The sequence below is a fragment of the Adiantum capillus-veneris genome, chromosome 19 (genome assembly GCF_014529385.1).
Source record: "Adiantum capillus-veneris isolate H3 chromosome 19, ASM1452938v2, whole genome shotgun sequence".
In the NCBI taxonomy this organism is placed as follows: domain Eukaryota; kingdom Viridiplantae; phylum Streptophyta; class Polypodiopsida; order Polypodiales; family Pteridaceae; genus Adiantum; species Adiantum capillus-veneris.
In genome coordinates, this window is record NC_140949.1 from 106909256 (window position 1) to 107041755 (window position 132500).

The 132500-nt window shown below is 44.5% G+C and overlaps 1 protein-coding gene across 4 annotated transcripts; it reads left to right on the plus strand.

The window, feature by feature from the left end:
* The first annotated feature begins 40713 nt into the window (after window positions 1-40713).
* On the plus strand, window positions 40714-111792 carry LOC147434613 (dual specificity protein phosphatase 1B-like). Of its 4 annotated transcripts, none has more exons than XM_086491069.1 (6): window positions 40714-40871; window positions 54508-54637; window positions 91630-91765; window positions 109953-110073; window positions 110175-110320; window positions 111649-111792. In XM_086491069.1, exons 2-6 carry the CDS (start codon window positions 54569-54571, stop codon window positions 111663-111665), a joined length of 489 nt encoding a protein of 162 aa, XP_086347195.1. In that variant the 5' UTR covers window positions 40714-40871; window positions 54508-54568; the 3' UTR covers window positions 111666-111792. The 4 variants fall into 4 exon arrangements, with proteins under 4 accessions (XP_086347195.1, XP_086347192.1, XP_086347194.1 ...); XM_086491066.1 differs by having other exon boundaries at window positions 40715-40871; window positions 54508-54709; XM_086491068.1 differs by lacking the exon at window positions 111649-111792 and adding an exon at window positions 110941-111187 and having other exon boundaries at window positions 40715-40871; window positions 54508-54709.
* The last annotated feature ends 20708 nt before the right edge of the window (window positions 111793-132500 follow it).

Sequence of the window (132500 nt, forward strand, 5' to 3'; positions counted from 1 at the left end):
GTTTATAAGCATGGCTTTACAAATTGGAAAGGGGAACCCTGAGGAGTAAATGGAAAGTTCCTAAAGTTGGGGAAAAAAGTGATGTTTTTTTGGAAATTTGGGGTGATTTTTTTGGATCCCAAAGGGTTGGAGCAAAGTAGGCGTGCCACATGGTGCACAGGTTGTCCCATATGCAAGGTTAGGGGCCAAAGAGTTGATGTAAAAGAGCTGGAACGTGCCCACTCTTAGGGTATCACATGGAGGGGTTAGAGCTCCTCATGCGCTGGCATGGCAACCTTGCATGGGCACTATTGCATGCAATCCTAGTGGCACAAGGCGAAGATTTCAACAATTTTGGCTAAGCAAGGAGGCAACAACAGTGGTCATTGACGGCGATGATTGGACGACGAGCGTGGACTCGTAGTGATGACATGGCAACTTTGCCTCCAAGGGTCCATTTCACACGAGCCATTGGTCGCTTAAATTTTTGAAGGAAAAAGGGCAAGGAGTACTAGTGCCCCCCCCCCCCCCCCCCCCCCCCCTTTTTGAGCTCAAGAGTGCAGCTGGTAAGAGAGAGTGAGCAAAATGAATTCCAAGACCTCCAAGCTAGTGAGAATTGTTAAATCAAGCTCTCAATCAAATTAAAGTTTCTAAAAAAGGGCGGGGCTCCCCTAAAAAACCCCTTTTTTTATTATTGTAAAGGGGTTTTTTTCTTAGTCTTGACAGTGGAGTACAATGAGCCAAGTGTGAGTTTTACAGGCAGTTTTTTTTGTATGAGCTCACCATTTGTGACCCTTGGATGATTGTACGTGCACTAGTTAAGCAATTGAAATCCATTGCCCCCCTCATTTTTGGTGTCGTTTCCCCCCTTCCACTCACTTTTCCTTGCTCTTTGCGTGTGTGGTGCTGGAGGTAGTGCGTGCCCCTGGCCCATTTTGAGGTGCAAAGGGAGTGAAGATCTGAGCAGTGGTGTGTGTTGGGTGTGTCAAAACGAGCATTGACAGTGAGTGTGACTTGAATGGAATTCTTGCTAGCGTGCGTGCACTTAGAAGTGCAGGCGATAGTTTGTGAGTGTGAATTCTATTTTTTGAAGGTATTTCCAAGAGGATAGGGGTGTTGTGAATTCCTTGAGCTACAATGAGGAAATTGTTTGTGTTTTGGGTGTCTTCCCCATTCCCCCTCTCCATCTTCTTGTGCCCCCATGAAGGAGCACAATGATTGCTCCCAGTTAGATGAAAGGAAGCAATTTTTTGGCGTTTGTCGGCATGGCATCTTGAAGCGATGGGTCGATTTTTATAGGTGAAGAGAGTCTTGATGAGTGGATTGCAGACCTTGATTTGTATATGCTATCATTGCATATGTTGAATGAGGATAGCAAGATGCAAACTTTCTCATTTGTGATGCGCGGTAAAGAGGCATCCCCAGTCAAGATGGATGCCAAAATGAAGGTGCTCAATCAAGATGTAAGTGAAGAATTTAGTTTTTTTTTTAATCACTTTAAAGTGTGTTGGGCAGAGCTATCGACAATCATGCAATTGGCTAATGGAGACTACTTTAAGCGGATAAATTCATGGAATTTCTTCATCCTAAAGTGACAAAAAAGGCTGATTTCAAAAGTCCAAAAAATTATAGTGGTGCAGTGACCATTGCAAGGCAAAAAGCAAGAAAATAAAAAGGAATATTGAACAAGGTGTGTCGTGCTACAGAGTGATGACTCCTACCCAACTGCAAGGTCCGAGGGATGCCGTTCATGAGAAGAACCATGGGAACCAAGGTGTAGCCACTGTGTTGCAAAATTGGGTGTGAACCGTAAAAGATTTATCCAAACAAATGCAAGAATTGCGGCTAAGCATGATGGATAGAGGACAACCAAGAGGAGCAAGGGTCAGATGCTACAATTGAGGAGAAGAAGGACATTATGCACCGGATTTCCCTCATCCTCCGAGAGAAAGGGATGGTATCTATCCCCTGTTTGGTAGAGGTAGAGGTATAGGTAGAGGCCAAGCACAATATAAATGGCATGAGAGAGTAGGTAGTCAAGAATCCAGTGCAGCCAACTCCATCGGATGGTGGTGAAGTCCCTAGGGTGAACATCATTGGGTAGATAAGTAGGATGTTGAAGATTTGGCCAACAAAAGAGCAAGAGTGGAAAGGGAAACAAAAACCAGAGTCCGTAAAGGTAAGGAGAAAGTGTACGAGGGCAAAGAGTAGTCAAAAACTAGCAAGAGGAGAAGGGATCGTAAGAGTAAGCAAGTAGACTTTCCGCTAGGATGCGGTTACCCCGAATATGATTTGGTGAGTGATGTGCAAAACTAGAAATCTAGAATTACCTTTGGTTAGTTGTTGGCTTTGAGTCAAAAATGATCTACGAGCATTAGCATGAGGCTGCCAAAAGCTAAGGGCAATGTGCATGCAATGTAAAACATCGCATTAAGGGTGGGAAGTCGAGCGGATGTCCTTCCTTTGATGGATGTGGTCATTGAAAAGAGGATGCAGGTGCATACCCATATAGACAATAGAGCATAGGTTTGTGTCATGACAGAGGCCGCTATGAGGAAAATAGGTGTTAAAGCAATAGCTAGATCAAATGTGCCTATGAGGCTGGCTAGCCATGCCAATGCCAGGTGTTTGGGTGTGGCTCAAGATGTGAAAGTGAAGGTGATGGGCATTGAGTGCCTAATTGATTTCTTTGTGATGAAAGTAGGTGAAGGTGATAATTCATATCCAATCATCTTGGGTAGGCTATGGCTCCTTGTGATAGGGGCTAAGTAGGACTGGGAGAGCAGGGTGTTCACCTTGCTCAATAACGAGAGAGGAAGGCAGGTGCTACTTGATTTGAAGACCAAAGAGAGCCGTTTCCATCCTATGGCGGCAGGAGATAAAGATGATATGACAAGCTATGCGTACGATCGAGATTGCCTATGATGAATACTATACGAATACTGAGGAGGAGGAGAGCAAGGATGACATGTTAAAGATAGATGCCAATTTGGTTGACATCATCATAGAAGGCTCTCATGAAAAAGAAGAGGTGCAACCATAGGTTCATGGCATAGGTGTGGAGGATGTAGCTGCTATGCTAAGTGAAGATTTGACCAAGCATGAGAGAGAAGGCTATGTCCACAGCTGTGTGCCTCTTTTCCAAATCTATTTGACAAAGTACAAGGATCTGTGAGGAGAGAAGGGTGTAGATAACAATGTAGTCCTTAAAGCACAATAGAAACCAAAAGCACAAAAGCTAAGGAGGTTAGGAGAGATTCAAAAAGTAGCCCTTTGGCAAGAGATTAACCAATTTTTGGATGCAGTTATCATATACCCCATGAAGGAGTCAGTCTGGGTTTTCCCGGTGTTTACCGCCCTAAGAAGAATGGAAAATGGCGAGTGTGCATCGACTACAAGCCATTGAATGCGGCGACCAAGAAAAATCACTATCCATTGCCATTTCAAGATGATAATCTTAAATTAGGTGGCAGGTCATGAGAGATAATCTATCATGGATGGATTTTTAGGGTACGTTTAGATAGGTATTTCATTTGAAGACCATCTAAAGATGACATTTATCTCTACATGGGGATGTTTTGCCTATCCACAGGATGACATTTGGTTTGGTGAATGCATATTCCACCTTCTAGGAGTGGATGAATAGGGTGTTTAGTCTCTACTTGGGTAGGTTCATTAGGGTTTTCATGGATGAAATTGGGTGCTATAGCTCGAGAGAGGATCATTTGTCAAGTTGCGGCTATGCTTTTAGAGGCTTGATGAAGAAGGAGTTCAATTGAACCCTATGAAATGCAAGTTCACACAGTCTCAAGCGTAGTTATTGGGCCATGTGGTGTTACAAAACGGAATTGAAGCGGATCCAAAAAAGGTTAAGGCTCTAGTCTTGATGGAGCCTCCCTCTAGTGTGCAAGGTTTGGACCCCTTTGTACATGAGCTAAATTATCTGTTGCATTTTTTTTGGATGTTGTCGTAGTATTTGTATCCTCTCCAAAAGAGGGCTTAGCAGGTGCATGGCTTTGAGTGGGACGAAGAGGCTGAAGAAGCTTTTGATAGGGTGAAAGCCTATACTATGCCAGTTGCCAATGATGTGTCCTCCCAATCGAGAGGACAAATTCAATGTGGAGACGATGACGGTAGGTACCGTGGCTATTGGGGCAGTGTTGCTGCAAAAAGTAGCAAGGAGCTACAAGCCTATCTACTTTGAAAACAGGGTGACAAATCCTGGAGAGGCAACCTACACCAAATCGGAGCAATGGGTCATTTTTGCTTGCAAGAAGTTCAAAGTGCACCTTATTGTGCAGAATTTTTATGTGCTGATGGCTAACAATTTGTTGCATGAAGTGGTGTTACACTGAGGTTACACTTGAGCTAGGCAAGCGGATCATGAAGTGGGTAATAGAGTTATAGGAGTTTGAGTTTGAGTTCAAGATCGACCATACTAGTCAATCCCATTTGGTAGACATCCTGGTCAGCAAGGTCATCAATTTGCTTGTTTATCCTAGGGTGGTACAAGATGAAGCCAAGGAGGAGCTAGACTTGGTGGGAGATTTTACCATGTGGTTCGATAGCACGTATAGAAGGGTGATGTAGAAATCACGTAGAGGTGTAGTGGTGCAGGACCTCGAGGCGAGGTAATCTTCTCAAAGGCCTATGGTCCAGAGGATGTCCACATCGACAATGAGGCATAATATCTCGCCCTCCATCTAGGTTTGAAGCAATGCATCGAGTTTGGCATTTCCAAGTTGGTGGTCAAGGGCGATGCATTATTAGTCATCAAGCAATTGTTGGGCCAATGGCTAGTAAAGCATGATTCCTCAAAGCATTGGTTCTTTGCTACCAAAAAGCTGTTGAAGTTCTTTAAAGAGATCCATTTTAAGCATGTGAAAAGAGAGCAGAACCAAGATGCAGACCAACTAGCAAGCAACAAGGTGAGGTACATGTCGCAGATATATATGTGGCCCTAACCACTTACACAGGTAAGGAATCACTGAAGGAAGTAGAAGATTTTTTTAGTACAGGGCAATGTCCAAAAGGTTTATCCAAGTTGCAAAGGAGGAGGATAGTGCAAAAAATTCGCAAGTTTACACTAGTAGGTGAAGACTTAATGACTTATAGTAGAGATGGAGTCCTAAGAAGAGTGTTGTATAAAGAAAATACAATCTTGGTGATGGAGCAATGTCATGAGGAGAGCAGAAACTAGGGGAAAGATCAAGTACTACTTCAAGTGTTACGAGCAGTTTTCTCGTGGCCTTCAATAGTGAAAGATGTGCACTATTGGTGCAAAACCATCCATGAGTGTTAGACTATGGGAGAGAGACATTTGATAGCGAAGTTGCAGGGAGCCATCATTTTTCATAATTCCTTAAAGAAGTGGGGTTTGGATTCCATGCCATCAGTCCACTCCATAAGTCTATAGGTGGTAAGAAGTATGTTGTGGTAGCCATTGACTACCTCACCAGGTGTGTCGAGGCCAAAGGTATGAAGGAGGTAAATGCACAAGGTGTAGCCCAATTTGTTTGTGATAACATCTATTGCCATTTTGGAGTGCCATGGGTACTCATTTCTGATAGAGGCCAAGGATTTAGAAGCAAGCTTATGCGAGCATTGGTGGAGAAGCTAAAGATTCAACATCAATTTTTCTCGCCTTATCATCCCCAATGCAATGGTCTTGTGGAGAGTGCCAATGGTCAAATCATCAAGATGTTGACGAAGTATGTGTACAAGCAGGAGACAGAGTGGGAGATCAATCTAGAGAAGTGTATGTGGGTGTACAAGATGTCCTACAAAGTGGCGACCAACTTCACTCCATTCAAATTGGTCTATAGGTGGAGGAGGAAGTGTTGCCAGTGGATGCGCATCTAGGATCTTTGAAGGGTATGTGACGCATTAGTCTCACCCCGCATGAGATTCTACAGGATAGAATTGTCAACCTTGAAGCATTGTAGATGGATAGGGAAGGAGCAGTAGACTACTATGTGAAGATAGAGTCTGCCATGCAAGAAGATAGAGGAAGGAGACCTGGTGATGAAGTACGAGAACTACTTGAACTTCACCTTTCAAAATAATTTCAAGAAAAATTGGACGGTCTATACAAAGTGCAAAAAGCCTTTTCAAACGGGACCTATCAGCTAGTGAGAGACAATGGTAAGCTTCTCTGGCACAGGGTAAACGGTATGCGACTGAAGTTGTAGTTTGAAAAAGGAGTGGTGCTTGACGTGCATCAGATAGTAACCAAGGGGGGTGGGCAACCCACCTAAAATTCTGTGGTGTGCCAAGGAGAAAAGGCTATGTACATAACTTGTACACATGGTTTTGGTTATGTGAGTGCTTTTAGTTTCTTGTTCCGAGTGGCAATTTTTCAAATTTCGTAATGCTTTTGGTCAACATAAATGTTTGAGGAGGGGGCTGATAAATGATGGTACATGCAAAGCTGGTCAAATCTACAAGGGGGTGTCAGGCAATGCTATAGGTGCACACAAGTGCAGGGCAAAGGGTTTAAGCAATTGTGGAGGACCCGAGCAAGCAAATGATAGCGAGAGTGGATGTCTAGGGCAATATTTTAGGCCAAGAAGGATCCAAAAAGGCCAATTGGGATGCCAAAGTGTCCTAAGTATGGGGACAATGCCCAGTTATGTAGTGCTCAAGATGTTCTAGAAGCTCGTCTAGACGGCTCATCAAACGGAGCCACGGTGTGAAAGATTGGGCTATCCCAAGCTAGAAGGCCTTGCAGATCTCCGATCGATAGGGTAGGTATGGGCAGGTGGTCACAACTAGTGTGAGTGGATAGGATCGAAGAGCTCAATTTATGGAGCATACCAATCTTTCCAAATCTTCAATCGGAACTCCAGAGGGAAAGTTATGGCAGGTGGAAGGTTTATTGGGAGTAAGTTATGTGCCCGTCCATCGACTGCATTGGAAATTGGGCCATCTAGTGGTTTTTGGGTTTGGCCACATTTTGGAGGGAAGTATGCATTGTGGGAAGATATCAAAAAGTCACGGCTTGCCGATCAGAGTCCCAATTAGCAAGATACACCTAGTGGAAGTTGGGTACAATTGGCGGTGAGGAGGTTGTAGATGAATTTTTCAAATTTTGATCGCCTCGGATCGCAGGCCTGACAAGATTGAAATGGGGTGGTGCTTGCACAGACCGGAATTGAGAACCAGGTCTATAAGCATGTCTTTATAGGGACAAGCTGTGCTGTTGCAACAGTTGTCCCCCTAGTACAACAAGAACTTGGCAACAGAGGTAGTGAAACACACGAGTACAATCAACAACACGGAGCCATGTGATGAGAGCTCCTTCAAGAAGCTCTACAATTTCCTCAAGGTTAAAAGCCCACCTACAAGCCCATATTGTATCAAGGGGAGGAGGTTCCCTTCAATCTTGATCAGGCTTGTAGACGTACTTGGAAGCTTGAAGGTACACACATGCTTATTAGATGCCAACCGTGTCTCTCCTCCTTTGCTTTGCATGATTCTCCCAATGAGCTCATCGACCCACGACCGATGGCTTGGGGCCATCTGATTTTTGAGCACATGTTTTGAGGATGTCAATAATGTCAATCAGAAGCAAATATTTTTTCATGGAGCTTTTCTAGATCCCATGTGTATTTGAAGAGTACATGTGCATGGATGCGGTGCGATGTGTGCGTGCAAAAAAGGGAGAGGGAGAGAGTAGGCCGTATGTGGGTGGAGCAAGACTCATGTGAGCTACTTCTTATTCTTGGTATATGTACAAGAATAAGGTGAGTGGTGGGAGAGCATCCATAACCTGGGCGGTCAAGCAAGGCACAGGTGCCTTTACCCCAACAATATCCCACTTAAAGGTGAATGTGCCCATAAGCGGGTCCTACTAACTAAACTATTATTATGTACAAGAAAACATGTGAGAAACTCTCTCAACCTATGCCCACTGGCTCCCTCAATCGGTCTACATGCAAATGTATTGGCTCTAGTGGTAGGCACGCATGCGTACCCACGCTAGCGACTACATGTAAATCCAGCAGACTACTCTGTATGGTCTACAAAACTCCACTATGCATCATGCTAGTGTCAGTCACCATACGACTAGCAATCCCTGTTGCAAATGATCCCACTGTAGCTGCTAGGTGCCTCGACGCTTGTAAGTCGTACATAAGATGCTCAAACGCTAACAAAAGATGCGCAAACCTGGCTATCCTAGCCTCCCCTGCACTACCAGAACGCTGCATCATCAGGACTACCCATCATGTATGGATGTGTCAACATTAACACTGGGATGGTTATGTCCCTCTCACCCATAGGTGGAACTGTACATCCTGGCACCAAATCATTAACCTCCAATATGACATGTCAAATAACTCCATGTCTATCATCTTTGCCTATGTCTCTAGGGATCACACCTACTCTACCTCTGTCTACATAGACTTTGACAACACCTGTTCTGTCTCACTAGAGCACTGAAGTTCTACTTCTATCTCTACAGAGTCTACTAGCACGTCCTGCACAATTAAATGCTATGTTTCGTGAGCATGGTGGAGCTTACCCCGCGAAGGAGACACGTCTTGTATCTCGCTCAAAGTATGCTAACAAAAAACCCAAGATCATGCCGTCTCAAACCTCAGGCACATGCATAGGATATACCAAGCCACTGGGGGCTCCTCTAAAAAACACTAATGAACCACAATGCATCTGGAAAGACTGCTCTCTAAGCAGTGTGTGACACCCATAATCTACCAATTGTCTCACGGAGATCAAGCTTTCTCTCAACTGAGGAACGTAGCGTACATTTCATAGAATATATAATGCACCATTGGGAAATGACAACCAAACATCTCCTGCACCCTCTATGCCAAACGCCAAATCATCGGCCAAGTGCACACAACCAAAGCTCCGACTAGAGAAAGTGCCAGACCAGTCACGATGTGGTGTGACGTGGAAAAATGCATCCTCACCTAGCAACCAACATGGAGAAGTGTCACCTCTCAAAGAGATGTAGTCAAGAGGAATGCTAGAGGGGAACATGACATTACCATCACTCGCATATGAAGCCACCACTCTAGCATGCGTTAAAACCTCATCTGCATCTCGCATATAATTTTTATGTTGTCTCATACGTCTAAAATGACACCTAGTGTGCCCTATGTGACCACAATGACAACATTGCATGTATCGACAACTACGAGACCACCGTCTCCTTGAGATTTCCCAAACGGAAACTACTTAAATTGGAGATCTCTGTATATTCACTGTACGGCTATCGTAGCAGCAACAATCCATTGAGATCCAAAATAATTAGACTTTGCAATCATTGTGTGCATAAGTAGTTAGAAACAAAAAAGAGTATATTATTTAAGTACAATGGATATTACCGGAACAACCATATCTACTTGAAACAAGAGTCCATACTGGTCATTTTTAATGTTGACATTCTATTGTTGAGTGTCGATGTTCCCTTTTGTATTGCCAAGGGTATTCACCTCTTGTGGTTGTGCAGTACAGGACTCTTGGGTTTCCATGGCCAAATGATTAACTTGTTCTGTTGTATGTTCCTGGCTTTGATTTGCAACGTTGGCCTCCTCCTCTACATGGTCTAGACACTTTGTATCTTCTCTCGGCTCTGAAGAGCTCTTCACATGAGCAATTATAGGAGCTTGGACTCCCTCATATTGATCAAGTGCCTCATCTTGTGCCACAATAATAGGCACTCCCTTATCCTTCTCTACTTCACCTAGACCCTCTGTTGAATTCCTTGGCTCTGAAGAGCATTTTAAATCTGCATTTTCAAGAGCTTTGTCTACTTCACATTGATCAAACCCAACTTCCATTTCAGCCGCTCCAACTGCAAAGCAAACCGGTGTCTGTTCCTCTAATATGGGGTTAGTTTTAGGGATTTGGTTTCTAGTGGTTGAAACTGGCATGACTTCCTCATCACCGGTCATTGTTAAAGTTATTATATGGTCGTCGACAAAACTGTCTTCTGCATCTAAAACTCTTGGAGTTGAAAAATATAGTAGATGTTGAATCATTGATGCACGGTACCTTTGTAAATATTCCAATGTATAATTTTCCACAGCATTCTGCAAAATTAGGTGGACTTGTGGTCAATACTTCAATTAATAATACCACCAAGTTGGTCCAAACCATAGCACAAAAATACCTTAAACATAAATTGATTCAAAGCAAAAAACTATGTAGTATGTACTCTGTGTGGAGAAGACATCTCCAACCATAGGAATTTAGGTCTGTTTGGTTAGGCACTTCGACAGCTTTAAAGGTTGCCTTGTAGAGTTCATGATTTCCACAAAGCCTTCCATAGACGTGAAGTAATCTTTTTACACATCTATGAACAATGAAAGTTATTTGTTATTAACAATATTGAGGTCATCATCCATAGCCCAAATAAAAACTCAAGGTTATATCAACACTCACACTCTTATCTCTCAATGTGTTCCTCGTATGGAGTTGATAGTCCATACCACTTGTTTGTCCAGTTCAATGCATACAAGGCTCCAATGATTATTTGATTCGTATGGAAACACCATAGTTGTGACCTAAAGCATTGGATAGTGGACAAACCATCTCTCCAATGTGCCATGAGGGGTGTTTTTATTCAGAGTGGCACAGACAACTGTGGATCTAAAACATGTATTTCAGTATGGGTTTGTTAAGAATGCTGGCTCTTTATTAAGCTACAATCAATTACAAGGATTTAATAAGAGACCAAATAAAAAAGTAAAGGGTCTTAAAGGTAGAGAAGAGCACCTACTTTAGGCATAAATAAACAATAGAGTCTGTAATTTGTGCATTGGAATCTTTCAAAATCCCAATATCAACACAATCCAGAGCTAATTGCTGAGTACCATCAGCAAGGGAATGGTTGCTAACGGTCCTTCTTTCATGGAATGTAAAATATCTTTGTTTCTATCATTTAAGTATGTGGTAAATTGCCCATGATTTCTCCTTTGTGCCTCTTCATCAGCAACAAGAGTTTGTATCCTCTTTAATTTATTTGATTCCAGGTAACTTCTTTCTTCTTGCTCAGCTCTGGCTCTGGTGTTACATCATGAGTAACCTCATGAATCTTAACCCCATGATCCCGTCGGCCTGGTGGTATTAGCAATATATCCTTCATTTTAGGGTCAATAAATTCATTAGGGATGAGTAGCTTATCGTATCTCCAACGTACTCTCTTGAGCGTCTCACTGTCCTTGTCCATTATTGTGACCCGGTGAGCATGAGCAGCAACAATGGTGATATCATTAAAGTACTCGAGTAAAAAATCTTCTACTACTTCTTGAAGACAGAGTAGGGCAACAGCCTTCCATCTCATTGTACCAGCACATGTTTCCTCGCAAATTTGCCTTACTGCTCTTTGGAAAGGAATTTTAGGGACACAAAGCTCAATACATTTCTGAGCTTTTCTGATCTCTCTAAATAAACCCATGTTTCTCTAAATATTCTTCATTCTTGGTCCCTTCAATATCTTCATTGGTTTACCTGAACTTTTCTTCTTACTAGCAGACCTTCCACATGCTTTCTTTGCAAGCCTTGGTCCTTTCCCTGCCTTCCTTGTTGTTGCCTTTGTTCTTGCCATTCGACTGTAAGAGATAAATGCAAAGGATCTCTCTCTCTCTCTCTCTCTCTCTCTCTCTCTCTCTCTCTCTCTCTCTCTCTCTCTCTCTCTCTCTCTCTCTCTCTCTCTCTCTCTCTCTCTCTCTCTCTCTCTCTCTCTCTCTCTCTCTCTCGTTGTGTGGATCACGGTGCTCGGGCTGAAAATTGAGAAGAGAATATAGCCTATCGCGCGTCGTGCACCAATTCTTGAATCTCTCTCTCTCTCTCTCTCTCTCTCTCTCTCTCTCTCTCTCTCTCTCTCTCTCTCTCTCTCTCTCTCTCTCTCTCTCTCTCTCTCTCTCTCTCTCTCTCTCTCTCTCTCTCTCTCTCTCTCTTTATGTGGATCACGACGCGCGGGCTCAACATTGAGACGGGATACTAGCCTTTTGCACGTCATGCTCCACTTCTTGTATTCCGTCTCTCTCTCTCTCTCTCTCTCTCTCTCTCTCTCTCTCTCTCTCTCTCTCTCTCTCTCTCTCTCTCAGGCCAAACCCTACGCCATTCCTCCCCCCCCCCCCCCAGCCTCCCCTTGGGCGAGGGGGCTGCCCTGAGGGGGGGTGTTAAGCCATAGCTCGCCCCTCACTCGACTTCAAAGCTCTTGTCGGCTTCACCTGGTCCTGCGTGGGTATTCGGCATAGCCCTGGTTCTGCGTGGCCGCTGCACACTGGCCCCCTGCACCTATTTCGGCCTCACCTCGCGACCTTGTCCTGCGTTGTTTTTGGTGCAATGTTGGTGCTGCGTGACTGACTCCACGACGACCTATATTTTGTCGACTTGGCTACCCGATTTGCACCGAATTTGCAACGACCTCAAGGAAACCTAGTTACACCATTTGCAACGACCTCAAGGTTTCCCGATTTGCAACCACCTTAACCTAGGAAGGGTTTTCCAAACAAGAAGTAGATCAACCATAATGGTGGGTTTTTCGACCTAAGGTCTGTGTTTCAAGAAGGTTTCTTTTTCTGTTTCATGAAGATCAGCCTTTATCTAAAGGCTACTCCAACCTAAGCAGCGTACTCTTTGCGTTCATGGCTACCCAAGCTTCGTCCCGAGGTAAGCTCAGTTTCGCTGGAGTCGTAGCAACACCTCTGAAGGTAGACAACATCACTCGCCTTCAAACCGAAGTTGAAAGCCTCCGCAAGGAGAATGACGAGATGAAACAGAGGCTTTCAACTTTCGAAGCCCAGCTTGCCGCAATAGAGAGTCACAAGGAGGAGGAGTTGAAACACATAGAAATCAAATTCACAAAGGCTAAAGAATAAGTAGAGACAACCATCACAAAGGAGGTCAAAACCCAAGTAGAAGAGGTAATCTCTCATAGGGTTGAAGATTGCGTAGCATCCATGTTACGTGAATGGCAATGACAGGAGGATATCGCCCTCAATGTTTGCATTGGTGGGCTCCCAAGCGATTGGAAAGGGGAGGGGGATATCAAGTTTCATGAATCATTTTCCCGCATCCAATCCGCAATCCCCATGATACAATGTGATCCAGCAACAATCACTTCTCCCACTTTCAAAACCAAGGTAGACCGAATCAAATTTCTTGAGAAATCAAGGCTTCTCAAAGACACCAAAATGTGGATTGCAAAAGATCTTACACCCGCTCAACTCAAGCAAAAGAATTTGCGAGAAGCGCGCACAACAAGGAAATGGGTAGTCTACCGAGGAGATAAAGCCGTTATTCAAGAGTTTCAAACTCCCAAACCGGCTCCCTGCTCACTTTTGCATAGACTTTGTTCATCTTATATTATCTTACCTTTTCTTTTTGGACACTCAGTCTTTAACTGAGATATATCCCAAAATCCCCCCACGTTTGTAATGTTTTATCTTTGGTCCCATAGGTCATATCTGACCTCCGTGGACGATGATACAATCTCTCTCTCTCTCTCTCTCTCTCTCTCTCTCTCTCTCTCTCTCTCTCTCTCTCTCTCTCTCTCTCTCTCTCTCTCTCTCTCTCTCTCTCTCTGTGTGTGTGTATGTGTGTGTGTATGTGTATGGATCACGATGCGCGGGCTCAAAATTGAGTAAAGAAAATAGTCCATCGTGCGTCGTGCTCCAATTCATGACCTCCCTGTGTGTGTGTGTGTGTGTGTGTGTGTGTGTGTGTGTCTTCCTCTTCAAACCCAACAAGCACTCAAAAACACTTTCTCTCTCTCTCTCTCTCTCTCTCTCTCTCTCTCTCTCTCATCATGAATCCAAGTGTGCATTTGTTACCATAAATAGTACACGTATTTTTCCATTGTAAAAAACTATTTATTGTGGTCATACCAGCATTTATTGCATGTCGGCGTGCTTCGTTAAAAACGCTAACGTTAATATCTATTATTGTATGAAAAGGGGAGAGAGAGAGAGAGAGAGAGAGAGAGAGAGAGAGTAACTTAGAAAAGGGGAGAAGAGAAATCATATTGGAGAAGCAAATACAGACATCGAGAGAGAGAGAGAGAGAGAGAGAGAGAGAGGCTAGAGAGAGAGAGAGAGAGTTAAAAAGGCCTCTGCCTCCTACAAGGTGCATTAATCGGAAGCGAGAAGACCAACAACAACATCCCCAGTCCTGAATCTCTACTCCAAGAGCAATGTCTAGTCCTGGCAAAGCTAAAGGCAATCTCTTCACTTTCATTTGGTCCATACTTTAGTTGTGTCTAGGAATTATGCTTCAAAATGTAAACATTTCACCAACCAAAATTGGATCACGACGCGCCAGTAGTGTTGTGGAGGTTCGTTTATGTACTCTGCACGCCATGATCCACTCTTGAAATTGTACAAAGGTTTTTTTTTTAGTATAATTTTTTTTGATGTTTTGGTAGCTATTACTTTGTATAAAAGCCAATCAAGTGGATCATGGCGCGCCAATAGTTTTGTGGAGTTTTGTTTATGTACTCCGTGTGTCGTGATCCGTTTGGTTGGCTTTTGCTCTTCACAACTATAAATCTATTTTGCATTCTATCAAAGGATGCACACATGCTAATCATCTTGTGTTATTGTCTATATGATTAGTCGGAAATAATTGTGAGATACCTACCTATTGTTTGTTCAAAACGTATATGATCATGTGGTGCTCTTCTTGTTATTTATGTTTGAAGAAACTTATATTTCTCAGTATGAAATAAATGGCAGGATTACGATCTCATAGGAGGAAGAGGCAAAAAATAGATCCCGAGCGCATCGTTGGCCATGAAAACGTTCCGAGAAGACTGTCGGAACTGTTAAAAACTTCAATGAAGAGGAATGTAGACTTCACAGAACCCATTGATATATCTGGTCTAGAGCTTGCCATGAGTGTTAAGGAGCCTGCCATGAGTTTGGAGGAGCCTGATACTGATCCATCTGTCGAAATGGAGTCCCCTTCTACTCCAAAATTTACTTTACTGAACTCACTTAAGAGAGATGTGGACTTTTCAGCACCCACTGTGCAGAGTGCCCAATGTGTTGCAACAATCCCAAAGAAAAAAGAGGCAGTTATTAATGAAGACCCTACAGTGATTGATGAAAGGCTTTTAGATTTTGCAGTATCGTCTGGGGCTGGTGATAAGTTTGACTTGGTCTCCTGCATTTTTAATGCTCCATTTAATCTTGATGTGTTTATAGCTGAACATAGTGAACACTTGAAGCTGGAACAAGAGAAGTTTGAGCTTCACACTCACGAGGTCAGGGTTAATGTTGGTGAAATGGTGGTAGTCCATTTAAAAGACTGTGATCCTAAAAGATAGTCTTACAAGAAGTATAATCAGTTGCCTCTTATGTACAGAACCCATTGGTGCAGCTTACATGAATGGGAGTGCAAGTTGGTTCAAGAATCCTTTGGATTTCTAATATTTTTAAATGGATCATTTACAAGTCTTATGAAAGATCCTAAGGAGTTCATGGAGGAACACGATTTACCAGCAGATGAAAAAGAGGAAAAGGATGAGGAATATATTGAAGTGACGGAGATAGAGGAGTCCATTCATCTTGAAGAAGAAGCAAAGAGGTGGAACGAAGCAATTTTCGCTCAGTGAAAACCTCAGATATCAAGCTACCTCTAGATGTGTCAGGTTTCAATGAGCGGCAAGCCACCTTAATGCTACCAAGAGTGTAGAGTTTAAATTTGGAGATAGGTCATACATTTTCCTTCATGATATACAATGTATTTTTTGTTTGCGGGAGGACTTTGCACTGGCCACTATCTCCAAGTATCAAGAGGACAGGAATGGATTTGTTTCAGATAACAGTAGTGATATGAGGCAATGGAGATTCCCAGTAACCCACTGGATTGCCCGGGGCGGTCACTTATCAAAATCTTCCTATATCACATGCGTTCAAGAGGTTATTAATAATACCTCAATATACATACTATATTTACACTACGTGCCTATTTAAAACACCCCCACCCCCCTCTGTATGTATACATTTTGATACATTTTGATCTTTTAATAATCCTCTCCGGTTAACTCACGTGATAGCATACACATTCTAAAAAGTGACCGCCCCGGGCTGGATTGCCTTAAACTCTGCTTTGAAAAGGCAGAAAAGTATAATGAAAGCCTTCTTGATGAAGCCACATTTCAAACTATTCGGAATAATCTCAAGCCATCAACTAGTAAACAGGATATGGAGGATTGACTTAAGCGACCAGCCCATGAGTCAACCTGATCAGTCAACCTATGGAAGGATGAGCTTTTTTTGCAAGATGAGAGTTTCATGGTATAAAATCCTGTCCCCCCTCCCCCCCCCCCCCCCCACCCCACCTCACTCCCCCTCCCCCCAAATCTTTCTCTCTCTCTCTCTCTCTCTCTCTCTCTCTCTCTCTCACACACACACACACACACACACACACACACACACACACATACACAAACACTTCTTTTGTTTACAGTCATGGATTGCTGAAAAGGACGACTTTCTTCATAGTCAAAGAAGACAGTTCCGTGGTAGGGATGCAACTCTAGGACAATATCTTCCTAGTTTATGTGAGGCACCCATCCTAGTCTTCCACAATGGAATGTCACAAGAGGGGAATATTGCAACCTATGCTTTCAAGACATTATCTCGCTTCTTAGGTGGTCCAATGCTGACAAAGTTATCCTCGTCGACGAGGTTTTTGGGAGAGAATGTTTTGGTTACTCGCCAGGATATAATGGGGGCCATGCAACATATTACTACACATACACAGCAATGGAATTATCTTTAGGGAAAGAAAACCCTACTGAACTCTTAGAGTATGGAAAACATTTAATGATCAGATACAAGGGCGAGGTTCCAAATGATATTTGCAAATCATCAAAAGGTTGAAACAATTGTGGTACATATTGAATTTAATTCTACAAGCATTTGTGGTACGTCCGATTATCTAAACTCTAATTCTCTTGTTCCACCGATGATTGGCATATTGCATTGTCTCACTCCACCTCATTTGACTTTCAAGAGCACTTGAGTTGTTGAATGCGTCTGCTCGCTTTCTTTTCTAAAGTTGCAAATGTATGATTGCATGTACAGTTGCTGAAGAGGCCAATACTTGCTTTTGTTGCATGGGATGAATGATTCTGCGATAAAACCACTGAAATAACTCCTTCAGACTGTTTGCCTTATTTCGAGAGCCTCCAGATGTGTGTGTCTGAAGTAGGAATTTCTAGCCATGTAAGGAAACTTCTCCAAGCCCTGGGTGTTCCATATACCTGGATTCACATACTTTTCGATGAAGTATGGCCAATGAGTAAAAATAATGTGCTACAAAACAAGAAATTTATTTAGAAATTTAAACACATACTTAGTACTAAGACTATCTGAGGTGCTTTGAATTTACCATGTAATGAGTGATTTGAGTGTCAGTCCATGCTGTCTTGAAGGATTTTTTTAATAGCTGAAGGTTCTGTTTAAACTTGCTAAGATTATCCTGCAACCAATCATCATTCTCACACATTTGAAATAACGTGTCAATGGAACGCCACACATCACCCTTTGCATTGCGAGTTGTTGGCTCTTGATCTTTCACTGCTAAATGAAGTTTTTTCTAGTGCATATACTCAACTTTGCTAATGTACGTAGAGTGATATACTCTCCCTCGCTTTGTTAGCTTCACATCTTTCATACCTTGAGGTTTAGATAGAAAATGATGTGCCTTGACCCCACCTATGGATGGTTTGCAGGATACATCTTTCTCATTGGTTGACCTTTTTTCATCCCGCTAGATTTTCACATTGCCCCCATGTAGACCAATATCTGACAAAACTAATTCCAAATCCTCTAGAGCAACTTGTCGTTCAATTGACTTTTTTATTTTCCAAGCAAACCCACTGTACAGATATACCAACTTCTCTACAATTCGTTAGAGACTATGCATTGTACAAATATGGACATTAGAAAGTGGTATATCTAGAACTAGTCAAAAATTAGAGTCTTGATTGTGACGAGTACGAGCCTTTTGCCACCACTTTGGGCCCTTCACCTTTGCAGGCTTCATGCAATACAAGTATGGAGACTTTGCCATGGCACCCATTCCACAATTATACATACACGTCAATGTTTTGAGGTCACTTGCAAGATGCCATTGAACTTGAAAGTCTCCTCTCTCAGGTACAGCCAGTACCTCTCCTCGATTCATTTGCCTATCAATGATATTTGGAATAGGGGTTTGATGGAACACCCAAAATAAAATGTCATGGTCTTCTTTCTTTACCTGCAAGATTAATCCTTTTGAGATACAAAAAATAAATCTAAAATTTAGGTACAATAGAGGGCTTGCTAGAGCTGCAAAATTGGAAATAACTGGATTACCTGAAATGCACCAAGCCACCATATATTTGTTTTTGATTGAACACTGAAGTATGAAGGGTCATCAATGGGACATTTGGAAAGAGCCCTATTCATTAATGTGACTGTAACTCCCTCTAGCTTCTTCTCTTTAAGAATCTCACACTCATCTAGCTTCAAAACAAAATGTAGAACGCCATTTGTCTCTTTGAATGTGATATTGTAGAACTCTACCATTCTAGTTTGCAACAAAGTCAGGTCCATGACGTTATTGTTGTACTCATCATAAGTGATAGTAGTTCCCTGTGAGCTATAAATATCTTGAATATGAAATGGACATCCAAATGAAGTCGGTGTTGGAATTAGGGTTGCAGAGAAACACACACAGCTTGGAGAAGATGAAGGAAGCTCAAGGCACACAATAGAGAGTGTGTTACTTAGTATGAAATGGAAAGATAGATAGCCCTAGAGTGATGGGTGTATACAATGCACGGGGGAAAAAACCTCCTAAAGAGGGAAAAAATGCCCCGACGGTCCTAGTGTGTTCACACACATCACTATCACATGTATATGGTAACAAATCCCCCCTGGAGTGATGTGGTGAACGAGAGCTGGCACATGAGTAAAGGGAAGTGCCATGCCCTAAGGACATGATCAGTCCACAAAGGGGAGTAAGCCCAAAGATTTGCGGAAAGCTTCAAGCTTCTCACGAGACAATGTCTTTGTGAAAATATTTCCAAGGTTGTCCTGTGTTGGCACATAAGCCAAGCTGATCTCTCCTGCGGAGAGCCTCGCCCTGACATAGTGGTAATGCACCTCAATGTGCTTTGTGCAAGCATGAAAAACTAGGTTCCTCGCAACTGCTAAAGCACTCTGACTGTCAGTGTAGATAGTGTTGGCAGTGTCCTGTCCAACACCCAAATCAGCCATAAGGCGTCTCAGCCATACACACTCAACCGTAGTTGTGAAGACTGCCCTGTACTCAGCCTCACAACTCGAAGTGGCCATAGTACGTTGCTTCTTGCTCAACCATGATATACATGAACTGCCAAGCATGAAACAAAAACCACTTGTGGACACTCGCGTGTCAAAACAACCAGTCCAATATGAGTCCGAAAAAGCATGTAATTCTAGCGGCAATGATCCCCCCTTGGGATAAAACAAGCCAAGATGTAAAGTGCTACTAAGGTAGTGGAAAATTCTCTTAACAGCCTGCCAAGGCTTAGACCCTGGGCTATGCATAAATCTGCTGACCTGTGAGACTGCAAACTGAATATCCGGCCTCGTGTTGCATACATAAATGAGGCAGCCAACAATAGTTTGATAAAGAGTGACATCAGTAAGATCGCCAGCATCATGTAGACTCAAATTCAAACCTGTTTCCATGGGAGTGTCAATAGGTTTGCAATGCTCAAGTCCAAACTTACATAGCAATGTCTCTATGTAACTTTTCTGATACAAAGAAATACCACCATCACGCTGCTTTAACTGTATACCCAAGTAATGATGCAATAGGCCCAAATCCTTCATCTTGAAAGTAGCATTCAAATCAGCCTTAAATTCAGCAATATGTCTCTCATTTGGTCTAGTGATAAGCAAATCATCAACATAAAGAACCACAATGAGAAGTACATCACCCTCACGCTTTACGTACAATGTGCTTTCTGTTGGACTGTTACGAAAGCCTCGTTTAGCCAAATGAGTGTCAGCTTTCTCATACCAAACACGAGGAGATTGCTTCAACCCATACAAAGCCTTCTTACATCTGCACACTTTGTCCTCTTGTCCTTTTATGACAAAACCGCGAGGCTGCATTACATAAACTTCCTCAAATATGTCACCATTCAAGAAAGTATTAACAATGTCTGATTGTTGTACATCCCAACCAAAATGAGCTTCCAATGCACATAGAAAACGCACAGTAGTCATACGACAAGTGGGAGCAAAATTCTCTTCATAATCTCTACCTTTTTGCTGTGCATAACCCTTTGCAACAAGTCGAGCCTTATGGTGATCGATCTCACCATTCGGCTTGTGTTTCAACTTGTAAACCCACTTCGTACCAATGGCTTTTTTGCCAGGAGGCAAATCACATAAAGTCCATGTGTCATTTTCTATAAGTGCATCATATTCTGATTGCATGGCAACCATCTAATTTTTTGAATTCTGTGCTTCATCAAAAGACAGAGGCTCCTCAACATCATGTAAGCTAGACACAGCCAAAGCATAACAATCTGATGCATAAGATGCATGGCGAGAGCGTGAATGAGTACGACTAGACAAAGGTGCATCAAATTTACTGTCACGCAAAGTGTGCACCAGCCATTTTGGCATACTTGTAGCCTGCTCATTTTCAGCCCTTTCCTCATCAAGTACATCATGTACATCTGCATCAGTATAATAGGCTGATCTGTAACATTTTCAAAAACCCCCATAGGCTGTACATTTGCCTCATTGGAACTTACATTCATATTTCCACCACTGAAAAGAGGCAACACAAGTGTCATAAATGTCCTGTGAGCTTACATTATTGTCTCTAGTACATTACAGCAAGGGCTGAACAGAATCTTCCACAAACACTACATCTTGTGAAACCAGAATATGATTTTTTTGCAGATGATACAACCTGTAACCTTTGCTTTCAGCACTATAACCAACAAAAATACATTTGACAACCTTATCATCCAGTTTTCTACGTTGTGTTTGTGGCACCAAAGCATATGCCAAACATCCAAAAACACGCATGTGCTCAATAGAAGGCTTTCTATCATGCCATGCTTCATATGGAGTAATAGACTGCAAAGCTTTCGTAGGACACCTGTTTAGTACATAAGTGGCACACATGATGGCCTCAAGCCAAAAAGAATGCGGCAAAGCTTGACTTTTAACCATACATCATGCCATTTCCGTAAGTGACATGTTTTTCCTGTCAACAACACCATTTTGCTGAGGTTTATAAGGCACCGTACATTGGTGTTTTATCCCATGACTAGCCAGAAATGCATTAAATTCATGAGACATATACTCCCCCCCCTCGATCGGAACGGAGGGTGCCCATAGTACATTTCAAGACATTTTCAGCCATAGCCAGAAATTGTTTGAAGCACATAAAAACTTCGGACTTCACTTTAAGCGGAAATACCCATGCATGCCTAGAGTAATCATCAATGAAAGTCGTGAAGTAAAGGTAATTGCCCAAGGACAGAGTTTGCATGGGCCCACAAACATCAGTATGCACAAGCTGCAACCTGCATGTGGCCCGAACTGAACCATTCTTTGGAAACTTAGAACGCTGCGCTGCATCTTACCCAACATACAGCCTTCACAAACATGTTTGATAGGTGCTTGTAGAGGTGGCAAAGAAGCAACCATATCAGATTTCTACAAACGCAGCAAACTGGCAAAATTCAGATGACCAAAAGGTGCATGCCAAAGTTTTGCATCTGAAATAGCCTTGAATCTGCAACAGTATTTGCAAAATTTTGTCCACACTTGTCATACAAAGTGATCTTATACAGCCCACGGCACAAAAGGCCAGATGCAACAATTTCATCACCAAAACTGAGATCATGAACTGTACATCTGTCATCTACAAATTTGACTACAAGTCCAAGTCTAGCAAGTGCGGATACAGACAAGAGATTCTTCTTGATCCCAAGTACATAAAGTGCATCAACAAGTGTGAATAAACTACCATTTGCAACAGTAAGCACAATCTTTCCAACTCCCTGAGCCGGATAAGAGGCATTGTTGGCACAATTGACTGAATTCCCATGAGGGACAGACTCGAGAGAGGTAAACAATTCACGATGTGAGGTAATATGCTTTGTAGCACCACTGTAGAAATACCACACATGTGAATCTGCAGCAACTGACAAGCATGCATCATGGACATCAGGATTGTAAGTGCACTCTACACTAAAAGCCCATTCTGCATCAACATTAGCATTACAATCTCCTTTCACATAAGACTCAACAATGGCTGCATTTGTAGTGGAACCAGCATTTGCAGTGGAACCACCCTCTTTCTTCTTAGCCTCTTTGGCCTTCAACTTAGGAGAGGACTTGATTGAGTGATCATTAGCTTTACAATAACGTCAATGCATCTTCTTTTTGCCCTTATCACCAGAATTTCCAGACGAATTGCTGCCAGTAGAAGCATTAGGAACAGAAGTTTTGCCACTCGCAACAAATCATAAGAAGTGGCCGCATTGCTATTACCACCCTTTCTTTGAGAAGCAATAAAAGCCTATTCAACTGCATGCTGCCTAGTTCTGTTTTTTTTGGAAAGTGACTGTTGCAGCAGCAATGTGCATAATGCATCAAACTTGACAAGTTCAGGATTTTCTTGGGTCATCAGTCTCCAAGTACTAGCAAAAGTCTAGTAGGAATCTGGTAAGGCATCAAGAACAGTCTGCACAAGGGAACTGTCTAAAATGACTTCACCTGCAGAAATAAGTTGCTCATTGATATCCTTGACACCAGCAAGGAAAGTGTCCATATCATCTTTCTCGTGCATAATCTTCGACTCCAACTCTTTACGCAGCAAAGCTTTTTTAGCCTCATTGCGACTTGCATAAAGACCAGCCAAAATATCCCAAGCCTGTTTTGCAGATTTTGCTTAACGAATGTGAGGAACAATGGTGCGCTTCACAGACAATGCAATCAATGCATGAGCCTGCGCTGCATTACAGTCTTTTGGTCCTCATAATGCAAGTTTGAAAGTCTCTGAATCTCATTGCTTGGTGCTTCACCATGTCTTTATAAGTTTCTGATTTGTTGTTTAGAGCTTTACAGTAGCCAAGCAATCCATTCTCTCCATTACCTGCAAAGGTCAATAAGTTAGTGGGGTTTGAAAATGCAGGGAAAGAATTGTTCATGGGATTCAATGGATAGAGTGAGCCTTTTGTCCAAATATCTAAGTTTTTATCTCCCTCTGCTCTGAGTCTCTTTGTCATGATCGGTGTCACTTTGATGTTAGTTTTGCCTCGGTTACACAGTGGCGTATACTGGGGATCCAGGTCAATGTGTAAATGATAGAAGGGTGTTTTAAGGAGGACATTTGTGGGGGTGGAAGAAGAAGCCATGTATGCAATAGTGCAAGAAAGGGAGGATTTCTTTGAGGTCAGCGCACAAACAGTGAGAGAGTAAGAAGAGAGTAGGTTTGGAAGGATACGTCCTATTTCCTTTAGTCATACATTCCAGCACACAAAACTCCCTCCAATTCTAGGACATTCATTAAATGCAACTGAAAACGATTTATTCTTCAATCATCATGGCCGTTATGACGTTGTGTCAAGAATTTAGTTGTAAGTGCACTTTTCGAATGGTTATTCCAAGTTTACAATTGCTTTTACCACACCTATTTTCTAGAGAGAGTAAGTCAAAATTCTATTTTTCTTAGAAGGCCCTCCAAATGACCTCCGAAATTTCGTAATGGCACTCGAGGTTTGACTCGTAGATAGGCATCATGCACTTTTCCATCCCTTCAACAGTGTTGTTCACCAATAGTCTTTCAATGCCACTCAAGTGAGATTGTGTAGTGAATTGGTCTACTTCTTTCAATCTCTTAATCTTGTCATCCCAAAAATGGGACAATCATCAGAGATCATTGTTATTCTCCTTTCTAAATATTTCTCTCCAAAAGGAGTTCAAGAGTGCTTCTCCTACTTTGGAGAGCCAAGGGGGCCACTATGTTATGGAGTAAAGGAATTATCAAGTTAGCTCTCCCCACTCTAGAGTGTCCCTTGCTTTGATATACTTGTACACCAGCGCACCTATTATCACCTAGTCTGAAGCTGGACCATCTAGGGGCCAATAATTTGTCATTAACTTTATATCTCTTTCCACTGCCCCCCTTGGGAGAACAGCTTAGCTTTGGCCATCATATCCTTGATTGCCCATGTGGTCTTGCTTTGTGATTGATAACACAAATTTTGCACATTGGGCTTCTACATGAATAGCAGGGTCAAGTATCCCGATACCTCCTTGCTCTGTAGGACTAGTGAGTGACTCCCATTTGGCCCATTGCCAGGGCAATGAGTCTTTGGTGTTATTTTTCCACAAAAATCTTTTTACGAGCTTCAAGAATTATTTCCAATTGCTTTTGGCTATCTTGAGGAGTGGGAAAGTGAAGGCTATATATGGGATCATGAACGAATGGATCACTTTAACCCTACTAGGGAAGGGAAGCTATACATACTTCCACCTTCACATCTTGCCTCTATTTTTCTCAGTTTTATTCATAAGTACTATATACCAAGCAATCTAAGCTATCCTTTGCTCCTAGCTTCTCTTTTTTTTTGCATACTCACAATTGTGAGTTGAGAGAAATTATTTAACTAAAAAAGAATACAATTGCCCTCAAGCACTACATGTATCTTAGGAGGGACTACTAGGGTTCCAACAGAGGTTTGTACACAAACACAGAGGAAACCAACCCACCAGTGAAAAACCTACCCTCTTGAGTGTTCTAAGCAACTCAATGCATGAATCCATTCTTCATCCTTGACCGCTGACCCTCTCCTTGCTCCAACACCATGTATAAGCTCACTGCTCATGCACACAATATCATCAAAACGAGCTACATCCAGTTATGGCCGCAATACATGAAGGTATTCATTTGGAAGGTGCTCTGGGGAGCCTTACCTGCTGGGATCAAGGTGCGCGTTAGAGCCTTGCTAGCTCCTAGCTTCTCTTTTTATCCTTGAGCATTTCACATCAAAAGCTATTGAGGTATGTAATCCCAATCCATGATTTAAGTTGGTGAGGCTTCATTGTGTGTGTGTGTGTGTGTGTGTATAGAGAGAGAGAGAGGTATGTGTACACACTCACAATTTGCATTTATGTATTTATAGGGAGAGGGATGAGAGAAAATTCGTGTACACATATCAAATCTTCTCTCATCCCTCTCCCTATAAATACATAAATGCAAATTGTGCCTGTGTACACATACTCTCTCTCTCTCTCTCTCTCTCTCTCTCTCTCTCTCTCTCTCTCTCTCTCTCTCTCTCTCTCTCTCTCTCTCTCTCTCTCTCTCTCTCTCTCTCTCTCTCTCTCTCTCTCTCTCTCTCTCTCTCTCTCTCTCTCTCTCTCTCAATATTAAAATGTTCTTTGTTGTTCTCACATACTCCCACTAGGTCTACAATTTGCAAACCCATTAATTTGCATGAAAAATTCTCTCAGAATCTCACAACTGCAAAGCAAAATTCTCCCTTTTGTGCCTCCAACCGCCATTGCCCCTCTAGACCTACCATCGTCCCCCATCTGTTCCTCCAACTACCATCGTCGACCGCACCCGCCATATTCCCTCACGCTTCGTCTGAGGTCCATGTCCCTTCTTCTATCATTGTCTCTCTCGTGCAAGCAGGTCACAGATGGCAATGAGCACACAAAGGCACCTCTATCTCCGCCTTTGGCCTCACCTCATTTGAATTTTCTCCTTCCTTTGTTGCAGGTCTGACATCAAAAAAGAATATGTTTATCTCCCTTCACCTTGGTCATAAAAAATATCTCTATCTCGGCTTGACAAATCTCTCTCTCTCTCTCTCTCTCTCTCTCTCTCTCTCTCTCTCTCTCTCTCTCTCTCTCTCATGGCAAAGTTGTTTGGGTGCATAATGTAGATAAAATTGAGTGATTGGGTTGAAGAGAATGGAAAGCGTGCAAAAGGACCAGTGTGTTCTCATGGAGGAAAGTCGGTTGAAGGGCAAGCGACTGTATTGTTGCTTTGTGGACTTTAAGAAAGCCTTTGATATGATTCCACTTGTAACAATTTGTCGAGATGGATGGAAGAACTCCACGTACCAAGTAAGTTTATGCTTGCAGTTTCTCAAATCTATAAGAAGGTGGTGTGCTAATTGCGCATGGGAAGAGGAATTTCAAAATTTTCTACAAGCACTATTGGGGTTAAACAAGGATGTTTGTTGTCACCAACTCTCTTTGGTCTATGCATCGATCAATTGGAACAAATAGTACTTAAAATTTTGCAAGAGGAAGGCGCTGGAGAAGTCACTATTTGCAATGCAGTAATCATGATTTTGTTGTATGCGGATGATGTAGTGCTTCTAGCACACTTTAGAGGATGACAAAAGCTTGTGGTTGTCCTTGAGAACTTTTGCTTATATAGTGGATTGATTGTGAATGAATCCAAAACAATGGTTATGCTTGTAAAACCCAACCATAAGGTGAAGCCATGCATTGTGTACAACAATGAAACACTTGAAGTTGTTGAGAGCTTTAAGTACCTTGGCCTTGAGGTTCCGACCAATCACAAGTGGCTTGAATGTGTTGTGAGTCGTTTGGAAGACAGAAAGAGAGCATACTATGCATTTGAGAACATGTATAATGTGAAAAACATCAAGTGTTGGGTTCTCAAGAAGTACCTTTTTGACACAATTGTGACACCGGTCCTTTTCTATGGAGTTGAAGTGTGGGGCGGGAGCATCTCAAAGTCTACTTGGAAAGAGTTTGAGAATGTCCAAAAATGTTTTCTTACAAACTTTCTCCAAGTTAAGACACAAACACCATATATGCTCCTACTTCTTGAGTTGGTATCTCTTCCAATTGAGGTTATGAGCATGGAAAGAGTTATGAAGTACATGATAAAGATGCGTCAAAACCCCTCACATCGACTTCCTTTAATTGCATAGGAAGCTTCAAGCAAGAAAAAAGTTCAAAGGATGCATAAAAGCAAGATCTTGAGCACGGGATGGATGCAAGATATAAGGAAATGGTTTTAAAGATGGGATGCATTACAGTTGCTACATGATTCCTCAATGAACTCCCAAGTGAATGAAGCTTTTCTATAACGCCAATGTATTACGGTTTGAGAGAAATCCGGTGAGTCACGCTTCATACATTACACCACCGATATTACCCCCAACTACAAAACCATGTTCTTTGCTGAAAGAGGAAATTGTACTTACCCTTACATGCTTGAGCATATCCCCTTGTCAACGATACACACTATTGCGCCATTCGGCTTAGCTCCCACTCCCTTTGATGCGAGATAGGGCATTGGGACATTGAAGAAGAGTCAAATTGAGTGTGCACATTATGCTCACTGCAAGTTCGAGAGACTGAGTACCACACACTACTAGAGTGCTCAACTTTTGGTCACATTCGAATTTGCTCTCCTCACATTTTCAGCCGTGACTTAGACCTACACACTTTTCTCTTCCAGCCCCACAGTGTGGGCTCTCCATTGTGACTCTCATCACCACAATTTTGGAGCATCAAGAATCACTCATCAACCACACACATATTACATCACATGTACTTTTGGTCTCAAAGATCAAATTTGACCTCTAAGGACGATAATAAAATCTCTCTCTCTCTCTCTCTCTCTCTCTCTCTCTCTCTCTCTCTCTCTCTCTCTCTCTCTCTCTCTCTCTCTCTCTCTCAACCAACGTGACATCTACATGCTTTTTTCCCTCAAAGACATAAGAGCATCTACCCAATTAAACTCTTAAAAAGATTCAACACACCTAGAACGACTTAAGATTCATAGCGCAAGACTTGAGATGGTATATCCTGAAAGGACTGCGATGGCGACGAGGGACCAGTGGCGTTAAAGACAAGTCTTGAAGCAGAAGGTGGGAAGAGAAGGAGGCTATGCAGTAGGGTAAGCTAGCTTAAGAACCTTGAAACAGGGTCGCATCATCACTAAGGTGATCGAGCACAGTAAGCATGCATCCAAGCCTTCATGCTGCTTATCGAACATCATGCCAGAGACCGGTCAGCGTGATTAGTTTCTTATTATCTCCGAGTAGAGCTATTATCATCGCTTAGTTAGCGCGCTACCAACTTTGCGATTGTCACTCTTCATTTGGTAAGGTTGGGGCGCAAACCATCTTACGCCAAGGCGGTGCTAGGATAGTCAAAGGGTCCATGCCCGATCACTAAGTCAAAGGACCGGAAAATGCCACAGGTCAACATAGCGAGAGTGGTAAGTGCGGCATTTTTGAGCTAGGCAAAGAGGCACTGAGAGAACGTAAGGTGTTGATAGAGAAGGAACTCGTAGAGATCCTCAACACTCTCTCTCTCTCTCTGAATAAAAGAGCCCTAGAAGAAGCAGAGACACCCTTCGGGCCTCTAGATGTTGCCAAGGGGGACAAAGCCTTCCAAGCACTTTGAAAATTGCTCTCTCAAAGAGTAGAGGTAAAAGATGTAGTCACGGTCACTATTGCACCGGCTTTGATAAAAAGCAGCTCATTGAGTTAGCAGACTCTACATTGGTCTTTGCCTTTATGGGTAGGGTACCTAGCAAAGCCGAATTGATTGATTGGATGTATAGCGCCAATGTCCTCAATAAGAGTGGATCTGTGGTGATGGATCAATATCTTGCCAAAGGCTATTTCTCTATGCAATTCAACAATGTGGCCGCTATGTCCAAAACCCTAGCCAAAAGCCCAATATTCTTTTGAATGCATCAGTGCTTTTGAGGACATATGCTCGATGTGGGTAGAGTTTGTTAACCTCATGATGTGGTTGAGGAACGATTTGAAAGATCTCACAGCGTCCCTTGGTACTACGCTCTTTTTGCAAACAAGAAGAGCCGTTGGGTCTGCAGAGCACAAGGTGTGCATTTGGCGGGATCAAAGAAAGCCCCAACCCAAGAACATTGTTGTGAATGTGGGGGCTGGGCTGAAGGTCATTCCATTGAACTTTGGCACCTTCTTTGGTGTGTGCTTCAAGTGCAACAAATGTGGTCCCTTTGCAAGGGCTTGCCCCTCGGCCTTGACCGTGGTAGTAGATTCCAATGAAGGGAAAAACGGATAGACTTCAAACTCTCAGGTAGTGTCTGGGACAGAGGCTCCACCACAGGTGGATGCTGAAAATTTAGGGAAAGATTAGCAATCTAAGGATATTCCAACCTGTTACCCAAGAGAACATTGTGAAGCCCCACCAAGCCAAGAATAGAAATAGACTGGCCTCCCAGCGGTATCGCTTCTCGTCCATAGCCCAACCAAAACATCAACTCTAGTGGTCCATAAGATTGTGATGGCACCCTCATATAGAATGAAAGATGATGGTTGGCAACGAATTTCCAATATTTCATGTGAATGATTCAAATCCCAAGCTAGAGTGGCTGGGCTACTAAGAGTGGCCCCGTCGAGCCCTCCTAAATCCCCGATCCTCTATGACAACTTCTTCAAGGTGTTGTGGGATGCCAACCCCAAGAATATAATGACAACTAAACTTTCAACCTTACAGATTGGGAATGAGAATGTACAAATGGAGGAGAACCTTAGTAAAGAGAACATTGAGGAAGAATTCCAAGTGGAAAAATAATATGTATCCTTATCTCAATGATGGAAGGTCTTGTTATCCAATCCTGGAAGGTGAAAGATTAAAACCCAGAAGAAGAGCACACTCTTCTAGGAGGAAGTAAGGAGAGTTAAGGAAGTAAACTGTTGGGAAATCCAGGAGCATCATTTGGATGTTCACAACAATTGAAAGCAAGCACTAGGGAAGAAGTTAGTGTTCTACGGAGAGGGAGTGGGCGGGTAAAGTGGTGTCCTCAATATAGTGGATAGGGACCTGGAGCCAAAAGTGGTCATGAATCACCCCTCTAGGAGAGTCCTAGGAGTGAGAGTTAACATGACGGATGAGTCACTTACCTTAATTAACATATATAGCCCCTATGATGCTAAGGATAGAGCCAAGCTATGGATGCACCTCAAAGATACTTAAATTGAAGGGGAGTGGCTCTTGTTTAGAGACTTCAATATGGTGGAGAAGATGAAGGGATGAACAGGCTCCTTGAGTTTGTTGACTTAATCTGAAAAAACGAAATGGTTGAGCCTTTGTGACAAAGGGACTTTGTTGGTGGGAGATTGGACCATGAAGTGGCACGTTGGGCTTCATGTACAAAGCCTGCAATATGCCCACACGGCCTCCTGACTTGAAGATGCTACTATTTCCACCATGCTGGCTGGATTCCATCGCTCATCAAAATGAAGCTGGTGACAACACCCTATTAGATCATATGCCTTTGTTCATTAAATTCAGCAAAGCCAAAGGGGAGGGACAATTTCCCAAACGGACTAAGAAGCTACTGATCACAAGAGAACACCTGTGCAAAGACCCACTATTCCAAAGCCTAACCAAAAAAGTACTATGCAAGCTTAACAAAGATGTTGGTCTTGCAAACCCCAAAACTTGGGATATCTTTGCCAAGAGTATTTAAAAAGAAATCAAAGGCATGGGTCCTATATTAAAAAATACCCATGAGGAGAGTATGAAGCAAATGGAAGATGAAATAGCTCTGCTGACTGGAAAAAAATGGTATGGTCGGCTTTCGAAGAGGAGCACAAGAGGTGGCTAGAAGCAAAAGCTAACCTATCTAGAGAAACCTTCCTTCAACGGAAGACCTCCAATCAAGCACACACTTTTGTTCGGGCCATGAAAATCAAGAGGAGTAGGGGCCATGCCCACTTGCTCGCATATGGGGACGAGAATGCTATACAAGACCAAGATAAAATGGCTATGATGATGCTTGATCATTCAAGTCAAGTAATTTCCCAACACGAGGCCCACTCTCAGGAAGTGGATGAAGCTAGATCAGCTCTTCTCGCGATTGTTAGCAAGATGATCTCTGAATTTGAAGCCAACCTTCATGAGAAGGCTTTCTCAAAAGATGAATGCTAGCTTGCACTGCAAGCTCTAGGCAAGGAGAAGTCCACTGGTTGGGATATCTTGACTATTGAGTTTTTCAGAGTTTTGGGATGATCTCAAGCTCCCTATTACGAGTATGGCTATCTAAGCGCTAACTAGTGCTAACAAGAGGATGGTGTGTATGGTTGAGGCTCAAGAGAGATGGAGTTCTCTAGCGATTGGGCTAGTGTAGGGAGGCAGGCCATTACATATAGCCTAGTGATGAGAGCTTTCTCATCGTTCCCTCTACTGAAAGGGTGGTGGTAATGCGTGTGCTAGTCTCCACCCAATTGTGCTATCTTATAGCCTCCCCCTAGCATACACACTGTCCGGCCATGCCGGTGGCCTTGCCCGTAGGCCCATTCCTTACATAACCCCCCCCCGGTTGGAAAATTGATTTCGTCCTCGAAAACAAACGTAGGAAAACGTTTCTTAAGTGTGGAGATATTCTCCCGTGTAGAACCTTCTTCAGGTCTATCTAGCCATTTTACGAACACCTGTCGTCTGACATGATGTCTGGTGCTAGCAAAGTCATGCAAATAGATGGCAGACTGGATACCTGTGTCAATGACATTGTCATTCTGTCCTAGCTGTTTTCATAAACGGATAACATGAAAAACATGATGAACTCGTGAGTGCTCTGGAAGAGCTAACTCATAGGCCACTTGACCTATACATTTGAGAATGGTAAACGGTCCACAATAGCGTGGTGAAAGTTTAGCAACTTTCCTGTTATCAGACTTTCTAAATGCTCCGGAACCTTGAGAAAATCTTTGTCTCCTTCTCGAAAGTAGCAAGACAACGATGGTCATCTGCGTACTTCTTATATCGATCTTGAGCTTGCTTAAAATTTTGTCTAGCAACTCAAAGCATGTCAAAATGGTCTTGGAGAAAATCATTCGCTTGTTATATCTTCTCCTTAGCCAACCCCACCGTAACGGGTGATCTACGTTGAAATCCATATAAAAGCATGAACATGTACAATGTGAAATAAAAACATTCATCTCACTTTTGATGCATGGGAATAGAAGAAATCATGTACATATTTTGATATATACTGTAAAGTAGCTATTGCAGCCGCAATCATGTACATACCTAACAGGGGAGTTGGAGCCCTAGGTATGGTTCCATTTATGCTAAATGATTCTAGAATATTCATAATATGGTTTTATAATATGGAAAGTGTGTTTAAATCATCGTAGTGTGCATACATCACATACAAGGTCTATGCAGGCAAAAACTACAAAAGTTGATGGGTGATATCGTAGAATTGCATGGAAAGTGACCCAAAATGAAATATTGATGAGAACTAATGCATATCTATGATTTTTATGCTTATGCAAGTGATCCCATAAATTAAAGGATTTTTTTAACTTCGTTTGAGAAATTTCACATAAAAAATGGCAATGACGTGAAAATGACCTAGTTTTAGTCCAAATTGGAAAAACGGTCCAAAAATTGACTATACCCTGTAGTCACATGCTTTGAACTATTATAAGCAAATTCCAATATAGGTAAGTAGTCTTCCCAAATGGTTTGCTTCTTGCTAACGTACACTCGTAGCATATCCTCTAGCACTTGATTAACTCTTTCGGTTTGACCATCTGTTTCTAGATGATCAGTCGTACTTAAATTAAGTTTAGTTTCCAATCTTTGAAACACAGCTCTCCAAAAGTGATTATTGAACTTTCGAACTATGTCACTAATGATACTAGCTGGAAGATCGTAGAGTCTATATATATGCTCTACAAATAGCCGTGCTAATTCTGATGTCTTAACCGTAGTCTTAGTGGAATGAATCGACCCATCTTTGTGAGATAGTCTACAATTACCCATATGGCATCATGGCCATGATTTGTAGTAGGTAGTCCTACTACAAAATCTATAGAGATACTCTCCCACTTACCTTGTGGAATCTCTAAAGGATGTAAAAGGACACCTACCTTGAAGCGCTCTGCCTTATTAACTTGGCACTGTTGGCAGTTTAGTACGTACTCTTGAACATCATGATGTAAGCCTGGCCAATAAAATTACCGTTGAACTAAGGTATACGTCTTACGAATACCTGGATGACCAGCACTTGGACTATCATGACACTCAAATAGGATTTGGTGCCTAGTGTCTGAATCCTTTGGCACACATACTCTACCCTTGTGGAGTAAGTAGCCATCATCAATGGAAAAATTCTTCCATCGCTTAAGCTCTTCCTGAGTAGGGGTGGAGCTCTGTGTAGTGGAGTTTTTATCTACGCATGCAGAGACATGTTGATCTGGTTGTACAGAGACATGTGAGTGTGAGGGATCCCTTTTTAAAATTGCACTCTACACTTTAGCATATAATTGGTCTTGTGCACACTTGCCACGTAATGAGACTAAAAATCCACTTTTTATTTTCATAAAAGCAAGTGAATTAATTTGAGGCATCCGACTTAGTGCATCTGCTACTAGATTATATTGCCCCTTGCGATATCATAGCTTACAATCATAATTTTGAAGGATTTCCGCCCATCTAGCTTTACAGCCCTTCAAGTCTGTTTGAGTAGTAAACCATTTGATACTCTCATGGTCAAAAACTACTTCAAACTCGGTACCATATAAATAGTGTCGCCACTTTCGTAAAGCGTGAATAATGGCATAGAGCTCTCTCTCATAGGCAGAATAATTTTGTTGAGCTCTATCTAACTTTTTACTTTCAAAGGCTATAGGTTTTCCCTCCTGGAGAAGTACCACACCAATCACTTTATCACTAGCATCAATCTCTACCACAAACGGCTTAAGAGGGTCAACGACTGCTAGGATGGGAGCAGTGGCTATAGCTACCTTGAGCTGCTCAAAACTGCATTTTTGGGCTTCTTCCCAAGAAAAGGTCTTACCTTTTTCTTTAAGTTGATCCATCATAGGAACAACAATTTTGGCATAGTCACGAATATACTGTCGATAAAATCCAGCCATGCCTAAAAATATTTGAAGCTCCTCAACCGTGTTGGGATGTGGCCATCAAAGAATGGCAGTGACCTTATCAGTGTCCATTTTGATGCCAGAATAAGAGATCACATGACTGAGGTAATGTATCTCTACTTTAAAGAAATCGCACTTGCTTTGCTTAGCATACAGAGCGTGAGCTTGTAGTTGTTCGAACACCAATCGTAAGTGTTCTATTTGTTCATCTTCAGTCTTACTGTAAATGAGAATGTCATCAAGGAAAACCACAACAAATTTTCCAAGATAGGGACGTAAGACACTATCCATGAGTGTCATAAATGTAGCTGGAGCATTGGTTAAACCAAAAGGCATAACCAAAAATTCAAAATGCCTGGACCGTGTTCTAAAGGCCGTTTTAGAGATATCTTGCAAAAGGATACGCACCTGGTGGTAACCTGAACGAAGATCTATCTTTGTATAGTATCTTGCCCCATGAAGTTGATCAAACAACTCATCCACTTGAGGCTTGTTCTTGATGGTTATAGCGTTCAATCCGCGATAATCTATGCACATGCGCATAGTACATCTTTCTTTTTCACCAATAGAATTGGTGATGCCCAAGGCGAAGTGCTAGGTCTAATGAAACCACGAGCAAGGTAGTCAGCCAACTTACTCTCAACCTCCTTGGATTATTTAGCACTCATACCGTATAAGGTGGTTTACTCACCGGTTTAGTGCCTGGCAAAACATCTATGCTATGTTGCACATCACGTGTAGGGGGTAAAGCCGGTGGTAAATAACTTGAGAATACATCACTATACTCCGTGAGTAAGTGAGTCAGCTTTTACCGTGTAAAAGGAGAAAGTAAACTAGAGTTATGCTGGGATGGAGAATCTTGTAATTCTTGTAATGTTTGTTTTCCAACAGTTGCACGTTGCTCAATAGTGAGAGCACTTTGCTCGTTAGATATTTTAACACTTTGATTATCATTAGAATTCATTGAACTTTGCATACCATTACTAGAATGCACAACACTTTACTCTTAATTCACAAGACTTGGAGACAAGTAGTAACACAAAAAGACTTTATCTATTAGATCTGCTTTTTGCAGAATAAAAAGGTCGATTGTACATATAAGAGGTGCAAATGGTATATTTTTCTCACCAAGCAAAAGCACATGTTTACCATTGGCCATAAAGGATAAGGAGTTATGTTCATAACTAGTGTGCAATGTGTTTCCTAAACCATGCAACCACTCCCGTCCTAAAACTACATCAGCATGGTCCATGTTCATAACTTGAAAGTCAAGGGTCATCGTATGATCTTGAACAAAAAGAAAAACCCCTTGAACTATCGTGTCCCATACTTCTTTATCATTGCCAAACATCTATTCAACCACATACTTGTGAGAGCAAGGAGTCTGTGTAAGCTTCAATTTCTTGACCAGCTTATAGTTCAGGAAGTTATGAGTTGCACCATCATCCACTAAAATACGAACACGTTGTCCGTTAATAGTGCCATGCATGTGAATCAAATCATGGGGGCCAAAGGTGGGCTGCCACATTGAAGCAGGCACACAACACTTGTGCTTTTCTTCCATATGAATAACCTCTACAACACAATATTTAGGAGATGAATTTAATGTGAGGCGTTGCACCATGTGCATGGCCTTTTCTTTGCCTTGCGAAATAGGAAAATCCTTCTTGTTATGTTGGTCCGAAAGACATCTGAAACACAAATTGTGTCTCTTTGCACACTCAAAATCAGCAGTGCTGAGAGACCCACGTGGAGTATTTCGTGATTGCTTAGGCTTCTTAGCCTCTTGTGGGCATAAAGAGATAGATTGTCTCTTATTCCTCTTGGAACATGTGGGAGATCTACCTCGCCATTGGCTCTTAGCCACATTGCTCTTAGAAAAATTATTCTTAGAGTAGGGAACATTTCCCTTCCTCTCTTGGTCATCATCATATCTTTGGGCATGACTGATGGCTTCTTCCAAAGTTTTTGGATGTTGGGTCTTGACATGAAGACGATAGTCTTTGTCAAGACCCCTATTAAAACCCTGTATCTTTTGGAATTCATCTAGACCTTCTAGTTTTAATATGATTTCCCGATACTTCGAAAGGTACTGTGTGAGAGAGAGGCCAGACATGTGGCATGCATCGCATGCTGACCAATTATTATCTTCTTCATTGGAGTCCAAAAACTTTTTGGAGAAAGAAGCTTGAAATGTAGCCCAAGACACGAAGGATGAGCATCTATTGGAAATGTCATCCACCACTTATAGGCCTTGCCTTTAAGAGATAGAATTGTTTCCACAACCGTCTTTATATCCGGGGTGTGTCTCAATCTATAAATATCACTCCATTTGTGTAAGAACGTATTGACCGCATCCTTGTTGCGATCACGCTCTTCCCCGTGAAACTCAAGAATGGTGATATTCTTAAGCAATGCATTGCTACCTTCTGCATCTTCTAAAGCACTTGTCTCTTGGACTCCTTGAGTCGTGCAAGCTTGGTTTCCTTGAACCGTGCCAATTGTGGCTCCTTGAGTCGTCTGTGAATTCATAAATTTCACAAGTAGCTCAATAAGGTTTGTAACATTTGCATTGAGTGCAGAAAGGTTGCGTTCAAGTACATTTTGGTGATTTTCCAAAGTCTTGAAAGCAGCCATATATACAAGACCATGATCTCCTATATCATCATCGTCATGCATATTAGTGTCAGCAGCACCTGTGGTGCCCTGATTTTGATCTATGTGCTCAAAATCAAAAGTGTGCATAGGTGGGATATCCTTACTGGCCATGGTAAACACACATTAATGTAAAGAGAGAAAAAAACATCAACTTGTACCTTGTAAAGCTTGAAGTCTTTGTGTTATTTATGCTCGGCGATTTGCGTCGCATGCAAATCTCACCTTGCAAAAATTATCGCGCTCTACGTGTTGTTCATCGTAAGAACACCTCTGTGGATTCGTCATAAAAATCATCGCTTTTGTAAAGGCTTTTGTTCACTTTAAAGCTACCTCCTTGAGGAAAAAAGAATTTTGGAGGAAAACTTACTTTCCTCCAAGAAGTGAAAAGAAAGGGTGAAACTACTTCCTTTGGAGTTTGAAGCTTTCCCTTTCCTTCTAGCTTTCTTGTCAACACAAATATGCTATCTTTCCTTGTTATACACAACAAGGCTCAATAGCTTGATGGTAGAGTGTTGGCCTCTTACCTTCATGGGGTGGGTTCAACCCTCCTTCATGCAAGGGTTAAGTGAGCCTTCCTACGTGCATAGCCAACGAAGCCTCGGTGTTGTAGAGTTGCCAGTTGAGTTTGCCTTGGCCGTGCATTGTGGAGGGCGTAGATGGGGCGATTGTGGCCGGTTGTCGATGTATGCCTTCGCACGTTGCACGCAAGAATCTTTTCTTGCTTTCTTTTTGTGCACAGCGGAGACGTTGCTGTCTGCGAACGTGGGAGGGAAGCAGCGCGTCACATGCACATGCAACCCGCTTTTTTCCTTTCCCAAGAATAGCTCCGATACCAGTGAAATGGCGATGGTAATGCATGTACTAGTCTCCACCCAACCGTGCTATCTTATAGCCTCCCCCTAGTGTACACACTGTCCGGTCGTCTCGGTGGCCTTGCCCGTAGGGCCCATGTCCTTACATCTACAATTGGGTGGAGAGCCCAAGCCATCCTATCATGAAAATTATTTCTAAAAGTGCTTAGACCTGGCTTGGTCAAATGCTTGAGTGGACAAACGAAAAGAAGTCTATACAAGAGAAAGGACAATTATTGTTTAATTATCCCAAGTCAAAGGTACATGTAAAGATATGATAAGTCTATTTCGAGCAACCTTCATCAAAGGTACAAGACAAAGGGGGCTAATTAGAGTAATCATAAGAGTCTAAAAATAGAACTAGTCATTAAGTAATTAAATTTATTCATTAGACTCCGAGTTTAAAGTCTAAGAAGTCTTGAGGTAAAGTTAGAACTTACTATAGTTGATCTAAATTTAGCAGATTTTGAGACCAGCTTTGTGGCATCTTCAAAGAACTGTGCTAAGGTTTTTTTCAAGAGGTGAAGCTCTAAAGCCCAAGGGCGAGTTTAATCTTTACCAGAGTTCATCTTAATTTAGCAAGTAGGATCTAGCTTGGGCCAGCTTCATAAAGCCTTCAAAGGATAGTGCAAAGGTATTTCACGTGGGCTAGGTAAATTAAAGGTAATCTTATGGATTTTAATTAATGCAAGGAATCTTTGAGAATATGGGTGCTAAGAAAGGTTTTAAGAAGTGGTAAGGTTATCGGATGATATCTTATTAAGTTTAAGAATTATCCTTTCAAAGATGCAAGGTGGATGCAATGAATCTAGCTCTAGCTAAAGGATAATGCAAACCTTGTAATGCTTCCAATGACTCATGTCAAAGGTAAGAACCAAGTATGAACAAATATGTTTTATAAATAGTTTTTATCTTGTTTTGACTTTAAGATTTCTTTTAAATGCTCATAAGTTTTTTAAGTGCATGCATATAATGAACTAGCTAAAGGATAATGCAAACCTTGCAAATGCTTCCAATGACTCATGTCAATGGTTCTTGTCAAAGGTAAGAACCAGGTATGAACAATATATGTTCTATAAAGAGTTTTGTCTTGTTTTGACTTTAAGATTTCTTTTAAATGCTCATAAGTTTTTTAAGTGTATGCATATAATGAATCATGCTTACGACATCATAGTCTCGCAAGCGCCAAGTAGACTTTGCCAAATTACCATTGAAAGTGCAAGGGCTAAGTAAAGACATGCTTGTGATAGCTAACTCTTCCAAGTGCTAAGTAGAATTAAGTACCATTGTGGAAGAATGTAGATGGGTAAAAAGGGATCCTCTACCCAAAACTAAAAGGACTAAATATGACTATTTTTCCCACTCCACAGTCGAGGACGACGACTATGATTTCAAGGGAGAGGTAACGCCATGAAAATTAAGTTCTAACTTCCATAAGCATTTTTCATCTTAGATTAGCGATTTAAGTTTGGGAAAAATAAAAGAGACAACAGGATTGATTAAAGTGCTTATAAACCTCGCTTGGTCAAAGGCTTGAGACCAAAGAAAAGAATTCTATAAAAGAGCAAGGATAATTGCTATTCAAATACCTCAAGCCCCAAAGTAGTCTAACCACCTAGCACGCAAAACTTTGGGGTGATGGAGACCTTCGCTCTTTGGTCTAGCTTACTATAGTCCTCTTGGCATACTAGCAACATTTCAACATTACCCTTTTTAATCCCAATTCTTAGCTTTAGTTCTTATTTTATCATTTTGTCGAGTATGCTTTTCCCTTGTTTTGTTTGGGAGCATAAACGAGATACCATAATTGTACATTGATAGTGTAGAATATGAAAAGCCTCTCGAATTAGAAAGTGAAAAGATGTGGTACTCTTTCTATATAATTTTATAGGGTTCGTGCAATGCAATGTGAGTATATCTTTATCTTCTCTGCTCCTTAGACTTTCTTTACACTAAGTGTATTGATTTTAACTTTTTATATGCCATTAGGTCCTCCCATTTCCAAAAAAAAAAAGAAAAATCGTGCAAGAGAGCGGCCAGGGAAATATAAAGCAAAGAAATTGAAGGGTTAAACTTTAGAAGGTAGAAGGTCAAGGATTTGGAAGTGGAAATGAAAGGTAAAAATAATCTATATAAACAAGATAATATACCTCACATTGTGAAAATTCTCTCTCTCTCTCTCTCTCTCTCTCAATATCGATCATACAGATAAGTTTTTAAAAAGTTAGAGCTGGGTCCCTCTATACATTAGTAATATTTGTGGGATTGATGTCATGGTAGTATAATCCAATCACACATCCTTTCACTCAATTTAGTGGGGAACATGATCCTAAAAATAGAGATCCTCTTAATACTCTCTTTCACCTTGGTATTAAGAGGACTATAGCTCCACTATCAAATGAAAATGGAGACTTACACTCTCTCTTTTTTGTAGGTGAGATGCATGTTACATCTTTTTCTTGCTGTCCTGCTCCAAAAGGCCTTACAAAACAAGGGATTAAGGAGTGCATTTATACGAGGTTGATCCCATCACGTGAAGTATCGACTCAATAAAATTCTCTTTAATATTTTAGTTTATGAAAGAGTCCTTTTATTCAAAGACCTCATAAAGGTCTTTAGCATTTATGATTATTATTTATTATTTTGTATTCTTCTTTAGCATTTAATTGTTTTATTATTTTGTATGTTTATTAGACTTACCTTTTATTTTAAAAGCATTAAAATATTCTTTTGTTTTAGTTTATTAGTGGGTCCTTTTATTTTACTTTCTTTTCATTTTAATTTTCATACTGCTGTTTACGTGGGGCCCTTGTGTGTGTATGTTAAAACACAACAAAAGACTCATTTAAACCTAGTCCACATAACTCTTATCCCCCATCAGCTTCAGCAAGCGTCAGTGACTCCTCACCTTATTTTTAGTTGTCTTCCCTTCAAGTGCGACTTCGTAGCAATCACATGGCAGCCACATACACCAGATAGAGGTGGTTTTATAGGGCCTTCCAAATAAGAAAATACATTCTCATACACCTTCCACACCGTATTAAATGTGATGCACATCTTACAAGGACCTCTAATGTAGAAGGCCTTTGAACCACCCTCCAAATCAATAGTGACCTGCTAGATCAATTACACCTTTCCACCCACAATCACACGTTTACTTTTTGTCCTTACTTAAAATTCAAATGGTTGGCCCACCTAGAAACTTGTTAGAGGCTGGCTGGCATGTGGGAATGCTCAACTTTTGAATAGAGGGCCTTCCATGGCCATCTTAGGAACAATCACGGAAGCATTTTGCTTTTTTTTTTGCCAGTTTGCTTTTCAATGTGCTCCACACGCTATAAAGGTTTTTAACCGTGACATCGCAAACCCTGAATCAAAGCTTGCCAAGTGGCGGGAGCTGTGCAGAGGATTTCGTTACCATCGCTACTTATTGGCAGGGGCGCTATGAGGTCTGCTCTCTCTCTCTCTCTCTCTCTCTCTCTCTCTGTGTGTGTGTGTGTGTGTGTGTGTGTGTGTGTGTGTGTGTGTTGAGAGAGAGATTGTGGTTGTCGTGTCGAGAAGTCTACAAGCTGTTATGAAAGAAGATTGAACCTTTGAAGAGGTAATAATACCGACCAGGCAGAGCTTTCCAGATTATTGACATAGCTGGAGTTTTCACATGAGGGTTAATTTAGTGACATTGTGCCTAGTTAGACCTTTGGAAGAATTTTCTGTGTTAAGTTGAAAATGAAGAGGGTAGTTTGATGAAATTAACTTTTTTTTGGTAAGATCCTGGCGCCCCACAAATGCCATCATTAAAAGAAAGCTTAGGACATGGCAAGCCAAAGTGTGCCCAGAGGCTAACTGAAGCTATCAAGCAGAGTTTATCATGCAGTTTGTCAGTGTGTTTTCGTAACCATCTTCGATCACAATAGAAGGGTTGTAAACATTACTGGAAGCGAATACTTTATACACAGCAGAATCATTTTCTTGCACCAGGGAGAATTGGTGGCCCTTAGCCACCACAAGCAGCAGCTGGAGGCTAGTGTCAATGGTGAGCACAACTTCAGAAGTCTCAACCTTAGCACAGGGATGTAGAGTGTCTCCAATCCCGGATGAGGGCACATATAGCTGATGATATGAAGTGACCCCCTAGCCTGCTTTTACCACCAAACATGCAGCAGATCAGCCCAAAAATAGGGTACCCGAGAAAAAGAAGTTAGAACCGACTGGCTGTTAGGAGAATCAATAGGGGGAGAACTTCAGCAACCATTAATTCTAGCGAGAAAAAATCAGTAGGAGAGAAAATCGGTTAGAAGAAGAGAAAAGAACTTTTAAGGTCTTATGAACAATCCCAAGAGACCTCAAAGATCTATTCGACAAGTCTTGAGGTCAGGGATAGATAGAGGTGTCCAAAGTTGAGATGACAGGGTAATTGAGCCTCTCGGTTCTCAGTTCTCAGTTTCTCCCTCTCTTTAGATTCTGACATATACCTCTTTAAGTTTTACCTCCTGCCTTTGGCGGCTCCGATAGCTCCTACCAACCAATTGGTGGGAGTGAGGGAGGTTTTGTGCCTGTGCCCGGCCTTGAGCTAGTTATTTATCGCTTTCTTGGTGAGTGGCTTCTTACATCACATATAGCCTTGCAGTTGTGTGCTAAAACACGAGCTACCTTGTACACTGGCATAGGCATTGGATCCTTGTTTCTAAGTATTGTGTATACCAATGCCCATTTAGAGGGTATACTGGGAGTTTATAGGGGATTTTTGAGTTGTTGGTATGACTCAAACTTAATCTTGTAGACGCACTTGATATCAATGACCTTTTTCTTTTTTGGTCTTGGAACCAACTTCGGACTTCCAAGTGTCATTCCATTTTGGCTGTGAAAGGGCCTCCTCAATTGAAAGGGGTTCTGTGTCCTTGATAACTGAGGACATCAAGGAATAATTTACGTGTAGTAAGTCACCATTTGTCTCAACTTTGTGTAGCCATCAAGTTTGTGCGTGAGGTGGCCAATTTGGAGGAGAATCTACAACATAGGAATCTTGAAGAGTATCCATTATCCATCTGGGTAACTTGACATGTTTGCCCTCTCCCTTGGGAGCCATTGTCCTCATTAGCACCTTGATCTAAATGATCATCAGCTTCATCATCATCTGCAGAAAAAGAAGCTTTATTGCTGCTTTGTGGATTTCCACAAAGCGTTTGATAGTCCTACGAGAGAGGCTCTTTCGGCGATTTCAGAGTCTAAGGATACCATCACAAATGACATTGGCCATCTATGCTCTATATGAGAGAGTGACTGGAACATTTCGTTGTCTAGGCAGCATGTTAGAGTGTATTGCGAGTGTCACAAACTGCTGACGTGTCAAGCCACTGAAGAAATGGAGCTAACCTATAAATCCCGGCCAAGGAGCCTAAACCCTAGAAGAAGCAGTAGAAGAAGTTTTACCAACTTATAATGTCTTGCCGAGGGGCCTACTTTTAAAGAGAAATTCCAGCCAACTTGTGGGACCCCGTCCGATGGGGGCCTGACAACCTAAAGACAGTAATAAAGCTACACACACACACACACACACACACACACATAGTGTCGCAGTTGATGACGTGGCAAACAGTACGGAATCACGCAATTTATGCTTCTGTGCTGAAATAGCATCTGTACGGATTTCCAAATTTTGCGCTGACTACTGACGTGGCAGATTGTACGGATTTCCACAGTTTGCATTGGCAGCTTTTGGGACCAGATGCTTTTGAGTTTGAAGCTTTTCATGTAATTGCTTTTCAAGCCAAGGGCCTTTAATTATGTGTAGAGGGCTCATTCTCTGGCACTCTTCCGGGTGAAGGTGCAGAGCGTGAGTACTGGCATTGTACTGAGGTGTCGGGATTTCGCCCGATTCGGAATTCATGGGTGGATTCGTCTGATTTTGCGGGAGTCATCACCTGAATCCATGTGTGGGCCACAGAAAAAGGGATCGGATTTTTTTGGTGGAAGGAAAATTGATTGAGCTCTGACACCTTTGTAACAGACTTGGACACCCCAAGTCGAGGATCTGATATGACACACGAGAGAATCACTTAAAACACTTTACAATTTTAAATCAGAGTTCAATTTAGTCGACAGCGTAGTGTGAGAGTGTGCGTGTGCGGAAGCATGAGAGAGGAGAGGGAGAGAGAGAGAGAGAGTAGAACACAAACGCTAGATTCGGGGAAGAGGGGGCGATCAGCCCCCCTACTACCAGAGCATGAGACCGTACAATGCCAGATGAGATCTGTGATTTGTGGAAGTGGGTACACCCCTGGCCCCATATATAGGTGCCCAAGGGGAGGTAGGGCAATGCAGAGAAAACCCCACAACCCAACATAAAAATGAATATAGGGCGCCTGGACATAATGACGGCGGCCAACCCAGAAGTGGGCGGCTGGACAATGCAGCCTATATGCATATGCAAAGGGTGGCCAGCCCGGAGGCACACTAGCCGTACATGCATGCCCTAGACATGTGAAAGCAGTAGAGTGGTGACGTTGGCTGATCTAGCCCTTGGGAGGAGAACCTCATACAGGAAGGTGATGCACCCAGACCATGAAGAGTTGAGCTCTGATACCATGTGAGAGTGCGCGCGTGCGGAAGCGTGAGAGGAGAGGGAGAGAGATTGAACACAAACGCTAAATGTGGGGAAGAGTGGGCGATCATCCCCTTGACTACTAGAGCATGAGACCGTACAATGCGAGATGAGATCTGTGATCTGTGGAAGTGGGTACCCCCACTATCCCCATACATAGATGCCCAAGGGGTGGTAGAGCAATGGAGAGAGAACCCCACGACCCAGCATAAAAATGAATATAGGGCGCTCGAGAACATGGATTTCATTTTGATCTCCCGAGAACACAGAGTGGTTATGATGGTATCTGGACTGTTATTGACAGGTTTAACAAACAGGCTCATTTTATTCCAGTGAAGAAAACAGTCAAGCCGGATCACTTAGCGAGACTGTTTGTGGCCCAGACTTTCAGATTACATGGCATGCCTGAGACGATTGTCTCCGACAGGGACCCCAGATTTACGAGTTTGTTTTGGAAGGCAATTTGGGAGAACATTGACACGTGGTTGCAGTTCTCGTCATCGTTCCATCCGCAGACTGACGGGCAATCTGAGATTGCCAATTTAGTGATTCTAGATTTATTGAAGTCTTATATCTCGGATCAAAAGACTCAATGGGAAAAGTACTTACCTTTGGTGGAATTTGCCTACAATAACACGATACACTCTTCGACGGGGAAGGCGCCATTTGAGATTGTTGAAGGTGCTGCAAACGTTCCACCCTTCCTAAACACAAAAGATAAGATTTTTGAAGCAGATGAATATACGCGAGACTTAGATACCGCTTTTGCCAAGGTTCGCGAGGCTTTGCAGAAATCTCAAGAACGACAGAAAAAGGCAGCGGATCATGTGATGTCTAGTGATGTCCTGTGATGTCGTGTGATGTGATTGTCGGTTGGTACATGTGCTAGATGTGTGTTCCTAGTACGTAGGTACTAACAGTCAGTGTCTACTAAGACGGTTTATGGCCTCTCTGTTTTGCAGGCGTAATCGAGGGCGATTACAATGCTTTCAAGAGGGGGGTATGTCACAAAGTGATGACGTGTCTACACGAGAGACGAAACCCTAACTGCTGCTGAAACCCTAATTTCTGAAAATCCTAACCCTAAAACTTGCAAACCCTAAATCTGCCAGTAACCCTAACCCTAAAACCTGCAAACCCTATAACCTGCCAGAAACCCTAACCCTAATCCTAGGCAGCAGGGCTAAAATCCCGGAATTTGTGGAGGCATGCTGATGTGGCATCGTATGGCCAGGCCCAGAAAAAGCGGTTGAAATTGCGCTTACTTTTATGGCAGCTTTTGAGTTGCTTTTCTCTACGCAAATTATGAGAGAGAGAGAAAGAGAATCCCTTTTGCTTTTATTTTAGGCTTTTGATTTGAAGCTTTTGGGGCTTTGCTTTTGGCATCCCTTGTAAACAATAAAGAAGTGGTGAGGGCTCACACTCTGCAGAGCATCTGGACGCAGAGTCTGAGAGTGAGGCCCGAACCACTCTTGTACTTTGAACTGATTAATACAAAAAGAAATATCGAAAGGGGAGCCAGTCTTTGGGGCCAATATCTCTAGGCACGGAACTTCGTCGGGCCAGTGCAAATCTTTTGTGAACAAGTGGTTATTTGGTGCTGTCGCGATTGATTCTTGACTTGGAGTGTCCAAGTCTGCTACATGACTGTAGACGAAGTGGAAGCATTGAAGATGACTTTGTGTTGCTTTCGGCGCGGCCCAAAGAAGAAGACTTTGCAGACCTTTATGAAGTTCAACTATTGCATGATTTCACACATAAGAGTGGGCCGACGAAGAGTCCTTCACAGGATTCCAGACCCTATTGGCGATCTCCCTCGACGCCATACAGTTCGGTACCAGTACCTCACTTTGAAAAGGAGGGGATGTCACGTGACATATCCAACCCTATGTGTCCGTGGACAAGCTACAACATGACCAGGGTTCGGTTCAATCAAGTCAGTCTAGAATAGGAAGTGATTTGGCACTTTTGTGAGTCTGTTTGCAAACCGTGTATGTCCAGACACTTAGATTAGATGCATTTCCTCTGGTTGCACACAGTATGATCATCCATCAGAACCCATCAGGAGAATTTTTACAGTGCATAGATCTATTTTTCCTATTTTTGACATTTTTTACTTATTATTTTTAAGTGACTTTTGTTGGAAAGTAGGTAGGGCAAATTTACTAAGTTTGTATATAAGAAACCTAGCGCTAGCACTTTCTGGTAGAAGAGGCAGCAAGAGTACCTTACTCAACAGGCAACTTCTCAGCAGGACTAGAACAGCATGGCCTAGCGTTTTTGCAAGACAGATCAGCCTTGGCGTTTTTGCATTGCAGAGCAGCTTCGGCATCAGCAGACACAACATATCCACTTGACGACAGCAGATCAGCCCTAGCGTTAGTGGATTTCCACCAGCAGTAGATTTTCAGCCCTAGCGTTTTTGCATCAGCATCACACTTCAGTGTTTTGCAAATTCACCGCGACGGAACATCAAGAAACACCAGCGTTTTCAGTTTTCAGCAGTCAGTACCCGCAGTAGAACCCCCGAACCTCGCAGATCTTACCTTCCCGCATCAGATCCTCGCCGCACGGTCAGATCCCGCGAAGTTTGCAGATTCAGCCCGGAAAACGCAGATTTCAGCATCTGCGTTTTCAGCGCGTCGTCCTCGTACCATCGTCCTCGACATCGTCATCGACATATAGTCAAAATTCAACAGATACAAGATTTGCAGATTTCAGCCATTAGTGTTTTCAGATTTCAGCCAGTCTCGTCGTCGTCCTCATCGTCGGCAAGTCCAAGCATTGTAGAGATTTGTGCAATCATAAGTAGACCGCTCTCGCCATAGAGAGTGGGGCCTTCGGAGGAGGGTTTGACAACATCTCTGGTGTCATATTCTCTTCTCTCTAAATCTCTCAGTCTCAGCACCTTCATTCACAGTGTCTATTCACTTTGTTTGTGTCCATTGCACTCTCTCACTAAAGGAACGGAAGGCTCTCCCTTCCGTAAGTAAAAGGAACCCTTGAGCAGAGTTCGGAGCACTCATCTTGAGCAAAGTTCAACATTCACTTCCGCTGCACCTTACAACCCCCCTCTTGAAAGAATTGTAATCGCCCTTGGCTATGCCTGCAAAAACAGCCAGAGGATAGAAACTTTTCTCAGTAGACACTGACTCAATGTATCCATGCACTAGCATGTAGTTCACAAATCATATACTTAGTTCACCCTGAACATTGTGTTTCAATCATTCAATCTAGCCATCTCATCTCGTGCAAAACTCTTCATGCACCTAGATCCCTATGCAACTGTGCTCAAGGGTTCCTTTTACTTATGGAAGGGAGAGCCTTCCGTCCTTTAGTGAGAGAGTGCAAATGATCACAAACAAAGTGAATGACACTGTGAATGAAAGTACTGAGACTGAGAGATAGAGAGAGAAGAATACGACAACAAAATGTTGTCAAACCCCTCCAAGGGCCCCACTCTCTATGGCGAGAGAGGTCTATGCTATTGATTGCACAAATCTGGTACAATGGTCTAGATGCAATGGACTTGCCTACGATGTCGACGACAATGACGACGACGACGAGACAGCCTGAAATCTGAAAATGCTAGGGCTGAAATTTGCAAATCTGCTATTTGCTGAATTCTGACACTGTGTCGGCGAGGAGGGCGATGACAATGACGCGACGACGATGCGCTGAAAACGCAGATACAGAAATTTGGGAATAGCGGGCTGAAACTGAAAACATTGGCTGATCTAACTGTGCAGCGAGAATCTGCTGCAGGGAGGTGAGTTCTGTGAGGTTTGGGGCTACTGTTGCGGAGACTAAGGGCTGAAAACAGAGAATGCTAATGCTAGGGCTGGTTTTGTGTCACAAGATGGGCACCACTTGCCAATAGAAAAGAGCAGACTGAACAAACTTTTAGCACTTCAATAACAACTGAGCTAAAAGAGAGAGACGACACGAGACAGAGAGTGGAGAAATTCCACCCCAGAGAGTATTGGCCCCAAACCTTGGCGTCCCTTTCGGTATTTCTTTATATTGCATCAACTCAGTACAAGCCGGTACTTCAAACTCTGCACCTTCTCTAGGAAGCATGCCAGAGAATGAGCCCTAACCTCATATTCAAAGGCCCTTGGCCTAAAAAGCAATTTACACGAAAAGCTTTCAAGCTTAAAAGCTTCTGGTCCAAAAAGCAATGCCAAAAGCTGCCAGCGTAATTTACAAAAATCCGTACAGCCTGCCACGTCATCAGCTAGCACAAAACGCGGAAATCCGTACAGCCTGCATGTCATCATGCCAGTGCAATTTTCGGAAATCTGCCACGTCATCAGTTTTTGCGTGTGTGCGGGTCCTGCTTGATTTTAATCCTTTATGTCACTTGGGGCCCCATCGAACGGGGTCCCCATAAGTTGGTAGGAATTCTTCTTCTTTTACTTGTTCTTCTTAGGGTTTAGGCCCCTCGGCCCACCCTTGCAAGTTGGCTCCCTTCTTCAGGGCTTTGACACGTCAGCAGTTTGTTACATTTTGTTGCTGGGAATCTGCAAAACGCTGATGTGAATCTGCAAGTGCAAAAATGCCAGGTTGTTTTGTAATCTGCAAAAATGCTAGTGCTGATTTGATGTTGTTGAAAACGCCAGGGCTGATTTGCTGTAGATAAACATTGGTTGATCTTGATGGTTGGAAAACGATAGGTAGTCGTGCCGGTCTTGCTAAGAAGGTGTGTTGCAAGTGTAGGTACTTCTTCTGCCTCTTCTGCCAGAAAGTGCTAGCGCTAGGTTTCTTTTAAAGAGATCAATAAATTTGCCCTACTCATTGTCCCAACAAAGTCACTTATTAATAATAAGTGAAAAATGGCTAAAATAGGGAAAATGGGTTCTGTGCACTGTAAAATGGTCATGATGGCTATTGACTGTAATGCTGATGATCATGCTTGGTGCAACCAGAGGATATGCAACTACTCTAAGTGCCTGGACATGCACGGCCTGCGCACAGGCTCACAAAGGTGCCAGAGCACTTCCTAAGCTGACCTTAACCAGAGTTACCGGGGAATGCCCCCTAGCCCCGGCGTTCCGGGGGGCAGCTCCCTTCCCGAACGTTCCGGAATGGACGTTCCGGGTGGCCAGTGCAAACCGGAACGCCCCCCAAACGGCCAACGGCTACAAACAAATTTGGCAAAAATTGAAGTAAATGTTTGGGCCCCCTCCCCCTTTCTCTCCACAAGCTAATCCTCAAGGCTCAAGCTCTCTCCCTCTCACACTCTCAAGACTCACTCTCTCAAGGCTCAAGGCTTCAAGCCTTCAAGATCTCTTCCTCTCCCTCCTACTCTCTCAAATCTCTCCCTCTCCCTCTCTCTCTCTCTCTCTCTCTCTCTCTCTCGTCTCTCCCTCTCACTCTCTCAAGATCTCTCTCCCTCTCCCTCCGTCTCTCTCTCTCTCTCTCATCATCTAGTCATAGTAAGGTTGAATGGTCTTCAAAACGAATTTTTTGTGAGTATTAGAGTCAAAGGACTTCAATACTCCTTGTATTTAAACACAAGGAGCTAAAAAATGCACTATTTGGGTGTTTTTTATACCTCCCGTTCCGCGCCGTTCTCGTTCCGGGCCCCTAGCCGTTCCCCTGTTCCCCGGGGATCCCGTCGCTGTTCCCGTTCCGGTTTCGGGTAACTATGACCTAAACCCTGGACCTGAAGTAGCTTGTCCACATGCACATAGGGTTAGATGTGCACGTGACAATACAATTCCTAATTTTCTGCACTCGGCTCTTGCTTTCTGTTTCATAACCAATTTGACCTGAAGATGGATGGCCTCTCACAATTTAGAGTGAACCTCGTCAAGGGGGTAATTCTTCAAGTGATTTCACATATTTTGGGTCTTTGGAGTACTTGATCAATCTTTTCATACACGTGTCAGCTTGCAGTTGACGTTTGTACTCTGCTCTATTGAGACTCCTCACTCGAAATTTGCCAAAACCTCCATAGGTTTCTTCTATTCCCACACTGGGACTTAGCTTTTCTTCATCTTCCTGTAGACTAACCATCGGAGGACTAACCATCGGAGGGGAGTCGTTTCTGCAAGATTCTCCGCGAGAAACCATGTGTGCTACAGAAAGGATCGGAAACTCCGTCGAAGAAGAATCGGTTGAGCTTTGAAACCATTGTTATAGGCTTGGACACTCCAAGCGAGAAATCAATAGCAACACACGAACAAAATTTGCACATAACTGAACTTTTGAGAGAGAGAGAGAGAGCTGCACATAACTGAACTTTTGAGAGAGAGAGAGAGAGCTGCACATAACTGAACTTTTGAGAGAGAGAGAGAGAGAGAGAGAGAGAGAGAGAGAGAGAGAGAGAGAGAGAGAGATGAGATGAGATGAGATGAAATGATATATTAACGTCTTCAAAAGGCCAAAATGACCTATGAGACCATCAGATACAAAGTGGTGAATCTAAAACAATGTATGAAGTGCAGGTACAAAAAGTACTGAATGTAAAAAATGAAAACTGAAAATGAAGTGTGAAATGTGAAATGTGAAAATGTAGAATAGGCCCTCAATGACACTCTGGGTGTCGTGCTAGAATGCCTCTGATCCTCTGCTGGAGTCTCCGTCGATGGAGTGTGCTTCTGTGTCTCGGTCGTGGTCGTCTCGATCTCCTGAGCTCAATCGCCTTGTCAATGAGGGTGCCTCTGGTATGAATGTGGGTACAACCCTGTGCTGGCGGTTGGTCTCCTGGCTCCCTCGATCCAAAGAAGTCTGTGATCTGTCTCTGTGACTGTCGTACTCAATGTCTCTCGGCAGACTATCTCTATGTCGATGTAGCTCAAGTAGATATAAGCCAAGGCATCTCTGATCCTGATACCTCGTGACTCTATCTAGGGGTCCAAAACCCTCCCTGAATAACCAATGGAAGCGCCCTTGTATCTCATAATACACAGTGCAGTGGCATATGTAGTGTAGCTTTGTCTCTGGCTCTCTATCGCATAGTTGGCATATCCTAGACTCCAGTGGTATCCCTCTGAATCTACTCGTCTCAATCTCCAGCTGGTGTGAGGATGTGCGAATCTGACCAATAGCACATCGCAGACCATGAGACAAATGAGTGTCCATGTAGCTCGGAAGAATCACAAACCCATCTCCCGAAAGTTGGAGAAGATGCTCTTTGTAGAAAGCCATCTTCGTGCCCAAATCCTGCATCGGCTCTACCCATGTCCTCTTGGTGTCCAACTGTATAAGATCCTGGCGAATGAGTCTAGTGATCTCCGTCCGTGTGACTGGCAGGGAGGGTGCATCTAGGGAATACTAAAAAGGAGGCAATCTATTATGCTGAAACCATGCCTCTAAAACCATGAGGTCATCTACGCATACCAACATGATGCGTCTCCCTGCATCGCTAACTGGCTAGAGGACTCAAGAGCCAATCTAGTATATCTGCCTCTATGTGTATCCCATAGACTGTGCATAAAGGACACTGATCTGGTAAGAGCCTCAATCTCTATAGGAGGGGCGGCTACCTCCGCTCGAATAATCGCATGTGGTACGGAGGCCTTGGCTCTAATCATCCGGGATATCATAAATACCAAGGGTCTCTCCATGCTCCTCCAACCGTCATGATTCACAGATGGTCCCCAAACCTGGACCCCATAAAGCATAGCTGAAGCAACCAAAGTATCAAAGAGCCATAGCTTTGTTCGTGGTTCTTGAAACTGAACCTGCGAACACATCCTCACTAGCCCTCCCAATGCCGCATAGGCTTTGGACAGTCTAGTCTCTGCTGCTCTCCTCAGAGTAAACTTCGGTCCCGTGAATACCACCCCCAGATATGTATATTCATTTGTATACTCCACAATGTCCTGACCATATACGAGTGTAGGTGCCGATCTCTTGACCCACTGTCGTGTGGTGTTAAACACCATAACCTTGGTTTTACCAAGGTTCACAGACAATCCACTATCCTCTGCAAAGCTGTGCAATGCATCCAACTGTCTCTGCATGCCCTCTGGTGATTCTGATATCAACACAATATCATCAGCATATAATAATAAAGGGATCCATGTCCCTGCTAGCTGAGCGCCTCTGTCGCCCTCTCTGTCAATGTAGTCAGAGACCTCATCTACATACATACCAAAAAGTGTAGGGGACAAAGGACACCCCTGTTTCACTCCCAATAGTGGAATGAACAATGTCAAAAATCCCCTCAAGAGTGCGTACCTGGCCAGTCACTGAGCCGCATAAAGCCATGATCCCCCATATGATCTTTGTGGGTACTCCCAACTTCAGTAGCCTGCGCATCAATCTGGCCCTCGGCACTGTGTCAAATGCTTTGCGGAAGTCCACAAAGCAACAATACATCCGTCTCCCATGTGCCCGACCCTCCCCAATAATGGCTCTGAGTGTTAGAATATGGTCCAAAGTGGAGAAACCCCTCCTGAATCCAGCCTGTCCTGCTGCTCGTATGCCCTCATTTTCTGCCCACTCACTCAGTTGCTGTTCAAGAATGGATGCATACAACCGTGCCAATGTGTGCCCTATCATAATAGTACGGTAGTTCCCTGGCACTGTGGGGTCTCCTACCTTGAAGAGAGGTACAATAGTAGATAATCTCCAAGACTCCGGTAGGCCCTCACACATGACATGGTTAAACAACCGCGCAAGAACCTCTGACAGTAAATCTCTAGCATGTATCAAGTGCTCTACCACCAAACCATCATGATCATATGCTCTCCTAGTCCTCATCCTGTCAATGGCGTTCTTCACCATCTCAGTGGTAAAGAAAGTACGGCTGGACATGGCTCTAGAGGGTCTTGTAATGGTGGTTGCCCAGGTACTGTATATAATGATGCTGCATACTGACCCCAAATCTCGGGAGAAGTAATCACTGGAGGAGGTGAGTGCTCATGGAAGAGACGCCAGGCCTCACCTGAATCTTGACTCGAAAAGAGCTGATACAAATCACGTTCCATCGGGGCTAAAAAGGCCCGCTTCTTCCGTCGCACTAAACGCTGAAGGGCAATCCGAGATTGTCTATATGTAATGACTCCAAGTATAAGTTCGCTCTGAATCTGAACTCTCATCTCTTTGCACTCCTCATCATACCAACTATTCTGAGGCATGTTCCCTGAACGTCTTCTCTGATCTAGTTGAGTGTGTGGGTATGCCTCTGCTGCTGCCCCATGCAAGATCTCCGTCAATAGAGTGGTGATCTCCTCCACGGTATATACAGGCTCGGCTGCCCACATCCGCTTGTAAATCTCCTCCACATAAACTGAGTCCATCTCTGGTGTAAAAGTATACCGTGTGTGTGCAATCCTCCGTGGTGTCTGAGAGGCACTATACTGAGAGAGAGAGAGAAGGGGAGTCCACATGAAATAGCAAAGTTCCGTCCCCCGATGCACTAGCCCCAAAGACTGGTGCCCCTTCTTTATTATTGCCTAGCAAAGGTACAACTCCCCGGCGTGGTGTCCCCTTTGCTCAATAGAAGTTCAATTATTTGCAGATTTTGTTCATGTGTTGCTATTGATTTCTTGCTTGGAGTGTCCAAGCCTGCAACAATTAGACTTAGGAGACTAGAACAATGTTGATTGATTGCTTAATTGAACGAATAAAACTGAGTACAATAGGCTTCCTTTATAGGAGAGCAAGAGACATGAACGAGCAGTCATGACCAATGACGAATAGACATGTCCTTTGGATGAATGGACGTGTCTTTAAGCGAATAGTTGCAACCATTGCGTGAAGGGACATGATTAGTTGTTGAAAGGGTGTGGTTTTTGATGAAGAGGTGTCTTTAGGACGAAGAGTCCCCTTGGCTGGTCACTCTTTACATCTGCAACTAGAATTAGCAAGGGGAGAGGATCATACATACGAATGCGTCACAATCGTGACAATCTATTCCATTTAAAATAAAACCCATGTCAAATCAAAGTTAGCCGCTTGTCAAAGAACTCTTGAAGGAGGTTGGGGTACTACTGCATGTCTTCATTGGTTTGCCAAGTAGAATTTGATTCATCCACTTGACAAGAAATTCTGCTGTGATTTTTCTTCTTGTTTCTTTCTAATAAATCAAGGCTCTTTTCTAGGAACAAGAATGATGTGTTTATCTTCAAATTCTGGCACATAAGAAAGTCTGCAACAAAAGAATCTCCTTAAAATTAATGTTTGGGCCATGAAATGTGACAAGTTGCAAGGTTGGAATGGGTTCTCTCTCTTTTAAAATTGTGACAATTTGATCATATTATATCAACTTTGTCCTCGTATCTAGTACGTATTCAGTACAAATGCTTTTACTGCTATTTAGCTGATTGTTTGTGTGGTGTGGAGGGATAAGCAATCATTTTGTGGTTCTCATGCAAATGAAGTGTAATAAGTAGCGTTCATGTGTCCATAAAAATAGAATGCCTTTGCTTTGGATGGGGATGACATGAAACGGATTCGTTTCTTTGTTCTATTAAATTGGGATAATGTCATTTCAATGTTTATTCTAAGAAATCCTTTTTCTCTTACAGAATTTGTTCATGCCAGTAGCATTTTGACTTTTCTACTGTGGGGTATTCCTAAGGATCTGATATGAGCACGTTTGGACTTTCTGATGAACTCGTGCCAGCTCCAATCAATGGTGTTTGCAATGAAGGACTAGTAAGGATACTAAGAGATTTTCTTTTGGCCAAGTACAAGAAGGATGACAACCTATGCTGTGAAATTCAAGAGGTGTTCTTGACCTTTTAAATTGTCGCTCTATTCAATTGAAAACAAGTTTTAATAATTGCAGGTCTTAGATTCTTTGTCAGTGGGATCTTGAATGATGATTGGACCTCTCAAGAGAGCTTTCGTAATGTGCTGAGATTCTTAGAGCATTCTTTATGAAACATCTACATCATTGTCAATGGATCTGTGACCTTCTACCTGGGTTCAAAGATGAGGTCTTGTCAAAGTTTGGTCTTAGATTACACACGCACGCGGGCACGTGCATGCGCGCGCGCGCGCACACACACACACACACACACACACACACACACACACACACACACACACACACACACACACGTGTGTGTGCTTGCGCACACACACATACACAAAGAAAGAAAGAAAGAAAGCTTTATTAACGTCTTCTACAGGCCGAAGTCGGCCTATGAGACAAAACCATATACATTTATGTATCCTCTGGATATCCAAAAAAGGATGAAAGTGCTGAAAATAAAAAATGAGACGAACTGCTAGAGGTGGCTATGATAATCTCGTAAGAGGTGGGGTGAGTACATGTGTATGTATAAGGAGGGGATGAAGCTCTATCTCTATTGGATGTGAAACTATATGCTTAAGGAGTACAACCATGATATGAGAAACTAGCTCCATCCAATACCAAACTGGGGGTGTAGGATATCATGCTGCATGCATAGGTGGATAAGGCAAGAAAAGCCCCTGTAGTATAGCAGCAGGGTTGGAGAATGCTTGCTGTTTATCTCTTTGTCTGGCTGCTCATACTGTGTCCGAATCTGGTGAATCTCTCTTTGGTGTGCTCATCGAACACGATATCCCACCGCTCTAGGCCGTCTCTTGGATCCGACCTCATCTGCTTGTTGTAGTGTAACTCCCCTCGGTGCGGTAATGACAGGTGGTACCGGAGTCGCTTGATGGAAAAAATATGTAAGCTTAGACTGTCTACCTCCAATAGGTGATTGTAGTAGCAGATCTCTTTGTCATTGAATCTCAAGGAGGAAGCACCCCAACTGTTTCTGATCTCTAGAATCCATGAGCTCTTTGAGTGTGGGCTATCCAGTAAATAAGGCATTGTAGTGACTCTGTATGTCTAGATAAAACATACTGTCTAAAAAAGAGCCTCCACTAGCATGGGTGGTGCGGCTAGCACTGGTCTTATGGTGTCATGTGGCACTGAGGGTTTCTTGCGTATCAAGCAGGATAGCATAATGATCTGTGGTCTCTCAACCTGTGTCCACCAGGACCTAGTAAGGCCCGGTTTTAAACTGGTGCTTCATACATGAGAGCTGGGTGACTAGTTTGTTGAAGAGCTCCCCCTTGGTTTGGGGCTCTTGAAAATGTGCTAAGTGGCATCCGCACTCTAGCATCACAAGTGCCGCATATCCTTGTGTGATCCTATGTCTGGCTGCACTTGAATTGTCTTATAGTAATAAAAGTGATCCCTAGGTATACAATGACCTCCACTCGCCCGCTTGCTAGTGTAAAACATTGTGAAGTTTTCGTCCGAGTTACGACCAGTTGATATTGTGCTAATTCTTTCTATCTTTCGTGGTGCGAATGCCCTATCAACTATAGGCCATTGAGCATCTCTTGCTGTACACAGTATACAACCACCTTTTCTACCAGAGAGAGAGAGAGAGAGAGAGAGAGAGAGAGAGAGAGATTATTATCGTCCTTGGAGGTCAAATATGACCTATGGGACCAATGTACATGTGATGTAATATGTGTATGGCTGATGAGTGACTCTCGATGCTCCAAAATTGTGGTGATGAGGGTCGCAATGGAGAGCCCGCACTGTTGCTGGGAGAGGAGAGTGTGTAGACCTAAGTCATGGTTAAAAATGTGAGAGAAACAAGTTTTGATGTGACCAAAAGCTGAGCACTCTAGTAGTGTGTGGTACGTAGACTCTCGAACTTGGAGTGAGCATAATGTGCACAATCGATTTGACTCTTCTCCATTGCCCCAACGCCCTGGATGGCTGCGATAGTGCGTATCATTGACAAGGGGATAGGCTCAAGCATGTAAGGGTGAGTATGGTTTCCTCTTCCAGCGAAGAACATGGTCTTGTAGTTGGGGGAATATGGGTGGTGTAATGTATGAAGCGTGACCCACCGGATTTCTCCCAAGCCGTAATACATTGGTGTTGGGGAAAAGCTTCATTCACTTGGGAGTCAATTGAGGCATCATATAGCAAATTGAGGCATCGTGTAGCAAGTGTAATGCATCCCGTCTTCCAAACCACTTCTTTATGTCTTGCATCCATCCCGTGCTCAAGATCTTGCTTTTGTGCGTCTTTTTAACTTTTTTTCTTTCTTACCATGCAGTTGTAGGAAGTCGATGTGAGGGATTTTGACGCATCTTTATCATGTACTCCACAACCCTTTCCATGCCCATAACCTCAATCGAAATGATGAGCGCGCGGCGGTGTGTGCAAGTGAAAGAGAACGCGAGGAAGTGCAGTGTGTGTGCAGAGAGGGGAGGTGAAGGCCAGCAAGAGAGGAAGCGCCAGTAGAAGAAGAGGGAGAGAGAGAGCTCACGTTTTTGGGGAAAACTCAATAAGTGAGTTTTGGGTTTTCCCACTTTTATTATAAGTGACCTCTAAAAAACGTGTCCAGAATCTGGACAAAGTATAAAAATGTACAAAAAGAGGTTATTTAGGCCTTTAACCTAACAACCTCCCACTTAAAGGCATAAATGACGCCTTTAAGTTAACCAACTCCCACCAGCTGTATGCAATGCTCATGTTGAGCCTTAGCAAGACTCTTGGTGAGAACATCTGCAGGGTTATCCTGTGTGTGAATCTTAGTCAAGGTGACTAGACCATCCTCCAATACCTGTCGTATGAAGTGGTATCGCACATCAATGTGCTTTGTCCGTGCATGAAACATGGCATTCTTGGCCAAATAGACAGCACTCTGGCTATCACATCCCAAGACAGGAGTACTAGCAGGCATACCAAGCTCTTTGACAAGTCTGCCCAACCATATGGCCTCTTTAGAAGCTTCAGTGGCTGAAATATATTCAGCCTCAGTAGTACTCAATGCCACATTGTTCTGCAATCGTGAACACCAAGAGACAACACCACCAACAATAGCAAACACATAGCCACTAGTGGACTTCCTGGTATCCAAGTCACTTGCCATATCTGCATCACAATAGCCCTGCAACTTCAGGTCACTTTTGCCATAGCATATACACCTAGATTGTGTACCTGACAAGTATCTCAGAATGCATTTCACAGCTTCCCAATGTGCTTTGCCGGGATTGGACATGTATCTACTAACAAATCCCACCGCATGGGCAATGTCAGGACGAGTGGCAGCCATAGCATACATAAGAGAACCACAAGCTGATGCATATGGGATTCCCTTCATAGCATTCACTACCACGTCATCCTTTGGGCAATCGGCTTTGCTAAGTTTTGTGTGTGGAGGTAAAGGTACTCCAAGTGACTTAGCTTCAGCCATGTTAAACCTGTCAAGTACTTTAGCTATGTACTTTTCTTGAGATAAGAAGAGCAATTTCAGCTTTCTATCTCTCTTGATTCTCATGCCCAAGATGTGCTCAGCATCACCTAAATCCTTCATTGCAAAAGCTGAATTCAGCTGACGTTTAAGAGCATCAATGGTAGACTTATGCTTCCCAGCAATCAACATATCATCTACATATAGCACAAGGATTATAGGACTTCCATCATTATCCTTCTTTGTATACAAACAATGGTCTGAATGGCTACGTTTAAAGCCTTGAGACAGCATAAAAGTATCAAACTTTTTGTACCACGGACGTGATGACTGCCTCAAACCATAGAGTGCCCTTCTTAGTTTGCATACAAGTTCCTTTCTATCAGGAACTACAAAACCCTCAGGTTGCTTCATGTAGATATCTTCATCAATGTTACCATGAAGAAAAGCTATTTTTACATCCATTTGATTCAATTCTAATGTCAAGCACTGCAACGAGAGCAAAAAGGACACGCAATGTCGTAAGCTTTACAACAGGAGAAAAGATCTCTTGAAAGTCAATCCCCTCTTTCTGTGCATACCCTTTGGCAACTAACCTTGCTTTAAACTTGGGCTTTCCATCAACACATTTGACCTTGTAAACCCATTTGTTAGGAAGAGCCTTTCTTCCTTTAGGCAATGACACAAGATCCCAAGTATTGTTTGCATGCAAAGATTTGATTTCCTCTTGCATCGCAAGCTCCCACTTATTGCTTAACTCACATGATTTTGCTTCTTTATATGTAAGAGGCTCACCCTCATGTGTCAACATAACATGATGCAAAGAGGGGTCAAAGCGCTGTATCAACCTTCTGACACGAGTAGACCTGCGTACCCAATGATCTACATTCTCAGGCACAGGTTCTACATCAGGAGGCAACTCATTTTCAGCATGCTCATGCTGCTGAAAATCATTTTCAGCCATGACAGGTGGCTGTCCATCCTCATTTGGAGCATCTAAATCATGTCCTACCTCTTCTGGCTCAAGGTTAATCGGCTGATTATCAATTTCAGCTTGCGGTAATGCATCCTGAGGCTCTTTTTCAACATCAATAGGTGGCAAGAGAGGTTGAAATTTGACCGATCTCTTGTCAATTTCATAAGATGTAGCATTTTTCAGCAATTTAGCCTCATTGAACACTATATCTCGGCTGCGCACAACCCTGTTAAACTGAGGCAACCATATCCTGTAGCCCATTTCACCCTCTTCCCCATAACCTAGGAAGAGTCCTTGGATGGACTTGGCATCTAGCTTTGTCCTCAAGTCATTACGAACATGGACAAAAGCCTCGCAGCCAAACACTCTCAAATGATCATAAGAGGCAGGTTTGCCAGACCAAACCTCCTATGGAATGTCATTTTTCAGCGTATTGTTAGGAGAGCAATTGCATACATGAACTGCAGTTTTCAAAGCCTCTCCCCAAAACCCATGAGGGAGATTAGCCGTGGACAACATGCAACGCACTCTCTCACATAAAGTACGGTTATACCTCTCAGCCACACCATTAGAAGATGGATTATAAGGGGCTGTCAACTCCCTTTTAATCCCATATTCTTCGCAATAACGCTGAAATTCAGCAGACGTGTATTCCCCCCCATTGTCAGATCTCATACATTTAAGCTTACTACCCTTTTGCGTGCTCACAAAAGCATGAAACCTCTTAAATGCATTAAATGTCTCACTCTTATTCTTTAACAAATATGCCCAACCTTTCCTAGTGCAATCATCAATGAATGTAACAAAGTATAATGCACCACCAAAAGACTTAACAGGCATTGAACATACATCGGAGTGAATTAAATCAAGAGCATTAGCTTTGCGCGAGACACCAGAATAATAAGAAGACTTCTTTTGTTTACCATACAAACAGTCATTACAAAAATCTAACTTGGTGCCCTTTACATCAACCCTCTTCAAAGAGGAGAGCACATCAAGTCCCTTCTGGCTCATATGGCCAAGTCTTTTGTGCCACAACTCCAAATGAGAAGCAACTTCGGCCACTGCAAGAAACTTGCCAGGCAAAGCTTTGCCATGTAAATAGTACAATGTACCACTCTTGTATCCCTTGACAATGAGCATTGATCCCTTAAACAACTTCCATGAACCCCCAGCAAAAATGGTTGTATAACCCTGTACATCCATCTGGCCAACAAAAAATACTCTTCTTGATGCCTGGTACATACCTTACATCTTTAAGCATAAACTCTTGGCCATTGTTTAATGCCAAGCGCACAATGCCCATTCCTTCAATGTCACAAGCATGGTTATTCCCAAGGTAAACCTTGCCATACTTGCCTGCATGATAAGAAGCAAAACACTCCACAGATGGAGTCATATGAAATGAGGCACCCGAGTCTACTATCCAAGACTGTGTAAGGCCATCATTTGCACTTAGCAATGCATCAATGACATCTCTACGTGAGATAAGCATGTCTTCTGCATTTGCTACAACAAAATCTGAGGGGCATGAAGCTGCAACCAAGATCTCCTCACTGTCGGATAACTCTGTGATAACCACACTAGAGGATACATTGACAGTCTGCAAATCCTTGGAGGAGGTACCTGCTGATTTTTCCCCTTTCTTATCCTCTGTCTTCTTCTTCTCTTGTGATTTCTTCTTTCTTTCTTGCTCTTTCTTGAAATACCTGCAATCTGGCTTCTTATGGCCTTTTCTGCCACACTGGTAACAAGTCACATCCTTATCCCTAGACTTGCTTTTGCTCCTGTTTTGATTCTTGGTACTTGTATTTTGCTTCTGAATTCTGCCTCTCGCATTGTAAGCAGAACTGCCACCTTCCCCACCACTAGACTTGCGTCTAATTTCCTCATTTAAGATGGAGCCTCGCACTCCATCATATGTGAGGTTGGGGCTATTACTCAAAGAAACCACAAGCGTTTCCCAAGAGTTTGGCAAAGTCATCAACAAAAATATGGCTTTCAACTTGTCATCAAAAGGTTGAAGCCCAGTATCCTGTAGCTGACTCATAACACTGGTGAAAGCACTTAAGTGCTCAGAAGCCGACTTGGCTTCGTCAAGCATCATGTTTACTAGTTTGCGCATCAAATGCACCTGATTCACAGGGGTGGCATTCTCATAAGTGACCTTCAACTTATGCCAAATTGCATGTGCACTGTCCAAGCCCTTTATGTCCACCAGAATGTCATCGGTCACAGCCATTTTGATATAGGCCTTTGTCCTCTTGTTGAGCTTGGCCCAATCCTCATCCGGCATATCCACAGGCTTTACAACCAAAAGGGCGTCCTCACAATCCTTGAGGAACAAAATCCCCTGCATCCTGTCCTGCCATAGGTCGAAACCTGTACTGTCAAATCGCTTGATTTCCATCAAGCTCTTGGCATCAGACGACGAGGAAGTAGAGGCCATTTGCACGGATAAAAATGCAGCAGAAAGTGTCTACACAAAATCTGAAAATTTCCAGTGATCACAATGTACCGCACGTTGCATACAATGTGCTGAAAATTTCAGCAATTAACAAGTATCCCCAATGCGTATTTGCATAAACCCACAAAAGGCGTACATAAACCTCAATTTGTGTACATAAAAACAGTCCAATTCTGAATTTTCTGCAAATTTACTGTTTTGGCGCATCAATTTGCATCAAATGGACTTGTTTTGAGTGGGAAAAGCAAGGGGCATTCACGAGAATCGATTTAGAACACCTGCGTTTTGCTGTTTTGACCTATAATTTTTTGATTTTTACATGTTTTGACCTAATTTCAGCCTTTTTTAGGCTGTTTTGGGAACCCTAATCACCCTATGTGACACCGGAAGCAAGGGGCTTCGCGATGAAAGCGGAAATTTGACGCGAGAGAAGCCTTACACCTGCTGTCCAGCCTCCTGCGCAAAGCTTCTGAAACCCTAATCTGGCTCTGATACCAGTTGATGAGCGCTCGGCGGTGTGTGCAAGTGAAAGAGCACGCGAGGAAGTGTAGTGTGTGTGCAGAGAGGGGAGGCGAAGGCTAGCAAGAGAGGAAGCGCTAGCAGAAGAAGAGGGAGAGAGAGAGAGCTCACGTTTTTGTGGAAAACTCAATAAGTGAGTTTTGGGTTTTCCCACTTTTATTATAAGTGACCTTTAAAAAATGTGTCCAGGTTCAATATGAACTTGGACAAAGTATAAAAATGTACAAAAAGAGGTTATTTAGGCCTTTAATCCAACACGGAAGAGATCTGGACTCAAGAGGTAGGAGCATATATGGTTTTTGTGTCTTAACTTGGAGAAAGTTTGTAAGAAACGCTTTTGGACATTCTTAACTCTTTCCAAGTAGACTTTGAGATGCTCCTGCCCCACACTTCAACTCCATAAAGAAGAACCGGTGTCACCAATGTGTCACAAAGGTATTCCTTGAGAACCCAATACTTGATGTTTCCTGCATTACACATGTTCTCAAATGCATAGTACGCACTCTTTCTTGCTTCCAAACGACGCATAGCACATTCATGCCACGTGTGATTGACCGGAACCTTAAGGCCAAGGTACTTAAAGCTCTCAACAACTTCAAGTGTCTCATGTTGTACACAATGCATGGCTTCTCCTTATGGTTGGTTTTCACAAGCATAACCTTTGTTTTGGATTAATTCACAATCAAATCACTATGCAAACAAAAGTTCTCAAGGAAAACCATAAGCTTTTGTATCTCAAGAGCCTTGTACACCTTGGCAAAAGTAGTATCCAGGTATAGATAATACTGATGTGCTTCAAAAATCTTATCCTGGGTCTGGGGAATTCTTTGATCGACCAGTTGATTCCCTTTTCCTTTCTATCCTTGTGCCTTGGAACCTGTGGGTAGGTTTGCTAGGTTCCCATGTCCATTGGCACATCAGTCTCAATCATCGGAACCCTAAGACGCACTATCATTTGATCCCCTTTCTCTGGAATCCTCTGATGAACTTGCATCTGGTTTCCTTAGTTCGTCGGAACCTTCGCATGTGCTACCATCTAATTCTGCAGATTCTTGTGATGCATTGTCATCTGGTTCACCAAATTCATTCTTTCACTCATAAAGTCTTGCCCTGTTCAAATGAATACTATTGTGTCCGTAGGATAAGTCAATGAGCCGGAATGCATTCCAAATTGTTGCTTAGCATGTCCCATAAGTCTCTAAATGGAGTCAGACTTCTGATTTAGACAATAGTCTCAAATCTCTTTGGCAAACCATTGCAAAACCGCTCAATCTGGTCTCTTTGGCAAATAAGTATCCCAAAACCTCTGGCAGTAGTCATCCAATGTATCTTTTTTAGTCATTCTCAATTACCTCAAATGGTGCCTTCCCCGTCGAAGAATGAACTTGTGTTGTTGTAGACAAACTCTACCAAGGGCAAATACTTTTCCCATTGAGTCTTCTTGTTAGGTGCAACGGAATGATTATTTGCGCTTTGCTCAAGATGAGTGCTCCGAACTGTGCTCAAGGTTCCTTTTGTTCTTATGGAAGGGAGACCCTTCCGTTCTTAATGAGAGAATGCTATGATCACAAACAAAGTGAATGGACACTGTGCATGCAAGTGTATGAGACTGAGAAATCGAGAGAAGAGAGATATGACACCAGAGACGTTGTAAAACCCTCCTCCGAAGGCCCCACTCTCGTCGGCGAGAGTGGTCTACTTATTGATTGCACAAAGTGGTACAATGACGATGCAATGGACTGATGCAATCTGGGACTATGCCGATGACGACGACGACTTTAGGCTGGAAATCTGTGGTCTTCTAACTGCTGAATTTCGTGGCTGTTTCGGTGGCTGAAAATGACTTTTGGCAGCGTTTTCGAGGGCTGAAAATGGGGGTCTTCTGCAACCAACTAGGGCTGAATCTGCTGCTGTTGTGGAATGCTGAAAACGTTGAACATCTGCAGTCTTCCTACTGCTGAATTCTGACTCTATGTTGATGACGCTGTCGATGACGACGATGCGACGACGACGCGCTGAAAAGGCAGATGCTGAAATCTGCGTTTTCCGGGCTGAAGCTGTAAACCTTGTGGAAACTGACTGTGCGGCGAGGAACTGCTACGGGAAGGTGAGATGTGAGGTTCGAGACTTGATCTACGGTGTCTAACTGCTGAAAACTGAAAACGTTGGTCCTAGGGCTGATTCTGTCGCGATAGATCTGCAAAACGCTGAGGTTGCTGGCAGATGCAAAAACGCTAGGGCTGGTTCCTGTCTTCTGCTGCTGCCGGTTGCCTTGCAATGCAAATCGCTAGGCTGATCTGCTGTGGTCTTGTCGCCAGGGATCTGCAAGAGCAAAACACTGGCTGATCTGCGGTGTCTTGTCCAAAAACGCTAGCCAAGCTGCTGTGGAGCAAAAACGCTAGAAGTCCTTGGGGTCCTGCTGAGAAGTTGCCTGTTGAGCAAGGTGCTCCTGCTGCCTCTTCTGCCACATAGTGCTAGCTCTAGTTTTTGCTTATATACAAACTTAGCAAAATTGCCCTACCTACTTTTGTTGGAAAGTCACTTAAATGAATAAGTGAAAAATGTCAAAAATAGGGAAAATAGGCTAAATGCACTGGAAAATTCCCGTGACTGAATCTGATGGATTGTGAAGGGAATACTGATGATCATGCTGTGTGCAACCAGAGGATATGCATCTATACTAAGTGACTGAGCATGCACGGTCTACGAATAGACTCACAAAAGTGCCAGATCACTTCTAATCTAGACTGACTGGACGGACTGAACGCTGATCATGCTGTAGCTTGTCTACGGACACATAGGGTTGGATGTGTCATGTGACATCCCCTCCTTTTCAAAGTGAGGTACTGGTACCGAACTGTATGGCGTCGAGGGTGATCGCCAATAGCATCCGGAATCTTGGAAGGGACTCTCCGCCGGCCCACTCTGAAGTGTGGGTCGTGCGGTACTTGAACTTCATAAAGGTCTGCAACGCTTGCTTCTCTGGGCCGCGCCGAAAGCGACACAAAGTTTTTTGTGGCTCCTTCGATGTTTCAACTTCGTCTAGAGTCATGCTTTTTTCTTCTTCAAGAATCTCCATGGCTGAAAATTCCTAAAACCATTTCCAACACAAAACCATGAACATACCTATTCCATGTAAAGTGAGTGGAAAAAATCTTGGCTTTATCAAAGACTGTGCATGCAATGTAGATGAACAAATAGACGGAGTGCTAAATGGTTCACCACACACACGCAAACAATGAGATCGAATCTTTCTCTTATGATCTAAAGCAATCGACTGTGGCAATTCACAACGGAAATGCTCATGCTTGGTGCTCATAGTTTCATGTGCTCTTTCTACAAATGTGTCATGCCAAGGAAGAGACATGGAATGTGACTTCCTTATATACATACTTTTCATCTTTTCATGAACAATCCGCATACATTCGTGCTCATTCCTGAGTGAAACGTGCTCAACGTACAATATGTCATGCCTAGGAAAAGGGATCACATAAAGACGCTGACTAAAATACAGGAAATGATCACGAATGAAACACTCGAACAATGCGTGCGTATCAATCATGCGAACACATAATACTTCCTGTGAGGGTTCTTTGGACCTCGACTCGAAAGCCAAGATCGGTTCTTCGTGATTGATCGCGAGGTTAGCTTTGCTCGAAAAAGCATCCACTAACACATCATCCTTGTGAACAATCACATTATCTTCATGCAACTCATCATGCTCGTGAGAGATCACATCTTGATCAGGCAAATCATCATGCTTGTGAGAAATCACATCTTGATGATGCAAATCATCATGCAAATCATTGTCATTGAATTCATCATGCTTCTCACAATCATTCAAATCCTGTGTATCATGCTTTGGAGAAGAAGAGACTGAGAGAGTCTCCTTTTCCCGAATCTCTTGCATCGGTGCTGGCATGCGAGACAAGAGTCGCAAGAACTCTTGCATGTGTCGGTCGCGCCGTTCTTGTCTTGCCTTTCTTTCGGCTTCTCTTTTTGCTTTCTCTTCTGCGTGTCTGCGTTTCATTTCTGCCATTCTTTCTGCAGTTCTTGCTTCGCATTCAAATTCTGTTTCAGAAACAATTTCTCCAAAGCCTCCATAGAAGTTAGTGCAATCCTTGACGTAGATGTGGAAAGGGGAGGGTCGGAAAAACCTCTTGGTGGGGAAAATTCTTCTTCGCCTCTCTCATGCTCATCACCTCCAAGCGAAGTATCCATTCCGCTTCGAGTGATGACCATTTTGCAATCGTGGGTTCTTGTGGTCTTGGGTTCTTAAGTTCACTAGGAACTTGGGTTCTTGGGTTCTTGAGGTTCCTGAGGTTTTCTTTCGCTTGCAAGTCGCATTTGAGAAGGATCTTCTCTTCACCCGAGTTCTACTCTTTTCCGCGGGCGCACCCCATGGTGCCCTTGCGCTCACACCAAGGTTGCTTTTTCCCACCTCACGTCGATTGGCCGGCCGCTAAGTGCACGGTCCGCTCTCAATGAGTGAAAAGAGACACAAGGGGAGGCTGGACAAGCCCTTCTTTCTTGGGATTCTTGTCACTCTTCAACAAAACACGATTATAAATCGACACGCCTAAGCGAACTTGGGTTCGTGCGACCTCAACAAGCAAAAAAATTCTTGTGGTTCTTTCATTGAGTGATACAGAACACTGCCAAAGCTCTGATACCAATGTTAGGCGCAACGGAATGATTGTTTGCGCTTTGCTCAAGTTGAGTGCTCCAAACTGTGCTCAAGGTTCCTTTTGTTCTTATGGAAGGGAGAGCCTTCCGTTCTTAATGAGAGAATGCTATGATCACAAACAAAGTGAATGGGCACTGTGCGTGCAAGTGTATGAGACTGAGAGATAGAGAGAAGAGAGATACGACACCAGAGACGACGTAAAACCCTCCTCCGAAGGCCCCACTCTCGTCGGCGAGAGTGGTCTACTTATTGATTGCACAAAGTGGTACAATGATGATGCAATGGACTGATGCAATCTGGGACTATGCCGATGACGACGACGGTGATGACGACGACGACTTTAGGGCTGAAATCTGTGGTCTTCTAACTGCTGAATTTCGGGGCTGTTTCGGTGGCTGAAAATGACTGTTTTGGCTGCGTTTTCGAGGGCTGAAAATGGGGGTCTTCTGCAACCAACTAGGTCTGAATCTGCTGCTGTTGTGGAATGCTGAAAACGCTGAACATCTGCAATATTCCTACTGCTGAATTCTGACTCTATGTCGATGATGACGATGCGACGACGACGCGCTGAAAAGGCAGATGCTGAAATCTGCGTTTTCCGGGCTGAAACTGTAAACCTTGCGGAAACTGACCGTGCGGTGAGGAACTGCTGTGGGAAGGTGAGATCTGCGAGGTTCGGGACTTGATCTGCGGTGTCTAACTGCTGAAAACTGAAAACGCTGGTCCTAGGGCTGATTCTGTCGTGATAGATCTGCAAAACGCTGAGGTTGCTGGCAGATGCAAAAACGCTAGGGCTGGTTCTTGTCTTCAGCTGTTGCTGCCGGTTGCCTTGCAATGCAAAACGCTAGGCTTATCTACTGTGGTCTTGTCGCCAGGGATCTGCAAGAGCAAAACGCTGGCTGATCTGCGGTGTCTTGTCCCAAAATGCTAGCCAAGCTGCTGTGGAGCAAAAACGCTAGAAGTCCTTGGGGTCCGACTGAGAAGTTGCCTGTTGAGCAAGGTGCTCCTGCTGCCTCTTCTGCCAAATAGTGCTAGCTCTAGTTTTTGCTTATATACAAACCTAGCAAAATTGCCCTACCTACTTTTGTTGGAAAGTCACTTAAATGAATAAGTGAAAAATGTCAAAAATAGGGAAAATAGGCTAAATGCACTGGAAAATTCCCGTGACTGAATCTGATGGATTGTGAAGGGAATACTGATGATCATTCTGTGTGCAACCAGAGGATATGCATCTATACTAAGTGATTGGGCATGCACGGTCTACGAATAGACACACTAAAGTGCCAGATCACTTCTAATCTAGACTGACTGGACGGACTGAACCCTGATCATGGTGTAGCTTGTCCACGGACACATAGGGTTGGATGTGTCACGTGACACTTCTAATCCGAAATATAAGACTTCAACAAATCCAAAACCATTGAATTGGCTATCTCAAATTGCCCATTTGTCTGCAGGTGGAACAAGGACGAGAACTGCAACCGTGTGCCAATGTTCTCCCAGATTGCCCTCCAAAACAAACTAGTAAACTGGGGATCTCTGTTTGAAACAATGGACTCAGGCATGCCATGTAATTGAAAAATCTATAAGACAAACAGTTTCGCCAAATGATCGGGCTTAACTCTCTTCTTTACCGAATGAAGTGAGGTTGCTTATTGAATTTGTTGATGACTGTCCAAATGCCATCTTGCCCACTTTGAGTCTTGTGAAGATCAAGAATAAAAACCATGGCAAAGCTTTCCTAGGGACGGGAGGGTATGGGTAAAGGCTGGAGAATCCCTGGTGCCTTATGCATGTCAAACTTGACTTTCTGGCATACTAAGCAAGTGCGAACAAACTCGTCTACATCCTTTTCGAGCCTCGGCCAGTAAAAGTAACGCTCAACACCCTTCAAGGTGGTATCTATGCCTCGGTGGCCCGAAAAAGTTGGATAGTGGCTCTCTTTCAGAATCTTTTCCCTCAACGGCTGTGTAACACACAACATTGTTTTCCGCATCAAAATAGCCGTCCTGTATGGAATAGCCTGCAATTGTCTCCCGACTCTGTATCTGGTGAAGATGTTTGCAAAGTTAGGATGTGTGGCGTATTGATCTATCATATCTTCAAAGCTTCAATGATGTATCGTGGAAATAGCCAGAACCAAGGGCTTTCAAGACAATGCATCTACCACTATGTTCTTCTGTCCCTGAACATGGACTATCTGGAAGTGGAACTGTGACAAGATGTTAGCCCACCGTATCTACTTTCTCGAAAGCTGCTTCTGCGACAAGAATTAGTGTAAACTTTGATGATCTGTGAAGAGGTAAAGTTAGCTCCGAGTAGACAATGTTGCCACTGAGTAAGAGCATGGATAATTGCCAAAAGCTCTTTCCTATAAATCTGTGCAACCCGTTTAGGACGTGATTACATCTTGCTCTCATAAGCTATGACATGGCCTTCTTGCATCAAGACTGCTCCCAAATTGCGACCACATGCATTGTGAGAGTGAGCAGCGGAAAGAGTGTGAGCCACGCGCGCCGAAAACGTTAGAGAGAGAGAGAGAGAGAGAGAGAGAGAGAGAGAGAGAGAGAGAGAGAGAGAGAGAGAGAGAGAGAGAGAGAGAGAGAGAGAGTGCTTTGCAAATGATGCTCTCAATACACAATCTATATGACTACAAGACCCTAAGCATTCTATTTATAGAAGGTTGAGGTAGGGCAAAAATGTGTAACTGGTTCAAAAAACATAAAAGCCCAGAAATGGCTAAAAATGTGTGCACCCAGCCAGGCTCAGAAAATGACCGGCCAGACGCGTGCTAAAAGTGTTTGCCCATGCAATCTACATGATGTGCGATGGGTGGCCAACCCGGGACAATCACTAGCCGTACAGAATGGTGAAGCAATGGTGGTGTAACTCTTAACACCCCTCACAGCACCAGATGCTAGACGACACACAGGAGTCGAAGGTGAGAAGCCAAAGTCCACTGAGGTACAGCCTTCGTGAAGATGTATGCTGCATTGTCCGCTGTAGGAACATACTCCAAATGAAGATCTCCAGCCAAAACCCGCTCCCGAACATAGTGGTACTGCACCTTAATGTGCTTAGTCCGAGCGTGAAAAATAGGGTTCTTGGCAATAGCAATGCAACTCTGATTGTCGCACAAAAGACAAGTCGTAGCAGTCTGGGAAAAACACAACTCTCCCAGTAATCTCCGTAGCCATATGGCCTCACAAGCAGCATAGCAAGCTGCTCTGTACTCCGCCTCTGTAGAAGATAGCGTAACGGTGGGTTGCTGCTGCTCCATGAAATGGGTCCCAAACCGAGTGTGAAAACTACTCCTGTAGTAGAGCGCCGAGTATTTGGATTTCCTGCCCAATCTGAATTGCACCAACCAAGTAAGGTGCAACCCTTGGAGCAACCATAGAACACACCATGGTCCAAGGTGCCGCTGATGTACCGCAAAGTACACTGGGCACACTGCGAATGTTGCTGACGAGGTTGGGTGTTGAAGGAACTAAGGACAGAAACCATGTAACAAGATGTCTAGTCGGGAATAAGTCAGCCATACGAGGCAGCCAACAACATTCCTGTACTGCTCCAAGTCAATCCGTGGGGATCATGAAGTGATACGTTCTCTGCGGGCTCGAGAGGAGTGCCAATTGGTCTGCAGCCTGTCATCTCAAATCTCTCCAGGATAGCATTCGCATACTTCCGCTGAGAAAAGAAGATGCCATCTGGTGTCTAAAAAATCTAGAATCCAAGAAAATAGTGAACAAGTCCAAGATCAGTCATCTCGAAACGCGCCTCCATAGCTTTCATGATCAACTTGATCTTGCTGGTCGAAGAGCCTGTGAAAATGAGATCGTCCACATAGACAATCACTATCGCAACCAAAGAGCCCTCAGAGACAACATAACAATTGGAATTTGATGAGGTATGCCGTAACCCCAGCTTCATGAGAAATTGGTCAAAGTGTGAGGTATCACTGTCGTCCAGCCAGCGTGTTGTTTGTCCAAAAAACGCTGCTAAGGGTGCTGAAACGCTGCTGTAATATATATTTTCAGCGAGCCTGTACGCCACTGGTCTGTGCGGGAGCGTCGCAGAGTGTCAGAGGAGAGGGTTCTCGCACTTTTCAGCCGTCGAGGGGCTGAAAACAGAGGAAAAACAGCAATTAATAAGTAACGAAAATGGTGCCGATTGGGTGTAGATACCTATCCAAGGTGTAGATCTGCAAGTTCCAGGCAGTGTAGAAGACTCCTGGTGTCACAAGACGGGCACCATGTTCCAATAGAAAAGAACAGATTGAACAGACTTTTAGCACTTCTTTAACAATTGAACTGAGAGAGAGACAACATGCGACACGGAGTGGCGGAATTCCACCCCAGAGAGTATTGGCCCCAAACCGTGGCGCCCCTTTCGGTATTTCTTTTGGCTTGAAAAGTAGTTACAGTGAAAAGCCTTCAAACTGAAAAGCTTCTGGTCCAAAAGCAATGCCAAAAAGCTGCCAACGTAATTTACGGAAATTCGTACAGCTTGCCACGTCATCATGTCAACGCAATATTCGAAAATCTGCCACATCATCAGTTTGTGTGTGTGCGGGTCCTGCTTTATTTTAATCCTTTATGTCACTTGGGGCCCCATCGGACGGGGTCCCCATAAGGGTAGGACTTCTTTTTCTGTTACTTGTTCTTCTTAGGGTTTAGGCCCCTCGGCCGACATCTTCAAGTTGGCTCCATTCTTCAAGGCTTTTACACGTCAGCAGTTTGTTACATCTAGGTGTTCCTTGGCCGCTCCCATAGGTGCACAAGATCAACGTTTTGTGAAAAACTCAGATCTGTCCAAAACCGCCAGCAAAGCACGAACAAACACAGCAAGATCTGCAAAACGCAGATCTATCCAAAAACGCTAGGGTTTGCAAAAATGCAGCAGATGTTGGTGCCGGTTTTAGTGCGATTCTACTCCAGGAGGGAAGCGCTAGGAAGAGGGATGCAGATCAAGGCTATAAATGCAAAAATGTTGCTGTTGTAGAAAACGCTAGGGCTGAAAAACGTTGATCAGCATTTTTGAGATCCGCCGTGATGGAAATCGGCAGAAGTGCTAGCGCTAGCCTCAGGAGGAGAGATCGATGCAAATTCTCTGTTCTTGGCGACTGATACCATGGGAGAGTGAGCAGCGGAAAGAGTGTGAGCCACGTGCGTCAAAAACGTTGGAGGGGTAGAGAGAGAGAGAGAGAGAGAGAGAGAGAGAGAGAGAGAGAGAGAGAGAGAGAGAGAGAGAGAGAGAGAGAGAGAGAGAGAGAGAGAGAGAGAGAGAGAGAACGCAAGGGCTCTGCAAATGATAATCTCAATACACAATCTGTATGACTACAAGACCCTAAGCATTCTATTTATAGAATCTTAGGTTGAGGTAGGGCAAAAATGTGTAACTGGTGCAAAAAACATAAAAGCCCAAAAATTGCTTAAAATGTGTGCACCCAGCCAGGCTCAAAAAATGACCAGCCGGACACGTGCTAAAAGTGTCTGCCCATGCAATCTACATGATGTGCGATGGGTGGCCAACCCGGGACAATCACTAGCCGTACAAAACTCTAACATGCATCACAGTAAACGTCAAAGGGCTTTTTATTGATGACCCCTAGGAGAAGATCCCTCTGAAGAGAGAAGAAGAAGAAGAAGAAGAAGAGAGTTCTAACGTAGGAAACTATTCCAAAAGACCTTAAAGATCTAGCCGACGAGGAGAGTTGAACTCAAGACCTGTTATTCAAGAGGGAAATGGCATAACCAATCTACCACACTTTGGTGATAGAAAGCTTATACCATTTTCCTCTTTTTATTAGCACACATACACATCCGAGAAGAAGAGAGTTTTAACGTCGTAGGAAACTATCCAAGAAACCTTAAAGATCTAGCCGACGAGGAGAGTTGAATTCAAGACCTAAGAGATCTAGTCGACGAGAGAGAGAGAGAGAGAGAGAGAGAGAGAGAGAGAGAGAGAGAGATGAAATGAAATGAAATGTAATATTAACGTCTTCAAAAGGCAAAATAACCTATGAGACCAAAAGGTTACATATGGTGAATCTAATACCAGGTCTGGGTACAAAAAGTACAAAGAAATGAAAAGAAAATAGTGGGTAGGGGTGGGATGAAAGCTGATACAAAGGGTGAGTTGATACAATGGAGCTCTTTGACAGTAGAGGCATCATATACATATTGTCATATACATTAGTATCCAAAAGGCTATAGAGGTTCAATGTCCTCCAAGGTAAGCACTCTGTCGGGACAACTCCTACGTTGCGCCAGTATGGTATGGATCCTCCGTCACAATCTGCGTCGACGTCGAGAGGGCCCCCTCATCTATGGGTGACGGGACCACTGCAACTCTATCGTTCGATCAAGCAGTATGCCTCTGGTGCTGCTATGCTACTGTGGGGGCTGCTCGAACTCCTCTGTCTCTGATTGAAAGAAATTTGTAATTTGCCACTGTTGCTGGATCTCTCTGATTATGCCCCTCTTCAAGATGTCCTCTCTGTGTCTGCGAAGCTCCAATAAGTATAATCCGAGGCATCTCTGATCCTGGTATCCCATGACTCTAGAAAGTGGTCCAAAACCCTCTCTGAATAGATGGTGAAAGCAGCCTTGTATCTTATAGTATAGCGGGCAGTGACATGTAATGTAGCTCTGTCTCGGGCTCTATCTGGCACACCTGACAAATCTTGGACTCAGCGGGTACTCCTATTTGCTTGTGTTGAGAGAGAGAGAGAGAGAGAGAGAGAGAGAGAGAGAGAGAGAGAGAGAGAGAGAGAGAGAGAGAGAGAGAGAGAGAGAGAGAGAGAGAGAGAGTTTTGGTCATGCATTTGGACCATCCGGAGGATCAGCTGCAGGTTATGTTTTTTCATGTGGATGATAGCACAGGCAGGATTGCCTGTTGGTACTTGGTCGAGAGTCACCAATCATGACCCGACTTGTCAGAGATGTACTTCACAGCTTGAATCTTTGAGGCATTGTTTCTGGGTTTGTCCTTTTGTGTAGCCAATGTGGATGGCAGTTTGTTGTTTGTTGATAGAGTGGGCATCCATGATGGGTTCGTGACGTGGGGGGCAGTTGCATGGCTTTTGCAATTTTTGGGTTTGACACACCTTTTTTCAAGGCTTGCCGACAGATCTGATCTTCGTGCTTACTCCCTTGGGTTATAGGCCGGGCACTCTATAGATGATCCTAGATGCAGGTTACTAGCTGAATTTCTGCTAGCGGGACACATTATTGACCACGATATGTAGCATCACGCTTTTGACCATGTGGAAGGCTCGATGTGCCCACATTCTGGGCTCATAGTCCTCCCCCATGTACACCATTTTGACAGCCATTAGACAGAGCTATTGCATACTCTGCACAGTCAGTGGGATTCTTCAGCTGGTCCCTCCAGGTCAGCGGAGCAGCGTCGATGCGTCTTTCTTCACACATGGGCACGGTCGTCAAGTCTTTTCTATCGGGATTAGGATCACGTCACATGGCATTATGCACCCCCACAATGGTCCATTCTACATTCATCGTACAGATCACCTTGATGTTTACATAGCCTACACATTGTCACTCCTCTTTTGTACTTCCTTTGGGTAATAGGCCATTGAGAATCTCTTATGTACATAGAATACAGCCCCTTTTTTTTTTTGGAGAGAGAGAGAGAGAGAGAGAGAGAGAGAGAGAGAGAGAGAGAGAGAGAGAGAGAGAGAGAGAGATATTTTAACGTTTATAAAAAAGGCAGACTTAAAGGCCAAAGTCGGCCTATGAGACAAATCAAAGTACATGAGGTGGGCGTCCTCTGTGTATCCATAAAGGATAAAAGGTACAAAAGTAAAAGTAAGCTATCCTTTGTAATGACTGGGGGAGGAGGTAAGTGATACAAGAGTGGGTTTGGGGGGGGGGCTCCAAAACTGGGGAAAGATGCAAACCTATATGTTTGGGTAGATACAATCATGAGATGCTATCCTATCTCTAGCTCCATCCAATCCCATAGTCAGGATGTAATACATAATGCATGGGCGGATAGGGTGTGAACAATCCGTGTAAGATGGCGGCTGGATCTGCAAAAGCTCGAATGCGTCGCTCCTCCAAAGATCTATAGTAGTGCTCCTGGATCTCCTGAATCTCTCTGGTGTAGGCGAGGTGCCCTTTGTCCATGGGTAAGTTGGCGTCTGTGAGCTTGGACCTCCTCAGCCTGCTGTAGCGTCACTCCTCTTTGGATGGTCGGAGGTGATGGTGCTGCTATGAGCCTCTGAAAAAAGTCCGTGAGTTGTGTCTGGCACTCATCTCTCACACCTGATGCTGCCTGGAGGAGGGAATCCCGATGCTGCTGTGCCTCTATGAGGAAGTGGCCGAACTGCCGCTGGTGTCTGGACTCAAAAAATGTGATGTAGAGTGGGCTCATCTGCAAACAAGGTCGGATATCTGCCTCAAATCTCCTCATATGCTCTACATCTGCATACATAATGCTCCTCGCTCTCAACCTCTGCTGTGCAAAGTTTGCATATCCTCTCTGCTTTGGGAACATGTACAGCTCTCCCTGCCTCAATCTCTAGCTGGTGTGATAATACTCTGAGCTGTTCAATGGCGACCTGTAATAACAGACTTGGACACTCCAAGTCAAGAATCTACCACGACAACACAAATAACCACTTCAAAAACAGTTCAGAGTTCACAATTGATTCGACACTGGCTCGACGGAGTTCCGTGCCTAGAGATGTTGGCCCCAAAGACTGGCACCCCTTTGGGTATTTCTTTTTGTATTAATCTGAGTACAAAGTACAAGAGTGGTTGGGTCTCACTCTCAGACTCTGCGTCCAGATGCTCCACAGAGTGGGAGCCCAATCCACTTATTTATTTACAAGGGATGCCAAAAGCAGAGCCCCAAAAGCTTAAAATCAAAAGCCTAAAAATAAAGCAAAGGCTCTTTTCTCTCACAAGCTCTCCAAAATAAAGCAATTCTCAACTCTAATAAAATAAAGCAGTCCTAGCGTAGCCAAAAGCTGCCGTAAGAGAAATCTCCACGCAAAAGCAACTATACGCTAGTTCCGCAACATGCGTCGCAAATTTCGAGATTCGCCGTACGGTGCCACGTCATCATGTTTGCGCATTTGTCGAGATCTTCCCCTGCTGCCTTTAGGGTTAGGATTAGGGTTTTTGCAGTTTAGGGTTTCTAGCAACAAAATTAGGGTTTGCAGGTTTTAGGGTTAGGGTTAGGGTTTCCAAAATTAGGGTTTGCAGGTTTTTAGGGTTTCTGTAGACGGGTAGCCATGTCATCACTTCGTGACATACCTCCCTCTTGAAAGCATTGTAATCGCCCTCGATTACGCCTTCAAAACAAACAGAGGCCATAAACCGTCTTAGCAGACACTGACTGTTAGTACCTACGTACTAGGAACACACAGCTAGCACATGTACCAATCGACAGTCACATCACACGACATCACAAGACATCACTCGACATCACCGGACATCACATGACATTCAACATTCATTCGGATCTTAGACCATGATTTATCGGCAATGTAGCTAGCAATCGCATCTAGATCCAGTCGGGATCTCATCAATGTCCGATTGACTAACTTCTATTGCAACCATGTCTATTCGAGATCAAGTAGACCAAAATGCTGCAGTCATTTCGTCTATCAGTTCCTGCACTTCAAAGAAGTCAAGAACAAATCAGTATCATATTCAGGAATTCCATTTCATAAAGTCATACAGCAGAATACTGTCAGCTCTCAGTATCCCTGAAGCTCAAAGAGACATCAGTGACTCTAGTATCAAAATCGAGGAATCCGTTGACAAAGGAGCGGAGTAACTTCCCTCTTGTGCATCCCACTGTACCAGATCTCTGGCCAAGCTGAATTTTGGGTTCCATTTGGAGTAGACTATGCTAAACCAAAAGCTTCGAGGTAAAGTTTCACAATCTGAGGAGTATCTGCTAGGTCCTCCTCCTCCATCCACTTCGCATCCAATGCAGGATAGTTTTTGAACTTAACCAAGAACCGCCTTCGGACTTTACCTTTATTCTTCGTATCCCTATGTGCCAAAATCTGTTCAAAAACAAGGATCTCCTCGTTTTCTTCCATTTCGGGTTGCTCATCAGGCTCCCCATCATCAGACACATCACCTTTAAAAGGTTTCAAGAGACTCACATGAAATGCATTGTGAATCCTCCAAGTGTCAGGCAGTTTCAGTCGAAAGGAGGCATCATTGATCTTTTCGGATATCTGGAAAGGTCTATAGTATCTCATACTAAGCTTTGGAAAAAGCCTCTCCTTTCCCTTTTCCTTTCTCAGGCGTGCCTTCTCAAAACGTAAGAGCACCCAATCATCCTCCTTCAATTTCAAATTGCGACGATGGAGATCCGCTGCCTATTCTCTCTTTCTTGAGATTTCTGCAAAGCCTCGCGGACCTTGGCAAAAGCCGTGTCTAAGTCGCGCGTATACTTATCCGCTTCAAAAATCTTAGCTTTCGTGCTTAGGAAGGGTGGAACCTTCGCAGCACCTTCAACAATCTCAAATGGCGCCTTCCCCGTCGAAGAGTGTATTGTGTTATTGTAGGCAAATTCTACCAAAGGTAAGTACTTTTCCCATTGAGTCTTCTAATCCCAGATATAAGACTTCAATAAATCTAAAATCACTGAATTGGCAATCTCAGATTGCCCGTCAGTCTGCGGGTGGAACGATGACGAGAACTGCAACCGCGTGCCAATGTTCTCCCAAATTGCCTTCCAAAACAAACTCGTAAATCTGGGGTCCCTGTCGGAGACAATCGTCTCAGGCATGCCATGTAATCTGAAGATTTGGGCCACAAACAGTCTCGCTAAGTGATCTGGCTTGACTGTTTTCTTCACTGGAATGAAATGAGCCTGCTTGCTAAATCTGTCAATAATTGTCTAGATACCATCGTGACCACTTTGTGTTCTCGGGAGATCAAAAATGAAATCCATCGCAATACTTTCCCAGGGGCGGGTGGGTATGGGTAAAGGCTGTAACAATTCTTGTGCTTAATACCTGTCAAACTTGACCTTCTGGCATACCAAGCAACTACGCACAAACTCTTTCACATCCTTCTTGAGTCTCGGCCAAAAGAAGTATCTCTCTACCCCTTTCATGGTGGTAGCAATGCCGCGGTGACCCGTAAAAGGTGGGCAGTGGCATTCAATCATAACCTTTTCCCTCAACGGCTGTGTAACGCACAACATAGTTTTTCTCATCAAGTAGCCATCCCGAATGGAGTATCCCGCTACTGTCTCCCCATCCCGTATTCGTGTGAAAACGTCTGCAAAATCTGTATCTGTGGCATACTGGTCGACCATATCCTCAAAGCTCCTATGATGTATCGCGGAAATAGCCAATATGGACAATCTGGAAGTGAAACTGTGACAAGATGTTCGCCCACCGCATCTGCTTTTCCGAAAGCTGCTTCTGTTACAAGCAGTAGCGCAAAGTCTGATTTTCTGTAAAGACAGTAAAATCCGCTCCGAGTAGGTAATGCCGCCACTGAGTAAGAGCATGGATAACTGCCAAAAGCTTTCTCATAAATCTGTGCTGTCGTCTCCGGCCTTGAGAACAATCGGCTCTCGTAAGCAATGACATGGCCTTCTTGCAATTAAGACCGCACCCAGACTACGACCACAAGCATCACAATATACTTCAAATGACTTTTGCAAGTCCGACAAAGTCAAAACTGGTCTCGTAGTCAGTTTCTCTTTCAATGTCTGAAATGCAGTCACCTCTGTGGGTCCCTAGGAGAAAGGGACTCCTTTCTGTGTCAAGATATGCAAAGGGGAAGCAACCTCTGCAAACTTTCGAATGAACCGCCTGTAGTACGAACATAGTCCCAAGAAGCTTCGAACTTCATTGACATTTTTCAAATCGGGCCAATCACGGATAGTCTCTATCTTGGCCGGATCCATTTGCACTCTTGCTGCTGACACAATGTGTCCCAAAAAGTGTATCTTTGGTAGGAAAAAATCACTTTTCTTTGCATTAATCTTCACCAACTTGTGATCTCGTAATGCCTGAAAGACCTGTAGCAGATGTTCTCTATGTTTTGCCTCATCCTTGGAGAAAACAATGATGTCGTAAAGAAAGTGCCAACAAATAGTCTGTACTCTCGAAAAATCCTGTCCATCATCCGGTTAAATGTCGCAGGAGCATTGGTTAGGCGATTCGGATCTGATGATATCTGCTCTTGAAAACGATCGTGCTAAAACACGAGGCTCCTTGTAGTTGGTCAAGAATATCATCGATCCTAGGAATCGGAAATCTGTTCTTGATGGTGATTTTGTTGAGAGCTCGATAATCGATGCACATTCTCCAAGATCCGTCTTTCTTCAAAACCAACAACATTGGAGAGCAATATGGTGAAGTACTAGGATGGACAAGACCCTTTTCCAAGAGGTCTTTCACTTGGTTCATAATCTCTTCGTTCTGTGCTCGGCTCACACGGGAAGGTGGCCAGTTCGGTGGTGTGGTTCCAGGTATCAAATCAATGGTATGATCTTCAGGACGAGCAGGTGGTAACTCACTTGGCAGGCCCTCTGAGAAGCAATCGGCATGAGAGTCTAGAAAATCTTGGCGTTCTTTATCAAGTTTAGACATATTTGTCCTATCCTCATCACTTGATTCTTTCATAAAGATCGAGTAAACAAACAGACTGGATTTCATTAATTTAGAAATGGCCGAAGCCGATACAATAGGGACAGACTCGCCCTTCAGTTTAATGTCAAGTACAATGGTTCTGCCCTTCTCTGCAGTCAATGTCGCTTTCCTCGCTCGATAATCGACCACGGCGTTGTTCTTGTGGTACCAGGGAATTCCCAAGAGAACATCACAACCTTCCAAAGGCATTATGTAAAAGACCTCATGCCCCAAATACCCTTGACAATGCAACCGAAGTTTGCCAATGACCGGTGTAATGGCTACGTCCCTGCCGGGTGCCGCTAGAATAGCCTCCGCAAGTGGTCCCATCCGATCGGGAGTGATCTCGAGCCGCGCTGCCAATCCCGGTGAAATGAAGTTGGCCTTGGCTCCTCCATCAAAGAAGATCAGGGTCTCTTGGTCTTTCACTTTGCCCCAAGCAAGCCCGACAAAGTTCTGTACTCTCCTCCATTGTGTTGGGATCGGTACCCACACAATCTGGAACCAGTCCTGTTTTCATCTTGCCTTTTCTTACACGTTCCTCAGCTGCTCTCGAACTCTCAGGCCTTTCGTGGTCCTTGTCGTTCCGTTCTTTCTGTGCTTGGAGATATGTCCAAACTCCCCGCATCCAGAGCACTTCCCTTCCTTGATAAAGCGAGCTCTCTCCAGAGGATTAAGCTTGGGTCGTGCATCCTTCTTTTTTGGGTTGCTCTTTCTCTTTCTACTTTCATTCGCTGAAGTCTGTTCGGCTTGTTGTGTCATGACCTCATTGGTGGGGTAGGTCAGATTGCCAGAGTGAATGTCAAAACCCCGTTTCGCATGACTCATCAACTCTTGAATAGAAGCTGACTTCTGTTCCAAGCAGTGATCTCGGATCTCTGTAGGTAGACCCAAGGTAAACCGCTCAAGCTGTTCTTTGAAGAAATCTTCTTGAATGAAGAGGCGGGTAGGAAAGAGCTCCAGAATCTCTCGCAATAAGCGTCTAGTGTAGCTCTCTTGGTCATCCGAAGATGGTTCCAAGCAGCTCGTATATCGCGTCCATACTCTTGAGTTAGCCAAGAAGAAATAAAAGTCTTCTTAAATTTCAGCCATTTAACTGGCACAGTCTTGTTTAAAAGAAGCATGGCCACCAAGTTCGAGCATTTCCCTTAAAATAAGAGGCAGCTCTCCGAATCTTGGAGTGCTCTGAGTAGCGTCCTACCGCGAAAGTGATGTCAAATTGCTGTATAAAAGACAAAGCCTTCGAAGCATCTTTATATCCCGAAAATGTGTCAAATTTAATGGACTGTCCACCTTCCTTAAACTCTCGGACTTTCTTGCTTTTGTCTTCCAAAAAGTTATATTGGTTGGCTTTATAAAAATTCTTCTTGTTCGCATAAAAGTTGCCGTCGTCAGAGTTTGAATTGTCTGTAGACGAGTCCTCTGTAGAACTGTCACTCACTGGGCGAGATTTAGACTTCTTTGCCTTTTTCTTGCCCTTTCCAAAGCGTTGTTTATTGCTTCGCTTTTTGCCTTTTCTGTCTTCTTCGCTCGAGTTAGAAGAGCTAGACGAACTGTAAGAAGAAGAAGAAGAACTGGGTACTCCTTCAAATCGAACACGCTTTTTCTGTTTCTTTGCGCTATCAAATGTCGACTGACGACCCAAATATCCCGGGAAGTTAGTGCCTTTCTTCTGCTTTTTGCTGTGTTTTTTAGCTTTGTTTTGCGCGTCAAAAAAGCTGAGCAATCCGTGCATCAACCACCTCTTCTAATTCCTTCTCTGAATATTCCTTGTGAGTAGAGGGTTTCTTGAGAGCGGGTTTCGGGGGTGGTGGTGTGGTTTTTTGCCACTCCGTATGCACCTCCTCCAAAGAGGTCTTGCTCATATATTTTGCCATCTTCGGGTCCTCGGCAAAATTAAGCATCATCTTTGTTGCATCGTCGATCAACTGTCGACGCTCCATCTCTCGACGCTCCGCCTGAGTAGGCCGAGGCGGGCCATACTCCTAGCCGGAATCTTCGTTGTGATCCCTTCCCGCATCTCCGGATGCAGAGGGAGTCGACTTATCCTTGTATGAAGCCATAGGTGCCGCCCAAAAAAATTTGGGATCGGATTTCCCGTAGAAGAGAAATTGGCCGTGCTTTGATACCACTGTAACAGACTTGGACACTCCAAGTCAAGAATCTACCACAACAGCACAAATAACCGCTTCAAAAACAGTTCACAGTTCACAACTGATTCGACACTGGCCCGGCGGAGTTCCGTGCCTAGAGATGTTGGCCCCAAAGACTGGCGCCCCTTTCGGTATTTCTTTTTGTATTAATCTGAGTACAGAGTACAAGAGTGGTTGGGTCTCACTCTCAGACTCTGCGTCCAGATGCTCTGCAAAGTGGGAGCACAATCCACTTATTTATTTACAAGGGATGCCAAAAGCAGAGCCCCAAAAGCTTAAAATCAAAAGCCTAAAAATAAAGCAAAGGCTCTTTTCTCTCACAAGCTCTCCAAAATAAAGCAATTCTCAACTTTAATAAAATAAAGCAGTCCCAGCGTAGCCAAAAGCTGCCGTAAGAGAAATCTCCACGCAAAAGCAACTGTACGGCGGTTCCGCAATAAGCGCCGTAAATTTTGGGATTTGCCGTACGGTGCCACGTCATCATGTCTGTGCATTTTCCGGGATCTTCCCCTGCTGCCTTTAGGGTTAGGGTTAGGATTTTTGCAGTTCAGCGTTTCTGGCAGCAGAATTAGGGTTTGCAGGTTGTAGGGTTAGGGTTTCCAAAATTAGGGTTTGCAAGTTTTTAGGGTTTTTGCAGACGGGTAGCCATGTCATCACTTTGTGACACGACCCGTGCTTTATGTGGCATGTAGGCATCCATGTATCTCGGTCTCTTGATGAACCCATCTCCTAAAATGGTTAGGAAGTGGTCTCTGTAGTATCGTCTCTTCGTGGGAAGAGACTCTCCGGGTGTGATCCACGTCTCCCTGATGTATAGCTGCCAGAGATCCTGTCGGAGAATTCGATTCCTCTCGTTGTGTGAGAGGCATATGTGAGGGGAGTCAAGATCATACTGAAAAGGAGGCAGATCCGTGATGTCCAAGCCATGGGATGTAAACCACTATATGACCTGTGAGTACCATGCCCTCTTGTCCCCCTCCTGATGCTGCTGTATCAATGCCTCAAAAGCTCCGACCATGTCTCCCCATCCATCTGTGCAACCCGACCTCCCGTGATGGTCCAATGAAGGCCCCCATATATGAACTCCATAGAGCAATGCGGAAGCCATCAAAGTGTCAAAAAGCCAGAGCTTCGTCCGAGGCTCCTGAAACTGAATCTGTGAACACATCCTCTTCAATCCACCCAATGCTGCATGTGCTCTAGTTAGTCTAGTGTCTGCTGCTCTCCTCAATGAAAATGCTGGTCCACTAAAGACCACCCCAAGGTAGGTGTAAGCATCTGTATACTCCATTGTCTCATGGCCGTATGTGAATGTGGGTGTTGATCTCCTGGTCCATTGTGGGGTAGTGTTAAACACCATAACCTTGGTTTTACGAAGATTGATAGACAGATTAATGTCGTGAGAAAACCTATGCAAAGCATCCAAGCGACGTTGCATCCCCTGTGGAGAGTTGGAGATCAACACAATGTCATCAGCATATAACAATGATGGAATCGATGTCCCTGCCAATTGTGCACCTATATCACCCTCTCTCTCAATATAGTCAAAAACCTCATCCACATACATACCAAGTAGAGTAGGAGAGAGCAGGCAGCCCTATTTCACCCTGATAGTGTAGTGAGCTAATGTAGATAACCCCTCTGGAGTGCGTACATGCCCCACCATTGACCTGTACAATGCCATAATCCCCAAAATTAGATGTGTGGGTACTCCCATCTCTTGTAGTCTGCGCATCAACCTAGCTTTGCACTGTGTCAAATGCTTTGCGGAAGTCCACAAAGCTATAATAGATCCGTCTCCCATGTGATCTGCCCTTCTCAATAATGGCTCCGAGTGTCAGAATGTGGTCAAGAGTAGAAAAACCTCTCTTGATTCTTGCCTGCCCGGCTGCGCGTATACTCTCCCTCTCTGCGCATCTACTCAGCTGCTGCTCAAGAATGGATGCGTACAACCGTGCCAATGTGTGTCCAATCATGATAGTGCGATAATTCGCAAGCTCCATAGGGTCTCCTGACTTGAAGATAGATACAATAGTAGATAAACTCCAAGTATGAGGCAAACCCTCACACATGGCACAGTTCAACATCACTGCTAGAAGCTCTGCGAGCATATCCCTAGCATGTATTAAATGCTCAGCCACGAAGTCATCATGATCATATGCTCTCCCAATCCTTACCCTATCAATGGCCTTCTTCACCATCTCAGCGGCGGTGAAAAAGCACATGTACGTGGGCATGGCTCGGGGGGTCGGGAAGATGCGGCTGTCCAAGATCTGTGTACAAAGATGACGTATATTGGCCCTAGGCCTCTGTAGAAGTAATGGTAGGAGGGGAGGAGTGCTCATGGAAGAGTCGCCATGCCTCACCTGAGTCCTGACTCAAGAATAGTTTATACAGATCCTTCTCGAGTAGAGCCAAAAATACCCTCTTCTTCCACCGCATTAGGCGTCGGAAGGCAATCTGTGACTGTCTATGAGTGATGTCCCTCAAAAGCACCTCCCTCTGAAGCCGGTCTCTCGTCTCGTGGCACTCCTCATGATGCCAACCGTTTTGGGGCATGCTATTAGAACGTCGTCTTTGCTCAGGCTGAGTGTGTGGGTATGCCTCTGCTGCTGCATCATGCAATGTTTGTGTTTGTATAGAAGTAAGCTCCTCTAGAGGTCGCCCTGGCTCCTCAGTGCACAGGCGTGTGTAGATCCCATCTATGTAGACAGAGTCTGTCTCCCCTGTAAAGGTGTATTGAGTAGGGGTTGCTATTTGTGATATGTGTGCTACACTAAACTGGAAAGAGATGGTCATCGACACAAGGGCTTGATTTACTTCCAACTGTGAGGTCCTGGATACTAGAGATAAAGCTCGGTTGTGCCATGACATAATCCACCGTGCTGGCTCCATGTCTGTGTGGAAAGCATGTAAAACGTCCCGCAACAGGAAATCTCTGTAGGCCATTCAAAATGGCCAATCCATGTGCAGTCCCCATGTCTATCAAGTGCTGTCCATACTCAGTATGCTCCACATCTTGTGATATTCTAGATAGGCCCAATCTCTGCAACATCCAACTCCCTCAGCATCTCTTTTGAAGTATCATAAAATACTGTGTGGTGATGGGTAGTCCTAGCATTGAAGTCCCCTAGGATGATAATGTCACCATCCCTAGAGAACTCCCATATGTCATCATCCAAAATAGAAAAGGGGGATTGTCGTCTAGGTGGTGCATATACTGACGTACTCGGAGGAAAGTAGCAAATAGCAATGTAGAGGTATCTGCCTGTCTCTACCCTCAGTCTTACCTGTATGTACCTAGCCTACTCATCTGTGCGGGCTATATGTATCAATGGCTGCAACTCCTCCCTGAATAAGATTGCCACTCCCCTTGAGCCCCGTCCTCTATGCTCTTCTGGAGTTTCCTATCTACAAGCTGTCTCCCATTTGTATCCGCTGACATATGGCATAGACTGCCCAAGGGCTTGATGTGTCTCAGATAGAAGATGATGTCCCTCCCAGTGAAACTATCCTCAAAAGCACCCACATCAAGGCGTAGAGATCCATTACAATTCCAAGTAGCAACTTTGAGTGTGGTCCCATAGGTCTCCCATCGTCATGCGGAGCGCCTCTCCATAATAACCACTCGTCCGTCTCTATAGAAGGCCAATTTCCCTTTCTCTCGGGCTGTCCTTATCTCATGCATTGCTTCTTGCATATAAGCAAGCTGTGCGAGTGTGAGGTCGTCCCCAAGGAATACCCCTGTCTTTTTTAGTGTAGGATGCTTCTTCAAGAAATCCTTCTTTCCTTCCATGGAGGGGAAGCGAAAGATCAATGCTCTCTCCTTGGAAGTCTCCCCATTTCCTTCTCTCTTCTTCCCACTCTCCACGCCTTTATGTGAGTGGCCTCACTACCCATCATAATTAGAAGTTCTTTGACTTCCACCTTCACATCATCATGTCCTCTTAGACCGGTCACTCGTGCATGTAAAGCTCTAGCCTTCCTCCTTTGCTCTTCCTCTAGGGTCATGTTGATGATTGTGGGAGTGGGGATGAGTGTTGGTTCTTTCCCTTTCGCTTTCTTGGCGACTTCTATCCATTTCTAAACCTCATCTACCTTCATTTGTGTTTTTGTGATTACATGTACCCACAATGACGTCTTTGCCTCATGTTGCTTCTCTTCTTCTTTGATCTTTTGGACTTGTTCTTTGATGACTTTGAGTTCCTCAATCATTGAAGGCTGGATTTCTCCTTCTTCAAGTCCACTCCCCGCTCTAGTTTCCGCAAGCTCTCGCTTGAGGGCTGAGACTTCTTCCTGGGGCGCTTGAACTTCTGCCTGAAAGTCTTCTTTCTCCTTTTTCCATTGCTTGCTCTCGTTGAAGACCATTTGGATGAGGTTGGCCTTTTCTTTCCACCATCCTTCCATCTCCGTTTTCCACTCTTTCATCTCTTTTTCCACCTATGTTATTCTCTTGTTCGTGACCATGAATGTTGCCTTCGTTACCGTCGAGGGAGACTTGCACACAGGTGAGTTGCTCTTCGTCTCCATTGAGAGAGAGAGAGAGAGAGAGAGAGAGAGAGAGAGAGAGAGAGAGATAGATATGAAATGAAATGTTATATTAACATCTTCAAAAGGCCAAAGTGACTTATGAGATGAGAAAGTTACAATGTGGTGGATCTGATAGAAAGTCTGAGTAACAAAAGGAAAATAATATGGAATCCTAAGCTGCTAGATGTGAACTAAGCAACTAGCTGGGATTGTGTAGGATATGAGTGGGGGGGTGAAACGAATGCGGAGAATGGATCTCCCGGCTACGCAGACCGCCTACAGATACACGTCGGACGAACCACCCGACCATAGCCACCATCCGGCAGCTCCCCCGTGCTGGGGCCGGCATCCGAGGACGTAGGCGTGCACCTGTAAGACCGAGCGTCCCATACCACGCGGCCTCACCTCCTCGAGGTGACCTCGCGCACTCCTAGCCTCGCGGGCTAACCATTGGCACTCTGCCAGTGGGGGTCGATAACTGTAAATGAGGCCTTGGCCTCCCTTTTATAATAATGGCCGGCTACACTGGCCGTGTTCACACTACGTCCGCCCAGACACTGGATGCCCATCCCGACAGCATCTGGGCTAGATCCCCTCTCGTGTGAGCGGGACATAATAGTGGTGAAGCGAATAGGGAGCTAATACAACATAAAATGTGGGTTTCTCTTTAGAAAGAGCTAAATCATAGAAGATCCAGCATTGGTCGCTGCCGGATCTCATCAATCTCCTCCATGGTCAGTCGTCTGATTGGGCGTTGTGCATGTCGGGCCAAAGTGATCCGAATCCTCTGTCGCCGTCGATGCTCTGTTGTCCTTCGCAGTCATGGGCGTCTGGATCTCCCTAGCTCAATGGCTCGATCGATCAACGTGCCTCTGGTGCGAGGAGAATGTGGGCTCTGCTATGGTAGTAGCTCCTCCTATTGTCCAGTGTCTGCTCTAAAAAAGTCTATGATCCGTCTCTGAGACTGGCTAGCCTCTCCTCTCATCAGGCTCTCTATGTGTCTGTGCACTCGAGCAAAAACAAACCCAGGTACTCTGGTCCTCGTATCCCATGACTCTGGAGAGTGGTCCAAAGCCCTCTCTGAACAAGCAGTGGAAGCGGCCTTGTATCTCATAGTAGACTGGGCAATGGCATGTGTAGTGCAACTCTGTCTCAGGCTCCATGTGACACAGGGAGCATGTCCTGGCCTCTCTTGGTACTCCATTGTATCTCCCAGTCTCACCCGAAGCCGGTGTGAAGATGTGCGTATCTGGCCAATAGCACATCATATCTCATTAGACAAGTGGGTGTCCATGTATTTGTGTCTCGTCACAAAGCCGTCCTCCATAAGCTGGAGAAGATGCTCTCTGTAGAAATCTATCTTTGTGCCCAGCTCTTGTGCTGGTTATATCCATGTCCTCCTAGTGTCTAGCTGAGTCAGGTCCTGGCGGATGGGCGTGGTGATCTCGAACTATGTAGGAGTTAGAGTGGGTGCATCCAAAAAGTACTGGAAGGGGGGCAATCTGTCTATGCTGAACCCATGTGCCTGAAACCATGATGTCATCTCCCCATACCAGCATGTTGTATCGCCCTGCATGGCTAACTGTCAATAGGACTCAAGTGCTAGGCGGGCATATCTGTCTTTGGGAAGTTCCCACAGGTGGTGTATGAAGGAGATTGATCTGGTGAGCGCATGAACCACTAATGGGGGGGCAGCTAGCTCTCCTTAGATAATGTCACATGGTACTGAAGCCTTGGCTCTAATAAACTGCGAGATCATAGAGACTAGAGGCTTCTCCATGTCCTCCCATCCATCAGTGCGACCCGACCTCCCATGATGATCCAATGAGGGTTCCCAAATCTCAGCAATGCGGAAGCCACCAAAGTGTCAAAGAGCCTGAGCTTCGTCCAAGGTTCTTGAAACTGAACCTGTGAACAGTGAACACATCGTCTCCAATCTACCCAATGTTGCATGGGCTGTGGTCTGTCTAGTCTCTGCTGCTCTCCTCAATGAAAATGCTGGTCCACTAAAAGAACACCCCAAGGTAAGTGTAAGCATCTGTATACTCCAATGTCTCCTAGCCGTCTGTGAATGCGGGTGCTGACCTCCTGATCCACAGTGGGGGGGTATTAAAAACCATAACCTTGGTTTTACCTAGGTTGACAAACAAACCACTTTCTTGGGCAAACCTATGCAAAGCATCCAAGTGACGTTGCATCCCCTGTGGAGAGTCGGAGATCAACACAATATCATCAACATATAACAATAATAAAATCTATGTCCTTGCGAGCTGTGCACCTCTATCACCATCTCTCTCAATAGTCAGAAACGTCATCCACATACATACCAAATAGAGTAGAAGAGAGCAGGCAGCCTTGCTTCACCCCAATAGTGGAGTGAACTAATGTAGATAGACCCTCTGAGGTGCGTACATGCCCCACTACTGACCTGTATAATGCCATGATCCCCCAAATGATCTTTGTGGGTACTCCCATCTCCTGTAGTCTGCGCATTAGTCTAGCTCTGGGTACTGTGTCAAATGCTTTTTGCGGAAGTCCACAAAGCTACAATAGATCTGTCTCCCATGTGATTTGCCCTCCTCAAAAATGGTTTTGAGTGTCATGATATGGTCAAGAGTAGGAAAACCTCTCCTCAACCCGCCCTGCCCGGCTGCATGTATCCCTTCCCTCTTTGCCCACCTACTCAAATGCTGCTCAAGAATGGACGCTTACAACCGTGCCAATGTGTGTCCAATCATGATAGTGCAATAATTCCTAGGCTCCATAAGGTCTCCTGACTTGAAGATAGGTACAATAGTAGATAAGCTCCAAGTATCAAGCAAGCCCTCACACATGGCACGGTTGAACATAACTGCTAGAAGCTCTGCTAGTAGATCTCTGGCATGCATGAAATGCCCAGCCACTAAGCCATCATGATCGTATGTTCTCCCAATCCTCATCTTGTTAATGGCCTTCTTTACCATTTGAGTGGTGAAAAAAGCACATGTGTGTGGGCATGGATCGGGGGGGTCGGAAAGGGGCAGCTATGTAGGAACTGTGTACAAAGATGATGGGTAATGGCCCTAGGCCTTTGTAGAGGTAATGGTAGGGGGAGGGGAGTGCTCATGAAAGAGTCGCCATGCCTCACGTGAGTCCTGACTCAAGAATAGCTGGTATAGATCCCGCTCTAGTCGAGCCAAAAATACCCTCTTCTTCCGCTGCACTAGGTGTCAGAACTCAATCTGTGACTGTCTATGAGTGATGTCCCCCAAAAGCACCTCCCTTTGAAGTTAGGCTCTTGTCTCGCGGCATTCCTCATCATACCAGCTATTCTGGGATATGCTCCTTGAACGCCGTCTCTGCTTAGACTGTGTGTGGATATGCCTCTGTTGCTACATCATGTAATGTCTATGTCAGTATAGTAGTAAGCTTCTCAAGAGGTCGCCCTGGCTTCTCAATGCATAGGCATCTGTAGATCCCATCTATGTATACAGAGTCTGTCTCCCGCGTGAAGGTGTAGCGAGTAGGGATTGCTACCCATGGCCTGTGTGCTACACTAAACTGGAAAGAGATGTTCATCGACACAAGGGCATGATCCACTATCACACCAACAGTCTCGGTCTAACTGCGAGATCCTGGATACTAGAGATGAAGCTCGGTTGTGCCATGAGATAATCCACTGTGCTGGCTCCATGTTTGTGTGGAAAGCGTGTAAAACCTCCTCTAATGGGAAATCTCTGTAGGCCATTCAAGATGGCCAGTCCATGTGCAGTCCCCATCCCATGTCTATCAAGTGTCTTCCATACTCAGTATGTTCCACATCCAATGATAGTCTAGATAGGCCGGTCTCTGCAACATCCAACTCTCTCAGCATCTCCTCTAAAGTATCATAAAATACTGTCTGGTGATGTGTAGTCCTAGCATTGAAGTCCCCTAGGATGATAATGTCACCATCTCTAGAGAACTCTTATATGTCATCATCCAAAATAGAAAAGGGGGACTTTCCTTTGGGTGGTGCATATACTGACGTACTCAGGGGAAAGTAGCAAATTGCAATGTAAAGATACCTTCCTGTCTCTACTCTCAATCTCACCCACATGTACCTAGCCTGCTTGTCCCTGCGGGCTATATGTATCAACGGGTGCAACTCCTCCCTGAATAACATTGCCACTCCCCCTGAGATCTGCCCTCTGTGCTTTGATCGTGTCTCCTGTCTGCAAGCTGTCTCCCATATGTATCCACTGATGTGAGGCATAGACTGCCCAGGGGCCTGATGTTTCTCAGAGTAGAGGACGCTCTCCCAGTAAAACTATCCTCAAAAGCAACCTTGAGCGTGGTCCCATAGGTCTCGCACCGTCATGTGGAGCGTCGCTCCAATATCACTACTCTTCCATCTCGGCAAAAGGCAATCTTACCTTTTTCCCTTGCCGCTCTAATCTCCGGCATTACCTCCTGCATATGAGCGATCTGCGAGAGGGTAAGGTCATCCCCGAGAAAGATGCCCGCCTTTTTAAGAGTTGGTCTCTTCTTCAAAAAATCCTCCTTCACTTCCATGGAGGGAAAATGAAGGATGGGTGTCCTTTCTTTCGAGGTTTCCCCATTGCTTCCATTTTTCTTTTTATTGCCCATTCTCCAAGCTTTTGTGTGCATCGGCTCATTAACCCCCATCAAAGCCATGAATTCTTTTACCTCTTCGTCCACATTGTCTTTGTCTCTAAGGCCTCAAATTCTCACATGTAAAGCGCGCACACGCCTTCTTTGCTCCTCTTCTAGTGTTAGGTTAGTAATGGTGGGTGTGGACGTTGTTTCCTTACCTTTTCCTTTCTTGGCAACCTCGATCCATTTCTCGGCCTCATCTGCCTTCTGTTGAGTCTTTGTAATAACATCTACCCAAGATGTGTCATTTCTTTGTGTTGCTCTTCCCCCTCTTTGATGGCCCGCACTTGCTCTTTAATCGTGTTGAGTGCTTCTATTACTGAGGGTTCTAGTTCTCCCTCTTCAAGTGTGTTTTGTGATCGTACCTCGGTGAGATCCTTCTTGAGTGACGTAATCTCTTCATCTTGGGCCGTCACACGATCTTCTAGTGTCTTGCTTTCTTGGACCAGCACTCGTTCTTCGAGCATCTTTATTGTGCCCAAGAGGTTGCGGTTGATCTTGTTAATGGTTTCGGTCATTTCTTCTTTGCACTTTTGAATGGCATCCTCTAAAGGTCAATCTTGTCATTCTGCTTCCTCATGCTTGATAGCCACAAAAAACGAGAGGGTACGGAAAGTTCTGGCGGCAGAGAGAAGACCACACTATACGCAGTTGTGTTTCCAAATTATGTATACATGTTCTCCCACATCAAGCATACATGTGAAACATACATTCTACGTACAGTCTACGTGCCCTTCTGAAAAATTTAGAGAGAGAGAGAGAGAGAGAGAGAGAGAGAGAGAGAGAGAGAGAGAGAGAGAGAGAGAGAGAGAGAGAGACAACGTTGATGGTGATCAGGGTCTTTTTCTTGGATCTATTGGAGCAGCATACAACAAGGATGAATTGATAAATTGTAAAATTACCCATGTTTTGTCAGTAGCGAATATGGTGGAAGCTATGTACCCTTCTGATTTCAAATACAAAAGTGTTCAAGGTTGGTAAATCTCTTGATAAATACTGGCCTTGGTTGTGTCAGCTTTCTGAAAACGTCTTGGTACTTGTAAGGATGTCATGGTTGACTTTGGGCATATCAGAATTGAAATGGGATAAAAGCTATATTCACTTTAATGTTCAAGAACTTTGAAACATATAAATGGTGCTTTTCATGTTCAAGAGGGTCCTTTGAATCCCTTAATTTATGGTGATACTCAGGTGCTTAGCAATTTCTTGGTCACATAGGTTTAAGTTAGTGGAAGCTATGCTAAGACTGACCTTTCTCTTGCAGATTGTCTCTGGTAGATCATAGTTGTCAGTTGCATGTCCTTTATAAGGGGTAATTCTTTTGCATCAAGAATACTAAGACAGGATTATGATCTAAGAGTCAGCAACAAAACTTCGGAGAAAACAGTTAGAGCTGAATGCTTCCAAAATTATACCTGGGTAGGTCTTGGTCCTTTGGGGATGGGATACTTGAGTTTAACTATTTATGGTTAGAATGCCACAGAAGGATAAGTTATTTGCTTGAAGCAAGATCTATGGAAAGAGCGAAGATTTCTTTTTTGGTCGATGTACATGCCCACTGTACTTCTAGTGCTTTTTTGTTTGGCTTTTCATCATGCTGTGTGTGGCTCTGTTAGTTAAAACTGTTTGACATGGCATTCCTCTCTTGACAGCCCTTTTTCTTTGAAGCTAGGGGAGATAAATATGCCTGTCTAATGCAATGGTTAAGCACCAACGTCCAAACTTTGTGTTGCAACTATTGGGGCCATGGCAAAGGACAAAGTGCACATTGATTGCCATTTCTGAGGACTTGCCCTTCTCCACTAATGCTATATCTTATAGAGCCCGAGTAAAATGTGGAGGGAAATCTACTTAGAGAGCGTGACTTTATGGCTAAGTGTCTCATGCCTCCAATGGTGAGCTGCTTGGTGATGATACTCAGGATTCATTTTAGACTCGAGAGTGATTTGGTGATCATCTAGCCTTCAGGTCCTACTCTTAGCCCCTAGGATTTGTGTGGGTCTCTTTCTATACTCAATTTCCTCATCTCTCCAGTTCTACATGCTTTTGTACTCACCGATTTATGCGACCTAGCTTGATATTGTCTCTGTTGTACATATCTTCAAGTTTTGCAGCAGCCTTGAATCTCGAACTCGCTGCTGCTCACGCCCCCCCGTGCACGTACCTGCAACCCCTCCCCTCGCCATCACTCACACCTCCCCCATCCTCCCTCGCGCTACCCTGCCCGCTGCCTGCTCTGCGCGCAGTTGCTCCCAGCGCGCAGCCTGCCGGCCTCAGCCCGTGTTCCCCCAGCCTCACCCCCGTGCCCACCCACCCCAGCCTTGTGCCCGCCTGCCTCAGCCTCACCCCCCCCCCCCCCCCCCCCCCCTTCTCTTTTTTTGCAGCCTTATCCTCCTTCGTGTCACTTTCTCAGCTTGCAGGTAGACGATATTTCAGCGTACTGTGAGTATCTTGTCACCATCGCCCTTCTCGATTCAGCAGCAGACACAAAATGGCGGCTTCTGCTCCACCTCAGAGGGACTCTACGGAAGCCCCCTTGCCCAACACCGCGGAGCCGACCCTTTGACTTGCTCTCTCGCCAGAAGAGCAAGCCAGCTTGATGGCCGAAGTGGAACGCTTGCAAGCCACTTCGGTTATTTGCAAGATCATTGGCACTCGGTCCGGTCGCGGCGAGGTTCGGGATCTACTTCAGGCCCGCCTTCTCTCCGATGTTGGCAAGATCACCGATGTCCAGATCCTCGGGAGAGGGTACTACGAGATAGAATTCGAGTCTACAGAGATGACGGCCAAGGTGATTTCGGTGAGCCCGCTCGGCATTCGAGCAACTCGAGCTTACTTCAGACGATGGCATCATGGTTTTGACCCTACTACAGATGTGCTTGAGGAGGAGGCTGACTTGCTGATTTCGGTTTGCTTCCCAGGCCTGAGGTGAGAGTACCTCCCTCTTCCCCCAAGGATTGGTTTCATGTTTGGGACAGTTTTGGAGTCTTCGCGCACTGTAGCTTCAGTTGTGGCCAAGGCCGCAGGTTTACCTACTGTGCGGGTTCTTGTGCGAGACACACACTCTCCCAAAGGTGGTACTGCTGCCTCGGGTGAGTGGGGGTTGGATGAGACAGAGTGTGTGGAGTATTCGGGTGCTTGAGGAGGAGGCCGACTTGCTACTTTCGGTCTGCTTCTCAGGCCTAAGGCAAGAGTATCTGGTTCCATGTTCGGGACAGTTCTGGAGTCTCCGCGCATTGCAGCTTCAGTTGTGGCCAAGGCCATAGGTTTACCTACTGTGCAGGTTCTTGTTCGACACACACTCTCTCCCAAAGGTGGTACTGCTACCTTGGGTGAGTGGAGGTTGGATCAGACAGAGTGTGGAGTTTTCGGGTCTCCCGAATCAGTGTTTCATTTGGAGACAGATGGGCGATTTAGCAAAGGCCTCTCCTCGCAGGAGATCTCGACCCACATCGCATGCGCAGCCTCCCAAGGCTGAGTGTCACGTGCACAATTAACCCTATGTGCATGTGGACAAGCTACTTCAGGTCTAGGGTTCGGGTCAGCTTAGGAAGTGTTCTGGGAGGCACTTAAAAGTAGTTGCATATCCTTTGGTTGCACACAGCATGATCATCAACATGACAGTCAATACCCATCATGAGCATTTTACAGTGCACATAACCCATTTTATCCATTTTTCACTTATTATTCATAAGTGACTTTGTTGGGTAACTGAGTAGGGCAATTTTACCAAGACACTATATAAGAAACCTAGCGCTAGTACTTTTCGGGAGAAGAGGCAGCATAAGTTTACCAACTTACAGTGCACCTTCTCAGCAAGACCGACAGGAGGCCTAGCGTTTCCAGCCAATAGCAGATCAAGACCAGCGTTTTGGCTACAATATCAGCCTAGCGTTTTCAGCAGCACCAGATCAGCCCTGGCATTAGCAGATTCCAGATTCAGCCTGACGTTTTTGCAGTTTGCAGACTACTCTAGTGTTTTGCAGATTCCCGATGATAGAAAAGCCCCTAGCATCAGCGTTTTCAGTTTTCAGCACTTAGACTCCGCAAGATCAGCCCCAAACCTCGCAGATCTCACCTACCCGCAGCAGATCCTCGCCACACAGTCAGATCAGCCAACGTTTTCAGTTCAGCCCGCTGTCCGCAGATTTCAGCATCTGCGTTTTCAGCGCATCGTCGTCGCGTCGTCGCCATCGCCGTCCTCGCCGACACAGTGTCAGAATTCAGCAGTTAGAGATTTGCAGATTTCAGCCCCTAGCGTTTTCAGCTTTCAGCCTGTCTCGTCGTCGTCATCATTGTCGTCGACATCTCGGCAAGTCCATTGCATCTAGACCATTGTACCCGATTTATGCAATCAATAGCATGGACCTCTTTGCCATAGAGAGGGGGGGGTGCTTGGAGGAGGGTTTGAGAACCATCTGGTGTCGTATTCTTCTCTCTTTCTCTCGGTCTCAGCACCTTCATTCACAGTGTCATTCACTTTGTTTGTGATCATCTGCATTCTCTCAATAACGGAACGGAGGGCTTTCCCTTCCGTAAGTAAGAGGAACCCTTGAGCACAATTCGATGCACTCATCTTGAGCAAAGTTCAACATTCATTTCTGCTGCACCTTACATTGGTATCGGAGCTTTGACAGTGTTCTGTATCACTCAAGGAAAGAACCACAAGATTTTTTTTTTTCGAGAAAAAGATCCTTCTATTAGTTAATGAAACTGCCCATAGGGCTACAACCTCCTCTACGAGAGAGGACTACAACAATCATGATGGGGAGACTCTCCCAATGAAAAAACAACATATGTACAATGAGGCTAGATCAGGGGATGGGAGGAGAGAAGAGCCACACAGGTGGACGGTAGTGTCATCTGAGCACACCCTGGTCCATGGTGAAAAATGGCTCAGGACGCCAAAGTCGAAGGAAAGCCTCTCTGCGCTTCCGCATGCAGTCTGAACTGTCGTAGAGTCTCTCTAATTGTCCTCTGAGAGTATGAACCAGCTCAAGCCAAAAATCCCGAACAGTCTCTGTTGGTGGTATAGGCCGCGCCTCGAAGATGCGGAAACAACGGGCCCGCCAGATGAACCAGAGTGCGAGGCCATTGATGAGCTCCCAACACACCTCTCTCTCATTGCGCCACTCCTGTGGAGTAAGCTCTGTGGCAGGCTGGAGTGTAGGTTGCCCCCCCTGCATCACTATCATCCTGCTAGTGGATGATAGCTCAAACTGAAGTGCCGGGCCCGTGAGCGTGGACCAAGCAGTTGCCCCCCAAGTGTACTGTCGAGCCGTGGAAAGAGTAGGCATCAGCCGAAGAACACGAAGCCACATCTGCTGTGCCAAGGAACAGTCCCAAAGACAGTGACACTGACTCTCCACAAGGTGGTCACAAGCTATGCATGCGGACGAGAGGCCACTATGCACAAGCCAACTCCCAACTGCTGTAGCTTTGTGTGCGACCAGCCACTGAAACAAAGTGACTCGCCTCAGCAGTCTGGAGTCCCACAACCTCTCCCAAAAAGCTGCCAAGAACTCAAGTGTGAGACCCTCCTCCTGCCAATGAGGTGCTGCAGCAGGGCGAGCCTCTCTCTGTGCTGCCAGTATGTGAGGTCCCAGTCAAACAATGTACTGAAAGAAAGGGACACCTGGGTGGTCTGTAGAAGAGAAGGGGTCCCTCCAGAGCCACTCTCCAGGATCCCACTGTACTCCTGCCAGTGGACAACACTCCCAAGCCCACGGTCTCCAATGTCCAGTTGCAAGAGCAGTTGGGTCAGGGTCGATGACACAAGTCCTCCCACAGATGCCCACCACTCGGATCCTCTGAAAACAGCACTCTGCCACCTGCGGGGCCTCTACTGCAACTCGGGGCCTCTACTGCAACTCGCTGTAAGCGTCCCTCACCAATGTAGCTCGAAAAACAGGGAGGGAACAGTCTCGGAGCAAGCCCGAACAGAGATGAGAACCTCCAGTCGCGTGAAGGCTCCCATCTAGCTGGGCACTGCTGACTCGAGAGGCGTGAGCCACTCAGGTGGTACTGCGTCTGAGATGTACTGGCACATGCTCTGCACCCCTCTCATGCCCTGTAGCTCCTCTGACAAGCCTGAAAACTGTAACCAGTCACCTAAAGAGCGTGTTGGACCCGTTGCCAGGAACCCCAAGAAACATGAGGCCGACTACCTACCAAGTGACCTCTCTGAGTGCTAACCATGGGGTTCCAAACAAGGGGCTGTCTCGCAGGCGCTACTCCGTGCAAGTAGGTTGACGCTGCTCTAGGCCTCGCCGCAAGTGCTCCCACGATCGAAGCAACCCCACAGCGAAGCGATCCTCCAGTCTCCTGCTCAAACCAACTCTACGCATCTCTGTGAAGATCCATCTGGTCGAAGGTGCCAGGGGGGATGCCTCAGGCAGCATGAAGCCGTTGTAGCAAGAACTCCTTCCAGGGCTCCTCACTTGGAAGAAGACCTAGGACGATGAACTTCCCAAGAAGGGCTCTCCCTGCTGTGCTGGGTCTATGATCCCAAGCCCTCCCTTTGAACAAGGAAGAATGATGACGTGCCAAGCCACTTTGGCTCGGGCTGTCAAAGTGTCTCGTCCTGACCAAAGGAAATTCTCGATCAGCCGCTCTACCTGGCTGATACAAGAACTCGAGAAGATCCAGCAAGAAGTGATGTACCACATAGTAGCCAACAGTACCTGGTTGGCCACTATAACTCTGCCAGCCAAAGAAAGTCGTATGGAGCTCCAATGTAACAACTTCCTTTTGATAGATAGGAGGAGGGGAGCAATTTGTTGCTCGGGAGACAAGTCTAAACCAACCTGACAGCCCAAGTACTGAACTGCAGTCCTTGGGGAATCCACCTGAAACCCTCACCTGGCATCCAGTCGGGCATAGGAGCACTACCAACCGAGAAAGCCACTGTCTTTCTCCAGTTGATCAGTGTGCCAGATGTACAACAGAAGGTCTCAAGAGCCTGCTCACACCTGTGAAGCTTGGCCTCCTGGACATCCAAGTACAAGGCTGAGTCGTCAGCAAACTCAGCGTCCAGTAGCTCATCTCCCCAAATAGGGAGTGCTAAGCCCCGTAAACCAACCTGCTGCGACACCAAAAACCTGTTTATCGCCTCAACATAGAACAAAAAGAGGAAGGGGGCAAGAGGGCAGCCCTATCTGACCGAACGTGTGAGCATGAAACGATCACCTCTATCTCCTGACAAAAGAACCTGCTTGTGTGCCCCTCTGATCCAAGCATTTGAGAAGCCCATCCTGCGTAGAGTGCCCTCTAGAAAGTCCCAGTCAACTCTGTCGTAGGCCTTCTCGAAATCGAGAAGCAGAATCACCAGATCCTCACCACGGAGCCGCGCTAGGGCAGAAGCCTCCCAAAAAGTAAAGATGTTGTCAAGGATACTGTGCTCCTTGACAAAACCTGTGTGAGTCCCATGTATAAGGCTCTCAAGAAGTGGATGGATCCTCAAACTCAAGAATTTTTGTAGGCTGAGTTGAGGATGGTGATGGGGCGCCACTGTGGAATCTCATCCAAGGAGCCACGCTCCTTGGGAATGAGGTAGATCATACCCTCACTCATGCTGTCAGGCATCTTTCCTGTGTGCAAGATGTACTGAAAAGCACTACAGAGATCTGGGCCAAGCAAGTCCCAGTACTCCAAGAAAAAACTGGGAGTCAAGCCATCCTCACCTGGACAGCTACCACGGGGGAGTGCACTGAGAGCCGTGTGCAACTCCTTAAGCCTCTTACGCATCTCCTCAGTCACAAGGCAAGGCATCTGTGCCCACACCTGCTCCTTGTGTGCATCCTGACGCTCTGACTGGGGCTCTGCAGACAGTAACTCACGTTGAAAGTCAGTAGCAATTGCACGCATATCCTCTGGCTCAGAAGCAACTGACCTGTCGGGCCTCCTCAACTGACTGACCTCGGCATGCGTATGCCGAGGTCCCACTACCTCAAAGAAAGCACCAGTCACTCTGTCACCCACCTGTGTCCACTGAGATGCCTGTCGATGGAAAGCAAACTCATGGCGCCGCTCATCTGTGCTAACAAGCTCCTGGCGAGCCTGCTGTAGCTGCTCCTCCAACCAAGGACTGTCTGGATGTTGCTCCTGCATCCTCTGCAAGGAAGCAACGCCCCGTCTGAGATGCTGCTGCTCCTCTCTCGCTGCAGCCAGGCGAGCCAAAGACTCCTGGAGAAAGAAACGACTAATCTGAGCAAGTCCTGAGGCCACTCTGTCAGCAGGAGAATCTTGCATGTCCAAGCTCTCTGTCCAAAGAGCCTCTACTTGCTCTCTGAGTGCAGAGTCCAGCAAGACCCTCTAAGGGATGCGCAACATCGTGCTCCCCCTCCTTTGTCTGTGTGTCCCATTGTGAGGAACAAAAAATCTTTTGCTTGTTGCGGTCGCACGTAACCTAAGTGCACTTGGGCGTGTCGATTCCTAATGGTGTTTTTGAAGAGTGACAAGTAACTCAAGAAAGAAGGGCTTGTCCGGCCTCCCCTTGTTCCTCTTTTCACTCATTGAGAGTGGACCGTGCACTTAGCAGCTAGCCTATCAACATGAGGTGGGAAAAAGAAACCTTGGTGTGAGCGCAAGGCCCCCAAGGGGTGCGTCCGTAGGGAAGTGTCGAGCTCGGGTAAGAGAAAACCCTTCTCTAACACAAATTGCAAGCTAAAAAGAACTCAAGAATCTCAAGAGCTCAAGGACTCGAGAACCTCAAGAACCCAAGAACCACAAGAACCCAAGTTCCTCGTGAACTTATGTACCCAAGATCTCAGTGTATGGTCATCACTCGAAGCAAAATGGATACTTTGCGTGGAGGTGATGAGCATGGAGGTGGTGAAGAAGAGAGTTTTCCCCACCAGGAGGTTTTTCCGACCCTCCCCCTTCCCCATCTACGCCAAGGGTTGCACCAAATCTGATGGAGGCTTTGGTCAAGACCATGATGGGCATGATGCTACAACAAGAGGCACAACGCGCCACCTTGGATCATGAGCGTGATCAAGTGCGCTTGGTGGCCGAGGAAAGAAAGGAAACCTTGGATCGCGACCGTGATCAAGCGAGCTTGGCAGCCGAGGAAAGAAAGGCAACCTTGGACTGCGAGCGTGATCAAGCGCGCTTGGTGGACGAGGAAAGAAAGGCAATCTTAGATCGCGAGTGCGAAGAAAGAAAGGCAGACTTGGATCGCGAGCGTGAAGAAAGACGGTTAGCCTTGGAGTGTGAGCACGAGCAAGTGCGCTTGGTGGCCGAAGATAGAAGGGTAGCCTTGGAGCGTGAGCGTAAGCAAGCATGCTTGGCGGCCAAAGAAAGACGAGCGGCCTTGAAGTTAGAGCATGAGACACAGAGAGACCAAGGCATGCAAGAGTTGGTCCTACAGGTACTCACCTCGAAGCCCGAGCCAGTTAAAGATGTTGGTAGTTCATCAGGTAGCACAAGCAGAGATTCGGACTCCAACAACCCGGTCACTGAGAAGTTGACGTTCAGTAAGTATGACGGTAAGATCGATGTATTCATTCTTGGTTGCATTAATTTAATGTTTACTTTGCGACAACTAAGAAGACATGAAATAGCAAGGTTTTGACGGCAGCCATGTACCTAGCCGGTGATGCCATTCATTGGTATCACGCATGGCAAGATGCACAGTTGACCGCGCACCTAGAGGAAGCCAAAGAAGATGCGACTCTTTCCTTCAATTGGGCCGACTTCCAAGACAAGCTCAAGGCGCGGTTTATGCCACCCCAGTACTTAGTACGGTTGAAGGACGATTGGCACGGTCTCAAGCAAAATGGTATGCTAGTTATGTCTTTCTCTGATCATGTTTTGTAGCTCGGCACCCAATTACGCAAATCGGATGATGAGTGCAAGGAGGAACTCCTTTATGGATTGGACGAGTATATCAAGTTTGATATCGAAGTACTCGATCCAATCGATCTCAACAAGGCGGTAGCCATTGCTCTCGCATAGGAGATGAAGCACAACAAAGAAAAGCGTAAGGAGAACAAGGCTTCTCACAGTACCTCTCAGACTCCTCAGAACCCACAGAACGGTAAGAATGGTAAGAACTGTAACTCTTCTAGCCAATCTTCCTCTAATCCTTCGGAAAAGAACTCTCAAAATGAATCTAAGGGCAAAGCTAACACACCTGCTAAACCTAAGCTAACCCCAGATGAAAAAGTCGCACAAGGAATTATAGGAGGGTACATAGCGGCAGAAGAACAAGTCATTTATTCTAAGGAAGGAAGACATTATCAATGTCACACTAAGGGTCACATAAGAACGAACCTAAAGAACCCACAAAGGAACCCACAGAATTCACATCTTCTATTAATGCAATCAAAGAGCACACTAATGTGTCCCAAGTTTCTTATGATCATGCCGATGCATCTCTCATGCATTGTTATGGTTATGTGAATGGTCAACGCATTTTGGTCTTCTTGATTCTGGTAGTATACATATGTGATTAGCGACTCTCTCATGAAGAGCGCACGTCTAGAAGCTCGACCCATTGCTCCCATTGCGGCCTCTGGATTTGCTCTTGGCATGTACCTTCGTTTACGCATGAATGTTCTGATGTGACCGTGTCTATTCAAAATGTCCATTTTCGTCGAAAGTTTGTGATTCCTTCTCTCTCAGGATATGATGTGATTTTTGGCATTAAGTAGTTTAATGGTCATAATCCACAAGTTTGTTGGAAAGAAAACACTCTCAGTCTCGCAGTTGGAGCACCTCTCGTGGTTCTCAATGTGACGCTAAGATTCTACCTATGTCACTGATCTCTCACTCTCATGTTTTGGGCGAGGATAAAACACATAGTCTCATTCTAGAGAAGCATGATTTGTTGCATGACAAAGAACAAGAAAAGACACATGAAACAGAATACGAAAAAGAACAAGAAAAGGAGACTCTCTCAGTCATTCCTTTTCCGAAGCACGACACATGTTTTGCATGATAGAGATGTGATTGTTCACAAGGATGATGATTTAGATGATGCTTTTTCTAGTGAAGCTAACCTCATTTTGCAGATACGATCAGTCACCCAGGACTGATCTTGGCTCTCGAGTCGAGGTCCAAAGAACCCACTCAGGAAGTATTGTGTGTTCGCATGATTAGTTAGCACGCATTGTTCGAGTTTTTCATTCGTGACGGTTTCTTGTCACCGTCTTTACGTGTTTTCTTTTCATAGGCATGGCGTATTGTACGATGCACATGACTCACTCACGGATGTATGCGGATTTCTCTCAAAAAGAAACAAAGTTTGCATTCGAGGAATTCACATTCCATGTCACTTCCTTGGCCTGACACAGTCTCAGAAAGAGCACAAGAAAGATTGTCTATCAAGCATCGGCATTTTCATTGTGATTTGCCATAGTTGATAGGTTCATATCAAAAAGTCAAGTGTTAATCCCATTGTTTGCGTGTGTTTGGTGAACGGCTTGGCACTCCGTCACTTTGTTCATCTGCATTGCGCAATCTTTTTGGAAGAATGGTATATTTCCAGTCACTCTACATGGAATGGGTATGTTCATGATTTTGTGTTGGAAGTAGTTTCAGGAATTTTCCTCCTCTGAGATTTTTGAAGAAGGTGGACCTATGTTCATAGACGCAGTTGGAGATTTGAAGCAGCATATCACTTTGTGTCACTTTCGGCGCGGCCCAAAGAAGCAAGCATTGCAGACCTTTATTATCGCACGACCCACGCATCAGAGTGGGCTGGCGAAGAGTCCTTTCCAAGATTCCAGACGTTGTTGGTGATCTCGCTCGACGCCATACAATTTGATACGAGTACCTCACTTTGAAAAGGAGGGAAGGTCATGTGCACATCTAACCCTATGTGCATGTGGACAAGCTACTTCAGGTCTAGGGTTCAGGTCAGCTTAGGGAGTGTTCTGGCACCTTTGTGAGCCTATGCACAAGTTGTGCATGTCCAGGCACTTAGAGTAGTTTCATATCCTCTCGTTGCACATAGCATGATCATCGGCATGACAATCAATACCCGTCATGAGCATTTTATAGTGCACAAGACCCATTTTACCCATTTTATCCATTTTTCACTTATTATTCATAAGTGACTTTGTTGGGAAACTGGCTAGGGCAATTTTGCCAAGACACTATATAAGAAACCTAGCGCTAGCACTTTTTGGCAGAAGAGGCAGCAGAAGTTGACCAACTTACAGTGCACCTTCTCAGTAAGACCGATAGGAGGCCTAGCGTTTGCCAACAGCAGATCAAGACCAGTGTTTGGCTACAGTTTCAACCTAGCGTTTTCAGCAGCACTCTAGCGTTTTGCAGATTCCCAGCCACAGATCAGCCCCTAGCATCAGCGTTTTCAGTTTTCAGCACTTAGACTCCGCAAGATCAGCCCCAAATCTCGCAGATCTCACCTACCCGCAGCAGATCCTTGCCACACGGTCAGATCAGCCAGCGTTTTCAGTTTCAGCCCGTTGTTCGCAGATTTCAGCATTTGCATTTTCAGCGCATCGTCGTCACGTCGTCGCCATCTCCATCCTCGCCGACACTGTCTGAATTCAGCAGTTAGAAGATTTGTAGATTTCAACCCCTAGCGTTTTTAGTTTTCAGCCCGTCTCGTCGTCGTCATCATTGTCGTCGACATTGTCGGCAAGTCCATTGCATCTAGACGATTGTACCAGATTTGTGCAATCAATAGCATAGACCTCTCTTGCCATAGAGAGGGGGGCCCTTGGAGGAGGGTTTGAGAACCATATGGTGTCGTATTCTTCTCTCTTTCTCTGAGTCTCAGCACCTTCATTCACAGTGGCATTCACTTTGTTTGTGATCATTTGCACTCTCTCACTAAAGGAACGGAGGGCTCTCTCTTCCAAAGTAAAAGAAACCCTTGAGCACAGTTCAGATCACTCATCTTGAGCAAAGTTCAACATTCACTTCCGCTGCACCTTACACTGAGCATGCCCAACAGCCAGGTACACATGACACACATGTTGGTACCTCGACAGAGACCAGCGATCAGACAGCTGACGATTGGTAGCAGGTGCTTGGTCGCCGCACAAGGGCGGGCTCACCCGCTGCTCCCCTGGTGGCTGACCTCCTACAGCTCAGCAGAATTGGGTTCCGACAGGGACCGTTTTGACCCCCTTCAGTAGGACCCGCCTGAGGAGGCCCTGTCCACTTCAGATCCTCCACCTCCACCTGCTCCTTCCTCAGACATTGCCACTCCGCCTGCCCTGCCTTCTCCCTCTTCTCCACCTCCACCCCCCCCCCTCTCCCATCCCTCCTCTCTCTCGGGTGGGGCCTACAGCCTCATCTCCCGACCCCTCCTTCACTCCTCCTTAGACACAGGGGACTGGACACGCGTCTGCCGCGAGGTGATCTCTTGGTAGTGCTTTCGCGACAAGCCGTGTGGCTCGGGAGGTATAGACTTCTCCTTTTGGAGTAGTCCCTAGAGGTTTGACTAGCTTTGACATTCGCAGACAGTCGGACTTCTTCGACTACAGCTTCACACGGTTCCTCGGTGACTCTTCTCTTGACCTGGAGGAGGCTTGCTTTCGAGTCCATGTCCTCTTTCTTGTAGCTCGAGGCATTGAGGCTTTGGACACAACGGTGGATTTCTCCTTCCCACTGTGCGGTAGGAATCCTACAGAGTGGACCTGCACACAGTCCTTGACTGGCTCCAGATTTAGGCTATCGAGTTCTTACACCACACAATGGACTTAGTGGCGACAGATCTGGTACAGACACTTTCCTCTCTTGCCAAGTTCAGCGTGGTGCCACCGGACGCAGCGGGTTGCAGACACATTGTGGTGCATTCGTTTGTTGACACTTAGAGCCCTCCTTGCTATGTATTTGTACATGAAGATTCTTGGATAGAGAATGTAGCCCTATGGGCTGCACGCTCGGCTTGGGCTTGGGTGGGATAGTCATTCCACACGCGCTTGTCTAGAGGTCGTTCGGATGCGGATTACTCCCCATCCAAACCGGCCTCAAAGATAGCGAGGTTGGTTGTTGTTGCAGCATCTGTTTTCTCTCACTGACTCCATGAGGATCATCTCATGGAATGTGCAGGGATTAGAAGGGCCCCAATTTCAGCGTCAGAGGGGTCGACTGCGTCAGGAGCTTTAGCGATGCCTTGTGGGGGGGTGAGATTGATATTCTTATGCTACAGGAGCATCATTTGTGTGAGAGCCACATTAGACAGTGTGGTCAGATTTTGTGTGGTTGCTATGAGACGTTTTGGTGAGCTGCATTTGGACCTGGAGGCATCCAAGGAGAGGTATGTATGATTATTGCGGATTCTTTGCAGTAGGCTATTCTGAGCAGAGTTATTATTGTACTAGGCAAAGCTCAGTGGATTACTATGCAGGTTCAGGGTTGCCTAATGGTTTCCTGAACATTTATGCGCCCAATGTGGCAAGTGCACGGGCAGAGTTCTGGTCTCACATTATGGAGTCTTTGCGGCAAGCAGAGCAGTGGTGTGTTGGGAGGGATTTCATCATGTTGGAGGACCCCTCTGATCGGATTGGAGGTGGCCATGTCACGGTGCACGGGGCTGAGCTGGCAGCTTGGGAGCGGCTTTGTATGACTATGAGGGTTTCTGATGTTTGGCAGCACTCAGATTTTGTGAGAGCCCCTGACAACTTGGTTTTCTCTCGTTCTGATCACAGAGTTGGAGGAGTGAATCTATCTAGGATAGATTGCTTCTACGCTTGTGACTTGGGTGGGTTAGTTTTCATCTTGGCTGGGACATCCTTTTCGGATCATGCACAGGTGATTCTCATAGTGACGGATAGACAGAGGAGAGGGAGCACGATGCTACGCATCCCTGAGAGGATCTTGCTGGATTTTGAGCTCAGAGAGCGAGTGGTGGCTCTTTGGACAGAGAGCTTGGACTCGCAGGACTCTCCTGATGACAGAGTGGCCTCTGGACTTGCTCAGCTTAGTCGGTTCTTTCTTTAGGAGTCTACGGCCGCCTGGTTGCAGCCAAAGAGAAGTAGCGTCTTTGACGTCTTCGACGTTGCTTCCTTGCAGAGGATCCAGGAGCCGCACACCCAGACAGTCCCTGGCTGGAGGAGTAGTTGGAGCAGGCTCGCCAGGAGCTTGTCAGCAGAGAGGAGAGTCGTCATGAGTTTGCTTTCCATCGACAGGTATCTTAGTGGACCTAGGTGGGTGACAAAGTGATGGGGGTGTTCTTTGAGACAGTGGGACCCCAACATCTGCACGCCAATGTCAGCCAGTTGAGGAGGCTTGACGGGTCGGTTGCGTCAGAGCCAGAGGACATACGTGCAGTTGCTACCGACTTTTACCGTGACCTGTTGTCAGCAGAGCCTCGGTTAGAGCGTCAGGATGCATGCAAAGAGCAGGCTTGGGCACAGATGCCTTTTCTTCTGGCTCGAGCTTCCTCTTCAGCTAGAGGAGCTCCACGTGGCCCTCAGAGCACTTACCTGTGGTAACTGTCTAGGTGAGGATGGTTTGACTCCTAGTTTTTTCTTAGAGTACTGAGACTTGCTTGGCTAGCGCTTTTCAGTACATCTTACACACGAGAGATGCCTGACAACATGAGTGAGGGCTTGATTTACCTCATTTCCAAGGAGGGTGGCTCCTTGGATGAGATTCGATAGTGGTGGCCCATCACCATCCTTAATTCACCCTATAAAATTCTTGCCAAGGCTCGGAGTTTGAGGATTCAGCCCCTTCCAGAGAGCATTATACCTTGGACCCAGATAGGTTTTGTCAAGGAGCACAGTATCCTTGACAACATCTTTACTTTTTGGGAGGCATCTGCCCTTGCACGCCTTCGTGGTGAGGATCTGGTGATACTTCTTCTCGATTTTGAAAAGACTTGCGATAGAGTTGACTGGAACTTTTTGGAGGGACTCTTCACAGGATGGGCTTCTCAGATGCCTGAATTAGAGGTGTGTCAGCTCTTTACAGACGTGCACACAGTCGGGTGCTTTTGGTAGGAGGTAGAGTAGATCGTTTCATGCTCACACGTTCGGTCAGACAGCACTGCCCTCTTGCCCCCTTCCTCTTTCTGTTCTATGCTGAGATGATCAATAGATTTTTGGTTTCGCAGCAGGTTGGTTTACGTGGCTTAGCCCTCCCTATTCCGGGCGATGAGCAACCGAATGTTGAGTTTGCAGATGACTCAGCTTTGTACTTGGAGGGCCAGGAGGCAACCTACACAGGTGTGAGCAGGCTCTTGAGACTTTGTTGTGCATAAGGTGCATTGATCAAACGGAGGAAGACAGTGGCTTTCTTGGTTGGGAGTACTTCTACGCGTGATTGGCTGCCAGGTGAGGGTTTCAGATGGATCCCCCTAGGGAGTGCAGTTTGATACTTGGGCTGTCAGGTTGGCTTGGACTTGTCTCTTGAGGAGCAGATTGCTCCCCTCCTCGTGTCCATCAGGAGGAAGCTGTTACATTGGAGCTCGGCACGACTTTCTTTTGCAGGCAGAGTTGTAGTGGCCAACCAGATGTTGTTGGCTACTATGTGGTACATTACATCTTGTTGGATCTTTTCGAGCTCTTGCATCAGCCAGGCAGAGAGGTTGATCGGGAATTTCCTTTGGTCAGGGTGTGATACTCAGATAGCCCGGGCCAAAGTGGCTTGGCAGGTCATTACTCCACCTTGTTCTCAGGGGGGGGGGGTTGGGGATCATAGAGACCCAGCACAACAGAGCAGAGCCCTTCTTGGGAAGTTTGTTGTCAGAGGCTCCTTCCAGGGGAGGCTTGAAAGGAGTTTATGCCTTAACGGCTTAGAGCTAGAGTACCTCAGGCTGGAGGCCCTTGGAGACCTTCCACCAGATGGGTTTTTACAGAGATGCGCAGAGTTGGCGTGAGCAAGAGACTGGAGGACCGTTTTGCTGTGAGCCTACTTCGCTTCTGGGAACAGCTACGGAGAGGCCTGGAGCGGCACTACTTAAACGGAGGAGCGCCTGAGACAACCCCTTGTTTGGAACCCCGTGGTCAGCACTCAGAGAGGCCACTTGGTTGGTAGTAGGCCTCATGTTTCTTGGGGTCCCATGACAGAGGGTCCAGCACGCACTTTAGGTGACTGGCTACAGTTCTCAGGTTTGTCAGAGGAGCTTCAGAGCATCCAGCTCTACAGGGCATGAGAGGGGTGTAGAGCATGTGTCAGGACATCACAGAGGCAGTATCAACTGAGTGGCTTACACCTCTCGGGTCAGCAGCGCCCAGGTGTATGGGGGCCTTCACGCGACTGGAGGTCCTCATCGCAGTTCTGGCTTGCTCAAAGACTATACCCTCCATGTTTTTCGAGCTACAAGGCGAGGGTCAACTACAGAGAGTCTCAGTAGAGACCCCACAAGTTGCAGAGTGTTGTTTTCAGAGGATCCGAGTTGTGGGCATCTGTGGGAGGACTTGTCATAGATCTTGACCCAGCAGCTCTTGAGACAGGCCACTGGAGGTTGTGGGCTTGGGAGAGTTGTCTACTGGCACGAGTGGAGTGGGATCCTGGAGAGTGGTTTTGGAGGGACCCTTTCTCCTCAGCCGACCATTCAGGTGTCCCTTTCTTTCAGTACACTGTTCGATTGGGACGTCACTTACTGGCAGCGCGGAGAGAGGCTCGTCCTGCTGCAGCACCTCATTGGCAGGAGGAGGGTCTCACAGCTAAGTTCTAGTCAGCTTTTTGGGCGAGGTTGTGGGATGCCAGACAGACGCGACGAGTCATGTTGTTCCAGTGGCTGGTTGCACATAGAGCTACAGCAGTGGAGAGCTGGCTTGTACATAGTGGCTTCTCGGTAGCATGTGTAACTTATGACCATCCTTTGGAGAGTCAGCGTCAGTGTCTTTGGGATTGCCCTATGGCACAACAGGTTTGGCTTCGGGTCCTTCGACTGATGCCAGTTCTTTCCACAGTACGGTAGTACACTTGGGGGGCAACTACTTGGTCCACTCTCACGGGGCCCTACATTACAGTTTGTGCTATCCTCCAGCAGCAGGATGATAGTGATAAAGAGGGGTTGACCTACACTCCAGCCTGCTACAGAGCTTACTCCACAGGAGTGGTGCAGTGAGAGAGAGATGTGTTGGGAGCTCGTCTGTGGCCCGACACTCTGGTTCATCTGACGGGCCCGCTGCTTCCGCATTTTTGAGGCTCGCCTTGTGCCACCAGTGGAGATTGTTCGAGATTTTTGGCTAAGCTGATCCATACTCTCAGGGGACAGTTTGAGAGACTTCATAGCAGCTCCAACCGCATGCGGGAGCGTAGAGAGGCGTTCCTTCAACTTTGGTGCCCTGGGCCTTTCTTCACCATAGTCCAGGGTGTGCTCAGATGGCACTACCGTCCACTTGTGTGGCTTTTCCCTCCTGCCATCTCCTGATTTAGCCTCATTGTACATATGCTGTTTTTTTCTTTGGGAGAGTCTCCCCTTATGATTGTTGTAGCCCTCTCTAGTAGAGGTGGCTGTAACCCTATGGGCAGTTTCATTAACTAATAGAAGGATCTCTTTCTCGGATTTTTTTTTTCTTTTTTTTAATTTGTCTCTGTTGTCAAAGTAGAAGCCAAAAAATTGTGTTTAATATCTAATAAAAAATGGGCTGTTTATGTTGCGACTAGGGTCCCAGTTTTACTTTTGTTAAGAAAAAAGTGCAGCAGTACATGGCACTATTGTGTGAGAGGGAGTTGCAAATTGTCCTAGAATTGTGCAAGTAAGGGAAGTACATCTTTGAACAACAAAGAACCTAGGCTAGGATCTAATTTACCATTTGATCTCGACGATACAACCTATGGTTTCAGTGTCTTGTAATATCGTTTCATGAATTGGGGGATTCGGCCTTGCAGCTGTTTCCTCCACTGCTTAATTCCGACAGACAGAAAGCATACCAGCATGCGATTGCATGTTTCCACCGTCCTTGTGACACAAGCAGGTCAGGTAGCTAGTAAGTGACCATAACTTCGATTGACCAGGTGGGCTCATCGTACTAAAGAAATCACGTTTACGAAATGCATGTGAAGGTCATAGTAGGAGATTGCATTGTGAGCAATTGAGCTTTCCATTTATATTCTACGGCGAACCTAGTAAATACAGTGCCCTCGCACTAAAAATGATCAAAATGTTGCAAAAATGAGAACAACTACATTCTGACACATGTGTTGCATTAAGCGTAGGAAGAGGCTTAGTTATATGTGTGTATGTGAGCAGTATCTAACTTTGTTTTGTTTTTTGCAAACAGTACGCGATAGTGCAGATGTTGATCTGGGAGAGCATTTTGATGAGTGCTTTGCATTCATAGATGAAGCTAGGCAAAGTGGCGGCTCAGTGCTTGTCCACTGCTTTGCTGGAAAATCCAGAAGGTTGTTGAGCACAAGCCTTGTTTTTTTCCTTTTTGAACATATTTTCTAAGACCTTTGTTTTACCTCTGACTGAGTGCTTTTTGTATGCATTGTGCATTCAGCGTTACGGTGGTGGTTGCATACTTAATGAAAACTTATGGGATGAACTTTACCGAGGCCTTAGACCTTGTAAGGTCCAAGCGGCCCCAAGCAGCACCAAATCCTGGGTTCATCTTACAGCTCAAAATGCTCGAAAGAAAGCTGGCAGGTATGCCCCTTTCTAAGTGCCATACTTTTTAACAAATGCAGAGGAGTACTGACTACAGTATGAAATGAGCTTGATTTGAACCCTTGAACCAAAATCAAACGGGACCCTAATTCTTAGCATTTTACAAGCATTTTGTAGCATTTAGTCTAACATGAGTCATTCATGAAATTGAAGTAAAGCATTTACAAGCGTCTTCATGAGATATGATGATCAACATTATGATGAAACGTCCGGGGGTGCACTTATAAGAAATCATCTATTCCATGTGTGTTTAAATGGTGTTAAAAAAATCCTTGTACTTACATATTGTTAGGCAATAAACTTATGGGTTTTTATAAATTTTAAAAACCCTTAAATAAAATAAATTTTATGAATTAAATACCCCTCTCAAACGTACGTGGTGGTACACTAACATTTTTTGAGGTGCACTCCCCGAGGATGAAACATAAACCAATGACCATTGGAAAAGAAAACTTGGACCTACTCATGGTCGGGTTTGAAATGTTATTTCAAACTCCAAACGTGTTTTCAAATGTCTGGAAGACTTGTTTGTACCAGAAGCTTTCCTTGCCTATGTCTATACATAACCAACATTGATGTCTGTTCTATCTTTCTACCAGGTGAAGTGCAGTGAGTAAAAGCTTACAATTTGATAATGCCTCTAATATATGCATCCTCAATTTATGAGGGATGAAGATTGGTCGGCAGTTGTACCGTCATTATTATATTAGGCTTCACTAATCTTCTGTTTCGCACTCTAGGCCATAATTTGGTGGTGGAGAAAAATGTTCCTGGTCCTTTTTTTCCAAGTAAAATCAGATGTTGATGATACTCATGCAATGAAATTGATCATTACACATTTCATTATTGTGCCTTTTCTTGGTTTTGATCAATCATATAGAATTCATATACAGCTTTGCATTACACAATGTGCTGTGTGCATGTGTGAGCATGAAAACTTCCTAGATTACAGATTTCAAAGGGAGCATGCGTCCGGAACATATCTGTCGCAGTGTTTGATTAGCGTTGAAGATACTTACCGCAATCACCATGTCAAAGCATATGTGTACATCGGTTGAGGCAGAGTTTAGATTATGGCGTCACCTCAGTAAAAAGCATCACAACATAATCACCTTCTTGAATGACTACTTTATGAGCAAATGGAAATCATCTTGAATAATTAATGCTACTGACTCAAGCAAAATAATGTTAGTGTGACATTATTTGTGCTTATCTTCTTTTTCTTTTGCAGTCCGATGCCTCGCATTAACTAGTTGCATTAATTAGTTTCATGGGATTGCGCTCACCCCTACATCCGCATGTCGCAGGGGTTGTTGAACCATAGCGGGGGCGCCTATTTGTGCTTCCATCTTATTCAAGTTTGAAATATGTGAGAGCATGGTTGATATATCCATTGAACGGAAAAGGTGTAATCGTATTTTTGGAATGAGGTTTGTGTTTCTCTTCAAATTTGATGGGCTTCTTTTGTTAGTATGATTCTATCTGCACACAGACACAAAGATGTGGTTAAGCGGTTTGCATATGACACTAGCTTATTTCTTCCACTTCAGCTTTCGGTCTCAGTACAGAGATATATGTGCCAGATATACCACACCATTTGATAGGAGAATGCCACTAGCTAGTCATAGCTGAGGTGCCTAGGCTCGGTTCTTTTGATATGGCATGAAGAAAGGGCAGGTGGGGCACCTAGACAGATGTGGTTCACTGATTTCTCTCTCCAGCTGTGTGTAGTTATCATGTCTTCAGAGGTGAGGAAGTTGGAGCTTGCAAGTGTCCTCAGACCTGTTGTAGAGGGGGGATTCAAGGGATCACAAATTTCACGGGGGCCACATTTAGGAGAGGGAGATCATCTCATTGTCATCATGATATGGATTTAATTAGGACCAAATTTAAAAATTTGTGAGCTCCTCGGAATGTAATATGGTTCTTGATTATGATGGCCCTATTTAACTTTGGAGATGGCCATCATCCTGCACATCCTTTATTGTTATGACTAGCAATACAATAATTTCATAATGGCCAAAAAGACAGAGATGTACTTGAACATGGAATTGTCTCATAGGGCAATTAGACATCAATAATCTCTCTCTCTCTCTCTCTCTCTCTCTCTCTCTCTCTCTCTCTCTCTCTCTCTCATATAACAGGTTTTGAGTTCAACTCTCCTCGTCGGATAGATCTTTAAGGAATAGTTTCCCATGGCGTTAAAATAATCTTCTTCTTCTCGATTTTTTTTTAAAATTGTGTTTTTCCAAATGATTGTATCACGTCCATATGCTTGAAATTTTTTGTCTCATAGATGATTTTTGCCTTTTCTAGACATTAATATAACATTTCGTTTCATTTCTCCCTCATGCTTTTGCACCCCCTCCCAATGCCAGTCTACTTTATTTTGTAATAGATTTATAATTTTGGATGCCTAGAGGACACAAAGTACATTGGCCTGAGGTGAGGGCGAGCAGCCTGAGGCGAGTAGCTGGACCAGAGCGAGCAGACTGAGGAGGGCAAGCATTTTGTGGCGAGCAGGCTGACGAGGACGAGATGTCTGAGGGGAGGAGACTGAGGGTTCAAGTGATGATTAAATCTGAGCTCAGCTTTATGAGAGATGACATCAGGAAAGAGATGTACGCAAACGTAGAGAGTTATAAGAATTCTATGTATGCATATATGAGGAAAGAATTTGATAAAGCGATGCTTGGTAAGCATGATGAGATGTATCTATTTGTGAAAGGGGAGATGCAGGCTCTAATGCGGGCAGAAGTGAATGTAATGGAATGTATTATGCAGAAAAAGTTGGATGAGGCAAAATCAAGCTTTGAATCTTCGAAAACCAATGTGGAAAAGTGCATGAAGGAAAAAGATGCAGTGATTGAAGAGCTTAAAGAGGAACTTGCAGCGTGCAAAATTATGCCCAAAACGAAAGGGGGAAATCAGCCCTCGATGTTTAAGGAGCTTGAAGATATTACGGAGCAGGTGAAAACTTTGCGCGAAGGGGAAGAACTAAACTCGAAAGAGGCTTCCTCATGGGCGGAGCGCCTTTCTAAAACACAGGATAAAGTTGACGAAGCAAAAAAATGGATTGAAGGTGCAAAGAAAGGAAAGGCCCGGATGCCAGAAGCCGCACAGACTACTACCATCATCAATATGACCATTGAGGAGGAACAGAAGAGGAGGACTAGAGCCCTCCATGTGCGTATTACTGGTATCAAAGACACCGAAAATATAGAAGACGAAGTGAAGGAACTCTTGCAGCGCATGGGCATCTCGGAACCTATGCACACAAGTGCTTGGAGAGTAGGAAAGAAGGGAGTGGATGAGAAGGGAAACGTCAAAGAGAAAGCACTTATTTTGCGTTTCCCGACTTTGGAAACAAGGAAGGAATTCCTGAAGAAGAGACCAGCACTTAAGAAAACTGGAATATTTATGGGGGATGACCTTACTTTAGCACAAATAGCACATATGCAAGAGTTGATGCCAGAGGTCAAGGCAGCAAGGTAGAAGGGAAAAATTGCCTTTTACAGAGGAGGGAAAGTAGTGGTTTTGGAAAAACGCACAGCATGACGGTGCGAGACATATGGGACCACACTCCGTATGGCGGCATGGAATTGTAATGGATCATATAGGCTGGATGTGTGTGCCTTTGAAGATAGCTTCAGAGATAGAGACATTGTCTTTTACTCGGAGACACATCAAAAATATGGACAGTTGATGCCAAGTGTGACTGGCTTTTTTTGGGAGACCGCTTGTCGGCCAGACGCTAGATCCCAGCATGGAAGTCGAGGTTCAGGAGGGGTAGCAGTCTTATTCAAGGAAGAGTTGCAGCCGCTATTACAGATTGTCCGGAGAGATGACTAGGCGAGATACATGTGGGTGAGACTGAGAGCTGAGACAGGCAGATTCTTATACATTGCTATATGTTACTTTCCCCCTAGCACATCAGTCTATACCTCACCTAGAGGGCAATTTCCTTTCTCTATACTTGATGACATATGGGAGTTCTCTAGAGATGGAGATATCATTCTCTTGGGAGACTTTAATGCCAGGACAGCCAACTCCCAAACGGTATTTTATGATACCTCGGAGGAGATGCATAGAGAGATGGATATATCGGAGATGGGACTTGACAGACACTCACAAGATAAAGAGCACACAGAGTATGGGAGATATCTCATGGAGATGACAACTACACATGGTCTGGCCATACTTAATGGTCTAGAGATTTTTCCTTCGTCTGGGGGATTCACATGCTTTCCACACAGACATGGGGCCAGTACAGTGGACTATGTCATGACTTCACCGAGCTTCATCTCTCATATTCAAGATCTCAATGTGGGCCCTAGGCCTGTTGGAGTAGCAGTGGACCATGCTCTCCTAACTTTTTCAGTCTCTTTCCAGTATAGTGTCTCTCAGACACCACGGAGGACAGCACACACACGGTATACTTTTACACCAGAGATGGATTCAGTTTATGTGGAAGAGATTTACAGACGGATGGGGCCAGCCGAGCCTGTATATACAGTGGAGGAGATCACCACTTTATTGACGGAGATCTTGCATGGGGCAGCAGGAGAGGCATACCCACACACTCAACCAGATTAGAGAAGACGTTCTGGGAACATGCCTCAGAATAGTTGGTATGATGAGGAGTGCAGAGAGATGAGAGTTCAGATTCAGAGCAAGCTTATACTTGGAGTCATTACATATAGACAGTCTCGGATTGCCCTTCGACGTTTAGTGCGATGGAAGAAGCGGGCCTTTTTAGCCCAGATGGAACGTGATTTGTATCAGCTCTTTTTGAGCCGAGATTCCGGTGAGGCCTGGCGTCTCTTCCATGAGCACTCACCTCCTCCAGTGATTACCTCTCCCGAGATTTGGGGTCAATATGCAACATCATTATATACAGTACCTGGGCAACCACCATTACCAGACCCTCTAGAGCCATGTCCAACCACTAGTAACTTCTTTACCACTAAGATGGTGAAGAACGCCATTGACAAGATGAGGACTAGGAGAGCATATGATCATGATGCTTTGGTGGCAGAGCACTTGATACATGCTAGAGATTTATTGTCAGAGGTTCTTGCGCGGTTGTTTAACCGTGTCATGTGTCTGGGACTACCCGAGTCCTGGAGATTATCTACTATTGTACCTCTTTTCAAGGCAGGGGACCCAACAGTACCAGGGAACTACCGTACTATTATGATAGGGCACACATTGGCACGGTTGTATGCATCCATTCTTGAACAGCAACCGAGTAAATGGGCAGAAAGTGAGGGCATATGAGCAACAGGGCAGGCTGGATTCAGGAGGGGTTTCTCCACTTTGGACCATATTCTTACACTCATAGCCATTATTGAAGAGGGTCGGGCACATGGGAGACGAATGTATTGTTGCTTTGTGGACTTCCGCAAGGCATTTGACACAGTGCCGAGGGCCAGATTGATGCACAGGCTACTGAAGTTGGGAGTACCCACAGAGATCATATGGGGGATCATGGCTTTATACGGCTCAGTGACTGGCCAAGTACGCACTGCTGAGGGGATTTCTGACATTGTTCATTCCACTATTGGAGTGAAATAGGGGTGTCCTTTGTCCCCTACACTTTTTGGTATGTATGTAGATGAGGTCTTTGACTACATTGACAGAGAGGGTGACAGAGGCGCTCAGCTGGCAGGGACAGGGATCCCTTTATTATTATATGTTGATGATATTGTGTTAATATGCTGATGATATTGTGTTAATGTCAGAGTCGCCAGAGGGCATGCAAAGACATTTGGATGCATTGCACAACTTTGCAGAGGATAGTGGAATGTCTGTGAACCTTGGTAAAACCAAGGTTATGGTGTTTAACACCACACCACAGTGGGTCAAGAGATCGGCACCTACACTCGTATATGGCCAGGACACTGTGGAGTACACAGATGAATATACATATCTGGGGGTGGTATTCACGGGACTGAGGTTTACCCTGAGGAGAGCAGCAGAGACTAGACTATCCAGAGCCTATGCGGCATTAGGAGGGCTAGAGAGGATGTGTTCGCAGGTTCAGTTTCAAGAACCACTAACAAAACTATGGCTCTTTGATACTTTGGTTGCTTCAGCTATGCTTTATGGGGTCCAAGTTTTGTGACAGTTGGAGGAACATGGAGAGACCCTTGGTATTTATGATATCCCGGATGATTAGAGCCAAGGCCTCTGTACCACATGCGATTATTCGGGCGGAGGTAGCCGCCCCTCCTATAGAGATTGAGGTTCTTACTAGATCAGTGTCCTTTATGCAGTCTATGGGATACACATAGAGGCAGATATACTAGACTGGCTCTTGAGTCCTCTAGACAGTTAGCGATGCAGGGAGATGCATCATGTTGGTATGCATAGATGACCTCATGGTTTCAGAGGCATGGTTTCAGCATGGATAGATTGCCTCCCTTCCAGTATTCCTTGGATGCACCCTCCTTGCCAGTCACACGGACGGAGATCACTAGACTCATTCGTCAGAATCTTATACAATTGGACACCAGGAGGACATGGGTAGAGCCGATACAAGAGTTGGGCACGAAGATGGATTTCTACAAAGAGCACCTTCTCCAACTTTCAGGGGATGGGTTTGTGACTTGTCCGAACTACATGGACACTCATTTATCTCATGGTCTGCGATGTGCTATTGGTCAGATTCGCACATCCTCACACCAGCTGGAGATTGAGACGGGTAGATTCAGAGGGATACCACCAGAGTCTAGGATATGTCAACTATGCGGTAGAGAGCCAGAGACAGAGCTACACTACATATGCCACTGCATTGTGTATTATGAGATACGAGGGCGCTTCCATTGCTTATTCAGGGAGGGTTTTGGACCCCTAGATAGAATCATGAGGTATCAGGACCAGAGATGCCTTGGCTTATATCTACTTGAGCTACACCGACATAGAGACAGTCTGTTGGGGAGACATGGAGTACGACAGTCGTAGAGACAGATCACAGATTTCTTTGGATTGAGGGAGCCAAGAGACCAACCACCAGCACAGGGTTGTACCCGCATTCATACCAAAGGCACCCTCATTGACAGGGTGATTGAGCTTGGGAGATCGAGATGACCACGACCGAGACACAGGAGCACACTGCATCGACGGATACTCCAACAGAGGATCAGAGGCATTCTAGCACGACACCCAGATTGTCATTGAGGGCCTATTCTACATTTTCACATTTCACATTTCACATTTTATTTCAGTTTTCATTTTTTACTTTAGTACTTTTTGTACTTGTACCTCAGACATTGTATTAGATTCACCACTTTGTATCTGATGGTCTCATAGGTCATTTTGGCCTCTTGAAGACGTTAATATATCATTTCATTTCATTTCATTTCTCTCTCTCTCTCTCTCTCTCTCTCTCTCTCTCTCTCTTCTTTGAGCAGCATGAATCCAAGATGAGCTTGATTTTTGGATGGTCCAATAATGACCCTTTGTTAGAGGTAGGAAGTCATTATACTATTTGATCTTCCAAATGATAGTATGAGATCTAGGACACTTCTATGAAATTGTATTGGAGATTTTTTTGAAAGAAAAATACGGCATGAAGGTATTACAATGCAAAAAGAGTTACATCTTCTCTAGAAAGAGCTTGTTCGAATAGGGCAGAAAAACTACATCCAAGCAAGCATATTGCCTAAGTAGTTAAATCCAATACTAAATATAGATACAAAAGCATCACTTTAACTTTTGTTCACTCACACTTGTGAATAGTTGGCCATGGACATCAAAAACTTTGTGAATGTCTTCCGGGTAAATATCAAGCTTTGTCGGGTCCACAAGACGAAAAGAATCCATGCTCAAGATCTTCAATGCGTCTTTTTTCCTTTGCCTTCACATATCTTTCCATATGTCGGAAAAAGACAATTGTATAGGTGGCTCTTCACTTTAGAAGCCTACAATAGCCAAGTAAGATGCCTATTGGCAAAAAAATTATCACATTTTCTAATCCAAACATGCCATAAATAGCCAGCTTGAATAGCATCCCAACCAGTCTTGCTTTGTAGGGGTTGCTATAGAATGATGCCGAGAATGTTATGCTTGATACAATTCGAGAGACATAAAATGAAAAACTATATACAATTTAGCGATCGACGATCACGTATATCACATGATATGAAGAATTTAGAAGCATTAACTATTCACGAGAGGACACTAAGTTAAGTGCAATAGTAGGTCAAAGAGAGTATAGCAATGATTTGGTAGAAAGTTAGGCGACTGGGAAGCGATATAACTAGGTATAGTAGATAAGAGTATGTATTGGAGTTAAAGTAGAAATTATATTAGTTATGCAGTATCAAATTAATCATAAATGTCACATTGTGGTCCAATCCCTATAGAGTGTAGAAATTTCAAACCTTGACCTAGCGTAGGGATGATTTACTTGTTTTCATGTGATTGTAGCTTGGTAGCTAACTTTTTGATTCTCATAATTAATATGTTACATCTTGAGATCCTCATAACATATAACAAACCTAGCGATACATAGATTGACATTAAGGATCTAGCAATAAAGTAAACATGTACAATATGCATTGATTATTGCACACTGTCAGATGGATTATCGAACTATAAGAAAAGTCTTAGTGCATGCGTATCTATTACCCACATACGATGATTGACATCGAGTGTCTACTAGTGAGGGGACCATGTAGCTAAACTAAACTACGGAAGCATTGACAAACTCTAAAAATACAAAAAATATAGAAAGCATTGACAAACTCTAAATATTGAAGTACAGTGTTAACCTATCAATCGGTTCGTGGTCGTTCGATTATGAAAGGTAGAGAACATTCTTTATGTCAATCTACATAAAAAGAATGTGAATAATTCAACATGTCCTCTTGCAATGTAGCATAGAGTGAAAAGGCCAAAAACATATAGTGCATGTCATGCAAAGTGCCATACAAAAGTATGGTGGAGAGTCGGTATTGTAATCTCCCCAAACTTTTTAAGGAACGGAAGTCGTGCCTTGCCCCGTAGTCTTTATGTGTTGTCCAAGCAAACACATAGGTATGGAGGCTTGGATGCAAATAATGAACCTTGGAGGTAGGATTGTACTTATCAATTTGAAGCGTCCATTGTTGTGAATATAGATGCTTCCTATGGCACACATTGCAAGAATTAAAGAAGATATAAAAGAGGTAAATATGCACTTACCTTAATGAGAATGAGGATACTTTTAAGATGAGTATATAAATCAGAGTAAATTACAATTGAAAGTGACTTGTTAACGGTATTTGAATTGCAAACCAAGTCAAGAGATCAATGTTAATCATCTAGGGTAAGGGAGCCAGTTTAGAGACGAAGTTTTTTGACCCCCAGGTTACACATATTCACCCCCAATTTAGAGGCAAAATTTTTGAAATATTCCTAGAATGTTGCTTATGTCATGTTTTGATTTGTTGAAAAGTGTACCATTACTGGGCCTTGAATTGCTTCAAAAAGCCTCAAAAATTAAATTTTTTCAAATGGAGCATTCAAACAAAATCTAAAAATATATTGATTTTGGTATCATTTGATTTGCCTTTTCATGAGGAGTCTTGTGCAATGGGTAAGTATTAAAAATGATGAGATTTGCAAAATTTCTCCCAAAAATATCACGTTTCTATAAAACGGCTCTAAATGTGCTCTCTTACCCTACTTGGTGAGCCAAAAGTCCTTTGCTGCTTTAGCGAACGCACAAGCAACCACGTGGCAGTCAAGGTTAGGGCCAAAATAATAGCACCGAGCTCAGTAATAAAAGCGCCATGAAAAACAATACATGTAGGTGCAGGTAAGGAGGCAGCGGGAGGCGGAGCATGTAGCATGAGCAATATTCCAAGGAACAATAATAGTAGTAAGATGAAGCAACAATGGCAAGAGTTGAAGCTCAGTGTGGAGGTGTTTCCCAATCCGTCGGTGCCCAAGGCTTTTGGCCTCAAGATAACGTAGCACTTTCCCAAGACTCTCGTGCAAGTGGAGTATGACAACAACCTTGACCTGCAAGTATATTGGGCTCGTGAGAGAGAAACAAACATCCGGAAAATAGCCCGGCATACATAACGACTGGAAACTATTTATTTGTCATCAACAAGAAGCTTTCACGAGACGATGTAGAAGTTATCTACTAAATTATTAAGGGTGGACTCCTTTCCACCTACCTCTATTCCCAAATTCCTTACACCTAATTCCCACATGGACTCCTTCCACCTATGTAAGTTTCAAATGGTGTCTTTTCCCACCTACCTAAAATTCACATGTGATTTATATTCCCCAATACCTCAACTTGTATATAAAGCCATAAGCTACCCTCATTTGTGACAAGGTGTTTATTTCTCCATTCAAGTGAAATGTAGTGTCATTGCTCTATTCCTATGTTGCACTCTCATATTTCTTGACATTAGCATATTAATTAACATTGATATTAATCACATTAAGTTAATCTCTAAGTTCTCCCATGGTATTAGAGTAATAGAACTTAAGATTAGTTTTCTAATTAGCGTTAAGAGAATTCCATTCTCTCTAGCCCAAACTCGAAGCCTCAGTCTCCATTCTTTTCAAGGAATCTGGAACCGCAAAAAATGGCCGAGTCAGTTTCTTCATCTTCCGCATCCACCTACAAGCCCCGCTACATTATCGACAAGCTTAACGGCGCAAACTACTATGTATGGAAAATTCAAATGGAACTCTACCTCACATAGCTGCAACTTTGGGACGTCAGTCAAAGAGCAACCTGGCCACCCCGAAGACAAAGATTCAACAAAGTTCATGGACACCTACAACACTTGGCATAGTAGAAACAATAGTGCCAAGATGGAGCTCATTCTCCATTGCCAAGATCGGCAAGTCCAAATGGTAAAGAAGCTAACTACTGCTAGCGCCATTTGGAAGTTCTTTGAGAAGAACTATGAGCACACTCACCTCGTCTACCAAGTTTCCCTAATCAAGAAATTGGTAAAAATACTACCATGCAAGAGAGTCGATCATCCTCCAAGTCTTTGGAGACATGGCAAATACTTATGGATGAAGTACTTATGTCAGGGATTTCCATCCCTGAAGAGCTTCTAAGTATTCTTTTATTGGCTTCTTGCTTGCACCCTGGAGAGCCTTCATCACTACACAAGCCACCATAGCTATCTTGCAGCTACAAGATCTTGTAGCCAAGGTCCATGAGGAAGAAACGCTTTGCGACCACACTAGCAGCTTGTAGAAGTCTATAGCACTTATCACTATGACAAGAAACTCATGCCCTTACAATGGCAAGAAGCCTCAACATTTGGAGCTAAATGACAACGGCATCATCATCAAATTCATGCGAGAAGGGTGCCACATTTTGGCACAAAACAAAGATGGTCAGTATGTCACACTTTTGGTATTGGGCGTCTTTATTCATTAGGTGACTCATCACCTACAAATGCATCTGCATCATCCATAAAACACAAGAAAACACTCTCAAATGGCATTACATGCTAGGGTATATTTCTCAATATGTTTTACACAACTCACTCATCGCCAACTTGCACTAGGTCTTCCCAAGCACCTCACTCACATCACACTTTGTGAGGATGCATTCTTGCTAAAGCACATCTTCCCATTTCCCACATCATCATCACGAGCCACTGCACATCTCGACCTCATCCAATTTGATGTTTGTGGCGCATTGCTCGTCAACTCCCTCACTGGCACTAAGTATATGCTTACTTTTATAGATGATTTCGCAAAATACCTAGCTACTTACTACATGGCCGAGAAATCCTCAACCTTCTCTCATTTTTGCACATTCAAGGCACTAGTCGAGACTCAACATGGTTGCCACATTAAAACTCTCCACACAGATCATGGTGGGGAGTACACTTATCATGCATTCCAAGATCTATGTCTTTCTGCTGGCATTCGACATGGATTCTCCATCATTGACCACCCACAACAAAATGGTTGTGCCGAGCGCAAGAATCGCACACTATTTGAAGCTGCGCGTGCATGCTTCTTCAAGATAGCCTCTCAGACACCTATTGGGAAGAAGCTACCACCACTTCCTACTACATTCAAAACCGCATCGTGTCCACCCACACTCTTTCTACTACGCCCTACACCCTCTAGCACGGTCACCCACCTCATCTTGGCCACCTTCGCATCTTTGGCAGCATTGCATACCCACTTGTGATGCAACCTCTATCAAAACTATTACCGCGTGCTCAACGCACGACTTTTGTCGACTATGGTGATCACTTTGGCATCAAGGCGTACCGCCTCTATATCCCCGACCATCACAAGTTTATCTTCTCCTACACTGTCGTCTTTGATGAAGAATTCATCATATTTGGTAAATCATCTCCATCATTGCACACTACATTCTCATCACGACTCCACTCTTCTCATCAATATTTGTTGATGGACTCACCCACACAGACACCCATGAAAATTCCCCACCCTGAGGGGCACAATCTTGAGCCTCCCTTGACCATCCAAAGGGCTCCCCTCATCACCCATCCACCTCTTCGTGCCCCGCATTCTCATGCACAGCCAATCGACAACACTCCTGCACCACCTATTGCACCCATCTCCTCGCAATTGACACCATCACCAACACTGTCTGCCCCAGAGACCGCTTCTTCCATCACACCGCAGACACTTGTTGCTCCACTCTCATCACCGCCTCTTATTGGTCTCCCTCGCTCACCGCACTCACCCACAATTACATCTTGATCTCATCGCACCCCGGTTTTTTTTCCTTGACAATCCTCATTTTTGCTTCGCGGCTACTCCAATATGACACGTGCTCTTCAAATGGCACATAAAAGAACCACCCTTATATCCCTTGACCCACCTCGTGAGCTCACATCAGCTTCTCTATGAGGTTCACTTTCATGATCGCCATCACTTTTCCGCAACTCCCACAAAGCCTTGCCAGGTATTCCCATCCTAGCTGATGTGGACAAAGTCGAGCCCCATAGCTCTACTTCTGCCACCTCACCATCGCAACACACCTGAAGTATACACTTGGACCAAGCCGCCTCTAGCTCGCATGGCCGCACTCGCTCACTTCGCAAGATCTATGAATCCACCAATTTCTCTATTGTCCTCAATGATGAAATGATTGATTAGAAGAGCCTCTTGAAGATGCCCTTCCCCTCTCTGTTCTCGATGCCCTTGCTTCTAGCGAGATTAAGGAGTGGCATGCCACCATATTGGATGAGCTCCAAGCCCTCGAAGAAGCTAACACTTGGGAGCTTGTGCCACCTCCTAAGAATCATAACATTCTCTCTTGAAAATTGCTATTAAAGAAGAAATACCACCCCAACGGCTTAGTTGATCGCTACAAAGCACGCCTTGTCGCTCGCGGTTTCACACAACAACAAAGTGTGGATTACACCTATTTGTGTTGGGGTATAAAGCCCAATGTGGTCGCCCAGGTAAGTGGGCGGGCCGCCAGGTATGTACACATATTCTTTTGTAAAAACCTAATAAGAACTCACTATGCTCTACACATTACAGAGAGCGAGTTCACCATATCGTCGTGCTCTTCTTCTCGCACTTTCTCTCGCGTCGCACTTCTGCTCGTACTCCTTCAATTGGTATCAGAGCTCAGATCGAGGCTTGGGGCAGCACTGCAGGAGGCTAGAGTCACCAACTTAGATTGGAGTGAAATTGGACAGGCAAAGACACGGCCCCAAATCTTGTGGGTGAGCCCGTAGGGATCGGTGTGCTCAGAATTTCATTCTGAGGTCATCTCGGTCACCGTTCGGCTTCGACAAAGTTCTGCGCAGGCCATTTTCGACTGCGTGGTCTCAGCGGGTGCAGATCCGACTCTGCAAATTTGGGGTTTTCCGCCTACGACTGCAGGTGCTGAGGATATCGACACTCCTAGAGTGTTGATTTGTGGCTGTCTACACATCGAAGGACGGCTCACAGTTCTTGGAGGCGTGTCACATACGACACGGGCGCATCTACACACAGACTGTAGGCGACATCCACTAGTTCATCAGGTAGCTTGTGTTTGCTGCTTGATATTCCAGATTTCATCCTGACATTGCAGGTACTTCCACATGGGATGTATTGTCAGAGATGATGTATGTTTGTTGAGGGTTTGCTGGCTGTGAGTCACGCAGCAAACAACCACCGCAGCGGTTACAGGATACAGTGGGAAATTTGTGGATGTATGACTTTGTGGGAAGTCTATGTACTGTCATATTTACTGCAGCCTTTGTTGAGGGTCTAGTGAGGTTTTATTGAGCTGGGGGATTCTCGAATGTTGAGATCCTTTCGGTGATACAGGTCTTGGAGCGATCCCTCGAGCACCCTTAGATAGGCAGCTAGGATGTATTGACTGTGAGTTAGACAGTTGGGATTGCATCTTTGCTTTACTGCCGTTGAGGCATTGTCGCAGTCTATGCTTACAGGACAGTGACAGGACAATCAGAGACAGTACATGTGCAGGACAGGTTTATCCACAGCTTACAGTGTCAGAGAGACAATGGTTTTTTGAGCTGTTTTTTGGTCTGTTTTTAGTACACCAAAGCCATTTTACAAAGGAGACTCTGCCAAAATTTCTGCAGAATCTGAAGCTTTCTTGGTTCATTTGACAGGTTGATATTGGTTCAGAGGTCAGTTTACAAGGGAAACTCTGCCGAATTTTTCCCAGGAAATTAAACTACTGTGAAGCGTAGCTATGGCTGGATCACAGGACACTGCTCTTTACAATATCAAGAAGCTGGATGGAACCAATTTCCCATTGTGGAAGAAGCAGATTTGGCACGTGTTGGTACAAAAGAAGAGATAAAACCTATAAAGCTCAAGGGGATAAAACCAGAAGATATGGACGAAGATGAATGGAGCGAAATGGATGAATTGGCACTTTCTACCATTATGCTGACTTTGGCAGAAAGCGTTTACTTCAATGTAGCAGACGAGATGTCGGCTTATCAAGAATGGTTAAAGCTGAGTGATCTTTATGAGAATCAGAGTGCAGCTTCACAGGTATACTGGCTTAAGAAGCTTGTTGACTTGAAGATGAAAGAAGGGACACCTATGTCCAATCATCTGAATGAATTCAACACAATCTATAGTCAGTTGTCAGCTCAAGGTGTCAAGTTTGATGAAGCTGTTAGAGCTATGTTCCTGTTGATCACATTGCCGGAAAGTTGGGACACTTTTCACATAGCTTTGAGTAATTCTGCACCTCCAGATGGTTTGAACATAGCAGGTGTAGAAGGAAGTCTGCTTACTGAAGAAACCAATAGAAAGACAATGGACAAAGGCAAAGGAACAGCTTTAGTTGTCAGGGGAAGGACCAAAGAAAAGTACAAAGGTGGAAAGAGGAATCAGTCTCGTAGCAAGTTCCGCAGTGCTAAAGGCAAGAGTGACATAGAATGCTACCATTGTGGCAAGAAGGGTCACATGAAAAGAGACTGCAGAGAATGGAAAGCAGAAAAAGGCAAAGAGAAAGCTGAAGACCATGGTGAGAAGAACAAGTCCTCAGTGAAGATTCAAGAAATAAATGTGACAAACACTGTTGCAGAGGATGACAGTCTAGTGTCAGGAGACATCTACTTCTTGAAGAATACAATGGACTCAGCTCTTCTTACAGCATCTGATGGAAATGCACTGAGTGACTGGATTATAGACTCAGGGGCATCACTTCATGTGTCTCCAAACAAGGAGTGGTTTACCTCTTATGTGACCACTAAAGATCATGTTCGGCTAGGCAATGGGTAGACATGTGAGATCTTAGGTGTTGGAGATGTTCAATTGAAGTTTCAGAATGGCTCTTCTTTCACGTTGAAGAATGTGAGACATGTTCCCGCAATTACAAAGAGCTTGATCAGCACAGGTTTACTTGATGATGCTGGCTACGTCACCACTTTTGGACAGAACATCTGGAAGATATCCAAGGGTTCTATGACAGTAGCACATGGAGTAAAGTCAGGAGGACTTTACATGATTTATGTATCAAATGTCTCTAAAAATGTAATCAATGTAACCGAGCAGCCGAACGTTTCTTTGTGGCATAGCCGGTTAGGACATATGTCCAAGAAGGGAATGGAAATTTTGTCTCGTTCTGGTTATTTGCCTGGCTTTTCATTTAATGATTTTGAATTTTGTGAACATTGTCTGTATGGTAAGCAAACACAACAGCCACATAAGCATAGAAGCAGTAGAAGAGATACATAGTTGGCACTTGTTCATAGTGATTTGTGTGGACCTATGCCTAACCTATCTCTAGGGGAAGCTTCTTACTTTATGACATTTGTAGATGATTACTCGAGGAAAGTATGGGTTTACTTTCTCAAGCACAAGGATGAAGCGTTTAGTGTTTTCAAAACGTTTGTGACACTTGTGGAGAATCAGAGTGGCAAGAAGCTTAAATGCTTACGCACTGACAATGGTGGAGAGTATGTTTCAAAGGCCTTTCAGGACTTTTGTGAGTCAAAAGGTATAAAACGTGAACTTACTGCTCCTTACAATCCTCCTCAAAATGGTGTTGCTGAGAGGATGAATAGGACCATACAAGAGAAGGTCAGAAGTATGTTGTCTAATGCACAGCTGCCAAATAGGTTTTGGGCTGAAGCTGTATCAACAGCTGTTCATCTTGTAAATAGATCTCCTAGCAAGGTTTTGCAGAACGATTCAGTGCCAGAGATGGTATGCTCAGGCAGAATGCCCTCATACAAGCATCTCAGAGTCTTTGGCTGTGAGGCATATACTCACGTTCAAAGGAATTTAGGAACAAACTTGAGCCAAAGAGTAGAAAGTGCATCTTTCTAGGGTATGGTAATTCTGGTGAGATGGGGTACAGACTTTGGGATCCCGAATCCAGAGAGGTTGTCCGCAGCAATGATGTTCACTTTAATGAATCCAAATATCATTCTAAACCAGAGAGGGTTGAGGAGATTAGAAGAGTTTTCTTCCAAGAAGATGGACCTGCACGTGCAAGACAAAATGTCAGGGCTCAAGAGGAGCAAGGACAGGATAGAGTGGAACCATAGGTTGTGGCTGAGCCTGAGCCACCTATTGTGCGTAGATCTGGACGTGTCACGCGACCTCCTAATAGGTTTGTTCCATCTGTGAACTATGTCATGTTGACTAATTGCAATGAGCCTTCATGTTACAAGGAAGCAGTGCAAATGAAGGACTCCGGGAATTGGCAATTGGCCATGCAGTCAGAGATGACAGCTCTGCATAAAAACAAGACATGGAAGCTAGTTAAATTACCACAGGGCAAAAAGGCTCTACCTTGTAAATGGGTTTACAGGTATAAGATCACCGCTCATGATAGTCAGCCAAAGTACAAAGCAAGGCTTGTTGCCAAGGGCTTTAAGAAAGAACAAGGCATTGACTTTGATGAAGTCTTCTCTCCGGTGGTCAAGATGACTACATTGAGATGCTTTCTTGCATTGGTTGCCATATTAGATTTGGTGTTGCACCAAATGGATGTCAAGACAACGTTCTTGCATGGTGATTTAGATGTGGAAATTTACATGCAGCAGCCAGAAGGGTTTGTTGAGAAAGGCAAGGAATATTGGGTATGCCAGTTGTTAAAGAGTCTTTATGGCTTAAAACAATCACTGAGGGCATGGTACCATAAATTCCACAAGTTTATGCTTTCTCAAGGCTACAAACGTAGTGAGTTCGATCACTGTCTATATACAAAGAAGGCTAAGGATGGTAGTTGGCTGATCCTTATTTTGTATGTGGATGACATGTTGATTGCTGGCAAGCACTTGGAAGAAATTTCAGCTTTGAAGTCAAAGATGGCAAAATCGTTTGACATGAAAGACATGGGTGAGGCAAGTCATATACTTGGTATGCGCATTGAGAGAGACAGATCAAAGAAGTTGATTTGGTTATCTCAAACAGAGTATATTGACAAGGTTTTGCAACGTTTCAATATGGAGAAGGGAAAGGCATTGAGTGTTCCATTGCCACCATATGTGAAACTTAGCAAACAAGATTGTCCTGTGTCTGAGGAAGAACAGGCTGAAATGGATAAGATTCCATATGCGTCTGCAGTGGGTAGCTTGATGTATGCAATGATTGCTACTCGCCCAGACATTGCATTTGCAGTGGGAGTAGTAAGTCGATACATGTCAAACCCAGGCAAGAAACATTGGGAGGCAGTGAAAGGAATATTGAGATACCTGAAAGCTACAAAGAGTATGCGTATATGCTATGGGAGTCAGGAGCTAAGTGTAAAGGGTTTTACAGACTTAGATTATGCAGGTGACTTAGACAACCGAAGGTCTACGTCAGGGTATGTCTTTACATTGGCTGGTGGAGCAGTATCATGGCGTTCTAGATTGCAAGATTGTGTTACTCAGTCTACTACAGAGGCTGAATATGTTGCAGCATCAGAGGCATGCAAAGAATCAATTTGGCTTAATCGACTAGTAACAGATTTGGGAATCAAAGAAGAGATGCCTGTGTTATATTGTGATAGTCAAAGTGCTATACAATTGGCTCGCAATCCAGTTTATCACTCAAAGACAAAGCATGTGGATGTGAAGTATCATTTCATCAGGGAAATGCTCGATGATAAGCAACTTCAGCTTGTCAAAGTTCACACCACAGAAAATCCTGCTGATCTACTTACAAAAGGACTTCCCTCAGAGAGCTTTGCGCATTTTCACAAGCAGTTAGGTGTAGGGTAGTACATCACTTCTCTACATCTCTTATATATTAGCTTGTATAGTAGCTTCTCTCACACTTAAAGTACCACATTGGACTTTAAGTGGGAGGTTGTTGGGGTATAAAGCCCAATGTGGTCGCCCAGGTAAGTGGGCGGGCCGCCAGGTATGTACACATATTCTTTTGTAAAAACCTAATAAGAACTCACTATGCTCTACACATTACAGAGAGCGAGTTCACCATATCGTCGTGCTCTTCTTCTTGCACTCTCTCTCGCGTCGCACTTCCGCTCGTACTCCTTCAATTTGCCAGTAAATGGTATGACTGCATTTCGGCTTCTTATTGCACTTGCTGCTAAGTTTAATCTTATTTTTCATCATCTTGATATAAGAACCACTTTCTTACATGGCTTGCTCCAAGAGCTCATCTGTATGCTACAACCTCCTCATTTTGAAGACTCTCGCCACCCTGATTATGTATGTGAATTTCATAAGCCCATCTATGGCTTAAAACAGTCTACATGGGAATGGTACATCCGCATGCACCACTACTTGCTCAAATGTGGTAGGGAACGTCTTATGGCAGACTACAATATCTACATATGGAAGATCTCTAAGGGCATGGCTATCTAAAAAACACAAGAAAACAAACTCAAATGGCATTACAGACTAAGGCATATTTCTCAATATGTTTTGCACCAACTCACTCATCGCCAACTTGCACTAGGTCTTCCCAAGCACCTCACTCAGATCACACTCTGTGAGGGATGCATTCTTACTAAAGCACAACAGGTCCCATTCCTCATATCATCATCACGAGCCAATGCACCTCTCAACCTCATCCACTCTAATGTTTGTGGCCCATTTCTCATCAACTACTTGAATGGAAATAAGTATATGCTTACTTTTATAGACGATTTCTCAAAAAACACAGCTACTTACTACATGGCCGAGAAATGCTCAACCTTCTCCCATTTTCACACATTCAAGACACTAGTCGAGACTCAACATGGTTGCCACATTAAAACTCTCTGCACAGGTCATGGTGGGGAGTACACTTCTCATGGATTCCAAGATCTATGTCTTTCTGCTGGCATCCGACATGGATTCTCCATCACCGACCACCCACAATAAAACGGTTGTGCCAAGCGCAAGAATCACACACTATTTGAAGCTTCTCGTGCATGCTTCTTCAAGATAGCCTCCCAGACACCTATTGGGAAGAAGCTACCACCAATGCCTGCTACATTCAAAACCGTATCCCGTCCACCCGCAATCCTACTGCTATGCCCTACACCCTCTGGCATGGTCACCCACCTCATTTTGGCCACCTTCGTATCTTTGGAAGCATTGCATACCCACTTGTTATGCAACCTTTATCAAAACTATCACCACATGCTCAACGCATGACTATTGTCGGCTACACTGATCACTTTGGCATCAAGGCGTACCGCCTTTATATCTTGGACCATCAGAAGTTTATCTTCGCCCGCACTGTTGTCTTTGATGAAGAATTCATCATATCAAGTAAATTATGTCCATCATTGCTCACTACATTCTCATCACCAATCCACTCTTCTCATCAATCTTTGTTGATGGACTCACCCACACACACACCCATGCAAATTCCCCACCCTTCTAGGCACAATCTTGAGCCTCCCTTGACCATCCAAAGGCGTCCCCTCATTGCCCATCCACCTCCTCGTGCCCTGCATTCTCATGCACAACCAATCGGCAACACTCCCGCACCACTTATTGCACCCATCTCCTCACAATTGACACCATCACCAACACTGTCCGCCCGGGTTATCCCTACTTACATCACACTGCAAACACTTGATGTCCACTCTCATCACCGCCCTCTTATTCGTCGCCCTCGTTCACCGCACTCACCCACAATTACATCCTCACCTCATCGCACCCCAATTTTTTTACCTCGACAATCCTCATTTTTGCTTCTCAGTGACTCCAATATGACGCGTGCACTTCAAACGACACGTAAAAGCACCACCCCTATATCCACCTCGTGAGCTCACATCACCTTCACTATCGGCTTCACTTTCACAACCGCCATCATTTTTCCGCAACTCCCACGAAGCCTTGCCATGTACTCCCGTCCCAACAAATGTCGACAAAGTCGATCCCCATAGATCTACTTCTGCCACCTCACCATCACAACACACCTCAACTATACCCTTGGACTAAGCTACCTCTAGTTCGCATGGCCACACTCCCTCTCTTCGCGAGATCTATGAAGCCACCAAGTTGTTTATTGTCCTCAATGATGAAATGATTCTTAAGCATCAACATGATTCTTGAAGATGCCTTTCCCCTCTCCGTTCTCAATGCCCTCGCTTCTAGCGAGATTAAGGAGTGGCGTGCCGCCATATTGGATGAGCTCCACGCCCTTGAAGAAGCTAACGCTTGGGAGCTTGTGCCACCTCCTAAGAATCATAACATTGTCTCTTTCAAATCACTATTAAAGAAGAAATACCACCCAGATGATCGCTACAAGGTATGCCTTGTCGCTCGCGGCTTCACACAACAAACAAGGTGAGGATTACTTTGACACCTATTTCCCAGTATTTGGTATGACTCCATTTCGGCTTATTATTGCACTTGCTGCTAATTTAATCTTATTTTACATCATCTTGATATAAGAACCGCCTTCTTACATGGATTGATCCAAGAGCTCATCTATATGCTACAACCTCCTCATTTTGAAGACCCTCACCACCCTGATCATGTATGTTAATTGCATAAGCCCATCTATGGCTTAAAATACTCTGCACAAGAGTGGTACATCGGCATGCACCACTACTTGCTCAAATGTGGCTGGGAACATCTTATGACAGACTACAATATGTACATATGGCAGATCTTTAAAGGCATGGCTATCTTAGGCCTCTTTGTGGATGACATACCTCTTCTTGTTGGCACATCGAATTACATGCTTCTCCTAGAAATTGAGTGCATCTCTCATGCCTCATCTTGTAATTTGAGTTTGATCCCTAATGGATGAACTTTTCATTGAGGGGGGGTAGCATGTATCTACAACATGGCTTCTGCTAGAAATTGAGTGCATCTCTCACGCCTCATCTCGTAATTTGAGTTTGATCCCTAATGGATGAACTCTTCATTAAGGGGGGATAGCATGTATCTACGACATGTCTATGTCCCAAAGCTTTTTGTTCGTCTCAATCTCTATGCATTACAACGAGAAGTCCACCCTTAAGGGGAGATGTAAAAGTTATCCAATAAATTATCAAGGGTCGACTCCTTTCCACCTACCTCTATTCACAAACTCCTTACACCTAATTCCCATGTGGACTCCTTCCACCTATGTAAGTTTCACATGTGTCTTTTCCCACCTACCTAAAAATCACATGTGATAGATATTCCCCAATACATCAATTTATATATAAAGCCCATAAGCTTCCCTCATTTGTAACAAGGTCTTCTTTCTCCATTCAAGTGCAATCTAGTGTCATTGCTCTATTCCTATCTTGCACTCTCTTATTTCT

Bases quoted from the DNA above. Each gene is read 5' to 3' on its own strand.
- LOC147434613 (XM_086491066.1), top strand. From the start codon at position 54,569: ATGAGCACGTTTGGACTTTCTGATGAACTCGTGCCAGCTCCAATCAAT. The intron at 54,710-91,629 runs GTGTTCTTGACC...GATGGTGATCAG, and splicing joins TATGCTGTGAAATTCAAGAG to GGTCTTTTTCTTGGATCTAT. The intron at 110,074-110,174 runs GTTGTTGAGCAC...TTGTGCATTCAG, and splicing joins TTTGCTGGAAAATCCAGAAG to CGTTACGGTGGTGGTTGCAT.